The sequence below is a fragment of the Cynocephalus volans genome, chromosome 2 (genome assembly GCF_027409185.1).
Source record: "Cynocephalus volans isolate mCynVol1 chromosome 2, mCynVol1.pri, whole genome shotgun sequence".
In the NCBI taxonomy this organism is placed as follows: Eukaryota; Metazoa; Chordata; class Mammalia; order Dermoptera; family Cynocephalidae; genus Cynocephalus; species Cynocephalus volans.
In genome coordinates, this window is record NC_084461.1 from 33,059,961 (window position 1) to 33,182,663 (window position 122,703).

Sequence of the window (122,703 nt, forward strand, 5' to 3'; positions counted from 1 at the left end):
TACCATGCAAACAGAAAAGAAAAACGAGCTGGAGTAGCTATTCTTATATCTGACAAAATAGACTTTAAACTAAAAACCATAAAAAGAGACAATGAGGGACAATACTTAATGATAAAAGGACTGATCCATCAAGAAGACATAACAATCATAAATATGTATGCACCCAATGTTGGAGCAGCCAGATTTATAAAACAAACTCTATTAGACCTAAAGAAGGAAATAGACACTAATACCATAAGAGCAGGGGACCTGAACCCCCCACTGTCAATATTAGACAGATCATCTAGGCAAAGAATCAGTAGAGAAACACAAGATCTAAACAAGACCCTAGACCAATTGGAATTGGCAGATATCTACAGAACATTCCACCCAACAACCTCAGAATATTCATTCTTCTCAGCAGCACATGGATCATTCTCCAGGATAGATCACATATTAGGTCACAAATCAAGTCTCAATAAATTCAAAAAAATTGCAATTATCCCATGTATCTTCTCAGACCACAATGGATTAAAACTAGAAATTAATAACAAACGAAACTCTGGAAAATATACAAACACATGGAAATTAAACAGCATTCTACTTAATGACATATGGGTCCAAGAAGAAATCAAGCAGGAAATCAAAAAATTTATTGAAACTAATGAAAACAATGATACATCATACCAAAACCTGTGGGATACTGCAAAAGCAGTATTGAGGGGAAAATTTATCGCATTAAACGCTCACTTCAGAAGAATAGAAAGATGGCAAGTGAACAACCTAACACTTCACCTTAAAGAACTAGAAAAACAAGAACAATCCAAACCTAAAGTTAGCAGACGGAAAGAAATCATTAAGATCAGAGCAGAACTGAATGAAATTGAAAACCAAAAAACAATTCAAAAGATCAACGAATCAAAAAGTTGGTTTTTTGAAAAGATAAATAAAATTGACAAACCATTAGCATGGCTAACAAAAAAAAGAAGAGAGAAGACTCAAATAACAAAAATTAGAAATGAAAAAGGCGATATTACAACTGATTCATCTGAAATACAAGGAATCATTCGAGACTACTATAAACAACTATACGCCAACAAATTTGAAAATCTGGAGGAAATGGATAAATTTCTGGACACACACAAGCTCCCAAAACTGAACCGTGAAGACGTAGAAAGATTGAACAGACCAATAGCAATAAAGGAGATTGAAGCTGTTATCAGTAGGATCCCAACAAAGAAAAGCCCAGGACCAGATGGATTCACAGCAGAATTTTACCAAACATTCAAAGAGGAATTGACACCGATTCTTTACAAACTATTCCAAAAGATTGAAACGGACACAAATCTCCCAAACTCATTCTATGAAGCAAACATCATCCTGATACCAAAACCAGGTAAAGATATAACCAAAAAAGAAAACTACAGGCCAATATCCTTGATGAATATAGATGCAAAAATCCTCACTAAATTGCTAGCAAACAGAATACAGCAACACATACGTAAAATTATTCATCACGATCAAGTGGGATTCATCCCAGGGATGCAAGGTTGGTTCAACATATGCAAATCAATAAATGTGATACACCATATTAATAAACTCAAACACAAGGACCATATGATCATCTCTATAGATGCTGAAAAAGCATTTGATAAAGTTCAGCACTCATTCATGACAAAGACCCTCTATAAGTTAGGTATAGAGGGAAAGTATCTCAACATAATTAAAGCCATATATGCCAAACCCACAGCCAATATCATCCTGAATGGGGAAAAGCTGAAAGCTTTTCCTTTAAGAACAGGAACTAGACAAGGATGCCCACTCTCACCACTCTTATTCAACATAGTGTTGGAAGTACTAGCCAGAGCAATCAGGGAAGAGAAGGAAATAAAGGGCATCCAGATTGGAAAAGATGAAGTCAAACTGTCCCTGTTTGCAGATGACATGATCCTATATATCGAACAGCCTAAAACCTCTACAAAAAAACTGCTGGAATTGATAAATGATTTCAGCACAGTAGCAGGATACAAAATCAACACACAAAAATCAGTAGCATTTCTTTTCTCCAATAGTCAACAGGCAGAACGAGAAATCAAGAAAGCCTGCCCATTTACAATAGCCACCAAAAAAATAAAATACTTAGGAATTGAGTTAACCAAGGAGGTGAAAAATCTCTATAATGAGAACTACAAACCACTGCTGAGAGAAATTAGAGAGGATACAAGAAGATGGAAAGATATCCCATGCTCTTGGATTGGAAGAATCAACATAGTGAAAATGTCCATACTACCCAAAGTGATATACAAATTCAATGCAATCCCCATCAAAATTCCAAAGACATTTTTCTCAGAAATGGAAAAAACTATCCAGACATTTATATGGAACAATAAAAGACCACGCATAGCCAAAGCAATGCTGAGCAAAAAAAATAAAGCTGGAGGCATAACACTACCTGACTTTAAGCTATACTACAAAGCTATAATAACCAAAACAGTATGGTACTGGCATAAAAACAGACACACTGACCAATGGAATAGAATAGAGAATCCAGAAATCAACCCACACACTTACTGTCAGCTGATCTTTGACAAAGGCACCAAGCCTATTCAGTGGCGAAGGGACTGCCTCTTCAGCAAATGGTGCTGGGATAACTGGATATCCATATGCAGGAGAATGAAACTAGATCCATACCTCTCGCCGTATACTAAAATCAACTCAAAATGGATTAAGGATTTAAATATACACCCTGAAACAATAAAACTTCTTAAAGAAAACATAGGAGAAACACTTCAGGAAATAGGACTGGGCACAGACTTCATGAATACGACCCCAAAAGCACGGGCAACCAAAGGAAAAATAAACAAATGGGATTATATCAAACTAAAAAGCTTCTGCACAGCAAAAGAAACAATTAAAAGAGTTAAAAGACAACCAACAGAGTGGGAGAAAATATTTGCAAAATATATATCTGACAAAGGATTAATATCCAGAATATATAAGGAACTCAAACAACTGTACAAGAAGAAAACAAACAACCCGATTAAAAAATGGGCAAAAGAGCTAAGTAGGCATTTCTCTAAGGAAGATATACAAATGGCCAACAGACATATGAAAAAATGCTCAACATCACTCAGCATCCGGGAAATGCAAATCAAAACCACACTGAGATACCACCTAACCCCAGTTAGGATGGCTAAAATCCAAAAGACTCTGAACAATAAATGCTGGCGAGGTTGCAGAGAAAAAGGAACTCTCATACATTGTTGGTGGGACTGCAAAATGGTGCAACCTCTATGGAAAATGGTATGGAGGTTCCTCAAACAACTGCAGATAGATCTACCATACGACCCAGCTATCCCACTGTTGGGAATATACCCAGAGGAATGGAAATCATCAAGTCGAAGGTATACCTGTTCCCCAATGTTCATCGCAGCACTCTTTACAATAGCCAAGAGTTGGAACCAGCCCAAATGTCCATCATCAGATGAGTGGATACGGAAAATGTGGTACATCTACACAATGGAATACTACTCAGCCATAAAAACGAATGAAATACTGCCATTTGCAACAACATGGATGGACCTCGAGAGAATTATATTAAGTGAAACAAGTCAGGCACAAAAAGAGAAATACCACATGTTCTCACTTATTGGTGGGAGCTAAAAATTAATATAAAAATATACACACACACACACACACACAAACCGGGGGGGGGGGGGGGAGAAGATATAACAACCACAATTATTTGAAGTTGATACGACAAGCAAACAGAAAGGACATTGTTGGGGGGGAGGGGGGAGGGAGAAGGGAGGGAGGTTTTGGTGATGGGGAGCAATAATCAGCCACAATGTATATCGACAAAATAAAATTTTTTAAAAAAAAAGAAAAAAAGAAAAGAAAAGAATTATGGGTTTTTACAATTTCCTTATTTTAAAACACTGCTGGTTCTCCTAATTTTTTCCAAATGTAAGAAAACTCTCTCTCTCTTAAGCTATCTATAACTAACAACAGTTTGGTAATATGTCATTCAAAACAGAGATAAAAGCATTTGTTTTCTCCCTATTTGATCCTCCCAAATTTAATAACGTTAAGTATCCTTATAATTATTATGGCAATGAGGCTATTTTTATAAGTTCAATGGAAATTAACTCTCTCTCTGTTTATAACAAGATATAATTTAGAACTTTGGATATAAGATAGCATGTCTCATTTCCAAGTTGCTGATCTCTCTTTCATGTTTGCCGTAAATTTAGCCTAAACTGCTGCTTCATCCTGCTGCTCATCTTTCCCCCTGACGTGGGACAGACAGATCTTCACCTGGGAAACAGCATTCCCAGCAGCATGGGACATATGCAAAGAAAAGTACGACCGTTTTAATCAAGATATTGACCATCAATGCTTTCATGAGGATTGCCTTGATCATAAAGGGGGAAATAACGTCTTCTCTACAAAAGCAGTTCTCTAAATTTACCTGGCCTTAAAGAGGGTGTTTGCAACTTGGATGAGACATCCTATTCTTAAACAAAAGACTTGTAATTGATCAAAAATTTTACAAAAGACTAGACGCTCTGAAAGCAGTAATGTCCTGGACAGTTTAACTAACAAACTCTCTGGACTCAGAATCAACTATTATATGGAGCAGAATCCCTTTCCAGAGTTTCAACAATTGGTAATTACACCCAATTCACAGCACCTGGAATGATGCCACTGCAGCCACCCTGAGACGATGACATCACCAGTCCTCACCTGAAGTGAATTAAAAGGACTTGCCATGATAAATGATACTAATTTTGCTTTAAATGCTTTTGTCTTAACTATGCCAACCTGATCTATAGCTTTTTCTTTTTCTTTTAAATAAATAAAATGGGGAAGATGTGTAATATACTAAAAAGCATATGTACTTCACAGGGCCTGGTTTTTCAAAATCTTGCAGTTTCAGATATTGACTTTGCAAGGACAGGAAATTTTCCCCAGGCTAATGAGTCTTTGTTGCAAGATAAGGATTGTGGCACAGCAAGGTTGCTGGCTCAAAGACAGACTAGTTATTGATTGTTATGTAAAGATACTGAGAAATTGCTGTAAGAAGGAATGTTTGCTAAGATCAAAGCTTTTGTTGATAGCCTTACTGGAATGTCATCTGGCTTGTTTCACTGAAAGTTACCAGCCTATACTGTTAAACTATAACCCCCACCTTTGCTATCTTCCTGTAACTTCCTGGTGTGGAAAATAAATGCAGGAAGAGAATCCCAATTTGGCATTAATTTCCTGAGGAAGGGATGCCTCTCACTGGAGGGTCCCAGGGAAGTTAACCACTTCAGGGACTCTCACTGCTCAGAAGAGATGGGCTTTGAGTAATCCTTTGCATCTCTGTCACCCAGGGGAAGTGGGATGACAAATCCGTGGGGGGCGAAGCAACACAAAGCAGCATTTAAGAAGCTGCAAGACCAAACTACATGGTGCTGAAGAAAATACTACAAACCTGGGTGAGAAAACAATAGCACACAGTAGATTAGTGCATTGGGTCAAATTTGCATGGTATGGTCCAGCTTCTCTCTAATACTCCAAGGAACAACTCTCCTGCATTCACTGCCTACAGGAATAGAAGCAGAATTCCTGCATTATTAAAACATGCAAAGAGATTATACAAATATATTCCAGGTGTTCAAGATCCTGGGAGAAAGTAGGGATTCCACATTACACCGCAATAGGCTCATTTTTACTAGTTATATACTGAGAAATGTCCAGAAATGTAAGTTCCCATTCTTTCTCTGCCTGATTGTGATACTCTGAAATTGTCATTCATTCATTCCAAAAATATTTATTGAGGGCCTATCACATGTCAGGCCTAGTTCTAAATGTTGGAATCCATCACTTGACAAAACAGACAAAATCCCTGCTATCATGCAGTTTATCTTCTAGTGGGGAAAGGAAAATAATAATGAAAATGAGTAAGTCACTATATTCGTACATCTATTGGGAGGTAAAATTATAAAGCAGGTAGGAGGACTAGGGAGGGAAACGTTAACAGAATGGCCAAAGAAGACATCACTGAAAGCAAAGACTTGAAGGAGGTAAAAAAGTGAGCTACAGAGATGTCTGGGGAGAAAGTATTCCCAGCAGAGTAAAGGCTCACAGCAAAGGTTCTGAGGCAGGGTTAAAACTGGAGGTTTGAAGACTAGCAGGAAATCCAGTGTCTGGGAGAGAATGTGCAGGAAGAGAACAGTAGGAACTGGAGGCACAGAGGCAAAAGGGAGTTCAGAAGCAGAGGGAGAGATGGAGCCCCTGGAGCCCAGCAGAGACAAGATCGGACACTATGTCCTGACAGGACCGTGCTGGTCACCAGGTGGAAAATGAACAGCAGGTCACCAGGGGCAGAACCTGGGAAGCCAAAAAACAATAACAGACAGAAAAAAACATAGAAACATGGAAAAACCTTAACTGTAAAGTTTTCACATTTTCTATAGTTAATGAGGCACTTTTTAAATACATCGTCTTACTTGCTCTTTATGACTCCACATGCTTTGTGACAACACATATTATGCCGGTCTCCTTGCTGAGAAAATTGAGCCATAAAAAGGTCAGGGGTCTCACTCAACGACAGGCAACTCTCCTGTGAAAGAACCAGTTCTGGAGTCAGGGACTCTGCCTCCAACTTGAGAGCGCTTTTCACTACACCAACAGTTGCCAATTCCAGAGAAAAAAAGTAAATCTTCCTAAGTGCTAAGTGTTTGGGGAAATGCTAAAGGTAAATGATGTGTTAAGTTTATCCTAGGGAAAGTGAGACTTCAGCAGAGTTGGATTTTTCCTTTCTTTTCTTTCTTATTTCTAAACTCCAGAAAAGTGCACAAGCCCCAGGCACAGTTTTTAAAGGAAAGTTTGAAGTTTCCAAACTGACCACCAACTTGAAGGCCTTCAAGAACACATGCCAAAATGAGGGTAATAAATTCTTGGAAAGGCATTCTTTCAGGTTCATATGAAACCTCTCATTAATTCTGTGCCTGGGCTTCCAGAATTAGAGATCATACACTATTCCACACACCACAAAAATGACTGCCTTGAGACATTCTCTGCAGTTCAACAGCAAATTCAACCCTAATCTTGTTGTCAATGCTAGGACCAGACAGACAACTGATTGGAATGTTTGTGCTGCATTTAAAGGAAATCTCAATTGTTAATTTTCCGAAAAGCAACTTTTTAGAGGCATGTATCTCAGGTCCTTTATTTATTTATTTTTCTGATGGACTTTACTATGAGATGTTCCTTGTGTACGGGGAGGCATAGCACCCATCTATGGAAACAAAGAAAGCACTATGAAAATGTTTTACATGTTCAAAAAAAATTGAATCAAATAAAAACTAACAACAAATCCTAAAATTTAAAACAAACTGAAACAAATTCATGTCATTCCATATCGAATTTGTAATGTAGTAGCATGAAGGAAAGAATTATTTCACATGACTTTTGAACACAGTACTCTGACTATATATACTAAGTGGGATATATTCCAAGCCCGAAAGAATGAAAAGTAAATCTTAAACTTCACTCAGTATGTTCATTGTTAGCAGTAAAAATACTGTTGTCATTTTGAAATTATTTTGTGTAGAATAAAGAAAATAATTAAGGACAATATAACTGGAAATCAAGAATTTTACAGTAAGAGAAGACAGATACAAATATAAAATCAAAGCTAGGAAAATCCAAGTAATGTTAAATTTAAGTTGGAAACAATATAAACTAATATTTTATCTGTTTATTTCTGGCTCTGTCTACTGAAAGGGTGTAGAAACAATGCTAAACAAGTAGCAACCAGCACGTCCAGTGCCCAGACTAAGTAGCATTCTCCACTATAAAAGCCAAGGCTCCTCAGAGAAATAAATAACTTTAGGTCTGGGACAAAAATAGAACAAGGTGATACTCAAATGTCTCATTGAGCCAGGAAACAAAGACATGATCAGAGATCAATGAAAGTGTGCCAAAATACACAGGAGCTGGCTGGAGGAACTCCCATTGGCCAAATTTAGGGAAATTTGAACAGTAAAAAGAAAATTGACTATAATTGATAATAAAATGTTGAATAAATAATATCCACAGTTTCATACTGGCATTCAGAAGATGGAATAAAATAAAAAGGGAAAAAGAAAAAAGAACTCATTTGCCATCTTTGGAGGTGTTTATTACACTAACTCATTACTCCAAGAGCTGATCATTAAGGGGAAGTAATTGAGCATCTTCCCTTTTTATGAAAAAAGTAGTTCATGAGTTTATTCACAGTAGATGAACAAAAGATCTGCTTTATAGTACAGTTCCAGCTAATAAATGCAGAAGGGACAGTAACATTAGAATATCACAATTTTACAACTCTCAATAAGATAATTGATTAGACAAAAATCATTAATGGATGCTAAAGCTAAGGGAAAGATTGATGGACAATGTTCACAGTATGCCAAATCATTACTCCCACATATTTCTTGCTAATTTGCAGAGGGAAAAATGTACTTTTACAATGCAAAGATCTAGTGGTCATCACTTTAACCAAGTGATCAAATTTAATATTGAGAATAGTCAGACTATTTTGAAATTCTGAGCCTCCTGATGATGCAATATTAAGCACACCTATGAAGTATTCTTGCCAAAATTTAACCTGAATTTAATCAAGTCTTCAGATCTAACTTCAAATTTACAGGAAATGAAAAGCATAAGGAACAAATTAAACAGCATCATGAGAAAGCAGTTAGACAAATCTAGACTGGGGGACATTCTACAAGACAACTGGACTTGTCTCCTTAAAAGGTCAACATTATTTTTAAAAAGGAAGAGGGATTTTCTAGAGGAAAAAAAAGACAAAATATTTAACCAAATGCAATGTGTAAATCTTGACTGAACTCTGATTTTTTTTTTTTAAGAGAACTATAAAAATGTCTTTAGTAATTAGGGAAATTTGAACATGAACTGGATATTAGATGAACTATTATAATGACTGTCAACATTCTTGGGTGTGATAACAATATTGTCATTATGTAAGAGAATGTCCTTATTTTTACGAGATGAACGCTGAAGTATTTGGGGGTAATTTATTATGATGTCTACAACTTACTTGCCAAAACCTATATAAAATTAAGCAAGTATGGCAAAATGTCAGGAAATGTTTGATTGTAAGTGGTAGGTATAGGAGAGTATATCCATTCTACTTTTTGCTATGTTTGAATATGGTTATAATTAAAAGGTGGAAAAATTATGAGACCAAAAATATATACAATTTTTAAGAACAAATATCTTGCAGTGGCAGGTTAGCTCACTCGGTTAGTGAGTGGTGCTGATAACTTCACAGTGAAGGGTTTGGATCTACTTGCTGGCCAGCCGCCAGAAAACAATTAGCTCTGGAGGAAAAGGAGTGGGAGTGGGCAGTAAGGATATAAGGAAAAAACAAACAGCAAACCAGTGGAGGCGCCTGCGTGGACCACGAGGATGGTATGCAATGAGCTGAGGACGATGATTCACTCAACCCTGGGAGGGCAGAGCGGTGTGAGGGTGAGGAGCTGAGCCCACAGACCCAGGCACACACAGCAGCAGCCTGACTACCCAGAGCTCGCAGCACAAGGCGAGTCTGGCTGCCTTCAAATCTGCTGGGTAATAGGGAGTTTTCTCCCTGATGTAATGAAGGCCATATGTTATTTGATTTACAGCTTCTCTCACCGTGAGAGATTTGTTCGAGAATCCCCTGGACTGTAGCTAAACCCCCAAGGACATATTTATCTACTTTGCTGCAGTCAGGGCCCTGGCTCAAATGTAACTATAATTTCTTTCATTTGCTTAAGGTGTTTCATCAACTTCCAAGCGTTCCAGGAGAGCCCTTTTGTGTGGCCTCCCTGTGAGTCAGGTGAAGAAGGTTGTGAAGATCCCGCAGGACTCATCCCAAGGTAGAGAAAGTGAACGGCCGGAGTGCACTGCACTTAGTCCTTGGAGAAACAGCCAGAATAAAGCACAAGCCAGGAAATGCTCCTGCCAGGCCTTGATGACACCTAGCCAGGAGAATGCTGTCTCTCAGGAGGTCTGCATAGAGACCCTGAGAGGAACACGCGGAGATTTCAACAGAATGGAAGCTTCTCGAGGGCGGCGAACATCGTCCCATATCCAAAGGCCTAGCCCAGTTCTGAGTACTTAACAGGTGCTCAGTACGTATTTGTCAACTGGGTAAACCAATGAATGAATGATCAAACAACACATAAGGGATTCAGACTGAAAAGGAAAGGCAAACGGGAAAGAAAACCACAATATTTTTTCCTTAAACTGAATGAGCCAATGACTTGAGTGGTAAATAAGGAAAATAAAACACTGTGGCTGATATCTGTATCTACCCATTTGTTTTGGTGGGTTCAAACAATTTTAGGTAAACATAAATGGAAAGAATGTTGCCTTTGTAAGTGAGATACAAAAAATGGCTAGAAACAAATTGTTCACTTGTGCCAGAAATCAAAGTGTGGTGTTACAAACACCCAAGGCCGAGAACTCTTAAAATTCTATTAGACCACTCTGATATGTCTAGTCCAAGAGCACTGATCCTCAGTCCTGGTTTTGTCAACCACAAGGGTTTCCATTCCACCCCCAGAAGCATCACAAAATTCTTCTCTAACTTCTCAAAACAAACTATTTTAATTCACTAAATTACTGTAAAAACAAGGTGGTGATGGAGAAGAAGGGAGTGTTGTGAAATCAAAGAAGCAATGATAATTCTCAAAAAAAGTTCCAAACTCCTCTAGGCTACACAGACAGTTGCTTCTGAAAATTCCACACTCTCCAAACCCAAAAATACCAGAAAGGTAAAAACAAATCCCCAAGATATTTTTGTCCCATTCTTGTAGCACTTCTACTGGGGTTGAATCTTCCCTTTTCCAAAAGCACAGAAGAGGTAAGTCTTGCTAGCTCAAGGAAGCCAAGCTTGTTGGGGCTAGCACAAAGCAAACATTTTTGCTTTTGCTTAAATCATTTTAAGTAATTGAAAACACTGCCCTGATGGCCAATGCCACAAGGAACCATACAGTGAACTCAGGGAAAATCAACGGTTGTGACCTGAACTTCAAACCTGATCAAGGGAGACGTTTGCTGGGTTTTAAAAGTAGAAAATTAAATAGAGATCCTAAGTCTGCCCCACCCTATTTTTACCTGCCTCCGTAGGAAAACCCATTTCCATGCTATCAAGGGAACCCCTCTGCCTGGCTTCCATCCTCATGGAGCCTTTCCCTCAGGCTCCCACAGGGTCAGCAGGTCTTGAATCTGACTCTACTGAACACAGACCCCATTGTGTCCCAGTTCCTTTCTAAGCTTCCCCTGAACAGAACACACATTCCTTTGATTATGATTGTGTTGGCCTAGTACAAATTCTGATCCAACCACCAGGGTATCCAACTCTGAGTTAGGCAAAGTGCTGGAAACTAGGTGCCATTTTGTCAATGTTGAACATTTGTGGACATTTGTCCAAAGTCATGGTCCTAAGCATCTGGATGAAAGAGAGCTTGCTTTGTGATCTTCCCCTTTTTTGGAAATGAATTTTATCTTGCTCTATTTTTCCATGAACTTTTTTTTTTCCCCCGGCAGCTGGCCAATTCAGGGATCTGAACCCTTGACCTTGATGTTATAACACCACTTTCTAACCAGCTGAGCTAACAGACCGTTCCACCTATTTTATCTTGCTCTGGGCATTATTTCTTTCTTCCCACTCCTCCAGGTTAAAGCCAAGAAGGTCCTAGTAAATGTCTGCTAGTCATCCAAGAGTCATACAGGCTGAAATTCATTTTGATTCACATCTCCATTTCCTAGTGTTTTTAACCCAAACTCCCAAGCTCAAATTCTGCTGTGAGCAAAGAGACTTACCATCATTGCTTGGACGAAAGTCGTTAAGGCATAAAGAAGTAATTCTTGTGTTGAAGAGTTAACCATGCAGATTCCTGAGTCTTACCCCAGAGATGCCAGTGCAATAGTTCTATGGTGAGACCAAAACATTGGCACTTGAACAGGCACTCCAAGTGATTCTACATAGGTGGACAGGGACCACATTTTTGAGAAAAGAGAAGACCAGAACAGGAAGAGCTAAAAACAGCTGGAGTGAGGGAAAGAGTCCCAGGGAAGATGGTGATAGCTAGACTCCCGGGGTTGGAGGCCCTGGGTGGAGATGCCCAAGGTACATTGCCATCCTTGGGTTGCTGTTCCCCACTTGACCTCATGCAATGAGGAAGGGCAGAGAAGCAGCCATCATGCCAAACAGCCAGCCGTACCTATTTATCAGACTCTGCCCTCTCTCACGCATCACCCCAATGGCATTTTCATGCTTACCTAGGCTCAGTCTCACTTCCAGTTACCAGAACTAGCAATGGGAAGTGGGATGGAGGCAACTTCCACCCCCCCCTTGGTCGCTCAGCATAATCACCAGAGCTGCTGGCCACACTCTGACTCATGCGTCAGTTAGGCTAGGAATCCTCAGCCTCTTCATTGGCATCCCCGAAAATAATTGTGGTAATTTTAAAACAATCTCACTCATTTCTAAGTTGACATCTAACACTTTACATCGTAAGTTTAAACAGTTGCAAAGAATATACTTTCTGGTATGTTGTATATTTTCACATTTTTAAATTAAATGGTTACATGACTCTTTTAAATGTAATAAATGGAATCTAAAAGTTATTATAATTTGGTACCCACCATCATTCATTTATCTATTTAAAATACACATGAACAAGTCCTTGTTTAGTAGTCAGAAATTTTACAGCTAATTATTTTCCTTTCAAACTCATATTTCCCTCTGACCTCTTTCATATAATTTCTTCCTAATATTCTTATAATCTTTTATTAACATTTCCATCATACTTTCTCTGCAACAGATACATGTTTATGTATAAATATAGATAGATATAGACAGATATATTCATATATATGATATATACATAGATATCTATATAGACACATATAGATATATAGGTATCTATAGGTAAATATATTCATCTATACAAAGATAGATCTATAGTCTGATATTTCATTTTTTTTAAATTTAATGTGTTATTTTTTCAATTTCCTATAACTAAAAGGGTCCAAGAGTTGAAAGATATCCCCTGAACCAAGGGAACAGAATAGAAAACCCAAAAATCAACCCATATACTTACAGCCAACTGATCTTTGACAAAGGCAACAAGAACATACATTGAGGAAAAGACTGCCTCTTCAGTGAATGGTGCTGGGGAAACTGGACATCCACATATAGAAGAGTGAAACTAGACCCGTACCTCTTGCCATAAACCAAAATAACTCAACATGGATTAAAGACTTAAATATAACACCTGAAACTATAAAACTACTAAAAGAAAACATTGGGGAAACACTTCAGGAAGTAGGACTGTGCAAAGACTTTATGAGTAAGACACCAGAAGCATAGACAGCAAAAGAAAAAATAAACAAATGTGATTATATCAACCTAAAATGCTTCTGCACAGCAAAAGAAACAATTAACAGAGAGAAAAGACGATCAACAGAGAGGGAGAAAATATCTGCAAACTATGCATCTGACAAGAGATTAATATCCAGAATATACAAAGAACTCAAACAACTTAACAGTAAAATAACAAGTAACCTGATTTAAAAATGGGCAAAGGAGCTAAACTGGCATTTCTCAAAGGAAGATGTACAGACACATGAAAAAATGCTCAACATCACTCAGCATAAGGGAAATGAAAATCAAAACCACATTGAGATATCATCTCACCCCAGTTAGACTGGCTATTATCAAAAAGACAGAGAATAACAAATGCTGGGGAAGGTGCAGAGAAAGGAGAACCTTCCTACACTGTTAGTGGGACTGTAAATTAGTGCAGTCATTATGGAAAACAGTATGGAGGTTCCTCAGACAATTGCAGATAGAACTGCCATACAATCCAGCAATCCCACTGGTGGGTATAAACCCAAAGGAATGGAAATCTTCATGTCAAAGGGATACCGGCACTCCCATGTTCATCCCAGTTCTATTTACAATACCAAGAGTTGGAACCAACTTAAACGTCTATCAGCAGACTACTGGTTAAGGAAAATGTGGTGTGTGCACAATGGAATACTACTCTGCCATAAAAATAAATGAAATTCTGCCATTCACAGGAACATGGATGAATTTAGAGAATATTATGTTAAGTGAAAGAAGTCAGGCACAGAAACAGAAATACTGCATGTCCTTTCTCATAAGTGGGAGCTAAAATAAATAAATAAAATTTAAAAAGAAAGAAAGATACAGCAATCACAATAACTCATTGAACTTTCAAAAGAGAACAGAACTGAGACCACCAGAGGTGAGAAAGGGGGAGGGGGAGTCAGTGAGGAACTGGTAAAGGACCACAAAAAATGACTACATTGTGTAATGTTGAATACCCTAATTATCCTGAATTGAGCATCACATATTGCCCACAGATATGGATATTCAATGCTGCACCCCACAGATATATACAATCAGTTATGTTTCAATAAATAAATTAATTAATTAAAATTTATTCCTATGTATTTTATGGGTATTTTCATACAATTTTTAAAAGAGTTTTGAAAAATTTTCTTTTTCAGTTGTTAGCTCCTAGTATATAGAAATACGTTTTTTTTTCTTATGTTGAACCTCACTTATTAGTTTGAGAAGCATTTTTTTATTGTTGCTAATTCCTTATTTATAAAGTTTTCACTGAATAGAGATGGTCTTAACTTCTTTTGTTCTAATCTGTATGTATTTTGTTTCTTTTTCTTTATTTATTGCAGTGGCTAGGTCCTCCAATAAAATGTTGAATAGAAGATATCCATGCATAAATCCCAATCTTAGGGAGAATATTAACCATAATGTAAGGTGCCATTTGTCAGAATAAGGAAGTTCCCTTTTATTTCTAATTTACTAAGAGTATTTCTTTACCACAAATAGATTTTATACTTAGCCATATGTTTTGGGTTTATCTATTAAATAATCACATTCAATACAAAAAAAAAAAAAGAAAGAAAGATGTCTCCTGAATTTAGTTATCACTATAATTTTGGCCAAATAAACATAAGTATATTTTATAAATCATTAAACATAAAATTGGATTTTATTGGAAATGCATCTTTAAATGGATAGAAATTATTCTCATTATTTCTATGGATAAATAATACTTAATGTTAGAATGAGTCAGAGTTTAGCATTAATTATACTAATATTTTCCATTTTTAGGACCGGCCCCATAGCTCACTCGGGAGAGTGCGGCACTGGGAGCACCAAGGCCGCGGGTTTGGATCCTATATAGGGATGGCCAGTGCACTCACTGGCTGAGCACAGTGTGGACGACACCAAGCCAGGGTTGCGATCCCCTTACCGGTCACAAAAAAAAAAAAAAAAAAAAAAAAAATTCATTTTTACATATGAGAATCCTGAGAAACCTCATTCATATAAATAATTATATGGAAATAGAAGGGGTTTTGTTATGTGATTCAGTTCTTTGAACTTTTTCTGAGCTAATTTTAATAGTTCATCAGCTGACAACTTGATTACATCCTTCCATTTTTGTAAAACAAAAAAATCAGAAATCATGAGTTGCAAAATGTTTATTGTGCAATCATAGTCACTGAATTTCTCACACCCAACCAATATTTCAAGTAGTCCCTTGGTGCCCCATAGGTTTTTACATTCTCAGGCATGCTTTCCTGCTGGGGACAAAAACTGGTTCTGGAGAGATGAAAAACTTTTACTCTTTTTATGTCTAAAGCATAGATATGTATACAGTACATGGACAGGTATGCAGAGTATATCTGTATTAAAATTTCATGACACAGGTGATTAGGAGAAAAGGTCTAAAAGGCTCCTTAGGAGGTGATAATAAAAAAAAGATTGAGAAACTCTGCTCAAGGGTGGGTCCTCATTTCAAGATTTGGAGTGGGTGAGCATTACACTTTTCTTTGAAGCAGGAGAAATGCATTTGTGGAGTGAGAAAGGGAGACACTCAACCACAGGCGTGTTCTAAGATAGATTACTTCGGGGAAGAGGACACAAGAGTTAAAATGTGTTAAATGAATTAGTCTAAGTGCCTGAAACATAATTTTTAAATTTGAGTAAGTATTAGTATTATTGCCATAATCATCATCAACGTTATAATTGTTATTACATGAAAGCTCTGGGCACCTATAAATTAATTCCCTCAAAATCATAGAAATTTTCTTACGTCATAGAGGATATCCCTCAGGGAAACTTATACCTCACTTTGAAGGCCAGTGATTTAGCATAGGACCAGATGCTCATAAAGGACACTGAAAATAACAATGGTTACACTAGGTAGAAGGTTATTTCTCTGTCATGTAGAAGCTGGAACTGTATGGTGGCTCCTCTCCAGCTGCTCAGGGCCCCGCACTCCTTGTATCTTGCCACTCTGCCAGTCCCTAGGATGCTGCCCTTATCTGAATAGTCTGAGATTGCTCACCAGCATGTCCCCATTCTGGCCAGTGGAAAGGAGCCAAAAAGGCTAGAGGATATACACTGTTATGAACCGAACACCTGTGCTCCTCCAAATGTTGCAGCCCTAACCCCCAATGTGATGGCATTTGTAGGTGGGGCCTTTGGGAGGTAATTGGGGTTAGAGGTCCTGAGGGTTGGGTCCACATGGTGGGATTAATGCCCATATCAGAAGAGACTAGAGAGCTTGCTCTCTCTCTCCATGATGTGAGGACACAGCAAGAAGGCCAGGAAGATGGCCTTCACCAGAATTTTTCTGGTTCTTAATTGCTGATCTGATAGTCCACCCTGTACCCCAGTTTCTCCAAGACTGAGGTCCTGCTTTGTTCACACCTATCCCTCTCCCAAGGACTGGAGTCCAGAGGATGGATCGCCCTGTCTGCAGCATTTCTGATCACTATTGTCTTTAGCTTTCCCATTGCTCTGCAAATATGGTATTTTCTCTTGGACTCAAGGCATAGCAGAGAACTGGAACACATTCACCTCCCCAGTGGGACTCAGAAACCAGTTAAAGGCTAACCCCTTTGGATCAGAAGACAGAGACCAAATCATCAACTGAACTGCTCTGGTTGAAATAGATGGGCCCCTGCGTTGGCTTCTCCAGCACCTTCCCCCCTTGGCAAGTCTCCAATTTGGTCGGGGTTGGGCCCAGCCTTAATACATGGCCCTGTCAAAGTAAGATTCCAAAGTGCTTTGATGACAGTGAGTCACAAGAGTTTCTTTTACTTTTACTTTTATTTGAAGTGGGGTAACCAATAACCTCCCATGACAGATAATCAAGAACTAACTGTACCAGTAAATGTGAAGGTAACCGATGTCTTAAGGCCGGGTAGGAAAGAGGGAGATCAGGGAATAGAATTGACACAAATCTTAAATGTATTATGCAGAGGCTGCAAAAGAAATTGCAAACCAGCACATACAGCCATAACTGCCTTCAGGCTGGAAGTCTACGGATGAACCTCATCCTGAGATGAGTTGAATGTGTGGAATCATGTCACGCGATGGGAAACCTGTGGTAGAACGTGTTAGTTTGCTCTTGCTGGTTAGAAGGAGAGTCTGATTCTTGTGACAACAGTTGTATCTAATTAGAAGTAAATAAGGGTCAGGCTACAGGGATAGTTTAAATTCAATTGATAGTAAAAAAAAAAAAGTATTAATTGGGGGGTTAAATTATGCTACAATAATAAGTACCCCTAAAATCTAAAAAAAGAAAAGAAAAGTAAAGAAAAACAGGAATATGTCTGAACAGCCCTCCGAGGGCCACAGAAAAGTTTAGGCGACTTGCTTGTTTCTTCAATTCCTTGTGTTTAAAATAATAGAGTACCAATATCTAAACAAAAATGTTTGTGCTGAATTTCTCGGGAAGGATAGGGAGTGGAAGAGGGAAGTTTCCCCTCAACACAACGGGTTTTCCCCGTGGAGATGGTATAAGGGCTCTGGTCCTGAAGCCTCCATTTTCCAAGGGCCAAACCCAAGCAGCGCCAGTGTCTGTCGAGGGAGGGGTCCGGTGAGCAGGGGCAGCATCGTGGGGGTGCAGTCACAGTGCATTCTGCTTAGGTTTGGAGAGGTCTACCTCAAATCTAGGCCCAATGAATAAGTTATTAATGGAGCTATTTATTTAGTCGGCCATTCAAAAATATTTTTTGAATGTCTCCCATGTTGTAGGCACTGGAATATTGCAGCCAGAATGAAACCAGTAATTACAACAGATGGTGTTATTCTGATTCTGCAAGAAGAGGACGCCAGAACACTTAATAGTTATGGCATGATCCAGTGCTCAGAAAGTGCCTGACACAAAATAGGTGCTCACTGAACATTTCTTCCTGAAGGTAGAGGCAGTTTGATTGTTGCTTTCTCTAAATTTGTGATTTTGTTTTCTTTCATTTCCACTTTGATGGGCAAGGCAGAGCTACCATGTTACTGGGCTGTGACACATGAGGCTCTTTTCTCTGCTCGAGCGTTGTCACTGTCATGGGTTTCTCAAGCACTATCATGCCGTCTGCTTACTCTCTGTTTTCTCCCAGGGAGCCTGGCTACCCTGTATGCCTGTAGGATGCTGGGTTAGGGTGGACAGGTCAGGAAAGAAGCCATGACCACTACCACATCTCATTGACTCTAAAACGTTGCTCACTGTAAGACACTCATATTTTATGTTCCTAAGAAAGAACGCGGCTCTCTCACAATGGTTGCAACTTCTGCAGATCTCCAGAGGGAGATGTGCTTTTTAGGTATTACAGACCTCTCTGCAAACTTTGGGATCTAAGTACCAGGACAGTATGGAGCTCTCTCCCTGCCTTTCCAAACCTAGCCCTCAGCCTCCTCACAAGGCTTGGCAGATGACATAGGTGACAATTGACAAAATTATGGGGTCTCCTACCCTTGGTCCGGCTGAGCTCTTCTTTCAGAGGGGGTGTTCTCAGCCAGACTGGTGGGCTCCTTGCACAGGCACATGCCTTGTGCATTACCTCTGGGGGCCGCTGCCCACACAGCTCCCCTCTCAGCAGTACCCACCATACTCCTTTAATGTTCAGCTGCGATTTTTAAGCTCGTTAAAGAAACTTTTTATTCAGGTATGACATATATAAAGATATAATAAAATATTGAGATCATAATCTGCCCTCCAATAATTTTTGATACGTTTTTCCAGTTTGCCTTACATGTGTAACTTTTTTTAACAGGTTAGTCAAGGAACATTCCAACTTTGTGTTATGTGTTCCTTTAACATTTTATCATAAATGTTTCATGTGTTTCTACATAAGCAGTAATGAGAATTTTAGTGACTATTTTATATTCTACTGTGTTTGTGCCTCAAGATCTATTAAACCACTTTTTTTCAAAGCCTTGTCCTAAGGATAAGGGAAAAGTTTAGCTAGATTTTTCAAATTTCTTGCTCCCAATTCCTGACTTATTTCTCAAATGAGAAAAAAGCCATGACCACTGCCATATCTCATTGACTCTAAAATGTCACTCACTGTAAGACACACCCATTTTATGTTCCTGAGAAAGAACGCAGCTCTCTCACAATGGCGGCAATTTCTGCAGATCTCCAGAGGGAGATGTGCTTTTTAGGTATTACAGACCTCTCTGTCTACAAACTTTGGTGTCTAAGCACCATGACTGTATGGAGTTTGCTCCCTTCCTTTCCAGCCCGCCCTCAGTCTCCTGCACTCCCACACACTCAGCAAGAGCCAATGGAGTGGAATTAACGAATGGGGCAAACCAGCCCTGCAGTTGCAGCTCCTGCAAATTCCAGTCTGGCTGGCCAGGCCATATATCTGTTCAAAGATCTGCTAGTTCCTTCTCACCCCTGCAGAGTCCTTCTGTGCAAACAGTCCCACCCCCAGACTTTGCAATGTCACTGGGAGCCCCCCAACTCTTCATATTCTATGAAGAATTTATCCCACTCCAGAATTTGGTTCCTTTGGACATACTTGTGTTCGCAGCTCTCCAATGTCTTTTTTAATATTATTTTTTAAAAGTTTATAATTTTTGTCTCTGTGTTATAGTAGGAACAATGGTCTGTCCTAACCATCTACATCCTAAGGGAAGGGGCCACTTTGTAAAAGTAGATTTTGTCCTGCTTGGTTAGTCTCATACAGTGAAAATGACACTGGTTGTTATTCCATATTCCCTAGTGGTTTTGTTTGGATGTCATTTGGAATTTTCTTTGGGTCCGGTGTTTTAGCTGAAAATCCAAACTCTCTGGAAATGATTGCCTAATACAGAAAGTGCGGACTGGTGGATATTATCTGCAGATATGTTTCCTTTGACCTATACTGTACTGTGTGTATGTGTTTAATTAGAATTTTTTTTGCCAGTATTTAAAAGTCGGAAGCTCTCACATAACAATATGTCCACTTTTTCATTTTTGGAGAGTGACCTCTGACAGCACTGGTCTTGCACTCCAGCAAGGCCACGATGGCCTGGAGCAGAGAAGTGGCCGACCCCTCCCAACAGAAGGAGTACATGCATTACCTGCCTGTAGGTGTATGAGTGGCAACCCTGGTCTCATGAAGGAGTCAGAGCTGACATTCAGGAAGACTCTACAGTGACATCCCGTCTCACTTAGAATAAATCCAAGTCCATGCCAGGACCTAAGAGACCCTACACTCTCTGACCCCGACCCCCTTTCTGACTCATTTTCTCCATCCTCCCCCTGACCCGCTCTGCTGCTGCTTGCTGTCCCCCAGACAAGCCACACACACCCCAGCCTCAGGCCCTGGCTATTTCTTCTACCTACTAATTTTCTCCCAGATAGTCACATGGCTGAGTTCCTGACTTTGTCTATGTCTCAACTCAGATATCACCCCTCGGGGAGGATTTTCGTGGCCATCCTATCTAAAATAACACCACTCATTATCTGCACCCATATCCTACTTTACTTCTGTAACACTTATCTGTACCTGACATCTTGTCTCTTGCTACTTTTTTGCGCATTTATTATCAGTCATCCTCACTGGGAAGTTGGCTCCATGAGGGCAGAGACTTTTCTTGCTTGTTGTTTTTTGGTATTTTTTTTTTTACTGCTGTACCCCAGTAGCTGCATCAGTGCCTGGCGCCTAAACCTCGTCAGGTAAGTGGATGAATGAACAGTGCCTATTTTGACTCAAATCATTGGTTCCACTGTTTTTCTCTTCAGAACAATAAGGAAGTTGAGTTTCATCAACTCTAACAGAAATCCCAACTTTAAAATTCTGTTCTTCTTGCCATCATCCTCATAATGAGCTAGAGATTTCAACCTAGCTTCCCTGTCCTCTTAGGGAATATCACAACTGCCCATTTTACAGACAGAAGTGGAGCAGAACGCCAATATTTAATGCCAACTGATAAATACCAGCAGCTTCACATACAAGGAACGAGAACTGAAGCCAAAATGTCCCCAGATCAGTAAGATAGAGGTGGAATGGAGAAGTTTAAGATCAGCATCCTTATCAAGATCAGGAAAAAAGAGTACTACTCTTCCTTTCAGCCTGCAGGGGATTTAATCAGGTGAGCTGGAGATGATATGCCTGACTCCATTCTAGAAACTCCAGGCGCCGGGGCTGCAGAGCTCATCAAACTACTGCCTATGGGTCTAGGCATGCTGCTGAAGGAGAGGATTGAGAAACAAGCAACAGTGGACATCAGCTCCAGCAGAGAGCTGATAATGGGGCCGATGGCGACTTGTTCTAGCCTTAGATCCTGACCTGCCCTGTCCAATACGGTAGCCACTAGGCATGTGTAGCTATTTAAATTTATTAACTTTAAAATTAAATGAAATTTAAAATTCAGTCCTTTGGTTGCACTAGCTACGTATTTCAAGTGCTCAATGGCCACATGGGGCTATTGGCTACCCATTGGGCAGTATAGATTATAGAACATCTTGCATAAATTTTTTTGGACAGTTATGATTTGATGCAGCCAATCACCTGGCTTCCCAGTATCCAGCCCTGTATCCCAGTTATTTTTAACTGAGATTCTCCCATTCTCCCTTTCTTGCTGTAAGGGTTGCAATCTGTAAGAACCTGACCATTAAAAAAAATGGAATCAGTGGAGTCTTGAATAACAGCCCGTGACTTTCTCTAACTTAGCCGTTCACGAAATGGCTGCTCAGAACTCACATTCCATCTTAGAGTCACCTCTTTGGAACTGCCAGGGAGTTCATGGCATGTGTGTCCTGGCTCTGGGGCAGCTCTCGTAGAAGTCCATACTCATTTCCCAACCATGTCCTGCTGAGCATTACAAATCACCTTCTGTCTTTCAAAAACGCTCTGACCCACTGGAGTTACTCCAACTCACTTTCTTGCTTGGAATTCACTACTTCTTTTGGTGTTTATCAATATATCATTACCCAGTATGCCAAGATCATGTCTCAGCTGTGGTGATATATTACCTCGCCATAGCATATTCCAAGGAACTTTCCACCCCTTTTAAGGGACCAAAAGATCCGTGAGCAGCCTAAGGAAACGGGATGCCAGGAAACAAGGACTCAGCTCTCACGTAGACATCCCACTCACCAGCACAGGTCTGCCTTTGAGAGGCCGCGTGTATGAGGGAAGGAGTCCAAGAAGGTGTGTGACTTTGGAATAACTACAGAGGGCGGCTAAGTAAGTTAGAAAGCCTGTAACTCATAGTGATGGCCAACTGTAGACAAGGGGGTGAAGTTGACAAGTTTGTCCTTGGCTTCCCTCCACGCTCCCCTGAGAACCTTTTTCTCATTTGTCTGCCCTGTCCTCTGCCCTCCAGCTTGCCCAGGACTCTCTACCAGGCTTTCTCACCCTTTCAGAGAAGCTCCTTTTGGGCTCTTTTTCTCCCAAAGAAATTTACTTCCATTCCCATTAGTCTGTGCTAGTGAAGACCAGCCAGTTAATGGCACAAGCTAATTTAGTTAAAGGCAAGTCTTTCACGTGGTCCAAAGATAAGCTACAGAGGGAGTAAAGACTTTAAGACATTACGATTTCACATGTCCATTTTCTAGGGGAAGAGCCATAGATTTTATCAGATTCTAAACTATGTCCATGACCCAAAAAACAGTTAAAGTCACTGCTGGTGAGTATTAAGAGCTGATAATAGTAGGGGGTTTTCCTCTCGGGTTATGTTTGCATTTTAACCACCATGAGATGGAAAAGCCACCATCTGTTACATGTTTTTTAATATTTGACATTAATATTTTAAAATATTGGAAAATAATAATGAGAGAGCTTTGAGGCCAGAGGCAAGAGAGGTAGGAAAGACCATTTGGGGCAGGAAACAGGGCATCTTACTGCCTCTGAGATGACATCCAACCACCACCACTCGGAACAAGTGTTTTTCTTCGAACACGAAGGCTTTCCCCTCACATAAACCATAGCCTTTCTTCAGAAAATTTTTTAAAAAACGAAAACAACAACTAACCAGGCTTAGGATGCCACTTATTTTCTTCCTTACAGACAAATTCTATGATGAAGGACAGTAGGACGTGGCGAGAGATATGGAGAGGATTTTAGTCCTGGCTCTAGCGCGAATTCGCTGAGCAACCTTCTGAGAACGGCTCCGCATCTCTGGGCCTCAGTAACTTCATCTCTAAAAAATCCAGGCAGTCCTTTCCTGTCCTATGATTCTAAAGAAGCCTCCAAAAGTCTACTTTAAATAAAATTTCTGTACTACCCTTTTATTGATCACGAGACGTTGTTTACATATTTCGGAAGGAAAAATTTCCAACCAAAACGAGGTTGTTTTCTTCCTTTTTAATATGTTTGCATCTTGTCTGAAGTTGCAAAACCTGCTCTTGAAAGCTTCAGAACAGTTTGTGGTGGACTGCAATTCTTGTCTCAGAGAGACTAATTGGAAACAAAATCTAAGGAAGAAAATTCAAAGCCCATTTCTACGCTTCCTGCCTTTTAGATCTTCTAACATGTAAATTGACCGTTACAAAGAGGATTAGTTATTAGAATGTCCTGCATGAAGACCAACGTTCAGCTCCCCCGTTTATTCCTTGCCAGAGAGTCCAGGGTGACCAGCATCTTAATGGCCTTCTTTTCAGCTTGCTGGAGGATGAACTGCATACTAACTCCAGATCCTGTGTTCCCCCAACTTTAATTTAACCACAGCCTTAACAAACTGGAGACTCTTCCCCACCCCGAAATTGTGCTTTAAATTAGACCAAAACCTGGTACTCCAGACATGCCCACCAGGGAACTATAATTATTTTAAAAGATTTAAAGTTACCTTTAATCTCTGGATTTTTGGTGATCTTTCCCATACTTATTTCTGCTACATTCATTATCTGCTCCTCTTTTTATTCTTATGTACTGGGTGTTTCTTGCTTTCTGTTTTTTTCCTGATAAAATTCCCTGCAAGACCACATTTTTTCTGATCGCTTAATTCTCCCCTAGCACTGTTTTCCTTGTGCCTCCTCTCTTCTTTTTTTTTTTTTTTTCTTTTCTTTTTTTCTTTTTTTAGTGGCTGGCCTGTGCAATGATTGAACTCTGGACCTTAGTGTTATCAGCACCACACTCTAACCCACGGTGCTAACCCGCCAGGCCTCCTCTCTTCTTTTTCTAATACAAAGACCTCCTTGCCCAGCAATCTGAGCTATTCCAACATCATTGAGAATCAGGAAACAAGCAGGAAACACAACTGAATAGCCAACGTGGATTTATCACAAAAGCCTTGATAAGCTGGCCTTCTCCCTAACCAGTTTGCTTTTGCATTATGCATAATTTTATCTAGAAAAAAAAATGCAAGTGTCAAATATATAAGTGTGTGAAGAAGGGGGTGGGCCAGGCAGGCCTGGGAGAAGAGAATTCTCCAAGGGCTAGACTGCCAGCCAAGGAAAATGCCAACAGACAGCCTGGCAATGAGATAGGAAATAGGAGACAATGAAAAGATGATAAGAGGAGAATCAAAGAATCAGTGCAGTCTAGGCTATTCCGTGGTGAGATAAACAGACCCATTCACCCTGGCGGTAACTCATCTGGATCGCAGCATATCTAGAATGAGAGCAGCATGGATTATCAATTTGGCTTGGAAACAGAACAAAGATAATAAGCTGATTGGTAGGAGCTATTTCATGTTAAGCTCCCAATAGCCATTCTTTCTTTTTCATTTTAGTAATAGCTGAGCCTTCGACTGCTCAGAATTGAGACGATCTTTACCACCCTCCTTGCAGTGGGGTAGGGCCAATGCGAAGTGAGTGGAGGTGACATGGATCCAGGCCGTGCCCTTCTGTAAGGGAAGGCTGGTGCTCTCCACTGTCATCTGCAAACTGAGATGCGGACACAGTGGCTGGAATGAGGACAACCCGTCACATACTGAGGATGACAGAGCAACAAAAAAGAGTCTGGGCCACTGACACAGTGGAGCCACCGTGTCACCTTACACTGCTTATGCCTGGTCTGTTTCTTGATAAGAATAGACTTTTGTCTCCCTTAAGCCACTGATATTTTGGTGTTTAGCAACAGAACCTACATCCTAACTAATCGACTCATGAAATTTTTTACTTTCAAGTAAGAACATGATTTGGGGATCCCAATGATTATGCCCTACACTCCACATTCCCCCTTTCCTTTGGCAGTGGCTCTGCAGTGAAAAGGAAAATTGGGATTTGGAGTCAAACCTTGGCTCCATAAGTTGCTAATTTTTCTTCATCCATAAAATGGTAAGTCATGAGTGTTAATAGCTATGAAATGCTCCTATGCCGTGCTTGCTTATGGGCATTATCTCATTTAATCATCACGGCAACGTAGGTGGTAAGTGTTATTATAACACCAGTGTTACAGGTGGAATTAAGCATCTTTCCTGAGATCTTTCAGCTAGCGAGAGGCAAAGCTGGGATTTGGACCAAGAGAGTTTGACTTGAGAGTCCACAGCTCTTAACCATTTCCCTTTGCACTTAAGGTTCTGCATGGGTTAAGTACAGCACCCAGAATGTGGTCATCTCGTTACAAACTGGGGGTGACACTGGATGATGCTGATTGTGTTCTGATGGAGTCTGTCTTTTTGAGCTACGGTACTGAATTACCTACTGACCACCTTGTCTCCCCTGAAACATTCTTTTTTATAGGCGAAGGGAGCATTTAATCAAAGACATTTAGTTCCCTTCACCTAAAGGACGTTTTCTTTCTCCTCCTGTTATAAATTCATTTTTTAGTCAAAATCTCAGAGTCCTAGGTCTCCCCAAGGCCGTATTCTGTAATGATAATTCTGAGTCACTAAGAAAATTTGCATTCTGTTCAAAATGCTTTGGAAGGCAGGAAAAAGAAACCCGCATACTGAGAGAGGGCTCCCCTACAGATGAGTAAGACAGACAAATTTCAGCCCTCTGGCCTTTCCTTTCAGCCCTCTGGCCTTTCCTTTCTCACACAGCAAGAAAGAAGAAAGAAATGCTGCTCAATGCCAAAAAGGAGGCTCTGGAACTTGAGGCCAGTCACTGCTCACAATAGGGAAAAACTTAAGAAGAAATTCAAGTCTTAGGAGATGAAAGAGGAAAAGAAAGGAGGAAGAAAAGGAAATAATCCGTAAAGATTTTCTCCTACAATGGGTAAAGGGGGAAATGAGGGTGCTTTAAAGGGGAGGTTCTGTTTTTCCGGGAGTTCCTCTCTAAGGACGCTTGTGCTCCCAGCTGCACTGGATCACGGCAGTTAATGGGCTGCAGGCAAGTGAAGGGGTGCGCCCAGTGGAAGTCCCTGGAAACTGCCAGGAGTGCCAGGACTGTGACCCTTCTCCTGGCCTAGACAGGAACAATCTCTGTCTCACAGTGCTAGAAAAATGTGTCATCCCCATTTCACAGATAAGGAGTGTGAATCTTGAAGATGGTAAACAGCTTGTCTAAGATCACATAGATATTAAGAGGTGGACCTGAGATTTTAATCCAAGATTGTGAGTTACCAAAATCCACTAAAAATATTCCTTCACTATGTAGCATGACTTTCTCCTTAGATTACTTCTTCTACTAGCTATTGTTTGAGTGCCTTTCTTTTCTTTTCAGTCAGCATTTATTAAGCACCAACTCTATCCAGGGGTTAAGATACAAAGACATGGCTCTTCCTGTCACTAGACTCACAGATTGCTGGAGAAGGCAAAGAGGACCCACCCACACAGGGTAACAAAGTGTTACAGTGTCACGAATACTATGACAACAAAAGTAATGAACAGTTATTGAGTGCTTGCTATGGGCGAGGCACAGTGCTGAGAGATCCGCCTGCGGTGTTAGAGAAGGGAGATGAAGGAGGCAATCAATCATCTTCCCTTGGGTGGGATTAGCTTGCCAGATTTAGCAAAAAAAAAAACACAGGATCCCCAGTTAAATTTTAATTTCAGATACACAAAAATGCTTTTTAGAATAAGTATGTCTCTTACAATGTATATAAAAAAATACTTTTACTTAAGCATTATTCATAGTTTATCTGAAGTTCAAATTTAATTGGGAGTGCTGTATTTTATCTGTAATTCTAGGTGAGGAGAGTGAAGGAGTGGTAGAATCTGTTTTATTCAGAAAGTGAGTCTTGAAGGTGAGTAGTTTCCCTCCAGATTTGCAGTAGTGGGGAAGGGAGAGGAGGAGGTGAGCAGGACTGTGGAATCTTTAACCTCATATGAATCATGGCCATGAGAAACTATAAACTTTGAAAAGACTGATAGAATTGCTTGTATAAGGATGAGTTAAGCAATCTCAAAATCATATCATTTTTGAAAGTCCGTGAAAAATAAATTAGTACCTACAAGTGTACTTCAAAAAGTCATGGAAAAATAGAATTAAAAGATAGTATCAATCTTTCCATGAACTTTCTGAAGTATCCCCGTATATTTTGTCACCTTGTAAATACAAGGTGTCCTACTGAGTTAGGTTGAGGCAGAAATAAGTATGGCGGTGAAAAGCTTGTAGTTGCCAAGCAAGCACTCAGGATGTAGCCTCCTTCTCTTCATGTGTAATGGGAGTGCTGGTCTTCTAAAGAATACTCTCTACCCCCTCAAAGAAAAGATCAGAGTAAAAGAGAGGAGGTAGCGTAGTGAAATAACAGCTACCATATGCTCCGTGACTGGCCAGGTGATCTGGGTTAAGCTATTTCCCGTCTGTCAGTTTCAGCTTCCTTCTCTGTGAAGTCACAGGCTCTCCCTGACTGATATCGAAGGCTCCCTCCAGCCCTCACAATGACTCAGTTTTAAATAGTGAGGAAGAGTCATGTCAGCTATCAGGTCAACCACATACGAGGCAGCTTGGTTCTCCAGCCTTCCTGGCAATTCTGTAAGCTCCCAATATTCTTCCAGAAAATTTGCTTTTGCTCTTTTTAGCTAAAGTTGATTTCTTCTGCTTTCAACCAATGAATCAAAGGACTCCAGAGCACTGGATGGGGACAGGATGGGGGTGTGGGTGCCAAGGTCAATTACAGCCAATTTTAGGATCTTAGGTGAAGAAACCGTATCTTCTACTTCTTTGCCCCCACAAAGTAGTAGGCATGAACAAATTACTATAGTAAAGCAAAATTATACTTCAAACTCATTGCAAATCAGCCATCCCCAAACCACAGAGAGGTTTTATGTGATTAAAACCACAATAGATTGCAGAAAGCTCTTCAGGAGGCCAAGAGAGCTGACCCAGGTCACCTTGCCAAAAAGCAAGTTTCATGATTGCTTTCTGCCTGCCCAGGATTCCTGTGGTTCCCACTGGTAATGTGATCCTTCACTTCCTGACATCGTTGCTCTCTTATTGCTATTCCCAGTCTTGTATCACGGGACTCCTGGAAGGGCTGGATGCCTCAGATAGAGAGAGGATGTGCTCTCCAGGCATGGTCAAACATTGATTATCCACAGGAGGTTCAGCCTCAGGTTCATCAGCCAACTGTGGTTATCAATGACGTGATTGCTGTCACTAAGGACACTGCTCAATCCAATGTTTTACTTAATTCAAAGTTTTTATCAAATACGTACCAAACCCACACTACATGCCAGATTTTGTCAAATTATCTCATACTTTCTCTTTAATTCTTAACCTTTGTGATCTTGTTTTAACTCTTTCGGAACCGCTGCAACATGTAAGTTCCTCCAGTATATTATCTAGAAAGCAGGCACACTGTCCTGAAAGATAACAGATTCCTGCTTATCATAGTGTCCTCTGGGTATATATGGCAAGTACTAGTGTGCTTGAACTTCAAAAATAGATGCACAAAAAAATACATGCTCAAATTTGCAAGAAAAATAGTGGGAAAAATCCTCATAACAAAACAATTGGTCTCAAGTTTGGGGTGGAAGTTGTTAATTCATGGGGACTTTCTTCAATAAAGAAAATTAATTTAATACAAAATAACTGTTGACTAAAAAGAGGGGGGGAATACACTTTACTCCTTAGTATTAATAACCAAGCACTTTGCTAAGGGAGCTTAGATACATATTACATGTATATGCATATTTTAATATGTGAAATAGACATTATAATACAGATACCTTTATTACTATCCCCTTTCCACAGAAGAGGAAATAAAGACCCATGAGGTTAAAAATCTTGCCTAAGGTCATATTGTTAGTAAGAAGCAGAGCTAGGTTTTAAATATAGAACTGTCTGACCCCATTGTTTATTGTGCGTGTAACTACTGTGCTACATTCCTAATAGTTTTGCTGAGACTTTGATCCCATCAGACCTCCTGGGGCAGATGGAATCTCTAAACCCAGTTGCCTCTGGCCATGAGCAGTTGAATCTGTTCAACTCTATTCTGCTCACCTCCCTCCACAACCCTGAGCTGCACAAAATACTACCATTTTGCAAGTGTGACATGATATGGAAAATGCTGGGAAGCATTAATTTAGCCACCTAGGAAATCACCTTCTGATTAAAAGGTAAAAGTCATTGGGTAAGCGGAAACCCCATGAGTGACCGTGTGCTGAGGGCTACCCTCTTTCTTTTAGACTTGAAGGATTAAGTTAAAGATCAGGGACAGGCAGGTGGGTAGAGGGAGTGTCATTCTTGCACAAACCTGGTAGGGTAATTAGGTTAAGTGCCCCTGAGTGTTAAGTGAGAGTTGCTAAAGTCAAGAAAGTTTTTGTGGACATGGTCAGAAGGCTGTGTCTGTCTAGAACAGGATTTGGTAAATTTATGGCCAGACCTGTGAGCCAAATCCAGCCAACGACCTTTTTTTGTACAGTCCATGAATTAAGAATGTTTCTTATACTTTTAAAAAGTTGTAAGCAAAACAAAGAAGAATATGTGATAGAGACCATTTGTGGCCCTCAAAGACTAAAATATTTGCTATCTGCCCCTTTCCAGAATAAGTTTGCCATCAACCCCTAGTCTAGAAGCTACCCATGATCCTAACAAGAAAGCCACAGGCCAAGAATGTGAAGCCAGAATAAAAAACATCGCAAGAGTGCAATGGCTTCACTTGCAAATTTATAGCCTTTGTGTAACTCTTCAAGACAGACTTACCTTAGCCTTTGGGAACGAAGAGTCAGTGTTTAGTTGGAAAAAGGAGAAATGGAAAATAACCTTCTGTTTCTCAATTTTACACCTTCCAACTTGATAGGTCTCCAGGTATTTTGTGAGCTTTTTCCAGGCAGATTCTATGAGAATGAACAGCTGCACAGAGATGTTTCCAAGAGACGGCATGAAGAATTTTAATCAGAAGACAGAAAGATAAAAATATTTAATGCCTACCATAAACCAGGAACTTTCACACCTGCCGTACCAAAAATCCCATGCAACTCATACAGATAACACACTGAGTCTCAAAAGGGCTAAGTGGCTTACCCAAGATCAAATGCTGGGTAAATGATAAAGCTGGGATGCAAGTCTCAATTTACTTATTCCAAGTCCAGTGCTCTTTTCTCTATGCTCTGATCAAGATTGTGAATTTGAAAGTGACCTAGATGGAGAATCCAAAATCCAGAGTTCCAGCTACGTCTTGGTTCCTCATCTGATTAATGTGAGTATCAGACTAGAGGATTGCAAGATCCATCCCAGCTCCATCCCAGCTCCATCCCATCACCATTTGAAAAATGATGCAAATGAAATAGCAAAGGAAATGGAGGAATGCAAGTTTATGCTCCTGGATTGTCCAATTTCCTTGGAGTAAGAGGTCAGTGGGGGAAGGGAAACTTGGCCAGATTCATTTAAGTGAGAAATGCATGACCAGAATCTGTGTACTAAGGGCTTTCAGTGCTGAAGGTATGACAGCCTGACTTAAAAAAGATTCCCTCCCATGACAAACACATGCAAATGCTAGATAAATATTTCCAACTTTAAAATACATAGTCTGAAAGAAAGCCAAGACAATTCCTAAGAGCCAGAAACAAAGAGGAAATTCAAAACCAGAGATGTGAGCACCCACTGACATGTGAGGGACCAGGAAAGAATCAGGCCTGCACACAAGACCTATAATAAACATGGCCTGCAGCCTGTTCAGGCTGGAACAGAGACCTCTGTTTAAGACTGGAACTCTCAAAAATCCTTCCAGGATGGGAAAGGGGAAGTAGAAGAACTTTGTCTGCTGCCCCAAGAAGCACCAGGAATCAAGTTGTGAAACCTACAAACTTAACCTGGCTATAGAGTATGAATCTAAACTACCTACAAGTTATAAGAATCTCAAGCAAGAAATTAATGTAATCACTGGTCCATGACCTGTGGAAACCACAGGAATCTAGAGAGTAGATACGAGACTGCACATTATCCATGATCCAAGGTACATGGGACACTCTCTAGAAGGAAAAATAAAAGCTTACAGTAAACGGTTACTAACCACATGAGGAAAAAGTATCAGAGCATCAGGTGACACAACACATGAAAGAACAATCAGCCCAAGAACTAGAAATAATAACATAACCTGAAATATGTTGCAAAATAAGTATGTTTAAATTGAAGCAATAAAAGAAGGCATAATAAAAGCATCAAAATGATAGGACTCTTAAAAAGTAAGTGATGGATTTGAAGAATAATCAAATAAAACTTCCATAATTGAAAAGTATAATCGTTAAAATTTTAAACTCAATTTAAATAGCAGATTAGATACACTTGAAAAGAACTAGTGAACTGCTAGATTGATTTGAGAAAATCATCTAAAATGAAACACAGAAAGATAACAACATAGGAAATATTAAAGAAAGTTTAAGAGAGATGAGGGAGGCAGGAGCTGAGGGCAGCCCCCTCCACCCAGGAGAAGGCAAAAGAGCACGCCGAAAACACCACTTCCACACAGGTGACCCACCACAGTCACAGCTGCTGCAAAAGTGGTGACACCGCAGAAGTAGCCACAGCCACCCTACAGGCAGCCCACCAGACACACTATTGCACTGACACAAGAAGAGTCACCAGTGAAGACCAGAACAAAAAAAAGTACGTCTCTCTCCTCAAAGCCCGCTCCAGAGTAATAGAAGAACTGCTCTACTGGATGACCAGACATCAACACAGAGATACTAGACACACCCAAGAAAATATGATTCCACCAAAAGAATATAGAAATTCTCAAATACCAGACCCCATAGAGAAAGAAACCCTTGAAATGCCTGAAAAGGAGTTCTGAGCAACAATCTGAAGGAAATTCATGGAGCGATGAGAAGATTCAGACAACATAATGAAATGAGAAAAGAAAATCTAGGGCCGAGCCCGTGGCGCACTTGGTAGAGTGCTGCGCTGGCAGCGCGGCGGCGCTCCCGCCAGCGGGTTCGGATCCTATATAGGACTGACCGGTGCACTCACTGGCTGAGTGCCGGTCACGAAAAAAATGACAAAAAAAAAAAAGAAAAGAAAAGAAAATCTAGCACATCAAGGACAGAATTTACAAAGAGGTTAATACCTTAAAAAAAGAATGTAGCAGAACTCATAGAACTGAAAGATTCACTCAAAAAAGAAAAAAAAAAACCAATAGCTTCAGCAGCAGGCTAGAACAAATAGAAGAAAGAATTTCTGATCTCGAAGATAACCTTTTGAAATAAACCAGGTGGACAAAAAAAGGAAAAAAGAATTTTTAAAAATGAAGAAAGTCTAAGACAGCTAGCAGATAACCTTAAGTGCACAAACATTTGAGTCACGGGTGTTTCAGAAAGGGAGGAGGAAGGAAAAGGCACGGAAAACCTATTCAATGAAATAATAATGGAAAATTTCCCAGGTATAAGGAGAGACATGGACCTTCATATCCAGGAGGCTCAAAGAGCCCCAGACAGATTCAACCCAAAAATATCCTCTCCAAGACACGTTAGAGTCAAACTGGCAAAGCTCAAAGACAAAGAAAGAATCTGAAAAGAATCGAGAGAAAATCTTCAAGTCACCTGAAAAGGAGCCTCTATTGGACTAACAGCAGAATTCTCACCTGCAACTCTATAGGCCGGAAGAAAATGAGATGATACATTCAAAATACCAAAAGAAAAAAACTACATCCAGGAAGGCTACCCTTCAAAAATAAGGGGAAAATAGTGTATTTGACAAACAAACAAAAACTGCAGGAGTTCACCACCACACAACCAACCCTATAAGAAATTCTCAAGGAAGTCCTGCATCTGGAATCCGAAAAACATTAGTCACTACCACGAACACGCAAGAAAGAACAAAACCCACTGGTAGAACAAAAATATAAATGAGAAAGAGAAAGAAACGAAATCTTAGCACCAAAAAAAACCCATAATGACAATGTTGTAATGCCTCTGCTTGATTTTGATTTTACTAATTTGATCTTCTCACTTTTTTTCTTGGTCAGTCTAGATAAAAGTTTGCAAATTTTGTTGATCTTTTTAAAGAATCAACTTTTGGTTTTGTTGATTTTCTCCACTGTTTTTTAATTTCCTATTTCATATACTTCTGTTGTAATCTTTGTTATTTCATACTTATATTTGCTTTTGGTTTAGTTTGCTCTTCTTTATTTTCTTAAGGTAAAAGTTTACATTACTAATTGGAGATTTTTCTTATTTTTAATATAAGTGTTTACAAGTATAAATTTTCCTCTAAGCACTGCATGAGCCCTACATCCTATAAATTTTGATATGTTGCAGTTTGATTTTTATCTCAAAGTCCTCTCTAATATCCCTGTGATTTTTCTTTTTACCCATTATTTAGGAGAGTGTTGTTTAATTTCCACACATTTGTGAATTTTCTAAATTTTCCTGTTATTGTGGTTAGAGAACATGTTTTCTTTGATCTTAGTATTTTTAAATGTATTAAGACCTGTTCTCTGACCAAAAAATTTTTTTAAATAAAAAATAAATAGGTTTTCCATCCTTAGACAAAAAATGAGAGAGAGAGAGAGACATAAAGTATTGACTGATAAATTCCAACGTAAATCATCTATAAATTCTAGAAGACAATGGAAGGAATAGAGTTAGTAGCAACCAAAAAAAAAAATAATAATGGCTGGGAGTTTTCGAGAACTGAAGAAAGCCACTGAGTTCCCAGTAGGATAAAACAAAACAAACAAAAATCTCAGACAACTACATACATTGGAGACAAAGTTTTAAACAAACACTAAATCCTTAAAAGCACCCAAAAAGACATAACCTAAAAAGAAACAACAACTAGGCTCACCACAAAATTACCATTAGCAACTACAGAAGAGCTTCTCTTATACCCAACTAAACTATTGTTCCAGACTGAGGGTGAAATAAAGATAGTTTAAAAAAATAAGACAAAAATAATTGCCACTAACATCCATTGCTGAAAAAATTACTAATTTGATGTACTTCAGAAAGAGGATAATTGAACCCAAAACAGAATGTGAAGCAAGAGGAAATAATGAGTCAATAAGCATTGATTTAAAACAATAACCAAAGGAAGACCTGATTTGACAGAGTCAAAAGCAAGTGAAATTAAAATACTGAGGAAAAATAATACGGAAGACGGAAGGGAGTTTTAAATTCTTTTATTTGGGGGAAAGAGAGCAAAGAAATACTGAATAACTAGTAAAAGTATGCATGATACACTTTTGACTGTACTTAGTAAAATATTTGAAATAAAAGGAACACTTTTAAGCCAATATTAGGAGATAGAGAAATAGAGTAATGAAAACAAAAAACATAAGGAAGAAAAAGAAGAAGAGGGAAGAAAAAGAAAAAAAGCAGCAGCAGCCGCAGCACGTGGGCAAGGAGTTCTGGAGCTCCAGTTTTACCACCAAGTTCTGAGTTCATCCCAGCCCCTGCTGAGGTTGGGCGCCACCTGCTGGTAATCGTCATCTCCAGCTGGAATACTGACAGAGTTTTCTGGGTCCAGTAACTGCCCGGGGACCCACTCTCTGCCTCCATTGCCTGTCATTTCACCTCTTCCCAGCCCTCTTCCACATACATAAAAGATGAGGACTTTAATCCACTTCCTGATTAAAAACAAGGGCTGGGAAAACAATGGGAGCCCATCACCAACTGTGTTACACCAAAATTTTAACCAGGATTATTTGGCCAAGATTTATTACATTCAAAAAGAATAAAAGCTCAAAATTAATGACTGGGCGCTCAATGCAAGGAGTTAAAAAATGAACCGAGTAACCCAAAGAGAGCAGAATGAAGGAAATGAGAAAGATAAGTAAGGATTTAATGAATTAGAAGATACACAATAGAGAAAGTCAATAAAAAATTTTTTAAGGTGAATAAAATGAACATCTGGCACAAGAAAAAATGTTTCATCTTCCTCTCATATTTCATTTTCTTCTCCTAATGAGAAGCAATGGAGGGTGTTGCTGGCAATTCTCTTGGCCTTTCCTTCATGGTCCCAAGATGCTTGCTACAGCTTTATGCATCATGCCCACATCCCAGTCAGGAAGCAGGCGGCAGGGGGATGGGCAACCAGCAGAATTCTACTTGTGTCTCTTGAGCCAAAACTGTCACATGGCCGTCCTTGGCTGGAAAGTATCTAGGAAAAGATTGGGGAAAGGGTTGAGTCAACAAATCAACAAGAAGGATAAGTTAATTTTTATCCTTATAATATGGACTGTGCCCCCCAAGTTTTATGTATTAGTAGTTTGATCCCCACTGTGGCTGTTAAGAGGGTGGGAAATCCTATTACAGTAATTGGAAGGTGGGGCCTTAAAGAGGTGATTAGACTGCAGGACCAGGCTGTAGTGAATGGATTAAAAATGGTGGTCAGGGGTGTGGTTCTGAGGGCTTTAAAAGGAGAGTGCAGGCTCTCTCTCTCTCTCTCTCCCCCCACCATTCCCCCATTTTCTGCCATGTAGGATCCCTGCATTGCTGTAAAGCCACCACCAAGAAGACCTTCACCAGATATTTTTCCTGCACTGTGGACTTCCCAGCCTCCAAAACTGTAAGCAATAAATTTCATTTTCTTACAAAGTACACAGTTCCAGGTATTTTGTTATAAGCAACAGAAATGGACTAATATACCTTCCATTTTCTTCTTCATGTTCCTACAATCCTATACAGACACATATATATATATATACACACACTGTGATAGTTAATTTTAGGTATCACCTTAATTAGATTAAAGGATACCCAGAGAGCTGGTAAAGCATTACGTCTGGGTATGTTTGTGAGGGTGTTTCCAGAAGAGATTGGCATTTGAATCAGTGGACTGAGTAAAGACGATCTGCCCTCACCCAATGTAGGTGGTTGAAGGTCTGGATAGAACAAAAAGGCAGAGGGAAGGTAAATTTTCTCTCTCTCCTTGAACTATGACACCCATCTTCTCCTGCTCTTGGACATCAGAACTCCAGGTTCTTCAACCTTCAACCTCAGACTGGGAGTTACACCATTAGCTCCCCTTGTACTCAGGCATCACCAGCTTTTTTCTCCAGCTTGCAGATGGCATATCATGGGACTTCTCAGCCTCTGTAATCACATGAGACTATTCCCATAATAAATCCCCTCTCAAATACCTAGATATAGATGTAGATATAGATACAGATAGAGATGTAGGTATAGATTCAGATGTAGATATACATAGGTACAGATACAAATGTAGATGTAGATTAATAGATAGATAGATAGATAGATAGATAGATAGATAGATAGATAGATAGATAGATAGATAGATAGATAGATAGATAGGTGGATGGATGGATAGATACAGATATAGATACTATTGGGTCTATTTCTCTGGAGAACCCTGAGTAATACACACACATATTTATACATATACAGTTAGGATGGGGCAAGGAAGTACCAGGAGCTTACGCATGTATTCCTCATTGCCTCCTTGTGTAAAAGCAGTCCTACCTCCTCCTGATGATCAGGGTTAATGTGGCAGCAGTGAGAATGCACCTTAGAAGAACTCCAACTACAGGGAGTGTAACTGACTAAGGGCCCCAGGTGCTGGCTCTGAAATCTGAGGCTGTGCTTCCCACAGTCAGCTCAGGACCAACGGCAAGGCACTGCAGGGATACTACGGTGGGCTTTCCTGGGAGATGAGGGACTCTTCTCATGGCTGACTTTGGGTCAAGGACTCTCCAAGGGCCTTCATGAAACCCTCTTGGACTGCATGGCAGCCTAGGATCCTCCCATTTGACTTTCCTTTCCTCTCCTCTTCACTCAGGGTCATTCCTGCATCACAGTCTGACCACTCTCCCAGCCTAACATATTGCCCATGCATTTTCCTTCATAGGCTTTTGCTCCAATAAAATTCATACATGTTTAATCCTGTCTTGGTGTTTGTTTCTCAGAGGACCCAGACTAATAGTCAATTATCCCAGTCAGTACAATGACTTTCTTCTTGCCTGCTGGATTTTGGCCATGACTGTAACTTGGGAAACTTGCTGTGTCCCCTACCAGAAATGCCCCTCCAAACCTCCAAACCTGCAGAGATCAGGCTTAAAGGAAAAGGAAGCAAAAAATCCACCAGTGGGGCCACTCCTGCTTCCACCCTTTGGTTCGCAGACCCATTTGTTCTTCCTACTGGAGATTCAGCATCCTATAGAGTTCTATAACTTAATACACACATTGCAAGCTGAAGAATGGCAGTATAGGAGACAGAAGACCAAAGAGTTTGCAAACCTGATGAAGTTGGAACTATTGTTGTCATCCCCGTTCTACAGAAGAAAATTCGAAAGTTTAGAGAAGTTAAGCAACTTGCACAAGGTTTTGCAGAAGATGGCAAGTTGCAGAGGCAGGATTGAACCCAGGTTCCCTGGATCCTGGGCCTAGATTCTTAAATACTGCACCATATTGCTTGGGTCTGATCAGAAAATCTAGAAACTTGCTGTAGAAGTCACAAGTGTTGGTTTCTCATCAATGTTCATTCCTAAAAAGGCAGCATAACATCTCCCAGGATGGGGCCTCAATGAGTGGAAGCAAGTCATTGATTGTCAGGTGGTACTATGGCAGGTAGGGGAAGGGGTGGGAAATGGGTGAATTTTTACATATTGAGCAAGTTTCCTAGATATTTGTCCAGATTCTCTCAATTCTTAGACTTGCTATTTTCCAGTGGGGTTCACTGAAACAGCAACCTGATCTGCAAGCATGTGCTGAGCTGATCAGGCTCTTCCTCCCACCCTCTAATTCTGCCCCATCTAATGCAATAGACACTGGCTAAATGTAGCTATTTAAATTTAAATTAGTTAAAATAAAATAAAATGAAAATTTCTGTTCCTCAGTCTTACTATCATATTTCAGGTGCTCCAGAATCATGCACTATACATGTTTCTTACAGGTACTGGGGTCCTAGGAAACCTAAACAGTCTAGTGAGAAATGTGCTGGCTTCACAGTGAGTTGGACATGGGGCTATTAGACAATGAATATGTCTCAGTTGTTGCTGTGGTAATGATCATGGGAGTCGAATGGTAAGTGTGGTGTTGGTGGTGGTGGTGGTGCTAGTGAGTGGTGGTGGTGGTGGTGGTGGTGGTGATAGTAATTGTGGTAGAGCTGGTGGTGGTGGTGATGGTGGTGGTGGTGATGATGGTGGTGGTGGTGGTGATGGTGGGCGTGAGGGTGATGGGGGGGTGGTGGTGGGGGTGATGGTGGGGGTGATGGTAATAGAAATGGTGGTAGAGTTAGTGGTGATGGTGGTGGTGGTGGCAGTGGTGGTGATGGTGGTTGTTGTGGTTGTGGTGATGATGGTGGTGATGGTGGTGGCAGTGGTGGTGGTGGTGGTGGTGATAGTAATGGTGGTAGAGTTGGTGGTGATGATGGTGATGGTGGTGGTGGTGGTGGTGGAGATGGTGATGATGGTGATGGTGATGGTGGTGGTGGTGGTGGAGATGGTGGTGGCGATGGTGGTGGTGGTAGTGGAAATGGTGATGATGGTGGTGGTGGTGGTGGTGGTGATGGTGGTGGTGGTGATGTTGATGGTCGTGGTGATGGTGGTGGTGGTGGTGGTGGTGGTGATGGTGGTGGTAGTGGAGATGGCGGAGATGGTGATAATTTTGATGGTGATGGTGGTTGTGGTGGTGGTGGTGGTGATGGTGGTGGTGGTGGTGGCGATGGTGGTGGTGGTGATGGTGGTGGTGGTGGTGGTGATGGTGGTGGTGGTGGTGGCAATGGTGGTGGTGGTGATGTTGATGGTGGTGGTGATGGTGGTGGTGGTGGTGGTGGTGGTGATGGTGGTAGTGGTGGTGATGGTGGTGGTGGTGGTGGTGATGGTAGTGATTAGGGTGATTAAAGGCACTGAGGACCAGATTCTGCTCTTGTGATTGATGAGTGTAGGGTTTCTCACTGTACAGTCTTTAGACTCTGCATCAGATTTCCAGGTGTGCCCCAGCCATACTGAACCAGAATTTCTTGTAGCAGGAGTCAAGGAATCTGCCTTTTGACAAGGTCCTTGGCAATTTCTTAATTACCCCAAAGTCTGAAGGAACTATGATAGGTTAAAGCTGTGGTAGCATATTAAACATTCACACACAAGAAGCAAGACCCCTCAGGAACCCTCCAGTAGCTTATTAACCCTTAATGTCCTTGCATATTCCCAATCTAGTCCTCTACATTAAGCTCCACTCCTTGGAGGTTTGGCTCCAGGAAGCACAGCCTCCATGTGGGAAGACCTCCAGCCACCACTATGCAACAGGATTCCAAGAGGCCAGGCATGCAGCATGTTTCCTCTGAGAAGGGCACAGGGCCTCACAGGCTTGCTGTGGGAAAGGACCAGGTTCCTGTTGGACCCACCCTCCCCTACAGCTACACTAACACATGTCAAGCTCAGCACCAGGCCATGTTCAGAGCAGGCAGACTTGGCTTTCTCCCATCAGCATTGAAATACATCATTTCACAGAACCAAAAATGCTTAAGTCTTCCCATATCCTCTATAGTTACCAAGACAGGCCTTCACCCCTCACCTGGGCAAATAATTGATGAGGCCAAAGTATTAAAGCATTTCAGTGGTGAATCTATAAGAAGCCTCTCCTTTCATTCACCTTTTTGTTAGGTTTCCTTAGGAATTCTTTGGAGCTTTACTCCAAGTAGGCATGACAGTGGCCGGGTATATGTTCCCTCTACCTTCGGAGATACAGAGGGGACTGAAATGTGGTTCTGAGTGGATGGGAAATATCATTAATCAGTGTGGGTGGGGCTGGTGGAAAGAAAAATTTTCAGCAGATGGCAAGCTTGTAAGAGCCACAGAATTTTCTGAATTATCTTTCAAGCATGCAGTTGGATATTCTTGTTTCACAAGATCTTTGCTATAACATGACTTTCCTTGGCTCGGAGTACAGGGTTACAGAGGCTTTGGTTGGGCCCCAGCCAAGGGAGTTAGATTAGCAGAAGTACCAGAAGTGCTGTGTGAGAACACACTGTCACTTAGAACACAGGCCTGGAAAAGAAATCCTAAGGGTAGTCATATTATTACAGGGTTCCAAGCGACATCAGGCCAGACAGGGAAGTTCATGACCAGAGAAGAAGCTGACCCTCATGGGACCAGACAACTGTAATGCAGGCTGAACATTCCAGAACCCAAGGCAAGGCTCACACAGGCAGAACTGCTGCTGGGCCCATGGCCAAACCCAGCCACTAATGACAGCACACAGAAAAGCCATGGAATCCTTCCTTTCTATGAGGACATAGCCAATTAGGCATTTATGAGGCACCTATGATATGCAGAGGAGCATGCATGTTCTTCAGGGTGGAGAGCTGGAAATAAATGAAAGATGCTTATGACCATTTAGAGGTCAAAAGTGTGGCTAAGAGGAAAAAAATAAGTAAACCTGAAATTATCTATTAATGTGGTAAAAATACATTAATGTGGTTTAAGAAAAGGGATTCATAAAGGTTAAAAAAAATTTTAATGGTGATAAAACTTTAAAAGAGGATAGTAAAGATGAACAATCTAAAAATTAATTTTTGGCTACCATGTAGGCTGCAAGCTGGCAAAGAGGTGAGTGTGTGTGCACATGTGTGCACGTGTGAGCACGTATGTGCACAGTTGTGCACTCAGCTCAGAAGCATAAAAGCTGAGCCACATCCCTGTCTCCCTTGCTCCTCAGGGTCTGTCTCCTTACCCTGGATTTCTCCCCTCCCACTTCTGTCTTTCTCCCCTCCACGTTCATTCTTCCCTGTCCTGTGCCCACTCAGGGGCCTATGGTCCCTCTGATGGAAGAAATAGGGAAAGCTGTCTTCTGTCGTACTGACTCTGAATTCTTTCACTGCCTGCACCCTTCTGCTTCTTCCACTCCCTTACCTAGCCAAATCTCAGCTGCACTTCTTGCTCCAAGCATTTGGGATTACTTCCCAGTGTGGGGTAAGTAGAATTCTAGTGCCAGCAAGTCCATGCTATCTCTGGATCTGAATAAGTTGGCAGCCAAAGAAATGCAGGCCAATGCAATCAAAGCTTCCAGGGAGCCAGCCATTCTCGGGTCACTCCACAGCTCTGACCTGCACGCCCCCCTACTTTTGTCTTCTTCTTTATTACATCAGCAAACAAATTATACATGGATTCTGAGCGCAGGCCTGGTAAAGGTTGTTGAGGCCCCTGTCCCTCCTTTTTCTCTCAACATATTGCCTCTCCCTAGGACCTCCCTGGCCAGGATGGATGTGGTTGTTCTCATGTGAATAAGGGTACAAGGCAGGGTCCAATCTTGTCAGGATTAAAGGGTTTACTTATTCCTTGGCATATGTCAGTTAGGCCTTAGAGTCCCTGTTCAATACATACTTGTCTATCAATTGTTTGATGCAGGCTCCAATGAAGAGCCATGGAAAAAGAAGGCCACCTCTCCCAAAGCCTGCCAACCTCCTGCAGCATCTGCGAGGTTGCGAAATGTCGGTGGTTATTACGCCACCATTGTTATGGTCTGGGTGGGTAGGCTCACTTGGCTGTATTCATGAATGACATCAAGGCCAGTCCCCAAAAGGCCAGTAGGCTTTGCACAAAGGAAAATGTGCTGTGCAGTCCTGACTCCCCCTGGCCTCAGTCATGGACTGCACAGTGTGGCCTTACTCTGGCCTCGGCAGAGTGCAGGCTGGTTTAGGTTATGTTCATCCTGGGAGATAGGGAGGTGGGACACTTCAAAGGAAACATCCCACTAAGGGCTAGCAGCAGTAGCAGGAGAAAAGTAAATGAAAGCACATTAGCATCATAACCATTTCCTCCTCTTCTCTCTCGAAGCCCTAGTTGGCTTTTCACCCATAGATGAGACCCACATTGATGCTACCCCAATCCCTTGGGCAAATGTTCCCTTATTAATTCTCTCGTATATATTTGCTTGCTTTAATGGGACCAGGGACAAAGAGCTCTTCCGTCATAAACCCATACACAGGCAGTGGGACCTTGGGCTGGTTATTTAGCCTCTATGAACCCTAGGCTCCTCATTCATAAAGTGACAGAATAAAAATACCTACATCACAACCGTACATTGTGACAATTAAGTTAGATAAAGCATACAAGTGCTATCATTTACAAGTTGACATGAAATTGCCATCAGAAGAGGAAAGAAGCTCTTTTCAAAAATTTCCTGCTCAGCTGTCATAATGTTCTCCAATCCGTGGGAATCAAGTCAGCCTGAAGGAGGGGATAGGTCGTACTTACAGACCGGATGTGTGCATGGCAGTTATGATTATCTGGATAAGGAACTACTGAATAGAAACCATCAGGGACGGGCTAGGTTTGTATATACCTTTTTTAACTCCTCCGGTAATTCCCAGGGTTAGTCAGGTAGAGAAGCCCAGGCTAGCCTCTCAATACCCCACATCCCTTAGTCTAGGGCAGAGTTTCCCCAACTTTCCTGGTGATAAGAATCACCTGGGTACCTGCCAAAAGCACAAATCCCCAGTCTCCATCCCAGATGTTGTGAATCAAAACTAGGGGTGAAAAGCATAGAGAGTAGGTGAATCATATCATTCATAAGTTGGTAAACACCGTCTTAATGTTTCTGAAATGTTTAATGTGTATAAGAATGAGCTGAAAACCTTGTTTTTTTTAAAATGAAGATTGCCAGGCACATGCACTCTAACTCAAACATTTTTTAATTTGGGAACTCTGGGGTGAGACCTGGAATTTTCACTTTTAACTAACATCCTCAGTTGATCCCCAGTTCTCTTATTCCATGGGAAATGCTGCTCCAAACCGCTGGAAAGACCCCAGAGAATGGAGGATAAATCCTAGGTCATGCCAGCTCCCCACTCGCAGGCCTGAACTGGACACTTTTGCTTGAACTTCCTGGTGGCTGTTGAGGAGGGCTGACTAATTCTGAGAGGGGACAGCTCTGAGCTCCTCCAAGTCCTGGCAGTGAAAGCTGTAAAGTAGCATGAGGCACACTGTGCTGAGGTGCTGAGACAAGGCAGGGAAAGCTCGCGCCCAGAGCGGCTGTGTTTCTAGGCCTCTTCCTTCATGCTGTGAGCCAACCTGCTCATGCCACTGCCCCAGGGAACATCGCTCCTGCCCTGGTGCAGGAGGGTCCAGCTTCGTGGACACACCTGGAGCTGGGCGAGTCTTGTCCAGCATCTGTCCTCTCAGCTCCCTCCCTGCCACCATCTTGGATCCCATCCCCACAGGGCCTGCAGACTGGCCACCAAGGATGGGGACCTCCCAGGGCACGTGACACAGCCCTCACTCCAGTGTGTTTGTCCCAAACAAGGAGTCATCAATTATGGAAAATGTGAGGGGGGGGCACTTTCTCCCTTCCCCTAAGTTCCTGTCAGCACACAAACAAGAATTTCTGCCATCTTCGATATACTAAAGGAAAAGCTGCTACTTTGCTACCCTTCATTGGCTTCTTCCTAAGTGATAACAGAGGGTCAGTCTGTCAGTGTGGGGAGAGGGGTTCTTACTGGACCTCTGCCCTTAGCTGGAGGCATTTGTGCAATGGATAACTTGTGTCCCCTGGGAATCTTGTGGCTTATCACTTTGTTGATATGAATTTTAAGGTATGGATCCAGAAAAACAGTACAGCAAAGTGTGCTTCAAAGTATAAAATGGCCCAGGGACTCACTATTTTTCCATAAAAGATGAAGGGGTAATCTAATTTTCACCCTCCCACCCTCCATCTGCTTTAATCTCTCCCTAGAGACCACGATCAGCTAGAAGTGTCATGACTAACATAGACGCTGAGTCCCTGAGCATGGGCAGCCGATGGACAGACTGACCAACCACCTAACTGATGACATAGACTCCTGATTGAACCCAAATCCCACCTGTACTGACTCAGAGTTAATTTTTCATAGTCACCACCTAAAGATAAAAAACAGGGGGAGGTGATTCTCGGTAAAGGTTGCAGATTGAATACAACCATTTACTTTCTTTTCCTCCCAAAACACCACTATGAGTGCTAGAAAAGAGATTTTGATCTTCAGCCACGAATCTGAAAGGTTGGTAGTCCACGAGAGGAGGCATTAGGAGCAAAATTTTGGAAGACAGAAAATACATGAACATATTCCCTAAGCCAGAAAGCTGAGAATCAATTTGATTTGCACCAAGGAGCCCTCAAAAGGCTTAGTAATTAGCAGCCACAGGTCCCTCTGGAAGCAGGAGCTTCCTCTGGAAGGAGGAGCAGAAATAAGTGGGATTGGTTGAAAGCCTGTATTTTAGAGTCAGACCCCTGAGGCCCCTTCCAGGGCAGTCATGTTATACAATTTGCTGCTTTTCTCCTGACACATCTCATAGACCTCTGTGCCTCTTTAAACTATGTGTATTTACTACCTTTTGTTTGTTTGTTTTTTAACGAAAGGAGTCGGTGTGGTGGGGGAGAAGGGATTCTCCATTAACAAGCATGTTGAGAGCCAATTTCCCATCTTCCCATCCTTCTGGATCTGCCTTTTTAAGTCCAACACACACTGTCAGGTGAAGATCCCAAAGAAACCCTGCCACAGTGTGAGGAAATTAAACGTGAGGACCATGCTCTGTGGCACATTACTCAGTAGCGTGGCCTCCATTTAAACCACTTAAACAGACCCTTCTAAGCACTCCCCGTATTCCTTCCTTCTGCCAGGCCACAGGCCCCTATTGGAGACCCTGACCCTCAAGGCTATTGTCCCTCTGGCCAGCAGAGGTGATTTCCATGCTTCCAGCCAAGGCTAAGTTCATTCCTTTAGCCCCGCCTTGGTCCTGGGGGAGATGGCGCTTTTCCACCCCGGGCTCACCACCTACATGCCAGAAGCCTATTTTTTCTCAATCACTTCTCCTTTTGCTTATCAAGGCTCTTCTTGCCTAGAGTCCACCCGGTCTCTCCATTCTCAGAAAGCTCATTCTGGGTTAGACATATGCTCATCCTTTCTTGGCATTTTCTTTTCTGCAAAGTGACTTCCTCCTGGCTCTGCCTCAGGCCAACCCCACATGCTATTCCGATCTGGGGCTCTTCTGCTCTAAAACTTTCAAATCTCTCCATCTTTAAGGTCAAGACAATGATCTGACTCTGGGAACCCCAGTGGACTAAAATCACAGCTCTTAAAACTCTCAAGATCCTGCCTTATTTGCATTTTAATGTATAAACCTCTGGTTGCTTGCCTGAACCCTAGTCATCATCTTTGGGAGAAAAGAGAATTCTAAACAGGTTCTAGAAGCACAGTTACTTGAAACAGGAATTTTGTGGTCATTTTGCTTATGGGGACTCTTGTGTCTCTGGGTGCTTCTCCCGGGGAAATCCTGAATTCTGGTCTCATATCTGAGACTCTCATCTACACTCTATGGGTAGAGATCACTAATATGAAAGATCACTCACCTGTTTTCCAAGGGTTAATTTCCAGGAACCCTCAAGAGAGAGGCATTTCTCCTCGGAAAATTTAATTAACCCCTTTCAGGGCTTCTCACTGCTCAGAAGAAATGTGCTTTGAGCAATCCTTTGGGTCTCCGTCATCTAGGGGGAGAGAGGTGACAACTTTGAGCAAGTTACTTAACTTCTCAGTTTACTCATCTTGGAATAACAACAGTATTTGTCTCTTGGATTTCTATACCATCTATGTTTAGATGTTATACTATGTATGTTAGACTATACGTATGGTACTATATGTTATACTATATATGTTAGACTATGTATGTTAGACTATATATACTTTTATACATATATGTTTATACTATATATGTGTAGGTATATGTTTAGAATGGTGCCTGGCACATAGCAAATGCTCAATAAATACAATCATCATTAGTCCCTCCTGCCCTTCGAGGACGACCCACCCTGTCCTCCAGTTACCCATTTCCCCTTCTGTTGACCACTGTGCCTTTTATATGCAGCTATTGTAGCACTCATCACCCTGTAGTTCCCTACCCCCATCCCCAACCCCCTGAACAGTGGTCTCCTGAGGACAGGAGCTGTACCTGAATCATGTTTATTTTCCCAGTATCTGGCACAGAGCTCGGCAGTTTGTAGGTGGGCAGTAACTGGAATGAATACCTTTCAGGGGACAGAGAATGGCAGGTGGATCTGAACTACTCAGCAGGTGTGGTCAGGGCAGCCAAAGCAATGTGAAATGGTCCTGGTTAACCTTCCTTTTTCAACTGGACCTTAACTTCCCGAGACCCGGAGGAGGTTAAGCCTCTCGTTGCACCATCTACAGCACCAGGGAAGTTCCCTCATGTGATTTTAACTTTTGTCCTCTTTACAGAGGAATGGTAAAAAGCCTGGAGGAAGGAGGGATGCTGGAAGAGGGAAGAAGGGAGGGAATTAAGAGAATAAATGTGGGCTTAGAGTTTCAAGATGGCGGCGGCTGCGGCGGCTGGCGCGGAGTAGCTGAGGTGGAAAAGGTGGCCACTGGGCCTCAGGCAGCCGGGAAACTTGTGGACCTTTCTCTGGCCATCTCTTAAGGGAGGACTGCTGCTGCTGGCCGGTCGTGGGGGCTCAACGCCACTTTGCCCCCGGCAGGAGAGGCTGCCTCATTTACAGGCAACAGCTTTGAAGTGTGGAGCAGGAAAAGAACTGATTCTTAGCTGCAAAAGCGAGTCTTGAAACAGGGAACACGGCGCCAGGGCTGCTGTGGATGCAGCCAGGATCCCGGAGGCTGGGGCCGCACTGAAGGCGGCCAGCTGCCCTATCCAGGATTCGAGGTTTCAGGCCGGCATTAAAGAAGACTCCTGGGAGCGCCCGAGCGGCGCCGCGACTGAACAGCCCGAGGCGGCAGCGCCGAGAACACGGAAGGCAACAAACCAGAGACAGAGCGAGCGCCCGACCTGGCACAGCACTGTGAGTGATCCCTGGCAAAGCTCTGTTCGGGGGGTGCATGCCCACGCGGCTCCCCGCCTGCACCACCAGGCCACTCATTGCCCCGGTGCTGCCTCCATTTTCCCAGGTGCGGGCAGCTCCGCCCTGCTCGGCCATCACTGAGCCCATTTGCTTGGCCTGGCGCGGGGCTTTCCGGACCCTGCGGGCCGACCTCCTCTCCCACTCCCTCCACGGTTCTCTGGCAGGGCTAGGGGTGTGGGGCGTCCCGACCAGTTTTGGGAGGGCTAGGAAGTACGGGCGGGCCGACTGTCACTCCACCACACCCTGGACTCCGGCCCCGGTAAACTTCCTGTTACTGGGAGGCAGATACCATCTCTGCGACCACCAGTTTGGAAAAAAGCCTAATGAATTTCTGGTTGGGAATAGTGTGGTAGGAGAGATCCCAGGTCCGCTTGAACCTGCCGGAGAGCAGGCTGCAGGCGGGCACTAGATTCGGTTTATACCGGGGGGATACAAAGGTGAACAAGACCCGAGAAAGATCTACACAGTGCTACAAAGGCACCCAGAGAGACCGGTGGTCTGTGCCTAGCAGAAACCTGGTAGACTTCGTGGGCGAGGCGGTGCTGAGCAGGGTCTTGAAGGCCCAGCTGATAGACGAGGGGTGCAGAAGACACGCCCCAGCCCAGCACAGTGTGCACAGAGGGGGGAGACGTGCGGCCAGGGAGGCGGAGTCTCGACAGGAACCACACACCCGGTGGGGTCGCCACTGCACGATCTAACAGCCTGGGCCAGAGCACACGGAACGGGGAGAAGTCCTGTACAGAAAGTGAAAGCTCAACAGAGATCACACACCCTGTGGTACGTGATCCACCAGCCCAGCAGAGTACAAGCTGACCAGAAAGGTGGATCCCCGGAGAAGCCCAAGACCCGAGGCAACCACACACACAAGACACTAGAGGCCAACTGAGCAGTCACGGCGGGAGCCATACCAAATTGGCAACCACAGCAACATCCTAGTTAGTCATTAGTCTTAAACCGGTGGACTGTGAAACCCCCTGCCACAATGAATAAACACCAAAAAAAAGACACCAGAAATACAAAAAATCAAGAAAGTACACCACCAAAAGTTAATAAATCTCATACTCTAGATCCTATAGAACAAGAAGCCCTTGAAATAACTGATAAGGAATTTCGAGTGATAATTCTAAGGAAACTGAATGAGATACAAGAAAACTCAGCTAGACATCATGATGAAATGAGGAAAAGTATACAGGATCTGAAAGAGGAAATATACAAGGAAATCAATGTCCTGAAAAAAAATGTAGCAGAACTTGCTGAACTGAAGAAGTTATTCAGCGAAATAAAAAACACAACGGAGAGTTTAACCAGCAGGCTTGTCGAAGTTGAAGAGAGAACCTCTGAACTTGAAGATGGGCTGTTTGAAATAACACAAGCAGACAAAAAGAAAGAAAAAAGAATCAAGGACATGGAAGAAAATCTGAGAGAGATATCAGACAACCTCAAGCGCTCAAATATCCGAGTCATGGGTATTCCAGAAGGGGAGGAAAATGGAGATTCCATTGAAAACATATTCAACAAAATAGTGGCAGAAAACTTCCCAGGTATAGGAAAAATCACAGATCTTCAGATCCAGGAAGCTCAACGATCTCCAAACGTATTCAACCCAAAAAGGCCTTCTCCAAGACATGTCATAGTCAAATTGGCAAAACTCAGAGACAAAGAGAGAATCTTAAAAGCTGCAAGAGAGAAGCGTCAAATCACCTATAAGGGAGCCCCAATCAGGTTAACATCAGACTTCTCATCACAAACCCTAAAAGCTAGAAAGGAATGGGATGATATTTTCAAAATACTAAAAGACAAAGATTGCCAGCCAAGAATACTCTACCCTGCAAGGCTATCCTTCCGAAATGAGGGGCAAATAGTATATTTCTCAGACAAACAAAAACTGCGGGAGTTCACTACCACAAGACCACCCTTACAAGAAATCCTCAAGGGAGTACTGGGTTTGGTTCCTGAAAAATAACTACCACTGCCATAAAAACCTAAGAAAAATCTAAACCCGCTAGTACAATAAAAATGGCATTCATGAAGAGAAAACAAGCTAACAAAAACACTATCTACAACCTAAGGAACCAACAAACAAAGAAACCAAACAGTAAATCAGAAAGCAAGGAACAAAAGACACCTAAGACAACCAAACAACCAATAAAATGCTAAGAATAAATCAACACCTTTCAATAACAACTCTTAATGTTAAAGGCTTAAATTCCCCAATTAAAAGACACAGACTGGCTGACTGGATCAAAAAGCAGGACCCAACTATATGCTGCCTACAAGAGACCCACCTCACCCATAAAGATTCACACAGACTAAGAGTAAAAGGATGGAAAAAGATTTACCATGCAAACAGAAAAGAAAAACGAGCTGGAGTGGCTATTCTTATATCTGACAAAATAGACTTTAAACTAAAAACCATAAAAAGAGACAATGAGGGACACTACTTAATGATAAAAGGACTGATCCATCAAGAAGACATAACAATCATAAATATGTACGCACCCAATGTTGGAGCAGCCAGATTTATAAAACAAACTCTATTAGACCTAAAGAAGGAAATAGACACTAATACCATAATAGCAGGGGACCTGAACACTCCACTGTCAATATTAGACAGATCATCTAGGCAAAGAATCAGTAGAGAAACACAAGATCTAAACAAGACTCTAGACCAATTGGAATTGGCAGATATCTACAGAACATTCCACCCAACAACCTCAGAATATTCATTCTTCTCATCACCACATGGATCATTCTCCAAGATAGATCACATATTAGGTCACAAATCAAGTCTCAATAAATTCAAAAAAATTGGAATTATCCCATGTATCTTCTCAGACCACAATGGATTAAAATTAGAAATTAATAACAAACAAAACTCTGGAAACTATACAAACACATGGAAATTAAACAGCATTCTACTTAATGACATATGGGTCCAAGAAGAAATCAAGCAGGAAATCAAAAAGTTTATTGAAACTAATGAAAACAATGATACATCATACCAAAACCTGTGGGATACTGCAAAAGCAGTATTGAGGGGAAAATTTATTGCATTAAATGCTCACTTCAGAAGAATGGAAAGATGGCAAGTGAACAACCTAACACTTCACCTTAAAGAACTAGAAAAACAAGAACAATCCAATCCTAAAGTTAGCAGACGGAAAGAAATCATTAAGATCAGAGCAGAACTGAATGAAATTGAAAACCAAAAAACAATTCAAAAGATCAATGAATCAAAAAGTTGGTTTTTTGAAAAGATAAATAAAATTGACAAACCATTAGCATGGCTAACAAAAAAAAGAAGAGAGAAGACTCAAATAACAAAAATTAGAAATGAAAAAGGCGATATTACAACTGATTCATCTGAAATACAAGGAATCATTCGAGACTACTATAAACAACTATACGCCAACAAATTTGAAAATCTGGAGGAAATGGATAAATTTTTGGACACACACAAGCTCCCAAAACTGAACCGTGAAGACGTAGAAAATTTGAACAGACCAATAACAATAAAGGAGATTGAAGCTGTTATCAGAAGGCTCCCAACAAAGAAAAGCCCAGGACCAGATGGATTCACAGCAGAATTTTACCAAACATTCAAAGAGGAATTGACACCGATTCTTTACAAACTATTCCAAAAGATTGAAACGGACGCAAATCTCCCAAACTCATTCTATGAAGCAAACATCATCCTGATACCAAAACCAGGTAAAGATATAACCAAAAAAGAAAACTACAGGCCGATATCCTTGATGAATATAGATGCAAAAATCCTCACTAAAATATTAGCAAACAGAATACAGCAACACATACGAAAAATTATTCATCACGATCAAGTGGGATTCATCCCAGGGATGCAAGGTTGGTTCAACATACGCAAATCAATAAATGTGATACACCATATTAATAAACTCAAACACAAGGACCATATGATCATCTCTATAGATGCTGAAAAAGCATTTGATAAAGTTCAGCACTCATTCATGACAAAGACCCTCTATAAGTTAGGTATAGAGGGAAAGTATCTCAACATAATTAAAGCCATATATGCCAAACCCACTGCCAATATCATCCTGAATGGGGAAAAGCTGAAAGCTTTTCCTTTAAGAACAGGCACTAGACAAGGATGCCCACTCTCACCACTCCTATTCAACATAGTGTTGGAAGTACTAGCCAGAGCAATCAGAGAAGAGAAGGAAATAAAGGGCATCCAGATTGGAAAAGATGAAGTCAAACTGTCCCTGTTTGCAGATGACATGATCCTATATATCGAACAGCCTAAAACCTCTACAAAAAAACTGTTGGAATTGATAAATGATTTCAGCACAGTAGCAGGATACAAAATCAACACACAAAAATCAGTAGCATTTCTTTTCTCCAATAGTGAACATGCAGAAGGAGAAATCAAGAAAGCCTGCCCATTTACAATAGCCACCAAAAAAATAAAATACTTAGGAATTGAGTTAACCAAGGAGGTGAAAAATCTCTATAATGAGAACTACAAACCACTGCTGAGAGAAATTAGAGAGGATACAAGAAGATGGAAAGATATCCCATGCTCTTGGATTGGAAGAATCAACATAGTGAAAATGTCCATACTACCCAAAGTGATATACAAATTCAATGCAATCCCCATCAAAATTCCAAAGACATTTTTCTCAGAAATGGAAAAAACTATTCAGACATTTATATGGAACAATAAAAGACCACGAATAGCCAAAGCAATGCTCAGCAAAAAAAATAAAGCTGGAGGCATAACACTACCTGACTTTAAGCTATACTACAAAGCTATAATAACCAAAACAGTATGGTACTGGCATAAAAACAGACACACTGACCAATGGAATAGAATAGAGAATCCAGAAATCAACCCTCACACTTACTGCCATCTGATCTTTGACAAAGGCACCAAGCCTATTCACTGGGGAAGGGACTGCCTCTTCAGCAAGTGGTGCTGGGATAACTGGATATCGTTATGCAGGAGAATGAAACTAGATCCATACCTCTCACCATATACTAAAATCAACTCAAAATGGATTAAGGATTTAAATATACACCCTGAGACAATAAAACTTCTTAAAGAAAACATAGGGGAAACACTTCAGGAAATAGGACTGGGCACAGACTTCATGAATACGACCCCAAAAGCACGGGCAACCAAAGGAAAAATAAACAAATGGGATTATATCAAACTAAAAAGCTTCTGCACAGCAAAAGAAACAATTAAAAGAGTTAAAAGACAACCAACAGAGTGGGAGAAAATATTTGCAAAATATACATCTGACAAAGGATTAATATCCAGAATATATAAGGAACTCAAACAACTTTACAAGAAGAAAACAAGCAACCCAATTAAAAAATGGGCAAGAGAGCTAAGTAGGCATTTCTCTAAGGAAGATATCCAAATGGCCAACAGACATATGAAAAAATGCTCAACATCACTCAGCATCCGGGAAATGCAAATCAAAACCACATTGAGATACCATCTAACCCCAGTTAGGATGGCTAAAATCCAAAAGACTATGAACGATAAATGCTGGCGAGGCTGCGGAGAAAAAGGAACTCTCATACATTGTTGGTGGGACTGCAAAATGGTGCAGCCTCTATGGAAAATGGTATGGAGGTTCCTTAAACAATTGCAAATAGATCTACCATACGACCCAGCCATCCCACTGTTGGGAATATACCCAGAGGAATGGAAATCATCAAGTCGAAGGTATACCTGTTCCCCAATGTTCATCGCAGCACTCTTTACAATAGCCAAGAGTTGGAACCAGCCCAAATGCCCATCATCAGATGAGTGGATACAGAAAATGTGGTACATCTACACAATGGAATACTACTCAGCTATAAAAACGAATGAAATACTGCCATTTGCAACAACATGGATGGACCTCGAGAGAATTATATTAAGTGAAACAAGTCAGGCACAGAAAGAGAAATACCACATGTTCTCACTTATTGGTGGGAGCTAAAAATTAATATATAAATTCACACACACACATACACACATACACACACAAACGGGGGGGGGTAAGAAGATATAACAACCACAATTATTTGAAGTTGATACAACAAACAAACAGAAAGGACATGGTTGGGGGGGAGGGGGGGAGGGAGAAGGGAGGGAGGTTTTGGTGATGGGGAGCATTAATCAGCTACAATGTATATCGACAAAATAAAATTTAAAAAATAAAAAATAAAAAAATAAAAAAATAAAAAAATAAAAAAAAAATAAAAAAATAAAAAAATAAAAAAAAAATAAAATAAAAAAAATAAAATAAAATAAAATAAAATAAAATAAAATTCTGTTGCTTCATTCAAAAAAAAAAAAAAAAAAAGAATAAATGTGGCTGATTCTGATCAGCAAGGCAGCTAGCTCACTGCTTTGCGTTGTGTGACCTTACGAAGATGTCATTTTTCAAGATTCCTTCCCAGCAGGAACACCCTGCCTCCTCCAAACTTCCCTGAGCATTGTTGCACCCCTCCCCCTCCAGAGTCTATTGACCACGAAGTTTGTTTACAAATACTATGGCAACCCCAGCAGCTCTGGCAAATCTAAAATACGTTACCAGCAAATAAAGCCCAAGGCTGGAACCATCAAAGCCCTCCAGACTCCCAGCCTCACTGATGGGGTTTTAAAAGCATTTGTTTTATTTTCCTGAGCAAGCATTTCACCATGATTTTCAAGGCACTTTTCTCTGTCAAAGGTCTCATATCCCTGTCCTCAGGGACATTTAAAACACCATTCTTCCTGCCAGTAATTCCATTACAGATTAGCTCCAGAGCCTCACTAAAGGAATTTTCAACTTTCTTCTCGATGTTCTGATTTAATGGGACAGTACATCAAATGTGAGTTTTCATTGTGTTTATATCCCCTTGCCTTTACTCACTTAGCTTGGTTGCAGATACTGATATAAGGACTCAAGTACAAGGAGTCTTGTGGGGAGATGATCCCAGAAACATGGCAAGGGAAGACAGAGGCAGGAAAGAGAAGGCAGCGAACGAACATTGTGTGATTGAGCCAATTTCTTCTGTGAGTAACTAGAGCATAAACCCACATGCAAACACAAGGAGTCAGTTTAAACATGCGCCTCCAAGTTATCAAACCCAAGGGGCAAGGAAGCTGGAGGATTCATACACCAACTGTCATCAGTCATTGGTTGAGGACAGCTAGATGAAGGAAATGGGACTAATTCTGAGACACTTCTCTGCTGTAAGAAAGCCCTACTAGTCTGATGCTACAATGGTAAGGCCAGAGGGGATGTGGACAGGGTCGGATAGCAACCTCTAGATACCTCGGCCCTATGCCCAAGGTTGGGGGTTCTGCCCTTTGTGTCTGTGTATTTTTGTCTTTCTTCTCCCAGACAGAATGGCTATTGATGATATGCACATGAGATCTGTCCTTAGCAGCAGTTCTTCCACTAACTGTGGGTCGCATCTGATTGTACAGACAGATCTTCTGATGTACACTCGAAGATCTTCAGAGAGTTTAATGTAATTACCTTGTCCTATTGAATCTTCGCTTCTCCAGGCTAAATATCCCCAGATCCCTTAGTAAAGGTAATGCAGTAACATAACCTAGTTTTTGTACAATGCTTTACTTCCTTGATCAAGTACGGTTATTGTCCACCCAAAACTCATATGGAAATCTGATCTCCAATGTGGCAGTGTTGGGAGCTGTTTAAGTCACAGGGGCAGATCCCTCACGAATGGATTAGTGCTCTCCCTGGAGGGTGGCGGTAGTGAGTGAGTTCTCACTCTGTTAGTTCCCACGAGAGCTGGTTGTTTAAAAGACCCTGGCACCTCCCCCTGCCGCTCTTGCTTCCTCTCGCCATGTGATCTTCTTGTACCCACTGGCTGCCTGCTGCTTTCTGCTATGAGTAGAAGCAGCCTGAGGCCCATGCCAGAAGCAGCTGTCCCAGAATCATAAGCCAAATAAACCTCCATTCTTTATAAATTACCCAGTTTCAGGTATTCTGTTATAGCAACACAAATGGACTAATACATTCCTTATGAACCATGGAACATGGTCATATCAGAATTGCCACTCACTGTGAGTTCTCTCCTGTCTCCTCCATAATCTGGCTATGCTGCTGCCTTTAATATGGAGGAAGAGGCCATGAGCTGAGGCCTCTAGAAGCTAGAAAAGGTAAGGAAATGCATTTCCCCCAGTGCCTGTAGAAGGAACCAATCCTGATACTTTGACTTTAGCCCAGGATGACTGATTTTGGACTTCTGACACCAGAACTATAAGATGATAATCTGTGTTGTTTTAAGTCACTAAGTTTGTGATAATTTGTTACTGCAGCAACAGGAAATTAATATAGAGGGGAAAAAAACACCATGTTAATACTAATCAGAATAAAGCCAGTGTGGCTATTTTAATATCAGACAAGTAGATTTTAGAGTAAAGAAACTTGCCAGGGATAGAAAAGATCATTGTGTAGTAATAAATGGACTTAACAATTCCAAAAAAATATATACACCTAATATCAGAGCTTCAAAAATACATGTAAAAAATTAATAGAACTTCAAAGAGAAATTTTCCAAATCCATAATTAAAATTTCCGATTTCAATGTCCATCTCTCAATAATTGATAGGAAAAGTAGGAAGTCAATAAAGATATGGACATCTTGAACAACACTCTTGTATCAACTTATTCTAACAGATATTTATAGAACACTCCACACAACAATAGAATACACATTCTTTTCAAGTGCACACAGAATACTTATCAAGATAAACCATATTCTGGGCAATAAAGCAAATCTTTATAAATTTCAGTGGATTCATATCATATGAAGTATTTCTCTGACCACGATGAAATTAAATTAGAAATCAGTAATGGAAAGACATCTGAAAAACCACAAAATATTTGGAGACTAAGTTATATACTTCTAAATAACCTGCTGTGGGTAAAAAAAAGAAACCAATGGGAAATTAGAAAGTATTTTATATTGAGAGAAAATTAAAACGTAACATATCAAAATGTGTGGAATGCAGCTAAAGCAGTACTTAGAAGTGAATGCATAGCAGTAGTTGCCTATATTAGAAGGAAGTTCTAAAATCAATGACCAGTTTCCACCTTAAGAAACTTTAAAAAAAAAAAAGAACAAATTAAACCAAGAAAGTATAGTAAAGCAGAAGGAAATAGCAGTAAATATCAGCAAGAATCAACAAACAGGAACCACGAAAACAATACAGAAAATCAATGAAAGCAAAAGTTCCTTGCTTAAAAAATCAATAAAATTGACTAATCTATAGCCAGAAAGATCAGTGGGAAAAAATAGAGAAAACAAATGTTACTAATATTAAGAATAAAAGAGGTGACTGTACCTCAAATTCTTCAGATATCAAGAGAATAGTAGGGAAATATTATGAGCAACTTTATGCCAATAAATTCAATGAGTTATATAAACCAGGCCAATTCCTTAAAAGATACAAACTAATAAATCTCACTCGACATAGAGGAATCTCAAAATAATTATGCTGAGTGAAAGAAGCCAGACAAAAAAGAATATATACCGTATGATTCTAGTCATAGAAACTTCTAGAAAGTGAAAACTAATCTGAGAGGAAGCAGGTGGCCTTCAGATATGGGGGGAGCGGGCAGGCAGGGGGCAGGAATGGAGGAAAGGGATGGATTACCAAAGGGCAAGAGGAAAATTTGGGAGTGATGAATAAGTTCATTATCTCAAACGTGTGACAATTTCACCACAATCAAGTGGCATCTACATATGTCAAAACTTATCAAATTGTGCACTTTAAGTATGTGCAGTTTATTTCATGTTAATTATACCTCAATAAAAGTTTGTTCTATAAAGGGTCGTTCTATATAAATCATGACTCAATCTACCTGTTTTTAAAGTTTGACTTTGAAGTACCATCCAGCTTTACTAAAAGCAAGACCCACCTGAAGCAAAGAGCTGTGTCCTGCCATGTGCCTATCATGTGCAGTGCACAGAGTCCTGTTCTGAAGAGGAAATGTGGGAGAGCAGGGATCTGCTGTGGAAAGTGAGGAGGGCATGGGCAGCAAGCTCAGCTGGTGCTACCAACCCCCAAAAACAGCTTCACTTGCCCACCCTCTCCCCAGGCAATACAAGGATACCAAGTAAGTGAAATGCATTTTCTCTACTCCCAGCCTGACATAAATACTCACTGGCCTGAAGCAGGAGAGGTTGTTCCAGCTAGCTTGCCAGTTACACCATCCCAGCCAGGCCACACGCCCAGCAAACTCTGTTCCAAGTCCCTGTGTCCTGGCTAAGCCTCCAAGGGCATCGCTTGGGATCTTGCTGTAGACAGGCCAAAGATTTGCATTTTTTTAGCTGGGGGACTCCAGTGAGGGGATCAGTTTGGGTGCCTGTGTTGTTTGATCCATTCAGGCAATTGAGATGTTCTAACACATTTACAACTGACTTGATTTTATTCCAGAAGGATTTCCCTCCAGTCTAGACTTGGCTCAGGTATTCTGAAAATCAGAACTGTATGTGGGTACAAAGTGAGCACATCTGATGGGCAGCTAGAAAAGGACCCGGGGTCTCTCTGCATAGGAATACTTTAATTGCTTTAGGAGCCCCGCCTCCCCCCATCCCTCCATCCCTGCACCCACTAGGCAGTGGCTGGTTTCCTTCCACTGCGGAGGGGCACGGAGCTGCAGGGAATGCTGCCACTGCTCTCAGAAATGCCACCATGGTTGCCATTGGCAATCCTTTCTTGTGCAATGTCCTTTCTCAGGAAGATGAATACAAGTTGTACATAACTGCGTGTCAATGAAACACTCAGCACCACCGGTCTCATTAAGTAGAAACTAAAAGGCCTCCAAGGAGAAATAAATTCGACTGAATCTGGAGTTCAGGGCAGAACCAAGCAAGGGAAAGAAACGTCCTCCCACGTGGGGGCCACTTCCAGGCAAAAAACCTGGAGCCCAGTACGTCCATTTCCCTCCCTCCTGAGAGCAAAGGCCGTTTTAAATCCCTTCTCTTTGTCAATGTGTTTCATCAGTAAAACCGCAGGCAGAAAGAAGTGCTCTAAGTGAAGGTCTCTGTGGGATAGGATGACTTGCTTCTCTGAGAACTGAAGATGCATCTGTGGGAAAGAACAGAGCACCAGGGCTGTTCTAACCTAGATCTGCCTCTGACTACTTGTCACTTTACTTCCTGGGACTCTGTTTCCGCATCTGTAAAACCAGAAGATTGGACTCTGGTTTTCAAGCTCTAAAGTTCTATCATCAAAGATTTCATAAAATCCACCCCTGATTGCTCTCTGGAACTCTGAGCTCTTAGGAAATCAGTCAGAATCCAGCAGAAAATAAAAGTTGTCCTTGAAAAACAGCTATTCTACTTCAATTTACTTGCCGTATTTTACCTTTTTGGGTGATATACTTAGCACATACTGACCAAAAAACAATGGATCTGAGCTACAAGGAGCCACAATTGTAAAAACAGAAATGATTTAATAAGAAAAACTTTTCTTGGCCATGAGCCAAGAAAACTCCTTTCTACGTACAGGGATCAGGCTGTCTTTGAGTTCTCAGACTCTTAGAAAAAAAACAAATTCCAGTTTTGAATGTTTCATTCAGCACTCCTTTGCCCTACACAGATGATCTTAAAGTTTACTGTCATTGCTTGGATTTATCTGGTCTTAATTCCTTGTAATAACATAAGCCAAATATCATAAAGCAAAACATCACTTATCCAGCAGCATGGACGTTATATCAGTCAATGTTCTTAGTCACACATTGCAGAACCAACTCTACCTAATTTGAGCGAAAAGGAATGTCTTTAAGGATATTACTGTGGGTCAGGAATTTTCCACCTCTGGCCTTGTGACCAAAGGCAATACCCAAATTATGCCACCAGACTTCTTCCGTTGCTGCTATCTAGGTAAACCAAGTGAGTGGAATACCAATTAACCTTTTCATGATGCTGAGGTCTATCACTTTGGGCAGAATATGTTGTTATATTTGACAATAATAATGACGTCTTGCAGTTTTTAAAAAGCTCTTCATGTACTCTTTCACACAGCTGGATTAAACACCCATCGTCACTCAGACAGCTTGGACATTCTTGCTTCTGTGCCTTTGGTCTCTCCGTTGCCCATCATCGGAGGCCAAGTTTACATCGCAGTACCTTCAAGAAGAGTTCACTGGCCACTCCTTCATGGCTGTCTCCTTTCCCACCCCTCTAGCCCATGTTGTCTGGGTCACTTATTTGGAACTTAAACTAGACAACTTTTTGCTCCCTTTTTGTTTTTAGTTCCCTTTGTGTGTCTTGATTTCTTAAACATAATGTAAATTTAATGTCCTTTTAGTGTCTTCTATAGGTTATCTATGTAGTGTATGCTCAATAAGTAACTGTTAATTAAATTTTTTAAAATAATGATATGTTTTGATACTAAAGAGTTTGGAACTAGGGATCTGCAGGGGCTGGCAGAAAGCACATGTAAGAGACAGCTCCAGTGCCAGCCTCGCACCCTTCAGCCCATGTGTGATTTCAGCTGTAGTTGCAGCAGACGGTTCTGGAGGGCTCAGACTCACTTTGCACAGGTGACCTCTTGCCTACTGTGGAGTCTTTCTGCATTCTGTCCATAGGACACAGTCAAGTGCTATCTGAAGTTTATGCCCCTAAGGGCATACCTTCAACCAAGTGGGTAAATACTCCAGCCCCCCTACCCCATCTTCAGGGAGACAGCCTGACAAGTATTCTGTACACTTCTCAGCTGGTCCCAGCAGAATCCAGCTTTGGGGTCCACAGTAGCAACTCTGATAATGTGTCCTTACACTGGCTTTTCCTCCTTCCCTGTCTCACTGTCCCCACTCCCTCACTCCTCTTTCCCAAGTCACCTCCTAAACAAGGAGATATACCCAAAGACGACTCAAGTCCTTGTCTCAAGCTCAGCTTCAGGGGGAACCCACACTAAGTAGCTTGCCTCGTGAACCGAACCCGCCAACTAGGAGTTCTGTCACAGGCCTTTGCCCGCATTGAGTACCAGGGGAGTGGACAGGTGCATGAAAGAGAGAAGAAAGGGGATGCCAGAACTGCACTGAGAAGTGGGAGCCAATGTTCAATACCAGGGAGATGGGCAGGGGACTGGAAGACAGCAATGTGAGAACAAACTCAGGGTACTCAGACTTTGTTCTTGCAGACAGGATGCACCTGAGCTGCACCTGGACTCAATGCACTGGATATGACTATTACCTTACAGCAGCCATTCCAAGGTGCTGTTCAGCATCTGACAGTGGGAACCAAGTACTTAAAAGAAGAGAGAGGACAGTTATCCCCAAGGCTAACAACCTCAACTCTCAGGAACCTGGCTGGGGAGCCAAGAGGCTAGTTCAGGGCCAGGTGGGTAGATCTTGGAACAGACAGTCAGCAAGGTGGAGCGAGCCAGGTGCAAGACAGAACAGATCTGGACATGAATAGCCAAGGATGAAGGAATGCAAAGCCAGGCGCAAAGATGAAAGACCAGACACAGCACCAGGATAAGATAACATAGACACTGGAAAAACCCATGTGAGCATCCCTTTTTTTGGTGACTTTCAACAACCAATTGAAATGTATTACAGTCTCTGTGGACTGCTCCCTCTTGGTAGAGCTCTGCTAAATAGACTTTCCCATGAATGACAGGTTTGATTTCTGTAAATACAGGCTCCTAAACTAATTTCTCACTCCACATTTTTGTATTAGAGAGGAGAGTCTTGTCTCCCAGCCTGACTTGGATCTGCAGTTGCATTCCCAGGCCCCTGACGGTATTATCCCCAACTTGGTCCCCAAACTCCAGGCTCTCCTCTCCCTTCAATTGAGGACTCTTGGCTTACACCTGCAGCCCAGTCCTGCTCTACTTCTGGCCTTAGCAGAAAGATTTTGAAGAGATGTAGCTTAGCTGCCCTACATAAGCCCATAAGCAGATCCAACTTTTGTGGGGATTGAAGCATATACAATATCAGGAGTTCTCTTTAAGAAAAAGAATACAAAATAATGAATGCAAAATTAGGCACAGGGCCTTAGAATGGACTGAGCAGGTGAAGATGCCTGAGGCTTAATCTTCTTCAGCTTCATGATAAATCTTCCCCTGCAAGAAAGCACAGGAGACAGTTTAAAATTCTCTTTTCTTAATCCATCCATATTAAATACAACAGCGAGCCCTGTGGCTCTGCACCCAAAATATATCCCCAAACTGCCCACAGTTCTGTATTTCCATTGCTACCTCACAGTGCAAGCTGCAGGCATTCCTCCACCTCCTCACTGGTCTTCTGGCCACCCCTTTCATTTCCATAGTTAATTTTCCACACAGGTCTTTTCAGATAAATCTGATATGTCACTCACTCACTTAAAACCCTCACAAGTTTTTCAGTTGTGCTTAAAGTAAGATCTAAATTCATTACTGTGACCCTTGCTTATCTCTCCAAACTCATTTCATGTCATTCCTTCTCTGTTTTTTTTCACTCCTCTCCTTGGTCATTTTTCTGTTCCATCTGTCTGGAATGCTCTGCCCCATGGCTGAGTTCCTCCTGTCACTTGGATGTCAAATCCAGTGTCTCTTCCTGCATTAGTTTTCTATTTCTGCTGTAACAAATGACCATAAAATTAACGTCTTAAACAATACAAACATATTGCAAAAGTATTACAGTTCTGGAGGTCAGAATTCCAAAATGGGTCTCACAGGGCTAAAATCAAGGTGTTCGCAGGGCTGTGCTCTTTCTGGAAGCTCTCAGGGGGAAGCCATTTCCTTGAATTTTTCATCCTCCCTCATTCCTTGATTCATGGCCTCCTTTCTTCATCTTCAAAGGCAGCAATGGTGAGTTGACTCCTTCTTATATGGCATTGCTCTAAACTTTTTTGTCTCCCTTTTTGCCTTTTAAGAATTCTTGTGGTTACAGTGCGTCCACCCAGATAATCTAGGATAATCTTCCTTTCTGAATGACATCTGCAGTCTTAATCCCTCTTTGCCATGTAAAGTAACATATTCATGGATTCTAAGTATTAGCACAGGGGCATCTTTGGGGGACCCTTAGTCTGCCCACGCATCCTCAGGTTCCCAAATCAGTCCTCACTACCGCCCCAGTCACTCTCAATTCCACCATCCTGTCCTAGTCCTTTCAGATCACCTACCATTTTCTGAAATAGTCCCATCCGATTTTTTGTCTGCTTCCCCTAAAGAGGTGAACTTCATAAGGACAGGGGTCGTGTCTAGCTCATCCATCTGTGCCAGCATGCTTGGCTCAGCAAATAATAGGGACCCCATATATATGGAATGAATAAATAAATGACTGAAAGATCGGAAATAGGAGGTTCATCTTCAATAATGACAAAAAATAACAATAACAGCTGCCAATAAACTTCATATCCATCTTCTTATGTAAAATTTATAGCCATTGTATGGCTTAGGTTTTAGAATCACAGATAGGCTGGAATCCAAGCTTCTTGACTCACCATTGTATAACCTTCAACAAGTTACTTAACCTCATTAAGCCTCAATTTCCTCATCAAAAAAATGTGCATAATAATAGTACTTATCTAAGAATTTTTATGAAGATTAAATAAGAGGTTTATGGAAGATTCTTGGCATGGTATCTTACATAGCAATTACACAGTTATCTGTTTTTATTAGTAGTCCCTTTTTGCAGATGAGGAAACTCAGTCCCAGCTATTAAGTGGTTGGGCTGGGAACCTCTTCCTGATCTGTTCAATAACAAAACCTGAAGTCATTTTAGCTGCTATTTGAATGATGATCTAGAATTTGACCCATGGAATTGGACAGAGTTTGTCCATGGCTGTAGGGCTGTTTCAACAGAAATCTAAAACAGCATCTTAGGTTTGGAACAGTTTGTGGAAAATATTAAGTGGAAAGGGAGCTGCTATGGACTGAATGTTTGTGTTCTCCCAAAATGTATAATCCCCAATGTGATGGTTTTTAGAGATAGGGCCTTTGGGAAACAATTGAGTTTAGATGAGATCATTAGGGTGGTGCCTCAACATGAGATTAGTGCCTCCATAAGAAGAGGAAAAGACACAAGAGCTCTCTCTTCCCATGCACTCACAATGAGAGGTCATGTGAGCACACATCAAGATGGCAGCTGTCTCTAAACCAGAAAGGGGGCCTTCAGTAGGAACCAAATGGACTGGCACCTTGATCCTGGACTTTTCAGCCTCCAGAACTAAGAGAAATAAATGTATGTTGTTTAAGCCACTCAGTCTATGATACTTTGTTATAGCAGACAGAGCAGACTGAGACAGTAGTTTTAGACAGAGTAGTAAAATGTCAGCAACTGAGCTTCAACAATCCCAAGATAACTCTAAGAGACAAATCTGAGACAAATGTAGAGAGAATCCTGGATGCATCAATGTGCAGGAGAAAAGAGTCCTTTATAAGAAGATTGTTACTTTACCCATGAGTGAGAGGAAGCTAAGAAGGTCACCCATGCAATCCAGACTATGTTCTGGTCCCGCAATCCCACCATCTGGGACCACTGTGCCCTTGGAAGTTACATTGTGCCCTCCAGACTGAACTTCCTCCCAGAATATGTGATTCAGTTTCCTGCCTCAGTGTTTGCTTCATCCTAGGGGTCAGGCCCTCTCAGGCCCCCACTCTTTGCCAGAATCTTGGCCATGATTGATGACAATCCTAATAACATGATCATTCCTCCACTAATCTTTTCATCTTTTGGGTCATGGGCAAGTGCTGCATAATTGCAGGAACAATATCCCAAAACAGACTATTTGCCATTTATTAGAGGACAAGTATCTCCTATTGTCTTCTTTTCTGAAAGTTATTATATCTCAGAATAATTTCTTATAATGACTTAATTGTGAAGTTTTTAAGCCAGTAAATCTAATTTTTGATATGATTCCAAATCTGAAGGCCCAAGGCTAGTCCTGTCTCATCAGCTATATAAAATGCATGAGATTTATGATAGCTATTTGTTACACCAGAGCTTAGTTTTAATTCTTGAAAGAGGTGCACAAACATTTTTGAGTCTCTACTATGGGTCAAGCACTGTGCTTGTTGCTAAGTACCTGAAACTGATAACACAAGCTTTCAGCCCTCAAAGACTTACAGACTCATGTTGTCCTGAGTTCTTGGATGGGTTATATACATGGTCACAGCTGCTGGAAATCCACCCATCAAGAAAATAGGATGTACCTATAATCATTCTTGAGTTCTAATTTCTCTGATTCTATGGCAGTCAGAAATATAACTACTGCTCTACTTCTCTTTTCTTCCCTATTCATTTTCTCCTCTTCCTGATACTTCTCTGGGGAGTGTGCTGTGGTGGGAATGAGGAGTGGGGCTGGCCAGAGGAAAGAAATGAGGATTCAAAAGCAGTACACTATTCAAAATGGCCCTTCCTCACTCCCCCAAAATTTTGGGGTCTTGTCCTGGATGCAAGGTATGCCAGGTTTGCTACTAAAAACAATCATGTAGTCCTCTGAATTGCTAGTTCAAAAATAGATAATACTACTCCAGTTTCTCAAGATATGAATGTACTCCGTTCACTCATTTGCTCATTTATAAAGTATCAAATGTCTACAATGTGTGAGGCTTTGCAAAAAGTGCTAATAAATGTATTTTTAAATATAAATGTTCAGTGATGAAACAACTCAAAAATCCAAACAGCAGAATGAAAATTCGACAAAACAACTGTCTTGGACTCTTGAGAGAACTAATAACATAAAAAAAAAAGAAGCAAGACTGTTCTAGGCTATAACAGACTGAACAGACAGAATGAAGTGCAGGGTGCAAGACCTAGATTGGATCCTGGTCAAGATAAAAACAATTACAAAAAATAATCTTGGGAGAATTGGAGATATATGAATATAAATTAAATATTAAATGTTGTTATAGAACAATACTTAATTTTCTTTTTGTTGTTGTTGTTGTTGAAACATGGTTGATTACCCATGTTTGTGGGGGACAGAGTTGAGTGTCCGTGCCTGTGTGCAGTGTGTGATGATCAGAACATGATGGTTGGCAGGTTCATCATTGCAAGATGCGGTCATTCCTTGTGCCCAGTTTCTTGACCAGTTTCTCCTTGGCCCCTTTCCCCCTTCCCTTTTCCAGCCTCTAGTGACCACAGCTCTGTTCTTTCCTTCTGAAAGTTCAATATGTTACTGTGATTGTAATTTCTTAAGTCATAGTGGTCCTACGCTCTTGGTTCTTATTTTTAGAAGATGTATCATTAAATATTTAAGAATAAAGTGTCATTATGTTGCAACTTTCAAAAACATAAATATGAATGATATTAATATTTAATGTTCTTTTAGATACAGATGTTCAGTTATGAAACCTAAATAGCACTTAGCTTTTCAAAATTTGATTTATTTTTTAGATTTGGCCTTTTCTTCCTTTTTACTAGCACTAGGAAGCTTCTTTTTCATTATTACCATCTTGCTTATCTGTCGTAATAATACAAAACAAATGTAATAGAAGATTATGTAGACCAATATCTATATATACTGAAATATATTATTAATAAGTTCATTTTCTTCTTGAGTTCTGCCATTGAGATCCCAAGGAAGACAGAGGGCAAATGCACCTTCAGGTAAGGAAAGTATATGAAAGAGGTAGGAAGAAAAAAAAGAACACCAGTCCACAGACCAGATCAGACTTGCCACCCTGTGGCAGAGACCAGTCAGGACAAAGGGAAACCCCACTGTATGAAGCTCCCTTCCCCTAAACCAGGAGATTAAGTCCTCATTTCCCCAAGGCCCAGATGCCATCTTGGGGAGAGGATTGTAGAGAGAGGGAATATTCAAAAGAACGAGCATTTAACTGAAGGCAAGTGTGTTACTAAAGAAGCCTAGATTCCATGAGCAAGGTGTTAGTAGGAGGGGACAAAAAAAAAAGAAACCCCAAATCATTAATGAAATGGTTTTTCTCCCTGCTGTCTGACAGGTGAGGTTCATGCAGATTAGATCTGTTGCAGAAAAATAAAGAACCTACATTTTCTTCGCACAAGTGACCAGCAGTGAACATAAACATAAAATAATAGGACTTTTTCTCTTCACTTTGACTAATAAATGTGGTTTAGAGAATGCTTTTGAAAAACTTACTGATAACCAGTAAAAAAAAAAAAATTTAATAGAGGATAAGTACTTTCCAAAACACTGGAAACTACATTGGAAATAAAGGAAGTACAGCTTACCTAGGAAAAGACTAGGAAAAGTACACATAGTAAAGGAAATAAAAGTAAAAACATTAAAAGGAAAAAAACTGATGGCAGACATAGCAACTCTATTGAAATTACAATTAAAGCAAATAGCTTAAACTCCACGATAACAGCTGAAGAGTTTCAGAATAACTGTTTACAAATCCTAATTATATTTATTTATTAAAAATTTACCTAAAGGTAAATAAGAGAAAAAGTTTTGGCACAAAAGCATAAGCAAAGATATGATAACTAAATGAAATGCAAACAAAAATAAAGGTATTAAATATTCATATGGCATAGTAGAATTTACTCTTCCCCCCAAAAATGAACAGGACAAAGAAGGTGATTTCATAAGAATTTTAATCATGAGCCTTTATGAATAGAATAGCACTCCATTAGAACAGGCAAAACAATAAGCATAATGAGTCATGAAGAAAATAACAGAAAAAAACATTAATAGGAGCATATAAACACCCATTCTGCTGTTTGACAAGTGAAATAATAAAAGTAAATAAATTAGAATAGAGCGTCTAAATAATATAGCAAAATTGAATATCTATAGCTAGAGATGTAGCCAGATTTTGTTCTCTACGGGAAATACATCATCCTTTCCAGAGCCCATGAAACATTTATAAACATTGATCACATATATTATACCACAAAAATTGTCAATACATTCCAACCATAGACACAGTAGACACAACACTCTGTTATTAAAACAAAACAAAAAAATGCCTAGTTTGCCAATTTATTTTATTCAGCTTGTGTAATCTAACAGCAAACTTTGACAAATGTGTCACATAAATCTACTTGAAATATAAACGGGAAATTCTAAATGTAATATCAGAAAAGTTGAATTTAGAAGTATGCTAAAAGAAGGAGTGTGCCTTGAACAACTGGCTTTATCCCAGGAATATAAGGCAGATTTATAGCCAATCTCTTGTTATTGCATCCGTAAGTCAAAATAGAACACCCCATGATGATGCCAATGGATTCTGAAAATACATTTGCTGATATTCTATATCCATTCCTGATAATAACTTTAGAAAACCAAAAGTAGAGAAAACCTACTTTAATATGGTAAACAACCAAAAAGAAAAGATTATTTTTCCCTCACAAAAACCCTATCAGTGAGCAATGCTATCATCTCCAATTTATAAACAATGAAGTGAACACAGAAAGGTTAACATCTGCAGCAGGTAAGTAGAATTCAGACCAAACCAACATAATATTTGTATGAGTAAGGGTTCCATCAGAGAAATAGAAACAGTGAAAATAACAAGGGGTCTTCAAAAAGTTCATGGAATGATTTGTACTTTGTATTCCTTTTTTTCCACTAAATTTTGAAGTACTCTTATATATTAGGGATTATTGCAACAAATTAGTTTGCGTGATTCTGAGAGATGGCTAAGCATTTCAAAATTTGTAGGGCAGGCCATCAAGAAAGGCAGGCTGGAACTCTTGGTATGAGCTAAAACTGTAGGTGAAAGCTTATCTTCAGCGAAGACTCAGTTCTGTTCTTAAGGCCTTGCAACTGATTAAGCCAGGCTCACCCAGTTTATCTAGCTTTATTTACTTAAAGTCAAGTGATTATAGACTTTAGTCACATCTACAGAATACCTTCACAGCAACACCTAGATCAGTGTTTGATTGACCAACTGGGAACTGTAGCCTAGCCAAGTTCACACATAAAACTAATCACCACAATATTTAATGGCAAGTACTCAAGGCAAGAAGATCAAAAGGTAGATCATTTTTTGCTTTCCTCATTGTAATTTAAGCTTTCCTCATTGTAATTTAAGATTACTGAAATTCTAACAAAATAACTGAGATCATTAAGAGGAAAAGGAAGATATATATCATAAGTAAAAAGTCAAAAATCACCTTTGAACATAAATGAAATGATTGTTTATTTAGAAAAACAAAGAAAACTGAGAAAATATTGAAACTATTTTCAGAGTTATCAAGATGGTCAGATACAAAATGAAAAACCAAAAATATTATGGAAAAGTGATTACTTCCTTTATACATCAAAATAATTCGTTAGAAAATATAATGAAGAAGATTCCATTTTCAGAGGAACAAAAAGTATAAAAAACTTGGAAATGAATTAAAGCAAATGTTCAAGATCTGCCCAACAAGGCATGCTAAAGAGAGTTCTTCAGGTTGAAATAAAAGAATGCTGGACAGTAACTTGAAGCTCTGTGAAGAATCGAAACTCTCCAATAAAGGTAACTACATGGGAAAATATAAAACCCATTATTATTACATTTTTGCTTTGTAACTCCACTTTTTATTTCCTACATGATTTAGAAGACAAATGGATAAAAAATGATTATAAATCTGTGTTGTTGGGCACATGATGTATAAAGATGTAATTTCTGAAAACAGCGTAGAGAAGGGGAAATGGAAATGTACAGGAGCAGCACATTTGTATGGTATTAAAGTTAAGTTGGCATCAATTCAAAGTAGATTGCTATAAATTTAAGATGTTATAATCACCATGGTAATTATAAAGAAATTATCTTAAAGCTATGCACAAAAAGAAAGAAAAGAATTAAAGGAGTTCCCACAAAAAATCAACTAAACACCAAAGAAGACCAATGAGGGACAAAAAAGGTGTAATACATATAGTACAGAAAACAGCAAAATGGCAGAAATAAGTCCTTTCTTATCAATAATTATGTTAAATGTAAATTGATTAAAATCTTTGATTATTAAAAAAGGCAGAGATTGAAAGAATGGACAAAATAACATGGTCCAGCTATATGCTGTTTACAAGAGACTCATTTTATATCCAAAAGCACAAAGAGATAAAAGTGGAAGAATGAAAACAGATATTCCATGCAACCAGTACCCACATGAGAGCAGGGGTGGCTATGCTAATATCAGACAAATAGACTTTAAGTCAAAACTGTTACAAAAGACAGGGAAGGACAGAACATACTGATATAGAGTTAATCCATAAAGAAGATATAATAGGTATAAACATGTGTACCTAACAACAGAGCCACAAAAATGTATTAAGCAAACATTGACAAAATTAGAGGGAGAAATAGACAGCTCTCAATGATAGTTGGAGACTTTGACATACCACATTCTGTAATGAATAGAATTCCTAGAAAGAAGCTCACCAGGAGGACTTTGACCAACACTATAAACCAACTAGACATACAGACTTCTACAGAACATTCCACCCAACAACAGCTGAATACACATTCTCCTTAAGTGATTATGAAGCATTCTTCAAGATAGACCATGTATTAGGCCACAAAATAAAATACAATATATTTTTAAATACTGAAGTCATGCAGAGTATCATCTACAATCACAATGGAATGAAGCTAGAAATCAGTAGAAGGAAAACTGGAAAATTCACAAATAGGTGGAAATTATACAACTCCCTCTTAAACAACCAATGGGTCAAACAAGAAATCACAAGGAAAATGAGAAAGTACCTTGAGATAAATGAAAATTAAAATACAACATACCAAAACATGGGATGCAGCAAAAGCAGTGCTCAGAGGGAAATTTGTTGCTGGAAATGCCTACATTAGAAAAAGAATAAAAATGTCTAATCAATAACCTAACTTTACACCTTGAGGAGCTAGAAAAAAAAAGATCAAACTAAATCCAGAAAAGGAAGGAAATAATTAAAATTAGAGTAGAAATAAGTGAAATAGGAAAATAGAAAAACAACAGAGAAATCAATGAAAGTAAAAGTTGGTTCTTTGAAAAGATGAACAAAATTGACAAACAGTTAGACTGACCAGTAAGAAACAGAGAAGACTCTCACCCTTCCTTTCAGAGACCACAGAGACATGGATTAAAAGTAGTACCAAAGAATCAAAGTGTAGCTTGGAAGAAAACCACAAACTTGTCTGAGATAGGAGGTGTCAGTTTGGATTTTCTCCATAAACAGATCCCCTGAAAACACTTGCATACAGGTTTATATAGAAAGTGATCCCAGGAAGCACAAGTGAAGAAATGGGGAATTGAGCAAAGGGAAAGAGGAAAAGTTAATAAAGGAGGACGGATAACATTGCTCAGGTTATTGCTATGGGTAACTGAGGCTCGACATCCTGAGACCTTTTGAGAAATCATGTGAAATACACCTCAGAATTGTCCCACTGGAGGACAGCAGGACGAGGGCAGTGAGGGTGTCAACGCCTCCACAGAGTGGCAGGTGTCCAAGGGATATGTGGAATGCTACCAGCAGCATCTGCTCCAGTCCGCCCTCAGGAGTTCCCAGATCTGCTCATGCCCCACTCTGGTTCCACTCTTTCAATGTTGCTTCCAGGGGAAGCCTGGAGTCCCTTCAGCTTCAGCTAAGAGAGTTAATGGGGAAAGCCGAAGACCCCTTGTCCTCAACTACATCCAAAGTAGTTGGTTTCAGTTTCTCCTTGCCCTTCACGCGTTCTAGTTTCATCTCACACTCAGCCAGAACTTTTGCTCTTTAGGTTGGCTTCCTTGACCTCGGTTGCTAAAACTGACCTTTTCCCAATGCACTACTGTGGTCTTTCTTTCCTTCCTTCTTTCTTAACTCCCACGTTTGAGTGAGTACGTGAGGTATTTATCCCTCTGTGCTTTGCTTATTTCACTCAACATAAGTTTCTCCAGGTTCATGCACAGCAAAGGAAACAATCAGCAGAATGAAACGACAACCTACAGAGTGGGAGAAAATTTTTGCTAACTTTTTTTTTTTAACCTCATGGTCTACTGATATGTGATTCCGTAGATGGCCCAGCAGCAATCATAAATTTAGGTTCAGCGGAACCCTAATAGTGTCCCCTGGTAGAAGTGCCACTCCACTGAGGACAAGGGCCTTTAATTCTGAAGACTCAAAAGTTGTAGAAACAGAAAACAAAAAGTCCCTAATTGTGACAGTGAGGTTGAGGGTGTGAGGAGTTAATTCTACTTCCACCCCTCTACAATGCTTCAACCGGTGTTAACTACTGAGAATAAAACATCACATAATAGTCTATTGGGGACACAGCACCATATAAAACATACTGACTTTTAAAAGTGTTATTCTTCAAGCCAGGACCTTACCTTTATCTTTAAGAGGACATTCCAAATTTTTATCATGCCAGCAGCTTCCAGGTGAGGCAGTATATGGTAGGAGTAATCAATTCTATGTTTATAGCTCATATTACCTGTCCTTATGATAAAGTAAACCACTGGGATCCTTGGTCCAAAGCAATGTTAGGCAGGATCCTATATCAGTAAATCAGAAATTCTGCCTTAAGTTAGTGGTGCTGGCTAAGACATTGTGGGCAGAGATGGCAAACCCATACTTTATCAATCTCAGAAAGAATTACTTTTCCTCTAGGCTAGAAGGGGTCCAATCAACTTGTCACCCCAGTACCTGGTTAGACTCCTTAAGTGATAGTATCATATCAAATGCTCAACGTGAGTTTTCTGTGCTAATGTGTTAGACATTGAGCAATGGCAATTATTAGATCAGCCTTGGTAAGAGAGATCCCAGGTTGCTGGACCCAAACAGAGTCTCCATGCTTGCTACCGTAGCTACACTGTTCATATGTCCATTGTGCAAGCACTATCATGATTGAGCACAGAGACTGACTGATCTCTAATGGCTAAGTTATTATGTCCACTTGTTCAGTACGTTCTCTGTGGTTAATACTCTCTGGTAGGAATTTATTTACTAACTTCCATCCCTCCTCATTAAAGAGTTTCCCCCAGAAGCATAATTCCACCCATACTTCTGAGTCGTGCTTGCCCACAATCAAGCGAACTCCCACTCTGCCAAAGAACACTTTCAAGCAATAAAAAAAGAGAAATGCAAGTGCTTGAGGAGAGAAGCTGTTGGCATGCCAGGAGCTATCTGCAGCTGCAGGTAAACTCAGGTAAGTGAAAATGATATGGGGTGGGATATTAGTAGCACATGCTATAAATAGGAAATGTGCCAAGGCCCAAGCTATATTAGAGAAAATACAAGTTTGGACAAAGTTTCCCAAGCACAAATAAGATTAAAAGAAATTAAAAAGAAGTTTCAGATATACACAACAAAAAATATAAAGGAAAATAGCATGCAAAAGACAAATGAGGGACTAAGAGTGGAATAGAATTCAAGAAACAGGAGTGTATTCTCTTAGAATGAGTACTATAAAAGAATTTTAATAAGAATATTACTTCAGTAAAAGAAGAGTGCAAAGGAAAGATGGTATAACATGGCAATGGAAAAGGAGATGCAAAATTTTAAAAGCATATTAAAAATACCCCCTAAAACCTCATCATTATGTATCAGATAAGTAACCTAGACACATCGAGAAATAAAATAAATATAGCTAAATATTAAACCAATGGTATGAGGAACATCTCCATGAACACAACATGAATATAAAAAACATAGACATGATCACAAAAAGAGTGAATACATGGGAAATATAAAAGAAATAAAATGAATGAAGATAAAATGGTAGACATGGAGGACAAAGACAGTTCAACTGAAATATGTTTGGTGTCCTTGAAGTTAAAAAAAAAAAGAAGAGGGGGAAAACATATTCAGAGATCTATAACCACATATAATTCCCCTGAAATGAAGAAAAAACAGAATCTGCAAGCATGAAAGAGCACACTATGTACCAGGAAAAATTGATACAACATAATGAACACCATGACATGGTCCAATTAAACTATTAAACTTCAGGAATAAAGGAATCTGTATGTGTACTATATTATGTAAATTTTAAAATATGAGGGTACTTCAAAAAGTTCATGGAAAATTTTCCATTAAATAGAATTAAAATTTTCCATTAATAGAATTAAAAACTATTTTTAATTCTATTTTTCCATAAACTTTTTGAAGTATCCTCATAAATAAAGGAAGATATCCAATCAGAAGGGGAAAAAGTCATAAATAAGGGTAAAAAACCGGATGATCTTAGGTTTATCCACAGCAAATTTATTTCCAGAAGACATTGGAATAATGTGTACCAGGTTCAGGGGAAAAGAAGAGGTCCAAAGATACACCCGGACAAGTTGTTAGGTTAAAAAAAACTGCAGGTAGAAAATCCCAAACGTGAAAAATATCAAGCTTTCATAAGGCACATCTTTGAAAAAGCTGCTTACTGATGAAATCCTGCCACACAAGCAAGGAGTCAAAACAAAGAGCTCGGAAAACTGAAATGGTAAAATCAATGTAAAAGGATTAGTCCTGAGCCCTAATTCTATTTAAAGTAGCTCTATACAACCAGAGACATACATTTAGTCTCAGAACAAAACATAAATATTGACTGAACAATTAAACAAAAAATCAGTAAGCATATAATGGAGCTGGAAACACTAAAAGCCAACCTGACCCAACTAATATTTATAGAACACTAACTCCAACCACAGAATACACACTCTTTTTAGTGCATGTGGAATGTTCTTGAAGAAAGACCATACACTAGTCCTTAAAATAAATCTAAATAAAATGAAATGTACTGAAATTATACAGAGTAATATCTGTGACCATAATGAAAATAATTAGAAACCAATAAAAAGATAACTGATAAATATCCAAACGTTAGGAATTAACAATATACTTCTAAAGAACCCATGAGTAAAAGAATAAATCACATTAGAAATTAGAAAATATTTTGAACTGAATGAAAATAGCAAAACAAAATTTGTGGGATGAAGCTAAAACAGTGCATAGGGAGAAATATGAAGAACTTTAGTAGTTTAAACAATTATAAAATGAGTTGTAAAGTTAATGAGCAAAGCTTTGACTTTAAGCTAAGAAAAAGAACAAATTAAACACAATGTACAAGAAAGAAAATATTAAAGTTAAAAGCAGAAATCAGTGAGATTGCAAATAGAAAAACAATAGAGAAAAGGCGATAAAAAACAAAGGAATTTTTTTGAAAAAGAAAAATTGATAACCCTCTAGCTGGAGACATTACAGCCACTATAAGGCTAAAAAGGAAATATTACAAACAATTTGAATCCAATAAACTTAACAAAAAAGATTAAATTAAAAAATTTCTTAAAATACACAAATTATTAAAACTTAGTCAAGAAAAACAATAAAATTCAAGTAGCCTTCTATCTATTAATAAAATCAAATTCATAATTTAAAATATTCTTAACAGAGAAAATTCCAGGCCTAGGTGGTTTTGTTGAAAAATTCTATCAGACTCTTAGGGGAAAAAATAATATCAATTCTACATAAACTCTTCCAAATAAATTCTAAAGGGGGAAATATTTCTGAGCTCATTCCATGATGTCAGGATTTCTCTGATACCAAAATTAGACAAAGACATTTCTTGAAAGAGAAAAAAAAAACTCTACATACCAATATTCCACAGGAACATGTACTCAAAAATCCTAAATAAAATTTCAGCAAATTAAATATAACAACATATAACAAGGAAAATATACCACAACCAAATTGTTTTTATCCCAGGAATGCAAGGTTGACTTAATATTTGAAAATCGATCAATATTATTATCAATCAATATTATATTGTATGGAATAAAGGAAGAACTTTTAAAATTTTAATAGATGCAGAAAAATTCTTTGACAAAAATCCAACATTCATTTATGATTTTAAAAAATACTCTCAGGAATCTAGAAAAAATGGAAATGTTTTCATCTGCTAAACAGCATCATTGAAAAACATACAATCAACACCATCCCTTAAAAAAAGGCTTTTTCCCAAGATCAAGATGAAGGCAAGAATGCCTTCCTTTTTCACCTCCCTATGTAGGGTGTCCTGAAATTCAGTAGCTCAAACATCCTTTCAGAAGATGGTCCCCCAAGACCGTGCATTTGACACCAAGTGGTGGCGCATTTGACACCAAGCGGTGGCCAGGTCAGTAATGCACACTTTTTTATTAGCTTTCCACATTTCCCTTCCCTACTCCCCTCTCACTCATTCCTTACTCGCTGGAATAAGCTTTGCCTTAAGCTCTCTCTTCTAAGGGACCGTCACTAAGACAATTTGTTTGTTTAGTAAATCTATAGAATGATGCCACTATGGACATTCTCAAACATATGTTTTCATTTTCTTGAGTATATACAAAGATTGGAATTACTGGTCTTATGGTAATTCTATGTTTAAACTTTTGAAGAATAGTCAGACTCTTTTCCAAAGCAGGTGCACCATTTTACATTCCTACCAACAAAGTAGGAGGGTTCAAATTTCTCAACATCCTCACTGACACTTACCCGTCTTCTTAATTACAGCCATCCTTGTGGGTGTGGAGTGCTCTCTTACTGTGGTTTTGATCTGCACTTCACTGATAACTAATAACGATGAGCATCTTCTCATGTACTTACTAGTCATTCGTATATCATTCTTGGAAAAATGTCTATTTAGATCCCTTGCCTATTATTGTGTTATTTGTCTTTTTATTACTGAGTTGTAGAAGTTCTTCACATATTCTAAATATAAGTCCTTTACCAAATATATGATTTGCAAAATCATTCTGCAGATTGTATTTTCACTTTCTTGATGGTATATTTTGAAGCATAAAAGTTTTTAGTTTTGATAATGTCCTATTTATTTTTCCTTTTGTTGCTTTGGCTTTTGATGTCATATTTAAGAAACCATTGCCTAATCAAAGGTCACCAAGACTTATGTCTCTGTTTTCTTCTAGACTTTTATAGTTTCAGCTTTTACATTTAGGTATTTGATCCATTTTAGTTGCTCTTTGTATATGGTGTGAGATTAGGATCTAGCTTTATTCTTTTTGCATTTGTACATTTCTTGTATGTCCCAGTATCATTTGTTGAAAAGACTATTCTTTCCCCATTGAATTGTTTTGGTTCCCGCATCAAAAATCAATTGACTGGACATACCCATGTTCACTGCAGCATTGTTTGTAATAGCCAAGATGTGGACCTAAATGTCCATCAATGGATGAATAGATAAAAAAAAAATCTGGTATGCACATATTATTATTAATATTATAATATTATTCAGCCATAAAAAAGAAGGAAATCCTGTCATACACTACAACATGGACAAACTGTATGGATATTATGTGAAGTGAAATAAGCAAGTTACAAAAAGGCAAATAATGATTCCACTTACCTGAGGTATCTGAAATAGTCGATTCATAGAAACAGAAAGTAGAATGTGGTTACCAGGGGATGGGGAGATAAGGAAATAGGGAATTGTTGTTCAATGGGTATAGAGTTTTAGTTCTGAAAGATGAAAAAGTTCTAGATATCTGTTTACAACAATGGGTATATAGTTAACACTTCTGTACTGTACACTTAAATAGTTAAGATGGTAATTTTTACGTTATATGTATTTTGCTACAATAAAAAAAATCAATTGACTGGAAATATGAGGGTTTATTTCTGAACTCTCAATTCTATTCCATTGATGTGTATGTCTATCCTTATGCCAGTACTGCACAGTCTGAATTACTGTAGCTTTGTATTAAGTTTTAGAATGGAGTCCTCTACCTTTGTTCTTTTTTTTTTTAGAAAAATAAACAAAAAAATGTTTTGCTTATTCTAGGTCCCTTGGATTTTTATGTTAATTTTAGGATTACTCTGTCAATTTCTGCAGAGTCCAGCTTGGGTTATGATAGGGATTGCCCTAAATCCGTAAATCAATCTGCGGAGTAATGCCATGTGATGGTGACTTTTATGTGTCAACTTGGCTAAGCTACAGTTTCCATCTATTCAATCATACACTAATCTAGGTGGATGTTGTGAAAGTATTTTGACACTACGTAAGGGACATTATGCTATATAATCTGGGTGGGATGGGCCTCATTCGATCAGCTGAAAAGCCTTAATAACTGACATATCCCTGAAGAGGAAGAAATTTTGCCTATTGACTGCAGTCTCAGATCATGCCCAGGAAGTCCAACCCGACCTTTCTTGTCATAATCACAGAGCAAGCCTATGGATTTTGGACTTGCCTAGCCAACCACCACAATTGCATAAGCCAATTTCTTGCAATAAATCTCTCTGTACATACATAATCTATTACTTCTATACATAAATAATCTCTGGTTGAGCTATGACTGATGCATGCCATCTCAACAATAATAAATCTTGCAATCCATGAACATAAATTGTCTTTCCATTCACTCAGATCTTTATTTTTTTCAACAATATTTTGTTGTTTTCAGAGTAGAAGTTTTGCTCTTCTTTTGTTAAATTTATTCCTAAATACTTTACTCTTTTTGATGCTATTGTAAATGGAATTGTTTTCTTAATTTCTTTTTATTTGCTCATTGCTACTGTGTAGAAATATAATTGATTTTTTTAGGCAGCTGGCTGGCACTCATAATTGATTTTTGCACACTGATCTTGTATCCTGCAGTCTTGCTGAAATTATTTATTAGTTCTAATAGTTTTTAGTGGATTCCTTAATATGATTCTACTATTTTTAATAGAAAAAAAATGTCCTCACTCATAAGTGGGAGCTAAGAAACAGAGAAAGAAAGACCATGATAAAACATTGAACTTTCAGAAGGAGAGAACAGATCTATAGTTACTAGAGGCGGGCCAGTAAAAACTAGATATCCTGAATTTACTTTGAATTGATATTTATAGCCATGATATGTTCTCCAGTCGCATCCAAATGCAGAGAAAGGGAAATGGAGAAGCAGAAGGTGAGTTTACCCAGTGTCAGGGACTAGCTCCTCACCCCCTGCACTTCCCAAGTAGCCTGCCTGAGGAAGGCTGTCTGCTGCTTGACTGCCTGGACCTTTCTAGCTGAGTATCCCAGGGACCTCAGGACCTCCAGAGCCAGCCTTTGATGTGAGTCTACCGAGGCGACAGTGGTCATACATCCTTTCTTTTTGACCTATTAGAAGAACTATAGTGCAATACTCCAGAATTCCTATTTGGGTATCCTTGGGCTATTAAAACAGCAAAGAATGTAGGAGAAACAAAGCACAATTTTATCCTCTTCAGAAATGCCAAAGTTTTATAACATGCTTAATACTTCTGGCCCCTCGCCTGCACATGCCTGCTCCATGTCTGTTAGAGCTCACCTAGCTTTATGTGCCTGAGCAAAATCAAGCCTACAACATCTCTTTAGGGCCTCACTTGGACTTGCATTTAAACTGCTCCTCAGTTCTAAGCAGGAAAAATGAGGGGGAAAACCTACTACCATACCATTTTTTAAAAATGTTTTCTTTTCCCAAAATTATAAAAGTAATGCTACATTATTTTTTTTTTTAATTGCAGGAAATACAAAGAAGAGAAGTGTATTAGTCCATCTTTGTTGCTTAAAACAGAATACCTGAAACTGGGTAATTTACTTAGAAAATGAAATTTATTTCTTACAGTTTTGGAGGCTGAAAAATCTAAGGTTCAGGGGACACATTTTCAGGGGACCTTCTTCTTGGTAGGTCTCTGTACGGAGTCCTGTGGTGACTCAGGGCATCACATGGCAAGAATCACAAGAGCTCTCTCATGTGCTCCTTATAAAGCCACTAGTCCACACCCATGATAAATTATTACTCCGTAAATGGATTAATCTACTCATGAGAACACAGCCCTCACGATCCAAGCACCTCTCAAAGGCCCCACCTTCCAAATATCATAATCAGATTTCCCATTCTCTTAACACTGTTACAAATGGGGGTCAAGTTTCCAACACATGAACTTTTGGGAGACACATCTGACCCATAACAAAGAGAAAATTATTTCCATTTCAACCTCCAAGAGATAATCACTATTAAACATTTTGATGTTACTTCTTTACATGTTTGCTTTCTTTCTTTCTTTTTTAACTGGTATTTTGCTTCCTGCTTTTTCCTACTAACAAGAGAGGACCACTCACAATAGTTTTGGTGTGTAATCTTGCAAACATTTGTGTGTGCATGTGTGCACATGCACACACACAGATATTTACACACACATATTATATAAAAGTGAACTTTTACTATATTTGGAGAGCTGCTATTTCAATGAACAATATATCAAAAACCCTTTTTCACAACAGAGTGAAACAACAACCTACAGAGTGGGAGAAAACTTTTGCTAACTATGAATCCAGCAAGGAGTTAATATCCATAATATACAAGGAACTCAAGCAATTACACAGCAAAAAAAACAAATAACCCAATTCAAAAACGGGCAAAGGAGCTGAATAGACATTTTTCAAAGGAAGACATACAAATGGCCAACAGGTACCTGAAAAATGCTCAATAGCCCTAGTCATCAGGGAAACACAAATTAAAACCACACTGAGATATCATCTCATCCCAGTTAGACTGGCTATAATAAAAAAGACAGAGAATAACAAATGCTAGAGAGGGCGTGGAGAGAAGGGAACACTCCTGCACTGTTGGTGGGACTGTAAATTAGTACAACCACTATGGAAAACAGTATGGAGGGTTCTCAAACAACTACAGATAGATCTTCCATTTGATCCAGCAATCCCACTTCTAGGTATATACCCAAAGGAATGGAAATCATCATGTTGAAGGGATACCTGCACTCCTATATTCACCACAGCTGTGTTCACAATAGCCAAGATATGGAACTAACATAAATGTCCATCGATGGATGATTGGATAAGGAAACTGTGGTATATATACACCATGGAATACTACTCTGCCATAAAAAAAGATGAAATTCTCCCATTTGCAACAACATGGGATGAGCTTGGAGAAACTTATATTGAATGAAATAAGCAAAGCACAGAGGGATAAATACTGCACGTGCTCACTGATATGTGGGAGCTGAGAGAGAGAGAAGGAAGGAAAGAAAGACCACAGTGGTGTGTTGGACTTGCAGAGGGAGAGAGCACACCTAGGGATGCAAAGTCGAGTGAGGGATAGGGGGACAGGGATGGAGGTTGGAGATAATTGGGTGGGGGACAAGGGGTACAATTACAATTTGTGGTAATGGGCATGCTGGCAGTATGGATCTGGCCTTCACATCTTCGGCACGAGGGGTGACAATCAGCTTTGTATCTCATGGATATTCATAACCAATAAAAAAACTCTTTTTCATATTATCAACTGTATATCTATGTTAGCATTTTATGATGGCATTAAAGTCTTCACTTGATTGGACATAACAATTTATTTAATTGATACTTTACTATTGAATTTTAGGTTGTTTCTACATTTTTACTAGTATAAAAAGTTGACAATAGCTTGATGCAATGCATGATCTCTGGCCATTGTTCAGAAAAATCTATCTATAAAGGTATTTGAGAGACAATTGAAAAACTAGATTACAAAATAAATCTAAGATGATATTAGGAAATTAAAGCTAATTTTGCTAGTATAATTCTGGTATTATAGCATTGGAAATATGCTTTCTTTTAGAATTGAATGCTAACATATTTAAAGTTGAAGTGCCACAATTTCTGAAATTCAGTTGTAAACAGATGATTTTAATTTCAAGACTTTCCTTTATGATTTCTGCTTTGGCTTATGATTTTTAATCCTGAGATCACATATTTAACTACATTTATTTTCGTATTTAATTGTTGTTTCCTTTTACACTTAATACTTTAATCCTATAGGAATATATTTTATTATAAGACATGCACTAATGGTCTCGCCTATTTTTTCAAATGGTTAATCAGTTTTCTTTATCATATCTTAAATTCAAATATATAAACGTGGGTCACTTTCTGTAGTTTTTATTGTGTTTCCATTTATCTATTTATCTGTTTCTAGGCCGGTTCCATACAACTTTTTTTTTCATTCTGCATGTTTATGGAGCCCAGTTGGTTGTTTCAATACATGCATATATTGTATAATGATTTAATCTGAATAGTTAGCATCTCTATCACCTAAACATTTATCATTTCTCTGTGGTTATAACGTTCAAGATCCTCTTTTCTGGCTATCTTGAAATATATATTATTAACCGCTGTCACCCTAGGGCACCAAAATTTATTCTTCTCATCTAACTGTAACTTTGTACCAGTCCACCAACCTGGTCTCCCCACCTGCTTCCCTTTCCCTTCCTCTGGGAATCACTATTCTGCTCTCTATTTCTCTCTTTTTTCCCCTCTTTTAAATTTATTTTTCTTAATTGACCCATGACAATTGTATACATTTATGGTGTACAATATGATATTTGGGTACATTCATACTGTGAGCAATGATCACATCAGGGTGCTTAGTATATCCATCACCTCAAACACTTGTCACTTCTTCGTGTTCGGAATATTCAACGTCATCTTGACTAGCTATTCAAAGATATACAGTACTTTGTTGTTAACCATAGTCTCCTATATTACTGTAGAACACTAGATCCCATTCTTCCTATCTCTATAATTTTTTGTATTCAATGACCACCCTCTCTCCGTCCCCACTTTCCCTTCCCCCAAGTGGTCATTAGTAATGACTATTCTATTCTCTGCTTCGATGAGGTGAATTTTTTATCTTCCATATATGAGTGAGAACATGCGGTAATTCTCTCTGTGTGCCTGGTTTATTTCACCTAAAACAATTTTCTCCAAGCTCATCTATGAATTTTATTTACTGTAGCATTATACCATACCAGCCCCATGCTCTCTCAAGAAAGTTAACCTGCCAGCCCTACTATAGTGTTATAATATATCTTAATCTCTGGTACAACAGAGCCTTCTCAATTCCCTTTCATTTCAACATTTTCTTCAGTTTTCTCCTATGTTAATTCTTCCATGTGAACTTTAGAAACATTTTGTCAAATTCCAAGAGCAATTCTATTGGCATTTTGATTGAAAATGTTACAACTATAGATATTTGGGAAGAATGGATGTCTATCTAGCTGTCTATCTGGGAACATGTCTCTGTGTTAAATCCAATTGTCTTTTTGTTCTCTCAGGAAAGATTTTTGTTTTCTTCATATAGGACTTGTACTTAAGTTTATTTCTAGGTACTTTGCATTGTTTTTCTTTTGAAAATCATATGATTTCTTTTTGCCTATTTTATTTTTTAACAAAACTTTCACTTTTATGATTTACTATCTAGTCAATCTGCAAATTAAATTGGCTTATGGAGTGAGATAGAGAGCTAACTCTTTTTCAAATAGATAAACATGTTTTCAAGTAGTAGCCTCCATGGAATATTTAGTCACAAAAAAAGTTAATACAAAAATACACATACTCTGATTACGATTACTCAAAAAATGCACAAGCATATTGACAAACATTTGAAAAGAATGCGAAACACTGGAAAGAAGTTTTATAACAGTGAATGTTTTCTGTTCAAAATTTATATTGGTTTTCTTTATACTCTTGCTTTCATGATCAATATAAACTGGATATTAAAAAGTTTACCTTTCCTTTTCATCCTTTTTGACTTTTCCTTTAAGTCCTTTTCCAACAACAATTTGGATACAACAGTTTCTTGACATCTTACGGTCTGCAGTGAGGGTTGGCGCACACTTTCCCTTCAGGTGTTGATTGACTGGCATCTTCCAAGCTAGACAAGCTGATGCCTGCTTAAAATAAGCACAAAAGAAGAGAAACCCACCTGTGCCCTCAAGTACTAAATTCTGGACTAGGGACTTATTCATGGCTTAAGTTTTTCTCCTTACCTAGAAATCTGAAGCAAATATTGTTTAATGTGCCATGAACATAAAAAGTTTCTGGCAGAATCATGGCTCCTGTTGGCAAACACCTGCCACTCCATTGTGTGAATAAAACTTCCTCATCTTCTTCCAGGTTCTATGTCTCTATTTGTCTCTCCTGGGAAGTTATTAGGAATTTCTATTCCTTTGTTAGTTGGGTCAAACTAAGAATTTCACTTCTAAGAATTGAGGTGTCCCTGTCATCTCAGGATCGCTTCTTACATGCTTTCTTCTCTCGACCTTCCCTTTTTGGTTAAAGGTGATTTCCAGTACAGATGTACATAGACATCCTTGTGTTTCAAGCAGAATTAGGAGAGGATTTTCTTCCTTCTCAGAAGAACTGCCAACCTATTGCCTTTGAGGATCATTTTGGCCTGTGTTTTATGACAGAGAAACGGAATAAGATATGATTATTACTACCTGTGTCAAAGAGAGTGGTGGATTTTCTAAAGGGCTCAGAAGAAATAAAATCGACATGCCAAATAGTGCTCTCTACCTCAGTGGCCCAGCATCCTTTGGAAATAAACTAGTTCATGTCAGTACACTCTCCAGATGACTGAAAATTCTCACTGCCTGTCCAACTATTACATTTTAGTATAATACAGAGATGATTTCAGTGCTTGTAAAGTTAACAGGGTGATTTGTCCCTGCATTCAATGGCCTCACACTCCCCACACTTTACTAAAGTTAGGCCTGCCTTTTGTAAGACGCTAGCTTGTGCCCTCTGTTTCTATCCAGTGGCCTCTCTCTAGCAGGACTCCGCCTCCCTGCTGCCTCCAATTTACTTCCACTCTGCTGTGGTAGAGAAACCAGATGACTACACTTCTTGAATTGTATCTCAAATAAAGACCTAGGAAAATTCTAAGACATGTTCCTTAGTTGTCCCCTGCTATGACTTCAGGAAGCCTAATGCATCCTAAAATGTTTCCTCCTTGATAGGACTGTATAAAAATAACACACCATTCTTTCATTTATTCATTCTTTTGTTCATCAGTTTGCTCATTCAATGAACAATTAGTTTGGAACAATGGAACAATGCTCCAGTCACTATGCCAGATACCGGACATACAGTAGTGAATAGAACACACAACCAGTTTTGCATACAGAGAGGTTAAATCTAGTACCAGAAATGGATACTGTAAATTGGGCTTCAAAAAGTATTGTGACTGCATAAATCAGGGGAACTAATCTACATGGATGAACTCAAAATTCAAATTAAAACAAAAAACAAAAACCTACATTTCAAAAGGACAAATTTGCAGCCAGGAAACCATAATAGTCCTATTAGAGGCATGAATCAGCAGCTCTTCCGGGAATAAGTTGTTTCTGGCAGAGGCCTATTCTGGAAGCAGGTCTGGTCCCGTGCACAGCCTCACTCTCTGGGGCTGCCACTGAGACCTGCCCCAATCCCTTCCCTGCAGCTGCTTGTCAAGCTGAACCTGCACAGGCCATTTTGCTACTAGAGGAGGCTGTGAGTGCAGTAGCTGGGATTTGAATGAGTGCCCATAGCTGGTGGAGAGAGGCAGGAGAAAGGTACCATGACTTCTCCTCCAAGGGGTTGCAGAAGTCAGCCACGGGGCCTCACTTTCAAGAATAAATAAAATGGGTGAGTACAGAGCCCACCCTGAACAGTTTCAAATTTGAAGAGATAGTTGAGAAAGGGAAAGGTGAAAATTTCCTTGAGATGAGTATTATGATTGCTGGTAGAAACATTAAGTTCACAATTTAGTTTTGGAAAATCCGAACTAGTATTTCTACTCTTCTTTCCTTACAGTTCCAAATATTGAGCCAGCAAAGTGTAAAGCCCTCCTCTCCCCACCCTTGCACCTACCCAAACCTCCCACTTTGCGTTTGTTTGTGGAAAGATTATAAACAGTTGGCTGTCTCTAAAAGACTCTTGACAAGAAGCTGGGCAATAAGCTAAATTATCTTTAAATGGGGGAAAATCTGGGAAAACATTTAACAAGCTAACTGGTGGTTTCTGATGCGTTCCAAAATGAGAAGCATTCAAAAGTAGGGCCTCTCTGCTTCCTATTCAAGCAGGAACTCAAGATATCAATCCCCAAACCAGGGCCCCTGGAGCAGTGAGATGAGGTCACAGCTGACCACATGAGTGGACCGTATCCAAGAAAACTCTTTGAAGGTATCCCTTCTGGTGACTGAACAGATTGTCCCCTGAGGTTGAAGCAAACACAGATAAAAAACACTCTGGAAAAGCCACTGCACATGGCACAGGGATGATAAAATGCCTGCTGATTTCAACTACTCACTGCAGGCTTTGGGCCATTTTTTCTTAACTCATTCCTATGCTTACCTCAAACTCCAGAATCTTCTGTCATGAAGAGTAAAAGTCTGATGGGTGTACAATGAGCTTGCTGATCAGAAAAGTGATGTAAAGACTTCCTTCCCCTTCATAAGAACCCAGGAACAGAAAATGAAAATATATTCAGAGACTCCAAGCTCCTCATCCATCCAGAATAATCTTCCTAAAAAGTCCCTTTAACTACCCATTGCTCAGAAGCCTGCATTGTCCCCCCACATTGGGTATAAATGCTTGATAAACAGCCTTGCTGCCGTGAGCCTTGTCCGGGACATGAGCACTCTGTTCACTGGAGGCAGGCTTCCACACCCTCCACATAGCTTGTTAATGTCCATGCCTGCACCTGAAAACAGACCACCTTCTCTGCTAGGTGGACCTGCTCATCCCTACCCATACCTCGTGTGAATACATACGAATACATGTCACTGCCAGCCCCTAAAGAGGAAGAACTTTCTTAATCTTTTTATCCCTACTTCCTAGCCTCATGCCAGGCATACAGTAGGTGTTCCATTAATGTATGGAATTGAATACATTAGCCTAGAAGTTCTTGAAGTAGACCCAGGTGCCACTATGTCCCACACAGGTTGAAGTCCAGCCTTGGGCAATATTCTGCTGCTTCTGCTGCTTGCTGGTGGCCTCCTAAGCTTTCCCACGCAAACACACAATCCCTTCCTTCTAATGCCCCCTCAAACACTGCTTCTGGTCCTGCTTATTCTTCAGGCCTGTTTCAGGCCCCTTGCTTGAGCATTAACCTTTTGACCTCTCTCTGCACAAGCCTAAATGCTTGCTTACAATCTCTGAGCCTTGTTTCCTCATCTGAGAAACCCTACTTGAAGCACTGTTGTAGAGAGGAAAATAAGAAGTGTATTAAAAAGAGTTCTGTACTGAATTATTAAAAAATAATGCAAACAAAAGAAATTTTAAGTACATATTTTAAGGTAAGATATATTTCTAATCCAATAATAGTGATGATACAAAAATAACCCACAAAACATAAAAGTAGAAGAGTTGGGAATATATTTATGTGTGGCTAGATAAATTAAGAAAAAAATGTATAAGAATGCTAATATAACTGAAAAAATACACTGGATTAACAATTGTAAGAATAAAACACAAAAACTCATCTTTTTATCCCATGCCTAGACATCTGATTATTAGTCTCTCCATAGACATTTCAAGTCCAACATGTTCAGAGATAAACTCATAATCTCTTACCTACCCACCCTCAAACAAACTTGCTTCTATTCCTATATTCTTTCTCTTGACCAATGCCACTACTATTTGTCAGTCATTCAAGCCTGGGAGACCTACTCCAACCCCTCCCATCCCTATTCCACCTATCCACCCTCCATCAAATTGGCCATTGTGGAGTCTAAATCCTAAAATATGTCTTGATTCTATTTCTCTTATACAAATTCATTGCCCCCACTTTCAGGCCCTCACAGTTTCTCACCTGTTCTGCTTCAGTTGGGTCCCATCAGATCTTCTGCCTACAATTCATCCTCCATAAAGCCACTTGGGAGAACTTTCAATGATATAAACCTTAACATGCCACCAAAAAGTAGTGTACGGCTCCCCATAATTCAGATTAAAGACTGAATTCCTTTGCATATCACTTGAATTCTTTTGTGATTTAGCCCTTGCTTCCCTTTCAAGTTACACTTGTGTGCTTAGAGTGTCTTCTAATATAGAAAACCTTCTCGGACCTTCCTGAGGTGAGCTTTCTCCCATACGTCTCATGGCACTGCATGCTCACCTTAATTAGAGCACCTGTCTCAAACGTTACCATCTCTAACTAGGGATCTTTCCCACCAGGTTGTACACTCTTTGCCTGTTCAACTAAATTTTTTACGTGAAGACATTAACTGAGATTCTTCCATTCCTCTTCACCCAGGCAGGCAGCACCTGATGAGTGAAGTGATAGGGAGTAGAAGAAAACAATGACTGGGATGGAAAGACAGAGAACAGGGGAGTCAGACACTGGAGGAAGGAAAGAACAGGGCTTTGTGGCCTTTGTTGGTGAGGAAGAAAGAAAAATGCCATACCCAGCATATGCTTAACCACATGACTCCAGCAAGAAATGGGGAATCTAACCCTTGATATGAGTCATCTTAAAACAAACAGGTAGCAAATCTCCCTGTCAAGACCTCTGGAAAAGGCAACTGACTAGACAAGCTTTAGCCTGATGGATGTGGACTAATCCCAAAGAACAAATATTTCATTGTGAATTAGGTCTTGACCACATGCCAACAGGTGATTGCATTTAAAGAACTATAGAAGTTTTGTTTTTGTTTTTGAGTTCTTAAAATGTTCTTATCACTGAAATATCTAAGGGCAGATAAACATTTCAAAAATAACACATTGGCCCAAACAGAGTAAAAACAGATCACAGAAACAATACTTCCCAGTAAATTTAACCAGTTACATTTAGTTCTCTGTATACCTTTCTCCACACAAGCTTCATTATCATTGGTCTCAACATCTAACCAAGCCCAAGTTTATAGACTAAAAAACTGCATATTCTAAAATTCTACCTTCTTAAGAATCAGTCTTTACAAATTAAATAGGGATTTTACCCACTTAGTAAATATATTATTCTCAACCAAACTTACTGCCCTAAAAGCACCAGCATCTACAAAGAATGTAACATAGACTATAGTTCTAGTGTTGTCATTGATTCTGATGCTTAAAGATTCAGATATATCTCTCAACTGTTTTTGTGATCAATACATCCCCCTTTACCAACATGGTGTATAAAATAAGGCAGAATCTTTTTTAATATTCAAATTAAATAACTATGCACTCTATTCCTCCATTGTAAAAATATATTGCCTCCCTCTTTGGGCTGTCTCACCTCCCATGCTAAGAGAAGGAATCCAAGGAGACTTACTCAGTCCAAGGGGTCAGTCTTGGTTACTATCCTCATGATGGAAGAAAACTGGAAACTCTGAGGAGCTGATCGACCAAAGGATGCCAGGATCTGCTACTGTTGCTGCTGACAGAGTGCTTGTGGAAAGCAGGTGGTTTGATAGATTCAATCCTTGGTCACTGCTACAAGAACAGTGATGACTCATAATATCTGTACTGGCCACCCATCTCCTGGAGAAAGAGACCCGGACACCAATCTATACCTATGTCACTGGTCTGGCAGGAGTTTCTCAAGGCAGGGTATGGAAAAATAGAAAGATGTGTTAGAGTCAGCGATACTCACTACACAACAAGGGCACATTTTCTAGTTACCTGGCTTTTTCTGAATTATCATGTGCAGTTGTTCTCCAGAGGTATGTCCACAGTGCCAGGAAGGCTGCAATGAGGGGAAGGCTGCAGCCTCAGCCACGCACTGTGCTCCAAGTCAGCTCTTTCCTTGACCATCTAGCCTTGGTTCCTTTTTCTCAAAGTGAACTTCCCTGTCTGCCAGTTGACCCTCAGTCTGAGGCAACTCAGTTTATCAGAGATGATCTGTTAACATTAATCTGCAAAACAGAAGGTATTAAAGTCTCCATCCTATTTCTTCTAGAGGGATCTTTAGCTGTTGTGCAAATTGCTCACTCTTGCAACCCAGAGATGAACCGTATCTGAGGAGGGTATCATAGTCAGGGTCCTGACAGCAAAGATATGGCACATGCACAGTCTGAGAATAGTTAATAAAGGGACTATTTAAAGTTGTGGGCAGGAAAATGCAATACTACACTATTAGCAAAGGAGAGACATTACCTTCTATTGGCCTGAAGGGCAGAGAGATAGAGTAAATACCAGAACCTGAAGAGGGTAGCTAGAAGGAAAGGACTACCTAACAGGAGCTGTTGCCTTTAGTAGGGGGACAGGGACACAATCAGCTCTTAGTGACCCATTAAGAAAGAGCTGCAGGAATAAAGACTCCAACTTCACTCTTTCTGCCCTTCTGTTTCCTGCTGGTTGTTTCCATTGGCCAAATGCAACAGGAAGCCCGATGGCAAGGGATCACAATCTACACAGGTCAGCCTCCTGGGGACAGAGCAGGGTAGAAAGGGTGGAAAGAATAAAAGTGGAAGGGGAGGGGGAAAAACCCGGCACAGAAAGCCAGGGTGAAATGTTCCATATATCAGCACTATTCACAGTGTGTTTCACGAACTGGTGCCAGTCTGTGAAATATTTGCTGCTGAACTGCCAAGAGATAAGTAGAGAAATGGAGAGTATGCATTTAGAAACCTTAGTAGCAATTTGATGCTGCTACAACCTTCAAGTACGTGATTGTTTCATTAAATACAGAGTAAAGCAGTTCGAGGGCTATTGCCTCACAGGTGAATTTCTTTTGGCATGAGCTGCATTCCAGTGGTGCACAAACATGAGATAGTTTTAAGGCAAGTTTGTTAACTGTAACCCAAATGTTTATAAAAATCTTTTAAATTGTGAGAATTTAAATTTTTACAACTTCTTATTCTACCATTTCAATTGTTAACCAAGCCTGTTGTGTTTATATATAAATTACACATTTTACCTTTATTAGGTAAATTAGGGAGTAATATTTGTATTAATGTTTCCATATCTGGTATTTGCAGACTACCTTGTATTGGCTAACCTTTCTGCAGATCATACTGAATAAAAATATTTTAAAACAATCGTTTGAAGGCCCCAGAGAGCAATAAAAGCAGCAGAAAGTGGAGGAGAGTCTTTTTATTTATTTATTTTTTTTTTTTTTTACTGACATTCATTATCTTTCTTTCTTTTTTTAACAGCTTTCTTAATAGTTTTTTTTTTTTTTTTTTTTTTTTTTTCCGTGACCGGCGCTCAGCCAGGGAGTGCACCGGTCATGCTTATATAGGATCCGAACCCGCGGCGGCGGGAGCGTCGCCGCGCTGCTAGCGCAGCACGCTACCGAGTGCGCCACGGGCTCAGCCCCTTAATAGATTTTTTTAAAATAACTTTGCAAAATCCCCCAAAATAATCACACATACTATTTTTTGAATGCTTAAACTATGTGTCTTGGACTATGAAAGTGCTTTGTTTATATTATTTTATGCAATTTTCACAGTGACCCTATAACTTTTATTCTCATGAGAAAACTGAGGCTTAGAAAGATGTAGGTAAAATGTTAAGAAAAATTCCTTTCTCTGTCTCCATGGACAAATTTGATTTTGAGTTAACTTTCTACTCTATTCTGGAAACCTGATAAGATGCAGCATCAGTTGTATTACCAGGTAATATTGCATATGGTATAAATGACCCCTAATTGATGAAATGCATTTAGACTAGGAAGATTGTAAGTGAAGTATAAATTATTGTTAGGAATTGATGATATCTTTAGACTTCCCTGAAAACAGTGATTCTTGGATTTGGGCATGCTTCTTATAGGGACTCTGGAAGTTAAATTCATGGATTGTCACAAGAGATACTGGTTCCTATTTGGGACATGGGGTTTCTTCTTTTTTTTTTTTTTTTTAATTGAATCAAAATTGATTATGCATATTTTTGGGATTCAACATTGAGATATGTTGATCAAATCAATATTACTAAGCATATATATTGCTATAAAACATAATTATTCTTTATGCCCCTGTCCAATCTCTCCTCATCCCCCCTCCCACCCTCTCACCCCTTTAATTACTGTAGATTTCTTCTCTCCTTCTGAAAGAATAATGGTTACCCTGTTGATTTGTTGCCTAGATGGTCTGTCAAAATCAGAGAACTGCAGTAAATAAAATTTGTGTTTACATAGCTTTTTGCCTGAGGGTTTGACCCAGTCAACACAGGCTTGAGGCAACTACAGCTCAAGCAGAAAGTCTCAGTTTGAGAAATCGGAAAACGGAGATGGAAGAAAGAGTTGAGGAATTGAATAATGGGTCAATAAATTTATCCAATATAAAAGAGAGAGAATATTGAAAAACGATATTGAAAAATATTGAAAAAAGATGAACAAAACTATAAAGCAATATCAACCAGACCAACATATATGCTACTGGAGCCCAGAGAGAGAGGACAATGGGAGGAAAAATTACTTAAAGAAATAATTGCCAAAGATTTTCCAAATTTTGTAAAAAAAAAATCAACATACAGATCCAAAAAGATCAGCAAACCCCCAACGGGGTAAATACGAAGAAAACCACATGTAAGCATATCATAATCAAGCAACTGAAAAACAAAGATAAAAAGAAAATCTTGAAAGCAGAAAGAGAAAAGAGACATTACTGAAAGGAAAACACTAATACAAACTATGGTGGACTATTCATCAGAAACAATGAGAGTAATAACTTCAGTTTTACACAAACTTCATCCAACAACGACCTACTGCAATAAGGCAAGTAAAAGAAACAAAAGGTGAAATGACTTACAAGAAATAAAACTAAAACTCTAATAACAGACATCATAAATACTGTTAGAAATCCTAAGGAATCTGAAAAACTATTAGTAGAACTAGTAAGTGGATTTATTAAGGTCACAGGATAAAAAGTCAGTATACAGCATTTCTAGATGCTAGCAGCAAACTATTAATAAATAAAATCTAAAAGCAATTTAATTTATAATTGCATTAAAATACATAAAATACTTAGGAATACCTTTAACAAAAAAGTTCAAGACCTCTACACTATACAATATTTCTGAGATAAAATTACAAATCTAAACAAATGGAGAGACATGCTATATTTGTGAATTAGGAAACTCAATATTGTTAAATGTCAGTTCTCCTCAAATTGATCTATAAATATATAACAATTCCAGTTATAATTCCTGCAAGTATTTTTATAGACACTGACAAGGTAAGTCTAAATGTATATAAAAAGTGTGGGGGGGGGAACCACTAGTATAATCAATCTTTAAAAAAAAGAAGAGAAAAAAGTAGGAAGACTCACACTACCTCATTTTGAGGCTTATTATAAAAGCTGCAGTAATCAAGATAGTGTGACAATAGCACAAAGCAGAAAAGTCTGCTACATAGAGACTATTTTCAAATTTTAACTTTTTAAATTGAAATCTGTAAATATTTCAACCCAAATATTTTCACAGGTACTGTTTTATCTTCCCCCATTTAGGGTACTTTCTTCAACAAATATTTATTATGAGATAAAACCTATTTTAAAAGATGTTCTTTTTATGATTCTTCTAAATATTTCATCAAATTTAGAATCTGCAATGAAATAGGTCTTCTGAATTTCAATCTGTTACACAGTAGAATATAAACTTATCAAATTTAAAATAAAATTTTCATCAAAACGTTTTTCTATATGTTGAGCTATTCCACCATATGAGCTCTCATTAAGTAATTTGTTCTCTCTTTTCTTGCTTTTGTATGGATAAATATCAACATCTCCTTGGTTGCAAGCTCTGTTTTTAATAATTGCAGTTTGCTGTACACTTTAAAAGATAAGGTTTTTGGTTGTTCTTTTTAATTGAAATAATTTTATTAAAGACTTACAATTGATTCTGAACAAAATGCAACCAAAATGAATAGAACTTTTTCACTATTGTTGAGACTTAGGTTGATTGGCCAAGTAAGTCTTCGAAAAGCTCAGACATTTATATGATCCAATTGATGCTTGCATGGCAAAGAGAAAATATATACTGCCATGCTGAAGGTTTTCGTTTTTTTAATATCAGCTTAATCACCAAAAAAAAAAATTCATTTACTCTGTGTACATATAAAAATATTTGTAAAATTTAACCACTAACAGTTCCTATTTCAAATAGTAAAATATTGAAATTTCTTTAAAGGTAACTAGGAATTGTGTGTGTATCACAATCAATCCAAGTACATTTCTGCTCATAGATATAATTAGAACACACTTTTCATCACGGTGCTATGCTGTGCCAAAATTTGTATTTATAATATCACCACAGACATACATAATTTCATTTTCAATATTAAATTTTTAATTGAATTTATCAATTAAAAATTCACAATTAATGTCCATGTTTTGCCTTTGACACATAAACTTCTGAAAGCTTAATTTTGATTTTATTAATTGTCAGATGGGGGAAAAAATTGAGCCATTAACTGCAGTTAACTTGATTGACTTCCTATTTGAAGTATCTGGTAACCACAATATAAAAGTGAAATGATTTAACTGTTTGCAAACTTCTTCTATTGCTGATGGAGTCGACACTTTAACATTGCTTTGTACATGCACAAGAAATCTTGGTATTGGAAAAGATCAAAATTAATTTAGAAAAACAGACATTAGACCTAAATGAAAAGTCACTTCAAAGAGTGATGTGCAAACAAACCTTCCACAGCTGCACATAGTTAAATAGTTTTCTTTGAGCACAATCCCCTTAAAATAATTTCTAACTTTGAAGTAGGTGCTATTGCTTCTTTGGCAGATGTATCCTTTTGCTATATGTTTAGTTACATCACTAAAATGCCCTGGTGGATGATATATGTCAATAAACATTTTGTGCAAGTTTTACATTCATCATCAACTATCTTGAGAAATTAACGTCCAAGATCTAATTTTTCATTAAATATGCTCTTTTGGGTTTATGGTTTTCTTTCGCTGTTATCATCATTGCGTTCATTTTGCTTTTGTTTTTTAGCTCATTGCTGCTGAAAGTACGTATTGCAAAATTAAGTAGAGTCACCTAATAGCAAATGACAAATGCATTATAGCAAAAAAGTTTATACTATTTTCTGAATATATCATCTGTGTCAGTACTGTTCAACCCTTATATCCAGCACATATTTTACATACACCTAACCTGTAATTTTCCATGTTCCCCACTAATGGACAAGTTTGTGTCTTTGTGAATTTTCTTAGCCATGGCCAGGCACATACCAAGGCACAATTGACTGGTAGATCAAGTGGCAGTAGAGAGAACACTGTCAAGAGCAAAAGTGAGCTGTCACTACTCACTCGAGTGTGGATGCATTTCCTTCTAACAGCTAGCCCCTTGTATGATGTTCTTCAAAAGGAGGGGCCGATCACATTGCATCTGGAAAGAGTTGAGAAAAGAGAAATGAGTTACCATTGGTCTCTTTCAGATTTAACCACGTGTTAGACGGCACATGTGTCTTAACTGTGACCATGGCAGAACCAAAAGTACAAGCTAGAGGGCTACTGCATTAGTTTTCTGTGCTGCATAACAAATCTCCCTTATCTATAAAATGGGAATAATAATAGATCTACTCAGGGGGTTGCTGTAAGGAATAAAAGAGTTAATACATACAAATATGGCTGGGTCAAGGGAACTGTATTATTGCTGCTTTCTAGAAAAAGCAAATACTATAATTCCTTCAACAATTTCTCATTGTTGAAACTGTTAGAAGCAACATGTTTTCCAGATGCTGCACTGTCATAAACACTCTATTAGTGTTTCACTTGTCAATTCCTGTCCCTTTATAGTCATACAATACTTCTATTGCTACAACCTCAGCAATTAGCTTTTATGAGCAGCCATGTTACATATCTGTTAGCTTTTATTAAACTTAAAATCTAAAAAAATAAATAAGTAAATACACGTATTTTGCATGAACTGTTACTAAGCCACAGTTTCCCCTTTCAAACTCAAACAGCTGGTTTTATGAAGGTACATTCAGAATTTTCTATCTATCCGTTTTAATCTAATATTGTTAGTTTCAGTCCCTAGCTCCTTTCTTTTGAGATCTTTTTGATCATCTAAACTATAAGCTGTGGATTACTTGTCATTAAGAACATGGGTTTAGATTCAAATAGTTCTAGGTTTATATACTAGCTCCACCCTTCATTGACTGGATTGACTTGGGCAATTTCAGCCTAATTCTGTTTTCCATCTGTCAAATGAGAATAATCATAAATATGTTCCATCAAAAGATTCTTGTGATGATTAAATGGCACAATAGCTGGTATATCTCTCAATACATTATTATGTAAATATAATGTTTATTATGTACAACATAACATTAAATATTAAATATAACATCAAATATCACTATTTATATAATAATAATTAATAAAATATTGTATGGAAAATTATTCACCAGGATAAAAATGATCCCTGCTATTTCAACAGAAGTCTCCTTCCAGGTAGTTATATGACTGTTTCAACAGCTACAAATCCACCTATCACCCAATTTTAAAAACCTGTCAGGAAGAATGAGATTACTGTGCTAAAATGGTCAATAAAAATTTTGCTCTGCTTCTCATGCTCAGATCTTTCTTCTTTATGCATCATTTTTTATGGCTTATTCTCATTTTATTCTTCAGCTCTTTGTGTACATCAGTGTGTCCACCTCAGAGAGTAAGTTCCTGGGCAGAAAACATGTCTTCAATCCAGTACCATAAATAAGCATTAAAGCATAGCCTTTGAGACACATGGACGTTCAGGAAGAATTTGATGATGATGATTTTTCAGACAACAGTTAACATTTATTGAATATCTTCTAAGTACCAGATGTTTAATAACAATGATAGCAAAGACTTCAAAGTTTTTATCATGCCTGGCACTATCCAGGCAGTCTACTCAGGGCTTCACATGTATAAGCCTATTTAATCCTTTGACAATCTACAGCTGATACTACTATTATCCCATTTTATAAATGAGGAAATTGAGTCCCAGGAAGATTAAGTACTTGTCTGAGTGGCAGAGCTGGGTTACATAAACCCGGCAAGTGTGGCGCCGGGGTCCATGCTTTTAACCTCTAGCTCTGCTGTCTCTCTACTTGCAGGAGACACTAAGTGCTGCCTCCAGTGACCTAACCAGGCACCTACACTATCCAGAGGGAGTGCACTGGGACAGAGGTCTGCTGCACACAGAGAAAATACATTCCAAGATAACACATCCCAAGTGCTCCACAAATCCTATTCCATTCCAAAAAGCTCCTATGTCAGAGCCACACACAGGGTAGGCATTCCATACTTATGGAGATAACATTCCATATGCTTTGTGGAGATAACATTCCTCTGCTTTGTGGATTCCCTCTTCTCTCCTGGAGTCTGTGGGGAAGTACCCTAGGATGTCCTACATTTTTTCTCTCTCTCTCTGAGCACACTTTCTGCCTTTTCTAGATTGTTTTCAAAGCACCCTACATCAGAGTGAATTCTCTCTCCCTCGCTCCCTCTCTGGGTGGACTTTAGGGGTGTCAGGGAGGAGGGCAGTGGGGAGCGCTACACTGGATCTTGCACATTATGCTTGAATGCTGAACAAAGCACAGCACCTCTCAGGCCTCTCTCCCTCACCTCACAGGCCACAACACCCAACCCAGCTGTCGCGTTTTCTATGTCCTGGCAACCTGGCCTGGTTTGTCTTTCTCTTGCCCTACTTTTTTTTTTTTTTTTAAAGCCTTTTATCCAGTTTTTCCCTTTGGAATATAATAAGGAGGGACAGAGGTGAAAGAGTAAGGGCCACTCCTTGGCATGTTCACAGTGCTAGGTGGCCTGCACACCCTGAGCAGCCACCTGTCTGTGGACCCAACCTTCCTGAGCACCCCTTTCCTGCTGGCATTTGTGGTCAGCCGGCCCTGTCCCACTTCCCCTTTGCTCCATTTTCCTTTGCTCTGAGCACTTTCGCCACCACAGCATCAGGCCCTGTTCCAGCAACTGCTGCTGGACAGTGCCCTTCTGCTGAGGAGCCACAGCTCCCTGGTGAGTGCCACAATCTTCCTTAAAAATCCTGCTGGGGAAGTCAGTTCTTTAAGATCCCAGCTCCTATCTTCCCTCCTCCAGAGCCACAATAATGTTCTGGCATTTGCCAGATACACCCCAAGCTTTACGTACATTACCTCCCAGTAAGCGTTCCTGGAGCTATTTACTGATGCTCACAGATGTAGGCAACTTACCCAAGACCCCGGAGCTGAACTTGGCTCCTCCATTTCCAAACCCAGAACTCTTTCCACCTCCTGAGAAAGAATGCTTTCCCCTAGATGCCTTAGGAATACAATCGCTCCCACCCCAACACTCCCACAGTGCATTGTCTAAATCACTTCCACCTCCCACAGCCTCAATTACCTTCATAGCTGCCTTTCTCCATCAGTATCCCAGAGGGTAAGGCTACTATCCCACCCCGGAGATGCTCAACAATATTTGCTTTATGGAGATAATTTAAGACAGACAAGGGTCTCATAGAGAGAGAGATTTTATTAATACTGAGGATCAAGCTCATCCACAAAGGGGATTGGGGGGAGCTGACTTTTTTCTCTAGGTGAATCTGCTCCTAATCTGACCCATCCACCCAGCACCATTAAAAACATAACAGATATTTCCTTCTTCTGTCTTTCCATAGGATTTAGTAATATTCTCTCTTATACCACTTATCACAGTGTGTCAATATAATTTTTTTCTCATCCTATCTCCCAACTAAACTGGGAGTTCATCAAGGACAAGAGACTATGATTCATCTCTGTGATAGATGAGTGGTCAGTGGTGGATAGATGCTTCTCACGTGAATGAATGAAGATTGCATGAACTGGATTGTCCACTTGAAACAGAAAGTGAGGCAGGTTGATATTAGCTATGAGGTCGTCAGAGTCTCAGATATATAGAATGCTAGTGATGAAAGACACTTCAGAAGTGAAGCCCAACTCCCTCATTTGACTGAGGAAAAGCCCAAGAAAGTGGAGCGACAAGCCCAAAGTCACAGTTAACCATTGAGCTAGAACTAGACCTTGGGTCTTCTGGTTCCAAGTTAAGTGATTCTTATCCCTTTAAGAATTTCTGACCAAGAGGGAAGCTTTAGAAATCTACTAAAGTGTCCCCCTTTCTCCTTCAACCCAGGTTCTTCTAGAAACCAGCCCAAAACTGTTATCCTTTATCTGGATCCTTATATCTAAGGAGGCTGTTGGAAGTTATGAAGAATTTGGGATGAGGTGGATTTAAAAAGCTCTAACTCCACTGATATTCTCTCCCTTTCCCTCAACAGTTCCAAGAATTTACCTTCATCTGAAAGGTAGACAAAATTTCATACTGAAGAACTTTCATCACACACCTATTTGCAATAGTAAAAATTTTACGCAATGTAAAAAACAGGGGAAACAGTTAAGCAGATCATGATACATCTATACAATGACTATTATGCACTCATTGAAAATCATATTTTGACAATATAATGAATTCATGCATGACATAAAAATATTAACATTTAGTGAGTGTTCACCATATTCCAGGCATTAGCTAAGAATTCTACATCTATTATCTTATTTTTCCATCTGTTAGGTTGGCTTGGTTGGTTAGAGTGTAGTCTTGTAACACCATGGTCAAGGGTTCGGATCCCTGTACTAGCCAGCCACTGAAAACAAACAAATGGAAAAAATATATATTCCTATATCTATTACCTTATTTAGTCCTGACAGCATCCTGGGAAGAATGTACTGTTATAATCTCCACTTTACAGATGAAGATACTGAGGTATAGAGCAGTAAAATAATATGCCCAAGTTAACACAAGTAAAGGCAGAGTTAGAAATTTTAGAAAAATGTATGTTAGGTTTTAAAAATCAGATGCACAACTTTATATATTATATTATTCCAACTATCTAATGATTTTACTATCTAACTATTTTATTCAAAGAAAATAACCACCTTCTGTACTTGTCCATGGCTAGTGGAAATACGCATAGCTTTTGTTTTCTAAGGATGCTCAATCCTTTTTATTCATTTATTTTTTTGGAAGGGCGGTGTGAGTGGCTGGTATGGGGATTCGAACCCTTTCCCTGGTGTTGTCAAAACATCATGCTCCAGCTGAGCTAACCAGCCAGCCCCAATCAATCTTTTTCAAATGTTCTCTGATGGATAAATATTTCTCTTACTTTATTTGTTTTGTTCATTTATTTAAAGTCACAACGAAAGCTTTTTTAAAAAATATTGCTCCTAGGGAAATGGCAGCTACATCACCAGAATTTGAGAGAGAAGATAGAAGGGGATACCTTAGGAAAAGCACATGGCAAAGTGAGGGCAGCCGAGCTATCCTGGCTGCCCACAGCCCACTCCCACCTCCTCCAATCCTTCTCTCTGAGATCTAGCACGGGTCCTGCCTTGACCAGTGAGAACCTTCCCGGCTCTGGACCTAGAATAGGGAGAAGGAAGCTGCTTGCCTTATCCTACCCACTATGCGAAAGCCTACCTTGGCCATCTCCCAAAGAATTTCCCCAGAAAGACCCTGGTGGGAAATTCCAAGCCCCCTTCTCTGAGCTGTATTTTTCATCAGAGAGTTGCACCCACCACTGACCTCTCCCCTCAGTATAATCATCCAGCCCCGTGCTTGGGATTTCACATGATTGCACAAGGGTTACTGTGGAGAAAGCCAGCTAGGCCAGAGGTGAACACGAGAGTCCCTTGCCCATTTCCTTCTCTGAGTCAGCTCTGCCCAGGATTTCCCAGGAATGACCTGAGGCTGGGCAAATGGCTGGGAAAGCAACACTTTGAAATGTATCTGGCTCCTGCTTGACCCAGCTTGAAGCTTGTACAACCCCTCTATTCTTTCTGAAGCACTGGGAATATGCTGCTTACTTTCTTTTATAACACCTACTTCTAATACCCACTCCCCTTCAGGAGCTTGTGCACGCACACACAGACACACACACAGACACACACGCAGAGAGCTGCAGCCACAATCACCCACACCCATTCACAGTGCAGGGCACGCCACGGATGCTCACAAAAGCTTGTGCAAGGAGGAAGGCTGGCAGATAGGCAGACTTCTAAGAGGCTACCTTCTTCTCGGTTTCCTTTGTTGGATCTTCTCTTCCAACCTGAACCCTACACACTGGAGTGTCCCAGGGCTCAGTCCCTGTATCTTATCTCTTCTCCAGCAACTCACATCCTGGATTGTGCCATCCAAACCCATCAGTAAGCTCCCAAACAGGTGTTTGCAGCCAGGACTCTCTAGTTAACTGTTCTAATTCAACAATGTTTACAAACTACCCATACATGGAGAGAAAATGGTGAATAGATGTAACATAGACTTCAAAATCTACCATCAGGAATTTCTACTTTATCTTGGGAAGCAAAGTTTTCTCCATCAATTCTTAATAAAGGAAAGAAAAGGGAAAGGAAGCAAAAGTTGAAATAAAGACATTTTCAGAGAAACAAAAGCTGAGAGAATTCATTGTCAGCAGCAGACATGCACTTCAAGAAATGTTGCAGCAAGTGCTTCAGTCTGAAGGAAAATAATTTCAGGCGAAATTCAAATGTACACAAAAGAATGAATAGTGTCAGAAATAGGAAATATGTGGGTAAATATTAAAGATATTTATTTCTCTCTTTTAAAAGTCTTTAAACGATAATTGACTTTTAAAGCAAAAAAAGAAAGTATTGCATGTGGTTTATACAATATGGAGAAGTAAAATCTGTCACAGTAAGAGAACAAAGAAAGAGGCGGGGAAAAGAAAGCATATTGCTATAAATTTTTTTAATTTTATGGGAAGTGATATAAAATAAGCTTTTTAACTCACCTTCTTATCCTGACACCTCTTTTATTTCATCAAATTCTACTGAAGCCACTCTTTGTCCTCATTCATTACTTCCAGTCCCAATTCTTCAATGCTACCATTATTATTCCTTTGCTCTCCACCTCAGCAGGACCCTGTGGTCATGACATAGACTTATAAATGCTACGGCACTGAGATCAACATTATGCATTGCAAAACCCTCATGTTGTAGGTAAAGAGAGAGAATTCAGGCCTCCAGCTCCTTTCCCTGCCATGATGCTTTTATCATGATCCTTTGCTTCCATGGCTCTGCTTGCCAATCTCCACACAGTGCAAACACCTCCATTCAATTTCTCCAACTCCATTGCTGTGATTGCTTAAGAAATTCATTGATAATATCAAGGGCCTCTATTGCCATTTTCTGCATCTAACCTCAGCCAGGCTTTCACCACTGCTCCACATCTTTATTTAGTGCCTTAGTATTATACACATAATTCATAACTTCATCTCAGATGTTGACCTTTAGCTTTTTTGTATTGTCACCTGACCCCTTTCTTCCTGTGGTAGACATTGGTAAAGTTTTTTATTTCCTCACATTTGAATCACCCGTAATCCTTCCTATATTTGGGGCATTTCTCATTGTGGTAGTCAGAAGTCTTAAAATAGCCCCCAAGATTCCTAGCCCCTGGTGCACATACACCTTCTCCCAGTAATTCATACATTAGTACTGTGAACTCCCAGCTATTCAAACACTAATTTCAGATGTAATCAAGTTCTCAAATCAATTGACCTTAAAATAGGAATATTACCTAGGTGGGCCTACCCTAATCCCAGTAGCCCTTTAAATCTGGGGCTAGAGGTCAGAGACATAAAGTCAGAGAGATTTGGAGCATAAGAGAAGGACTCAGTGATAGAGAAATTCTCCATTGTTGACTTTGAAGATGGGGGAGCCACATGGCAAGAAATGCAGGCAGCCTGTAGCCTCTAAGAGTGGCCACTAGCCAGCCAGGAAGGAGAGACCTCAATCCTACAGCCACAAGGAACTGAATTTGTCATGACCACAGGAGTTTGTAGGGGACCCCAAAGTCTAGAAGAGAATGGAATCTGGCCAACACCTTGATGTGAGTCTTGTAAGACTCTGAGCATAGAGTCAAAGACTCCTGACCTACAGAACTATGAGCTTATAAATGGGTGTTGTTTTAAGCCACTATGTTTGCAGGAATTTACTATGCATCTAAAAACCACTGCTACACTCACCACGTGTGTTTGGGTAAGAGTGGGAACCAGACTCTGGTAGGGCATTTTTTTCTTCAAAATGACTTTCTTCAGAATGCCCGTTCTTGGAACCCAGCCACCAAGCTGCAAAGAACCCTGGGCCACATGGAGAGGCCACGTATAGGTGTTCTATTTGACAGTCCAGCTGAGGTCTCCTTCGATGACCACCATCAACTATCAGACAAGTGAGAGAGGAAGTTTTGAGATGGTTCCAACTCCAGCCATCACCTGAGCCAAGTCAGTCCTCAGAACTATGAGAGACAATACTAAGAGATGATTTTTTGTTTGTTTTACATCATGAAGTTTGATACAGTTTGTTATGCGGCAATAAAGTTTTCAGTATAGCAGACGAAAGCAGACATTAAACAATTATCCAAAAACAGAAATTCCATCATAGTGGTTCCATGAAACTCCTTTCCTGGTTCACAAGACACCACCCCATCGTAGCTCCTCTTTCCCCTCCTCCCAGTTTCCCTGTCCTTGTTAGTGGCATCACTGTTCTGACAAAACCAAGGCTGCAAAATTTGAATCATTCTTCGCCTATTTCCTCATACCCATATTCAATCAGTTATCATATGCCATTGATGCTATTTCCAAAGATGCCTCCCATCTGGCTCTTCCTTTCCAATCCCCCCACCACCTTGGTCCACAGTGGGCCCTCAGGATCTCATCCGTGGTTTTGTTGGGATGCCTTCTCCAGTTGGTCTCCCAGCCTCCATTCACCTCCTTGTCAATCCATTCTATTCCCTGCTGTGAGACATATGCTCCTAAACCACATCCCCAACCTTGCCCGCCCTTGTTTATGAAACTTTACCATCTCTTCACTGCCTGAAAAATGCGGTGCAAATGGCTTAGGCCCTTCATAGTGAGCTGCTCGCTTCTTTCTTTCCCACATGGTCTGCTATTGCAGGCTACACTCCAGATACTCTGTACTTCTAAACACACTCTGAACCCACCTTCTCTTTGATGCCTCTGAGCTCTCTATCCCTCCATCTGAATGTTTTGTCTTCCCCCACGTGCCCAGGAATCTACATCCTGAGACCTCTCAAGGCTGCTGTATCAGTGACTGTCCTCAGTCTTATAGCCAGCTAATAATGTTAGCTGTGGCTGAGTTGGCTTGTGACCCACCACCTCTCACAATACAAGTTATGAGTTTTAACTGAACACATGGTCAGCTGGAGACTACAGTTCCCACCCTTCTAATGCAGCTTGACACAATCAAGTGACTAAGTTCTGGAAAATGGAATGCAACCAGAAATGGCATTTCGTGCCCTTAAAAGAATGAAGCATGCCCTCCCCTGGCCTTTTCCCTTTCTTGCTGGCTGGGATGTGGTAAGGCCTGGAGCACCCATCTTGGTCTTAAGAGATGAAAGCTACATGTTGAAAGTAGCAGAGATGCCCTTATAGCCCCAGACCTCCTACCTCTGGGTAGAGAGAAGAATAAACCTTTATTATGCCATGCTATCGAAATTTAGAATCTCTTTGCTACAGCAGCTTAGTCCATGACTTAACTAATACAAGAGGTCTTCAAAAAGCTTATGGAAAAAGTCATATTATCTTTAATTCTATTTTTCCACAAACTTTTTGAAGTACCCTCATGTAATAATTGATCTTTATATTGAGAGTTGATTATGTGGCAGATAACGTGCATCATATTATTTAATTCTCACAATGTTAATATGAGGAAAATAGTATTAGCAATGGAAGAAACTGAAGCTCAGAAAGGCTTTGCATCTTGCCCAAGGCCACACAGCTAGTAAGTGATGGAGTTAGAACTCAAACCTAGGCCAGCTGATATGAAAAACTGTTCTCTTAGGGCTGACTGGTGAGGTCAGTTGGTAGAACATCAGGCTGATAATATCCAGGTCCAGGGTTTGGTTCCTGTATCAGCCAGCCGCCAAGACAATAAAAATAAACTCTACTCTTAATCACTACTTATCCCTTTACAGTGTTCCACAGCCTTCAAGGCACAGACAGATCTCAGTCATGCTTGCCAAGTGTCCCCAAAAGCATTTAGAAGAAAGTGCTTGTGTATAGTAGATGTTCAGTAAATGTTTGTTGAATGAATGATTGACTGGTTTTAGGAAAACAGCTGCTTTGAAAGTTCCTAACTGTAATAATGTGATAACAGTTAACTGTTTCTGGTTAGCCAGCAGCTCTGCACCCCTATTTTATACAGAGCACTCTCTTGGCTACTTAATACCTGACCAATTTCTATCCAGAGAACAGCATATATTGGAGCATTTGGGGTCCATGTCTTTATCCATCCTACACACAATCGACAGACAGTGTATGTGAGGCACTTAGGAAAGCATTCAGGCCATTGCAGTCATCCGTATTTATTTACACAGCTGTTCTCCTTGTTCAAGCAGAAGACTGGCCCAGAAATCAGAGATGGAAATAAAATTAGGGGGCTTTTTGAAGACTGCTGTGCAGCATCCTGCATCCTGGGCTCTCAGCAGGGATGTGGGGTCCAGGGACTTTCAAAGTCTTCCTTTGTGCTGTGTTAAGGGTACCAGTACAAAGTGAATAGCACTGAGAGCTTGGGGCTGTGGGAGAGGTTATTATAAAGTACCGATGTCCTGCTGGGAGGGCTAAATGTGTTCCCTTCTTCAGGACTCTTATCTGGAGCCCTTCGATAGAAAGGGAATAGAATAAAATGCTTCATCTGTCCTAGGGTTGCCTTCAGTCCTCCTCTGGGAAAACTTTTAGCAATAAACATAAATCAAGAGGAAGCTAAAGAAAGATTTTTTAAAGGGTCTTCAAACAGCCAGGCTTTATTTTTTTCAAGTGGGGGACAAAAAGAAGAAATTCAAGCCAACTTTCTCTCTAATTAAGTTCCCTGGACCTCCCAAAATCAGCACAGATGCTGTGATGAACATTAACAAGCTCTTCAGTGGAGAGTGCTTGAACTCAGTGGCACTCGGAGAATGATTTTTGAAAGTAAAAAATTAAAAAACAAAACACACATACAGAGAAAGACCATAAATGCTTGTTGTAATCATGACTTTGGAGGTTATGCAATAAAGCTGAATTCTTTTTCACCAGTACAGTCAAAATAAATTCATTCTTCTCTTTTAGTTTCAATATTAATATATATTTTAAATTATTCTTTCTCTTCCTACATGTACCTACCATATTGATATTAATATATCAATTTAAATGTCAGCATTATTTTGTTTCAGAACATATGTTGGAGAATAATGCCCATGACCTGGAATGGAATTCATGGAGCCCTGTGTCTCAGGGGGGAGGCTCAGGGGTAGGAGGGCTGAGGCAGACCTACCACCTAGAGGAATATGTGGATTAGGAGGAGCTAGACAATCATTGAAAAGACTTGCTTGATCCATTGCTGGTCAGTTTTAGTGCAGCCTAATCTCATGGGGTAGAGGGTAGATGATCTGCCCTGGATAATTCTAGTTTCAGGTTCAGCAAATCAGAGAGGATGCTGGGTCTTTCCCTCCCAAATTCAAGGTTCACAGCAGTAATCCCATGGATGCCATCAAGGACATGAAGGGATCACTAGGTAAAGGGACCAATGCATGCAGTTGGCTTAGCACCACTTGCAGGCTAAAGCAGTTGAGGTAAAAAAGTCAGACAGAGACAGGCCAAGTAGTAGATGCCAAGAAAGATGGATGATGCTGTCCTGAAACAAATACCATTGAAACAGTTGAACTCAGTGTTTAAATTCCAATTGGAAGCAGTTGAAGGTTGAATTGAGGATAATTTGTAATAAGGATAATTTGCAAATCATTTCAAGGAAGAAAAAAAACAAAACAATGCAGAAAATTATGCTTATGATTTCTCTCATGTTCATGTTGGGATAAGAAAGAGAATAAATCAAAGTAATTAATGTAGATTTGGTGAAGGCAAGTAATTTATTCCAAAGCTTTGCATATGGAATAAACTGGAAAGATGAATGTTTATTTCTAGGTCTCTTCTTAATATTTCTGCATATTGTGTCTCTTGTCTAAAAAAGTGGGGTAGTAATTTACTTGTCCCAGCATCTAACTCTTATAAGGTGAAGCCTCAGTTTCCTTCTCTATGAAGGGGTAACTCTTGAGGCCTCTTGCCCCTCCCTCGCTTCTCTGGGATGAAGAGTAGCCCCTGACTGGCAAATTTAGGAAGCATATTAGTCCATTTCTGTTGTGTATAACAAAATACTTAGAACCGGGTACTTTGTAAGAAAACAAAATTTATTGCTTACGTTTTAGGAGGCTGGGAAGTCCACAGTCCAGGGAACACTTATGGTGAGGGTATTCTTTGGTGGTGGCTTAATGCAGAGGTCTCACATGATACAAAATGGCAGGGCAGAGAGAGAGAGACTCTCATGTGCTTTCCTTTTAAAGCCCTCAGAACCACTCCCCTGACCACCATTATTAATCCATTCACTGTGGCATGGTCTACAATCTAATCACCTCTTCAAGGCCCCACCTTCCAATTACTATAATAGTATCTCCAACACTCAACAGTTACAGTGGGAATTAAGCTTCTGATATATGGACTGGGGGACACAATTCAATCAATCCACAGCAGGAAGAATAAGTAAACTTAGTTGGCTCAGTTCCCTCCTTCTGCTGGAAAGTGAGCAGGCCACAGGAGCGGTGGAGTTTTATCTGGTCTGCTCCCCGCACACACACATAAGTTGCCTGTGACTGTTGGGGGCAAGGGTGTATCTGCCTAATTCTGTGGTTCAGTTCACAAACCCACTGTAGGTCATACTTAGCTACTCAACTCAGCCGTGGTCTCTAACAAAAGTTCTATAGTGATTTCCCAAATGCCTAATTCTTTACCTTTCTTTTTTTCTCAATTGTTGCAGAACTTGTACAGAGAAGAGAAATGCTATATAGTGGGCTTTTTGGGAAATCCCAACCAAATATTGGAATTTAATGAGATATTGGAATACATCAGTTGATTTTAAAGTACGTGTGAAAAAATAAGCAAGAATAGCTAAGACCACTGTGAAAAACAGAAGTCTTTACTTTATAAAGCTACAATAATCAAAACTGTAGTATTAGCATGTTGAATATGCAGAAAGATGTATCAATCAGAGTAGAAAGTCAAAATAGATCTAGATATATATGGAAATTTAATAGCTACAAAGATGTCATTTAAAATCAGTAGAGAAAAGAAGAATTATTTCATAAATGATATTTATATTATATAATAAATTATATAATTATATTTATTTAACAAATTATATTAAGTTGGATCCATACTTTATACTTTATGGCAAGATAATTCCAGTTAGATTAAATACTCAAACTCAAAAAATGAAATAATAAAAATCCATGAAGAAATCATTGGAGTTTTTTTATAATCCTATAGTGGGAAAAGTTTTTCAAAGTACCATAAAACCCCTAGAAACCATAAAAGGAAAGACTGATCACTTTTAATTACATGAAAATCAAGATTTGAGTATAACAAAACCCACCAAAAGCACAATCAAAAGACAAAAGACAAACTGGCTAAAATATTAGCAACTTAAATCACAGAAAAATGGCCAAAATTTCCTAATACATAGTTTCTATGAACCAATAAAAAGAAGATTAACCAATGAATAGATAAACAGGCAAAGGATATGAAATAGAAATGGTTCTGAAAGATATGAAAAAATGTCCAGTATCATTCATCAGAAGAAAATAAATAAAACTACAATGACTTGCCATTCTTTTTACCTATTAAACTGGCAAAAATAAAGAACTTACATAAAACAATGCATGGAGGAACCAAGCAAAATCAATACATTCTTCATGTGAAAACATATTCAACAAAATAGTGGCAGAAAACTTCCCAGGTATAGGAAAAATCACAGATCTTCAGATCCAGGAAGCTCAACGATCTCCAAACGTATTCAACCCAAAAAGGCCTTCTCCAAGACATGTCATAGTCAAATTGGCAAAACTCAGAGACAAAGAGAGAATCTTAAAAGCTGCAAGAGAGAAGCGTCAAATCACCTATAAGGGAGCCCCAATCAGGTTAACATCAGACTTTTCATCACAAACCCTAAAAGCTAGAAAGGAATGGGATGATATTTTCAAAATACTAAAAGACAAAGATTGCCAGCCAAGAATACTCTACCCTGCAAGGCTATCCTTCCGAAATGAGGGGCAAATAGTATATTTCTCAGACAAACAAAAACTGTGGGAGTTCACTACCACACGACCACCCTTACAAGAAATCCTCAAGGGAGTACTGGGTTTGGTTCCTGAAAAATAACTACCACTGCCATAAAAACCCAAGAAAAATCTAAACCCGCTAGTACAATAAAAATGGCATTCATGAAGAGAAAACAAGCTAACAAAAACACTATCTACAACCTAAGGAACCAACAAACACAGAAAACAAACAGTAAATCAGAAAGCAAGGAACAAAAGACACCTAAGACAACCAAACAACCAATAAAATGCTAGGAATAAATCAACACCTTTCAATAACAACTCTTAATGTTAAAGGCTTAAATTCCCCAATTAAAAGACACAGACTGGCTGACTGGATCAAAAAGCAGGACCCAACTATATGCTGCCTACAAGAGACCCACCTCACCCATAAAGATTCACACAGACTAAGAGTGAAAGGATGGAAAAAGATTTACCATGCAAACAGAAAAGAAAAATGAGCTGGAGTGGCCATTCTTACATCTGACAAAATAGACTTTAAACTAAAAACCATAAAAAGAGACAATGGGGGACACTACTTAATGATAAAAGGACTGATCCATCAAGAAGACATAACAATCATAAATATGTACGCACCCAATGTTGGAGCAGCCAGATTTATAAAACAAACTCTATTAGACCTAAAGAAGGAAATAGACACTAATACCATAATAGCAGGGGACCTGAACACTCCACTGTCAATATTAGACAGATCATCTAGGCAAAGAATCAGTAGAGAAACACAAGATCTAAACAAGACTCTAGACCAATTGGAATTGGCAGATATCTACAGAACATTCCACCCAACAACCTCAGAATATTCATTCTTCTCATCAGCACATGGATCATTCTCCAGGATAGATCACATATTAGGTCACAAATCAAGTCTCAATAAATTCAAAAAAATTGCAATTATCCCATGTATCTTCTCAGACCACAATGGATTAAAACTAGAAATTAATAACAAACAAAACTCTGGAAACTATACAAACACATGGAAATTAAACAGCATTCTACTTAATGACATATGGGTCCAAGAAGAAATCAAGCAGGAAATCAAAAAGTTTATTGAAACTAATGAAAACAATGATACATCATACCAAAACCTGTGGGATACTGCAAAAGCAGTATTGAGGGGAAAATTTATTGCATTAAACGCTCACTTCAGAAGAATAGAAAGATGGCAAGTGAACAACCTAACACTTCACCTTAAAGAACTAGAAAAACAAGAACAATCCAAACCTAAAGTTAGCAGACGGAAAGAAATCATTAAGATCAGAGCAGAACTGAATGAAATTGAAAACCAAAAAACAATTCAAAAGATCAACGAATCAAAGAGTTGGTTTTTTGAAAAGATAAATAAAATTGACAAACCATTAGCATGGCTAACAAAAAAAAGAAGAGGGAAGACTCAAATAACAAAAATTAGAAATGAAAAAGGCGATATTACAACTGATTCATCTGAAATACAAGGAATCATTCGAGACTACTATAAACAACTATACGCCAACAAATTTGAAAATCTGGAGGAAATGGATAAATTTCTGGACACACACAAGCTCCCAAAACTGAACCGTGAAGACGTAGAAAATTTGAACAGACCAATAACAATAAAGGAGATTGAAGCTGTTATCAGAAGGCTCCCAACAAAGAAAAGCCCAGGACCAGATGGATTCACAGCAGAATTTTACCAAACATTCAAAGAGGAATTGACACTGATTCTTTACAAACTATTCCAAAAGATTGAAACGGACGCAAATCTCCCAAACTCATTCTATGAAGCAAACATCATCCTGATACCAAAACCAGGTAAAGATATAACCAAAAAAGAAAACTACAGGCCGATATCCTTGATGAATATAGATGCAAAAATCCTCACTAAAATACTAGCAAACAGAATACAGCAACACATACGTAAAATTATTCATCACGATCAAGTGGGATTCATCCCAGGGATGCAAGGTTGGTTCAACATACGCAAATCAATAAATGTGATACACCATATTAATAAACTCAAACACAAGGACCATATGATCATCTCTATAGATGCTGAAAAAGCATTTGATAAAGTTCAGCACTCATTCATGACAAAGACCCTCTATAAGTTAGGTATAGAGGGAAAGTATCTCAACATAATTAAAGCCATATATGCCAAACCCACTGCCAATATCATCCTGAATGGGGAAAAGCTGAAAGCTTTTCCTTTAAGAACAGGAACTAGACAAGGATGCCCACTCTCACCACTCCTATTCAACATAGTGTTGGAAGTACTAGCCAGAGCAATCGGAAAAGAGAAGGAAATAAAGGGCATCCAGATTGGAAAAGATGAAGTCAAACTGTCCCTGTTTGCAGATGACATGATCCTATATATCGAACAGCCTAAAACCTCTACAAAAAAACTGTTGGAATTGATAAATGATTTCAGCACAGTAGCAGGATACAAAATCAACACACAAAAATCAGTAGCATTTCTTTTCTCCAATAGTGAACATGCAGAAGGAGAAATCAAGAAAGCCTGCCCATTTACAATAGCCACCAAAAAAATAAAATACTTAGGAATTGAGTTAACCAAGGATGTGAAAAATCTCTATAATGAGAACTACAAACCACTGCTGAGAGAAATTAGAGAGGATACAAGAAGATGGAAAGATATTCCATGCTCTTGGATTGGAAGAATCAACATAGTGAAAATGTCCATACTACCCAAAGTGATATACAAACTCAACGCAATCCCCATCAAAATTCCAAAGACATTTTTCTCAGAAATGGAAAAAACTATTCAGACATTTATATGGAACAATAAAAGACCACACATAGCCAAAGCAATGCTGAGCAAAAAAAATAAAGCTGGAGGCATAAAACTACCTGACTTTAAGCTATATTACAAAGCTATAATAACCAAAACAGTATGGTACTGGCATAAAAACAGACACACTGACCAATGGAATAGAATAGAGAATCCAGATATCAACCCACACACTTACTGCCATCTGATCTTTGACAAAGGCACCAAGCCTATTCACTGGGGAAGGGACTGCCTCTTCAGCAAGTGGTGCTGGGATAACTGGATATCGATATGCAGGAGAATGAAACTAGATCCATACCTCTCACCGTATACTAAAATCAACTCAAAATGGATTAAGGATTTAAATATACACCCTGAGACAATAAAACTTCTTAAAGAAAACATAGGAGAAACACTTCAGGAAATAGGACTGGGCACAGACTTCATGAATACGACCCCAAAAGCACGGGCAACCAAAGGAAAAATAAACAAATGGGATTATATCAAACTAAAAAGCTTCTGCACAGCAAAAGAAACAATTAAAAGAGTTAAAAGACAACCAACAGAGTGGGAGAAAATATTTGCAAAATATACATCTGACAAAGGATTAATATCCAGAATATATAAGGAACTCAAACAACTTTACAAGAAGAAAACAAGCAACCCAATTAAAAAATGGGCAAAAGAGCTAAGTAGGCATTTCTCTAAGGAAGATATACAAATGGCCAACAGACATATGAAAAAATGCTCAACATCACTCAGCATCCGGGAAATGCAAATCAAAACCACATTGAGATACCATCTAACCCCAGTTAGGATGGCTAAAATCCAAAAGACTATGAACGATAAATGCTGGCAAGGCTGCGGAGAACAAGGAACTCTCATACATTGTTGGTGGGACTGCAAAATGGTGCAGCCTCTATGGAAAATGGTATGGAGGTTCCTTAAACAATTGCAAATAGATCTACCATACGACCTAGTCATCCCACTGTTGGGAATATACCCAGAGGAATGGAAATCATCAAGTCGAAGGTATACCTGTTCCCCAATGTTCATCGCAGCACTCTTTACAATAGCCAAGAGTTGGAACCAGCCCAAATGCCCATCATCAGATGAGTGGATACGGAAAATGTGGTACATCTAGACAATGGAATACTACTCAGCTATAAAAACGAATGAAATAGTGCCATTTGCAACAACATGGGTGGACCTTGAGAGAATTATATTAAGTGAAACAAGTCAGGCACAGAAAGAGAAATACCACATGTTCTCACTTATTGGAGGGAGCTAAAAATTAATATATAAATTCACACACACACACACACACACACACACACACACACACACACACACACACACACACACACACACACACAAACCGGGGGGGGGGGGGAAGAAGATATAACAACCACAATTATTTGAAGTTGATACGACAAGCAAACAGAAAGGACATTGTTGGGGGGGAGGGGGGGAGGGAGAAGGGAGGGAGGTTTTGGTGATGGGGAGCAATAATCAGCTACAATGTATATCGACAAAATAAAATTTTAAAAAAAAAAAAAAAAAAAGAGAGTGAATGAGGAGATTAGTCTCTCTCTGCTCTCTCTGCTTCTACCATCTTGCAATGTGAGACTCTTGGGTTAATGTCACCACCACCAGATGGGCTTTGCAATTCTCAGACTCAGAAACTGTAAGCAATAAATGTTGTTTTTCTCTATAAAAAAAAAAAAAAATACATTCTTCATGGGCGTATAAATGAATGATCCCTCCTCTACTGAGAGTAATTTGACCATATCAATCAAAATTACAAATGCACATACCTTTTGATGAAGAAATTCCTCTTCTAGAATTGTATCTACCAATATATTTGCATATTCCAAAATGACATACATATGAGGTATTCACTGAAGCACTGTATTAAGAGCAAAAAATTGAAAACCATTAGATGTCCATTCTTAGAGAACTGGTTAAATAAATTACGGTAGATCCCATTTAGAATATAAGCTCTGTGACAGAAGGGATTTTTGTTTGCTTTGTTCACTGATATATCAGAGTTTATAAAGTGCCCTGTACATAGTGTGAGTTCACTAAATATTTGTTGAATATAGCCATATAAAGAAAATTCTAAGAAGGCTCTTCCCTTAAGCAGCCTGGGAGTGATCTGTGAAAATGTTTCACTATTCAATTGACCCAGAAAAATCCCACAAAATTATACAAATCAAGAGGTTCAAATCTTTGCGTTCACTTTACAAACATCTGTGAAACTGCCCGGGGCCATCAAGGGTATGCATATCCAAAAAGCCACCGAGTATCTGAAAGATGTTACTTTACAGAAGCAATGTGGGCCATCATTACACTGCTGGATGGAGTTGGTATGTGTGCCCAGACCACACAGTGGGGCTGGACACAGGGTCGGTGACCCAAAAAGAGTGCTGAATTTTTGCTGCACTTACTTAAAAACGCAGAGAATAATGCTGAACCTAAGGGTTTAAATGTAGATTCTCTGGTCATTGAGCACATCCAGGTAGACCAAGCCCCCAAGATGCACCCTCGTACTTACAGAGCTCACGACCAGATTAACCCATACATGAGCTCCCTGCCACATCAAGATGATACTTACTGAAAAGGGACAAATCGTTCCTAAACCAGAAGAAGAAGTTGCGCAGAAGAAAAGATATCCCAGAAGAAACTGAATAAACAAACTTATGGCCCAGGGATAAATTCAGCATAAAATAAATACAAACAAAAAAAGAAGAAGAAAGTAAATTCTAAAGAAGTAAAAGAGAGAACTGGCCAGTTAGCTCAGGCTGATAACACAAAGGTCCAGGGTTCAATCCCTGTATCAGCCAGCCGCCAAAAAATTACAAAAGTAAGTAAAAGAGAAAGAAGAATCTTTTCAAATAAAGATATGGAATGATGTCCAAAATATATTATTAACGGAAAAACAGAAAGGTGAAAAACAATGTACTATCGTATGTGCACACGCACGTGCACGTGTGTCACTTGGAGCTCAGGGTTGGGTATGAGTAATAATCTTTTTACCACATAACCTTTTGTGTCTTTTAATTTTGAACCATGTGAATATATTAACTATTCAGAAGATAAATAAAGTGTAAATTATTAAAAAATAAAAATGGTTCACTCTCTTGATTGTGGTGGTGATTTCATGGGTGAATACATATGTCAAAACGTATCAAATTGTACACTTTAAATATGAAGGATCTTCAAAAGTTCACAGAAAAATTTGTATTTTAATTCTCTTTTTCCATGAACTTTTTTTAAGTTTATTTATTTATTAATATTAATATTTTTCTTTAAATTCTATGATGTTGTTGCAGAGTGGTTGGGGGAGAGGGGGAGAAAGGAAAGGGAAGGAAATGGAGTGGGAGAGGGAGGAAGGAAGAGGGGTGGGGTTGAGGCCTGTGGCACCCCCTCATTCCCACAGGGGAGACCAGGGGGTTTCCAGCAGTGGCTTGGTCACTGCTGGGCTGGGTGCAGATGTCAGGGGGCTGTGGCTGAAGCCCTCACCCCCCCCCCACCACCCCTGCTCAGGAGTCTGCTGTGCTTCCTGCTGCAGCTCGGTGGTCATCGCTGGGCTGGTTGTGGGTGTTGGGGGGCATGGCCAAGGCCCTCAAACCCCCATTACCCCCCCACCCTTGGGACTGGTTATGGGTGTCAGGGGGCGTGGCTGAGGCCCCCAGCCCTCCTTCCTCCCTGTCTTGCTAGTCCAGGGGACTTCCCGTCCTTCCAGGTGTTATAGGTGTTCTTTGGTGATGAGAGAACTTTACTAGTTAATGATTAAACTTTGTCTCTGGTCTGTGGCTATCTTTCTTTTTCTTTCAGTTCTGTGTTGGATTATTTGCTGTTCCCACCACTCAAACTCTGTACTGGAACTAATTTGTTGTCCTTTGCTTCCTTCTAAAATGGAGGAACTTCCTGTGGGGACCAGCACTTGAGCCCTGTGGTTGAGCTAAATTGCTGCTTTACTGCTGATTCCCTGGGGAAGGCTTTTAGTGCAGTTCAGGTTTTAATGGTTGACTCTATAGGTGCTTCTGGGACTCATGATATACAGTACTTCTGGGTTGTGTAGAAACTCTGGTCTGGGCCTGAGTCTCTTCAGCAAACTGCACCCCCTGCAGTTCTATACTCCTGACCAGTCTCCACTGAATGGGCCTGTGCTGATTGGGGGGCAGATCAGCTGTCCTTGCTGTATCCCAGTGTTCTCCCCATGGGCCCATCTCCTCCACCACTCATGCTCCAAATACTTCACCGGGGATGGGCCATACACTGGTCCCTGTGTTGACTCACTGGCCTCTGAGTGACTACTTTTTTCAGTTGTGGCTCCTCAGTCCTATGTGGGTCCACAGGAACCCTATTAGTGGTCTTGCTGGCCTGGGGGCCCCCAAGGCCCTCTTCTCCCCTGCTGCCTCCGAGCAACTTCATCCAAAGGGCACAGCTGTGGCTTTTGTCAGTTCCTGCTCCAGGCACTCACCAGCTCCATTCTGGAAGCAGCTGGGATTCAAAATGGTCTGAGCTGCTCTTTCTTTCTCTCATTGTGGCTTCTCCTGCCTTCATGCACTCCGTAGGTCTCTCTTCCTCTTCCCCTGAGCTCTAGCAGCCCCAGCTTGGCTGTCGTTGCCTTTTAATAGCTGTAAATTCGTTGATTTGTGGGAGAGAGTGACGCTAGGGACTGTCTACTCCACCATCTTGACCAAACTCCCATGAACTTTTTAATGTACCCTCATATGTACTGTTTGTTGTGTATCAATTACAACTCAGTAAAGCTGCTAAAAAATAAAGTAAATGAAGAAAAGATTGACTATTCAATAAATGGTGTTGGAACACTTCTCTACCATTTTAGGAAAACAAATAGAAAAGTTAGATCCTTACATCACAGCAGACATAAAAACGTTATAACTGGATTAAAGTGCCAGATGAAAAATAAAACAAAATCCCTATAAAAATGTTGGAAGAAAATATTGGAGAGTACAGTATCCTTTTATAACTTTTTTCTTTCCAAGAAATACTCAAAACCAGGAAGCTTTAGAGAAAAAAGTAGTAATAGCAGACCTCACCACCTAAAATGTAATACCTCTCATAAGAAAAAACACCATGAATGAAGTTAATGTCATTGGCCAAAGTGTCAAGATATCCCGTGGAATATCATTGCACAATCTTCAGGAGTGGTATGGAGCCCAGATGTGGGGAGCACATGATAAGAACCAAGAACCCAAGTTGAGAGACAGCAGGGTCCTCCACCTTCCTGCACCAATGTCCCCATCAAAGTCTACTGAAGCCCCTTCTCAGAACACAATAAAGTATGTAAGTACATAAAACAAAATGCAAAAGATTACAGAAGAAATCAATTGCCTTGAAATACAATTAGATGTATATGCGCTCCTTAACTAACACCATAAATGATATATAGCAGCGAGTCTAAGCACTGCTGCAATTTTGAAGTAATGATGAGGACAGGTGACATTTGGAGATACCCAAAACAATTGCAAGGTGGTATGAAGCATCAAAGGACAATATTACAACAAATTTAAAGCTCTCAGTTGGCTTTATTGCCATTCTAGAATCAGGCAGCACTTCATTCCATAAAATAGAGTAAGTGTTCCAATGAGCTGAGCAAAGGAGATTGGCTTTATAGACAAAATAAAAAAGGCTGAAGAAAGATGGAACAAAGAACAAAAAGCTGATCATGTCAAAGTTACTTTCCTTGTGAGGTGGAGACAGGGAGACAGAACAACGGAAAAATAACTGATTATTTAACATCAGGTTATTTCTTATTCTTTTGGTGTAAGGATTAAAGTAGAGGGAACTTCATTATCATACTTATTAAAGATTTAAACTGGCCTGTTTGGGAAATAGGCTGTTATCTCTCGTGATTTCTCAGAAGGTCAGATCACAACTTAGCTTAGGTTTGGCAATGTGCAACTTAGCAGGGGTGACTCCAATTTCATTTTTAGTCTAGTCTTTTGGGGCCTAGTGCAGGAACTTAGTTCAAAACAATGGCCTTCTATAATTTTGATCTAACAAAAGATAACTGTGATTTTTACTGGTGACAAAGTCTAGGTACTGCTAAAACTAATGTAATTTTCTGCCTACATGCACAATTGAAGGAATTGCTGATTTTTGGTTAAATTTTAATGACAATAAAGGTGCAATATTTTTCCCATTCAAGTTCACAGAGCAGTGGGTTCTATCCAGACCCTTTGGAGGGCTTCTCCAAGCCCAGGTTCAGTTCCAGGGAAAGATCTTGACACAACCTTCACTGACAAAGAAATGCAAAGAGCTAAATGAAACGTTTAATCAAGTGGTGTAGCCCCCTGGGGTTGCTTAAAGTAAAGAAATGAAACTCCTGGGAGCTGAGTTATGTGACTACCCAGACCCTACATTCTGAGTTCCCAATGGAGAGACCCCACAGAGCACCTCCACGTAGCAGCCTGGGGAAGAGAAGCGTCCAGCATCGCATGTCACAGCCAGCCAAAATCTCTAGGCGATGGGCAGCTCTAACTAACTGAAAATGTAATTCCAAAACATTCTCTGGGGAAAGCAATTCCAGAATTATTGGAGTAACATCATTATTTTCTTAGCAGATATGTATCTATAATCTGGGGGAGATTTAGAATTAAATACAGAGATGAAGTAAACCAAACCCATGGTATCCTATACTTGCATTAAAGTTGGAAAGACTGTGGCTATTTGATATTTTACGTTCTCATACTATTTGAGATAACTTGGCATATTAGATTTTGAGATCTGCTTTTTCCTCCCTTCCCTCGCTGTTTCTCTTCCAGTTTCTCCATATCTTATCCACCTCCAGACATCGGAGAGCACCCGGAGCCCAATCCTTAATTATCTATTATCTGGCTATGCTCACACCACATGGAAACACTATCTATGTGCTGATAAAACCAAATCTAATCTCAAACCAGACCTCTCCCCTGCGTTCATTCTCTTATATCTAGCAGCCTATTCAACATCTCCGTTTGATTGTCTCAAGTTTTCATTTCCTGCCCTGACCGCGCCCCACACAAGTCTGTTCCTGGTCTTTTCCAAATCAGTAAATTACAACTACATTCCTCTGGTTGCTCAGGCCAAAAACCTTGGTGTTATTCTTTTAAAGCCAAAAAACACTTTTAAAAATTCAACTAACAATATGAGGCAGAATAACAGAGATTCAATTAGGTGTAAGTCTGGCCTTTTTAACAGTGCTTGGTGTGCCAGCATGTATAACATTAAATAAAATAACTTTGACTTTTTAATTTTTAGTTATTTCATTCCATTTCAGTTATGAATCTTTTCCTCCACCTTCATGTGCTCTCACACACGTCCTCGGCACACTTGTGCAGAGCTTTAAATTCTGTGTGTGTGACGAGTCCCAAATGTGGAACTCCAGCTTTGTCTCTCTCTCTGGACTGTAGTTGCCAGCTGGGCATGTCCATCTGAAGACCTAAGAGAATCCCAAACAGAGCTCCTCATTCCCACACACCTGAGCAGAACCTTTGGCCCTCCACCGCATTCCAATTAACTCAACTTACCCAGCTGCTCAAGCCTAAAATCTTAGCTTCATCTTTCATGACTCTCTTTCTCTTACACCCTTTGTCCAATTTTTCATCAAATCTTGACAGTACTTCTTTCAAACTATGTCCCCAAATTCTACCACTTCTCATCACCTCTGTGGTTGGCCACCTTAATCCAAGCCACTATGACCTCTCACGGGGGCTTTTCCAGTAGCCTCCTGGCTAGCCTCTCATGCTGTTAACCATTCTCCACGAAGCAGCCAGAGTCAGCCTTTTAGAAAAGCCATCTCACTCTTCTGCGTGAAGCCCTGCAGTCTCAGAGTGAGATCCAAAGGCCCTCCCTGAAGCGGTGCACATTAGTTTGTCTAGCGTCTGTCTCCCTCCTCTAGCATGTAAGTCCCACGAGAGTCAAGCCCTCCTGTCCTTCGTTCACCACTTTATCCACAGCACCTTAAACAATGCCGATTTGTTGCACCAAGAAAGAACAAACTGCTGAATGCAGAGTGAGGGTTGGCAGTGTAAAGTCGTGCAGGAGGCAACACTAACCTTTTACTCTCCATTTTTTACTCTTCAGCAAAGAGAAGGTATTTTGAAAACCTACAGCTTCAAAAATTTTAAATGAAAAAAGTGTACTTAAACTTGTTAATGGGTCCAAGCTCTGCATAATGATTGAAGGAGCACTAGAATGAGATAGCAAAATCTATGGGGCCAAACTGGGTAGAGCTGAGGAATTCAAGCAAGTAAAACCAACTTTAAGAAGAAGATCAGATAGAAGCCATCTTCTAGTCTGTATTGACTTTGTAATGAGAATCAAATCCCGGGGCGGGGTTGGGGGGGCTTCCTGGTTCTGCTGATGGATGTCCTGGAATGTGGAGGGATGTCAGCCACCTGGGGATGGCTCCCATGGTGTCTGGCACATTTGGAGATGTTCCTTTTGGCTCATGAAGATTAGGTCATTCTTGAAAGGTTTTTGCCTTCCAAGGCAAATTTTTCCAAGGGCTGAGTTTTTATTGGGATTGGTATTATTGATTGCTATGCCAAATACTAAAAAAAAAGACTTTAGCATTCTGCAAAGTGTATTAATACAAACCTACCTCTGATTTTGAAAGCTGCACCTAAAGACTTTTTTTTCAACCTGAGGAATGCTGTGACCGCATTGTCAAGAAAGCAAAGTGTACATGTCGTTTGTGCTTTCTTACTTCCCACTCCTTGACTTGTCCAAAATGGGTAAGTTCCCTCTCTCTCTCTTCGGTCTTTTCTCTCACCTCTTGCCATATGTGAACAGCTGATCTGGACTCCTTGCTGGTCCTCTCTCACATTTCTATGTCTATGTTCCTGTACTTTCTTCCACCTAGAATGCCTCTCCCTAGCTATTCCTAACTGGAAAAAAAACAAAAAACAAAAAAAACTTCCTCACTATTAGAGATCTTTCTAAAATGCTGCCTCTTCCATAAGACCCCCTCCCCATTTCCCCCACGACTGGAATTAATCTCTCTCCTGTCTCCCTAGGGTATTTTATTTTTTATTCTCTCTCATCCAGTCTTACTCTGTCTTATATTTTGTTGTGCATGTGTTTTCCCTATCATATTGTGAGGTCCTTGAGGACTGCCACCATTTTGCCCCTCTTTGTGTATCCCACCTTCCCTCCAGTGCCTTCAAACATAGAGGGAATTTGTAGAACTCTGAGGGCAGTATTTTCACTGGAAGTGTCCAGTCCCAGCAAAGCAGAATAGTGTGGCACTTCAGTAACTGATCTTCCAATGCACGCATGGGGTGGCATCCCAGTCCACCCCTTAACCAGCCTGTGATCGTGGCGGTTGCTAACTCTCTCAGAATCTCAATTCTTTTATTGGTTAAGTGGGAATAATAGAACTTAGTAACAATAGGATTTTTGTGACAAGTAAATGAGGCCAATATAAAGCACTTGGCACAGTGCCTGACACACAGAGAAGATTAGTAAATGGTTGCTATTTTTACTATTACTGTCACCATTAGCATTAAACCTCTATGCAGAGACCAAAATATTATATTACCACGTTAATCTATTTAAATAAATTGGGAGAAATTGGACTGGAGAAGGGATTTCTCTAGCCCTGCCAATTCTGCCTTCTCCCAAGGATTCCTATAAAGAGCAATCACTTCATAACAGTGCTGTCCCACAGAAATATAATGTGGGTCACATATGTAATTTAAAATTTTCTACTAGTCACATTAAAAGAAGCAAAAAGAAACAGGTAAAATTAATTTTAATATATTTTATTTAGTTCATTATATCCAAAATATTCTCATTACAACATGTAATCAATATAAATAATTATTAATGAGATATTTTACATTTTGGGGAGATGAAGTTTTCAAAACCCAATGTGTACTGTACACATAAAACAGCGTGTCCCAATCCCTACCAGCCCCGGTCAGGTGCTGAACAGTTACATGTGGCTGGTGGCTATCATATTGGGCAGCATGGCTTCCTAACACTGGATTTGAAAACATCTGCCTCGTGCATGAATCGTACCATACTAGACTACACTGAGTGCAGTGGGCTTCTCTGAAAATGATTAGGGCTTGGAGTGCCAGTGCAAGGATCTTGTTTTGACTCTGCCTTTCAGGAAAAACCATTTAATTTGGCATTTGTCCTGGGGCTTAGCTAGATCACAAGAGCATAAAAAATATGACCAGCCTCTCAGTCCAGTCTGTCTCATTGCCACTCACCTTCCCAGGCCTAGGCCTGAGGCCTGAAACATAAACCCCCACACATCCTACCTGTGGTTAAATTTAAAACAAGCCATGTCTCTACAAGATTTATTAATTAAGGTATCACTACTGCTGGAGGGTTCATAGAGTTCACTGCATGCCTTTTGTCTTTTCCCCAGAAGTTATTCCAGTTTATGGGAATTTTACTCTTAGAATTTGAGTACTTGATCTAGTCCTTTCCATATCTTGCCCTGGTAACTTGGATGCCCTCAGGGTGCAGCTGCTGGTGGGTGGGGTAGGGGAAGCCAGAGGAAGGGTAAATCTGTGGCTCCAGCCTTCCCACACCCACTTCAGGCTTATATCACTGATGTGTAATACTGTTGTTTGTTTCATCATGAGATTTTATTTCAACAAAGGGTTAAAAAGTGAAACCCAGATCTCACGTCACTTTTTCGTTTGGAGGGGAGGACCTCCTACAATATTTGACCAAGTGTACACAACCCAGGTCACCCAACCCTCAGCATCTGGCATTTTTCTTTAATGCCACCTTACTTCCCCTGGTTTCACCTGCTGATATTCAGAGATTTTGGAAGAACTTACTGGATTTAAGCAACTCTCATAGAAATAAAGGCTTTTACAACTGTGGGCTGTTGGCATGAGTGAACTGGACGCCCACATCAATTTTATTCCAGCAAGTGTGATCCTTCTTTCTTGGGGAGGCAGCTGGAGGAGGCAGGAGGCTTGCCTTTGCCTCTTCCCTGACCCGGAAATGAACTGCCTCATGAGGCAAGAGCAATTCCCTTGCCTGGCCAAGGAAAAGGAGATTGTTAAGCATTTCTGGAGGCTTTCTTGCCTGGTCTTTCAGTTTAGAATCAATCCATAGTCACAGCATTAGCAAAAGATGGACTTCGACTCAGGAGCACCGCACAAATCTTGAATGTATGTTTTAATACATAAACTAACTTTATTCTGACCTTACCCCCAGATTACTGTAACAGCACCTGATAACCAGAAATGATTTCAACCAGTAAGGTTAATTTGTGCTCAAGGCCCAGACAGTTTCCACCACTCACTCTGTTTTCTCAACTCAAAGCTGCATTTTCTGTTGCTCAAAAGAATTTGCATATTTTCTCAGTGCCTGTTTCTGACTTACAATAAACAATGCTCAGACCTCCTGCCAAAAAAATGTCCAAAGGCGAAATAGTTGCTATAATAGTCGTTTTTGTGATGGCAACTTTGAGCCGTGTGCTTTTAAATTATAATTACTTTTTTTCCTTACAAAAGATGTGTATCTGTCTTGATTGCTGCAATTATGATTCTATACCAGCAAACAGTTATAAAAAGACTCCTGTCATCGCTGTGCTCCATAAAACCCGTGCCCTTCCAGAAGCTTCCTTTGGCGACTGTATTATGTTTGTGTTTAATTTGCGGCAGGGAAACCTAATGAGAAGCCATTAATCATTGAGTGTATATAAAAGTTTGTGTCCTTCACTAAATAGATCAAAGTGAATATGGCAAACCCATTATTGGCATGACATGAT

General features: G+C 39.7%; 1 pseudogene; it reads left to right on the forward strand.

Annotated features, from left to right (window-relative positions):
* Window positions 1-20,383: 20,383 nt before the first annotated feature.
* Window positions 20,384-113,632, forward strand: LOC134370431 (large ribosomal subunit protein uL22-like; annotated as a pseudogene).
* Window positions 113,633-122,703: the final 9,071 nt, after the last annotated feature.